The sequence below is a fragment of the Barbatula barbatula genome (genome assembly GCF_947034865.1).
Source record: "Barbatula barbatula genome assembly, chromosome: 11".
NCBI classification, from domain to species: Eukaryota; Metazoa; Chordata; class Actinopteri; order Cypriniformes; family Nemacheilidae; genus Barbatula; species Barbatula barbatula.
In genome coordinates, this window is record NC_136774.1 from 1,677,862 (window position 1) to 1,822,040 (window position 144,179).

The 144,179-nt window shown below is 41.7% G+C and overlaps 7 protein-coding genes across 8 annotated transcripts; 1 reads left to right on the plus strand and 6 right to left on the minus strand.

Moving 5' to 3' along the window:
• Nucleotides 1-5,457: 5,457 nt before the first annotated feature.
• Nucleotides 5,458-10,060, minus strand: dcp1a (decapping mRNA 1A). 2 transcript variants are annotated; one of them, XM_079468304.1, is made up of 10 exons: nucleotides 9,656-10,060; nucleotides 8,855-8,895; nucleotides 8,645-8,772; nucleotides 8,293-8,359; nucleotides 8,077-8,206; nucleotides 7,519-7,587; nucleotides 7,042-7,425; nucleotides 6,911-6,952; nucleotides 6,590-6,790; nucleotides 5,458-6,518 (listed from the first exon to the last, which is right to left on the minus strand). In XM_079468304.1, exons 1-10 carry the CDS (start codon nucleotides 9,788-9,790, stop codon nucleotides 6,438-6,440), a joined length of 1,278 nt encoding a protein of 425 aa, XP_079324430.1. In that variant the 5' UTR covers nucleotides 9,791-10,060; the 3' UTR covers nucleotides 5,458-6,437. The 2 variants fall into 2 exon arrangements, with proteins under 2 accessions (XP_079324430.1, XP_079324429.1); XM_079468303.1 differs by having other exon boundaries at nucleotides 5,570-6,518; nucleotides 8,032-8,206; nucleotides 9,656-10,057.
• Nucleotides 10,061-18,788: 8,728 nt separating this feature from the next.
• Nucleotides 18,789-55,519, plus strand: cacna1db (calcium channel, voltage-dependent, L type, alpha 1D subunit, b). Its single transcript, XM_079467106.1, has 45 exons — nucleotides 18,789-18,867; nucleotides 19,256-19,447; nucleotides 19,944-20,256; nucleotides 20,848-20,953; nucleotides 26,229-26,368; nucleotides 27,165-27,298; nucleotides 27,403-27,555; nucleotides 27,958-28,154; nucleotides 28,693-28,796; nucleotides 28,889-29,058; nucleotides 29,381-29,465; nucleotides 30,852-31,009; nucleotides 32,179-32,404; nucleotides 36,180-36,387; nucleotides 36,480-36,600; nucleotides 37,164-37,300; nucleotides 37,481-37,538; nucleotides 37,606-37,738; nucleotides 37,830-37,959; nucleotides 38,979-39,038; nucleotides 39,142-39,248; nucleotides 39,354-39,441; nucleotides 39,632-39,739; nucleotides 39,816-39,868; nucleotides 39,945-40,091; nucleotides 40,383-40,584; nucleotides 40,678-40,836; nucleotides 41,217-41,327; nucleotides 41,538-41,621; nucleotides 42,066-42,194; nucleotides 42,414-42,479; nucleotides 42,568-42,659; nucleotides 42,987-43,146; nucleotides 43,375-43,502; nucleotides 43,604-43,700; nucleotides 43,838-43,940; nucleotides 44,019-44,120; nucleotides 44,532-44,662; nucleotides 44,978-45,094; nucleotides 45,374-45,615; nucleotides 46,592-46,705; nucleotides 49,196-49,287; nucleotides 49,665-49,759; nucleotides 49,998-50,285; nucleotides 54,873-55,519. The coding sequence occupies exons 2-45, from the start codon at nucleotides 19,420-19,422 to the stop codon at nucleotides 55,143-55,145; spliced, it is 5,949 nt and encodes a 1,982-aa protein (XP_079323232.1). The 5' UTR covers nucleotides 18,789-18,867; nucleotides 19,256-19,419; the 3' UTR covers nucleotides 55,146-55,519.
• A 1,395-nt stretch (nucleotides 55,520-56,914) lies between these two features.
• Nucleotides 56,915-65,975, minus strand: chdh (choline dehydrogenase). Its single transcript, XM_079467185.1, has 8 exons — nucleotides 65,860-65,975; nucleotides 63,711-64,453; nucleotides 63,451-63,602; nucleotides 60,830-60,959; nucleotides 60,303-60,437; nucleotides 59,606-59,748; nucleotides 59,109-59,211; nucleotides 56,915-58,720 (listed from the first exon to the last, which is right to left on the minus strand). Exons 2-8 carry the CDS (start codon nucleotides 64,399-64,401, stop codon nucleotides 58,302-58,304), a joined length of 1,773 nt encoding a protein of 590 aa, XP_079323311.1. The 5' UTR covers nucleotides 64,402-64,453; nucleotides 65,860-65,975; the 3' UTR covers nucleotides 56,915-58,301.
• A 38-nt stretch (nucleotides 65,976-66,013) lies between these two features.
• il17rb (interleukin 17 receptor B) lies at nucleotides 66,014-79,404 on the minus strand. Its single transcript, XM_079468381.1, has 12 exons — nucleotides 79,268-79,404; nucleotides 79,168-79,192; nucleotides 78,936-79,058; nucleotides 78,179-78,309; nucleotides 77,874-78,012; nucleotides 77,755-77,790; nucleotides 75,374-75,513; nucleotides 71,558-71,626; nucleotides 70,790-70,856; nucleotides 70,581-70,655; nucleotides 69,937-70,209; nucleotides 66,014-66,736 (listed from the first exon to the last, which is right to left on the minus strand). Exons 1-12 carry the CDS (start codon nucleotides 79,355-79,357, stop codon nucleotides 66,348-66,350), a joined length of 1,557 nt encoding a protein of 518 aa, XP_079324507.1. The 5' UTR covers nucleotides 79,358-79,404; the 3' UTR covers nucleotides 66,014-66,347.
• Nucleotides 79,405-80,567: 1,163 nt separating this feature from the next.
• On the minus strand, nucleotides 80,568-85,775 carry actr8 (actin related protein 8). The gene is made up of 13 exons (XM_079467688.1): nucleotides 85,555-85,775; nucleotides 85,103-85,273; nucleotides 84,919-85,029; nucleotides 84,636-84,740; nucleotides 83,424-83,597; nucleotides 83,162-83,255; nucleotides 82,880-83,012; nucleotides 82,574-82,727; nucleotides 82,273-82,368; nucleotides 82,061-82,201; nucleotides 81,521-81,764; nucleotides 80,944-81,107; nucleotides 80,568-80,841 (listed from the first exon to the last, which is right to left on the minus strand). The coding sequence occupies exons 1-13, from the start codon at nucleotides 85,660-85,662 to the stop codon at nucleotides 80,698-80,700; spliced, it is 1,839 nt and encodes a 612-aa protein (XP_079323814.1). The 5' UTR covers nucleotides 85,663-85,775; the 3' UTR covers nucleotides 80,568-80,697.
• Nucleotides 85,776-86,213: 438 nt separating this feature from the next.
• On the minus strand, nucleotides 86,214-87,575 carry selenok (selenoprotein K). Its single transcript, XM_079466944.1, has 5 exons — nucleotides 87,506-87,575; nucleotides 86,986-87,076; nucleotides 86,821-86,898; nucleotides 86,648-86,743; nucleotides 86,214-86,566 (listed from the first exon to the last, which is right to left on the minus strand). Exons 1-4 carry the CDS (start codon nucleotides 87,522-87,524, stop codon nucleotides 86,653-86,655), a joined length of 279 nt encoding a protein of 92 aa, XP_079323070.1. The 5' UTR covers nucleotides 87,525-87,575; the 3' UTR covers nucleotides 86,214-86,566; nucleotides 86,648-86,652.
• An 8,555-nt stretch (nucleotides 87,576-96,130) lies between these two features.
• On the minus strand, nucleotides 96,131-98,248 carry parapinopsina (parapinopsin a; the record flags this gene model as incomplete). Its single annotated transcript, XM_079467107.1, has 4 exons — nucleotides 96,131-96,256; nucleotides 96,842-97,084; nucleotides 97,406-97,734; nucleotides 97,891-98,248. 4 exons carry the CDS (start codon nucleotides 98,246-98,248, stop codon nucleotides 96,131-96,133), a joined length of 1,056 nt encoding a protein of 351 aa, XP_079323233.1.
• Between the last annotated feature and the right edge of the window lie 45,931 nt (nucleotides 98,249-144,179).

A 144,179-nucleotide genomic window follows, 5' to 3' on the forward strand; every position in this document is an offset into this window, starting at 1 on the left:
GTAGCCTATACTATAGTATTTGCTCAGCCTATAGTAAACTGCAGTAAAATTCCTATAATATAGTGTGTTTGAAACTTGCTATAGTAAATATTAAAGTTCAATTACTAGCGTTGATCAATTACAACAAGAATACCACAATTTGCTATATCAAATACTACAGAACACTACAGTATTTTTTCATTTGAGCGTTTAGGTTAACCTCTTGTTTTAGACGACAGACAAGGTCACGATCCTCTGGATTCCGTTGAAAAGTGGATTGAGGACGCATTGAAGATCGATCTCGATATAAGATCGTCAGATCGCCCATCCCTAGTTCAACAAAAACTAGTATTCTTTTCTTTAAAACATTTGTGTAGGTTCTGTGTTTTTTATGACCATTACTCTGGTATAGGGTTATATATATATATTTCTTTGTATTAATCTTGTTTGTGGTGTTTTGGTTGATATACTTGACACGCATATTTTAATAGTTTCTTGATGTACACTCAGTATGCAAATGACAAAGATTAATAATCATGATCCCTGTTACTCCGTACATGTCAGTCATCTTGATATTATTCATGATTGATTTCAATTGAAGTCATAAATCATGTTGCTTTACTACCGTGTTTGAAACTAAAACCCCAGTTGGTCCGGAGCTGCAGTTTTTGATTCTTTAGGAAGAAGTTGTGGCTTAATCTGAAAGAGAAATCTTGGCTAAAAACTAACCAGCAAACTTTTGAAATGATTCCTTTAAGCACCTTCACTCGAGCTGAAGACGGATGGCTGACCTTTAGCATTCATACAAGAGCACGTCAATTCATTCCAAATTGGAATTTGTGAATTCTCTCTCTGTTTATTGTGTATTAAGTGTCGTACACTGTTTGGGTTACAGAGATCAGGAGAGGGGGTGGCCTCGCCCGTCGCCCGCCCTTCACTTCTTTTGCTTTTTCCTTTTATTATCGTCATTCTGACCATTGGTGCCTTTTATGATTTCAAGAGAGAATCTTAAACTAAGCTTTTAGATGTTTTGTCGTTTGTTTGCCCCACGCATGAGAATGTCTCGCTTTCACTTGAGCGGCAGCAGCAATAAGTTCAGAAGACATTCATTCTGTTGTGCAGAAGCGTGAGGATCATTTGAACAATTAGACAAATTCAACCGATTGTACTGAATTCTTAAGGTCAGTGATCCGAACAGCTAATTCAGGGTTTTTAGAAACAGTTTTTTGTTTTTGTTAAACCGTTCAATGCAACATTAATCCTTGTTTGCCTCATTATGAACGAAACGTTCCAAGACACGAAAGCCACGTGTTGTGTTGTCCTTAGAGACTGATGTTATTCTAGTATTGTACGGTGAGGTTGCTGAAGGTCGTGTGAGACGGATAGTGTTGTTGACAGAAAGTGTGTTATCGTTTGTTTGTTTTATATATATATATATATATTCTTGAGCATTTTGACATGGTTATATAAGCATTATAATTTCAGGAAACGGAAAACATTTTGCATCAACAAGCGAATGATGCTTAGCATCACATCTTGTTTGTTGAGGCTCAAAATTAATAAACAAGCAAGGAAAAACTACAATTAAGTGCAATTTACAAAAGAAAAGTTGTGTGGTAAATAACGTTTTCTGTTTCCTGGAAATGACAGCATTGATATTCCACTAGCTGCGCAAACTTTTATTATTGTGTTCCAGTATTGCTCCATGAGGAACGTTTGATACCTTTATATAAAATCACTTGAATTCATTTATTTGTATTTATTTCAGACGTCGTGCAGTAACTTTCTAATGTGCATTTATATGTCATATGCATGCTTTACATTCTCACGGTCATGGAACTTTTACACAGAACTGAAAATAAAGGTGAAGTCACGACAAGTAAGAAAAAGAAAAAGGAGGAAGAAATGTATCGTTTGGAAAGATGTGTCTGTGTAGAAGTTAGTCATGATGCCTGATCAATAAATACAAAGTCAATGAACGTTTCCTGTGTTTTGTCACTTTTCTTGCTGTGATATATTGCTGCGTATTTCAAGATCTGGCTAGGGACAACACACCAAACTCTTGAGTGCTTTTTCCTTAAAGTGGAGGTAACATGCTATTACATGCGTTCTGACTTCTTTACACTGTTGTTACACTAACATGCTGGCTTCTCAAGCCGAACATGGTCAACTTGTCAAAAAACGGGTTAAACTTATGACATAGTATTTCTCTACTCGATTCACCCTGCCAGGGTCCATAAGGTTTCGTTACAAGGGTTCTCCTGTAAAAACACACCCACACGTCAACCAGTCAGCGTGGGAAAGAACGAACCCATCAATGCCGCTTCACAAGGCTGACGGAAGTTTAGCTGTGTTTGTTTGCTCACTGCATTTCAATGATGAATGTTGTATAAATACTGGATTTGGAGATGGTTTGAAACTGATAGATGGCGCGGTCCCAACGCTAAAAGATGCCGGACATGAACCGCACTTGGCGAACTAGTCAAACGAAGTCATATGTTTGTGTTTTGTTGGCAATCTGCGCGTACATGCATACTGTAAATAACACAAAGGGATAATGTGATGATGTATTGTGTGCTCGTGCTTCTAGTTCCATCCCCCTGCCCGCCCCCAGCAGCTCGTCTTTTCTCCGGAAATAATCGTACCTATCTGTCTTTTATAAATTTGATGAAAATAAATTATCTTTAAAGATATGAGGTATGTAATACTACTGTATACTGTACTCAAGATTAATATGAGATTGGCAGAAACTGTGTGTTTCCTCATGTTTAACAAGTTCAGGAAGATCCTGCCCATTTCTTTATTTCTGCAGCTTTTAATGCTCTTACCGGGATAGTGCAGAACACAAAATATGATGTTGAAGAACGTTGGTAACCAAACCACATTGAACCCATTGACTTCCATTCTGTGGACACAATTTTTTTCTTCTGTGGAACACAATATTATGGATGATAAAGAATCATGTGGATCAAAATCCCTCAATGTGCAAATTCAGGAATACAGGAAGTGCTGGACTGGTAATCTGGCATACCGGGCCGAAGCACTTGGGGGCCGATATAATATAATATTATATTTTTTTAATCGGCCAACGACTGGCCCATAAAGCAGGGACAGCGGCCCATTGGTTTATTTTCCATACTGACACTGGGCTGGACCAATCATCTCTTAACAGACTCCACCCCACCCCCCCCCCCCCCAGTTTCTCGTGTCAGATGCAGTCAGTGTTCACACCAAACGCAGTAAATCGCGCTATTAGCGTCTAGTTGGACGCTTGAATATTTTGCTTTTACTCGCTTCATTCGCGTCATGGAGGGGCTTCTGTCAGGCGCCGCCTGTCTAATTGCGAAATGGCGGACATGGATTTAGTTGAGAGGATAGCTGCGCATTATGTGCTATGGAAGGCTGAAGAACGACGTAGACTCGTTCGGTGCCATGTCTGGGTCCATCAAATCCTTCAGAGGCGCAGTCCTTCATTGTTGTTTCGGATTCCTGCCTCCGCTCGCTATGTCATAATCACGTCCCTACAAGAGCAAGCTCCTGGTTCGTAAACGCGGCCCGAATCTTCACCAAAGTTCAGATTTTTCAACTCGCGCGAACTATGGGAAGCCAAATAATCCAAAAGTGGGACGAGACAGCGTGTATTACAGAGCTCGCGCCGCGCTGACATGTCATCTGCGCGATTCAATCGCCCAGCCAGCCGACTCCTCGTCAGAGCACACGTTATTTAAACAGCGCAAACCGTACACTCAAATGTACAATAAAGAAACCCCTCATTCCTTAAAAACATTTACATTTGTTTACATTTACACAAGTCTAACAGTTTTTCCCTACAGAAGACAAAGGAAATCAGGATGAAATGCATAATATTTTTTTATTATTATCTTTAATAGTGTACAAGTAAACGGTAGTGTTTTGCATCGATACTTTGAAGAACTGCACATATGTATAGACTCTGTACTATAGAGGCTACGGAAAGACCTGTACAAAGCAGAAACTTCAATGACTTCCAATATCGTAGTCTTGAGGAGCACGCCTACCTCCTGGAAATGATATAGGACAGTTTACATGTTCAGGTCATTTATTTTATTATTGTAGTACGTTTTGCGCCTAGCCATTTTACCTCAACTATTTATGTTAATAATAGCAGAGGTTTATGGGTAAAATGTAAATGAGTGGCGCCAAATGAACATTGTGTATGTTTTAATTGGTCAGTGCAGCGGATTGGTTGGTGCCACGCTGCCCATCGGTTGGCGATAGGAAATTGAATCGCGCAGATGACATGTCAGCGCGGCGCGAGCTCTGTAATACCCCGCTGTCTCATCCCACTATTGGATTGTTTGGCTTCCCTTACTAATGGTCAATTTGCGCGAATCACACCACAAGTAGGTATAGGTCTATCACCAGGGAGTCAGTCAAGAGAGAGTGAGTACACTGGTCCACTTGCACTGGTACACTGGTCCATGGCACTTAGTTCTCAGCTTTGTAGGTTTTTGGGGGAATGGAACAGTAGATATGCATATCTACAGGGACCGCAAGGATGGTGTACTGGTTGGTTGTGTCCGACCCATTGTGGTGGGCCGGTCTGAGTAAAAATGCCAGGGCCCTTTTTTTGTCCGAGTCCAGCCCTGAATACAGGACCATGCAACTTGAACTATCAAGTCAACAAGTTTTGCAATGGTTCCAGTTCCCTGCTCTGAGCAACCTTGCAAGATATCTCCTCTGCATCCCGGCCACGAGTGCACCTTCCTAGAGAGCACTCAGCATTTGTGGTCGGATTTTGGAGGAGAGACGTTCGTTGCTGAAACCGTCGTCAGTCAGTGACATTATTTTCCTGCATGGATATTTTAAATAATTTAGAAAAATATGATTTTGCAAGTAAGTAAACGGTTTTCGTTAATTTCTTTAAAGACTTACAATTTTTAAATGTCATTTAATTTATTATCAGTTATTGTTGCTGTATTTTTATAGGCTTATTTTCTTTTGTAGGAGAGACGTTGAAGCCGACGGCGGGAATTGTTTTGTTAAATTGTTAGGTTAAAAGGTGATTTAATTTGGCAATGGTTAGCCAACGGTTTGGTTCTTTTGTTTCTAATTTTAAATGACAGATGTCTATTTTTTCTCAGCTACACTTCTCCTGCTGTGTAGACATTTTACATTTATATTTTGAATAAAAAGAACAAATTATTAACAGACATTTATTTCTGCAACACGTGTTCCTTTTGTGTTGACGGCTAAATGTTAAAAGCATCTTGACAAGATGAATACAAATAAATATTTTTTATACAACCTACAGTTTTATTTGTTATCCTTCTCTTTCAGTAGTGGAAATTTAAATGTGATATTGTGGAAAAGGCCCTGAACTGCCTCATAATGGCTGTTTATGATTGGAAATGTAGATTTTATTTCTTGCCATACGTTTGTATAATTAAATCTGAATTCTCTTTCAGATTTAATTTCTATATTTGTACATTGTCCGATCATAGAATCACGTGTTCTTATTGCATGAAATACAAAATGAAAATAAAGCTGCAAACAGCAATCATGGGCAATCACAAGAAATCATTTTTTGTTTTCTATTCAAGTATTTTTTACACCTATTTACAAATCAGTTTGCCCTCACCATGTGCAAAAACTATGAGAAGGATTTAATTGGCAGAAATGACCTAATTATAGCGTAACGGTGCTTTTGGGACCATTCTACCAGGTCTGACAGTACTGACAGTAAAACACTTTTAGGACAGAAAAATTATACAGAGCAAACAAAACAGTATGCGAACACGGGCAAAGATATGACTGCAGCATTGAAACCCACGTATGCTAACTATGATGAGCCTTAAATTCTTCCACTTGATTTAAGATATTGTTGAATTAGTTTTGCATGTTTGTTCTTTTCTTTTTTTCAGTACACACAAAGTAAGTACGTAAGCGTGGTGTATTGCAGCATAAAAAAAAGATTTTATATTCAGTTGTAGCATTGAAATAAAGTGTTTGACAAACCATACTGTCGCACAAGATATTTGAAATGACTGTTATTTACACAGTTGACCAGAATTCTGTTAGAATTCATAATGGGCACCTACTGTAGCTTATATGGTAATCACATTTACTGTTATTTCTTTACATTGGTCTCTTTAAATAAAGCACTTGACATTTAATTTTGCTCACAACAAGCATGACTGTACACACCAGTACTAATAAAGTGTAAATAACTGTTCTTCACCAATTCATCTTATGTCAAAAAAAGAGCTATGTTTGTAAGAAAAAAAATAATCTGAAGAAAAACACAACAAATGTTTAGACTGGGATATCATATCATAGATATTAATCCAGAGGTCGAACATGAGAAGCAATTCTCCATGAAGACAGTGGTTTTGTAATGCACAAAATATTTGTTCGCGAAGCTGATGTTCATAGAGAGCACGAAGGGTCAAGCATAGGAGATGAAAGTTCACAGGCGGCTATAACTTGACGTTGTTGACACCTTTAGTCAGGGTTTGGATGAAAGCCTCGTGGATTGCAGAGAGGAAACGAGCGTCGTTCTGAAAATGAAGAGAGGTTAAAACAGGTGAACACAATGTGATGGCGTCTCTCTCCACACTGTGCACTGTACCTTGATCAGATGTACGAGCGTCTCCTGCAGCTGAGCGCGACTGCACAGTACTGAGGGGAAATCTGCCGTCGTCAAGGGGGGGGTGGGCGACGGGGAGGACGGTGAGATTCTGGGTGGGTCGGTTGCCTTGGCGACAGAGTGCTGGAACACACTGGGGGACATCAGCAGCGAAGACTCCTCCCCCTGGACAACTGGCACCGCCTTCATGTGATCACAAGAACAACACTTTTTAAAATGTACTTCCGTCCCCAGGTGCAAACCGATTCTGACATGACACTCGACGTCAGTGTTGTGAAGATGCACTGAGGGTGTGATACTTACAGGAATGGGTTTCACCAGATTTTGGGTGTTCAGCTCTTTACTCTGTTTCAGAAGAGAAGAATAAATCAAATGACACGAGTCGATATTTATCTGATATTGAGAGGGCCAGACAGAGAAAGAACAGCTCTCACCTGCACAGGAGCTGCACTCTTTCCTGTGAAGGACGGTGGAAGTTTGCAGCCTAAGTCAATGAAAGACTGAGGGCTGACTAACGAGCTGGGCATCTCGTCCCGATCCGTGAGCGGATTCACCAGCACCGGAGGGAGCGGACGCAGGACCGGACCGCAGGACCCCTCTGCGTTCAGTGCGGTTGTTTTGGGGTGTTGAGTGTCCCTGGTGCTGGCCCCCTGGAGCAGAGAGACCACCGCTGTGCCTCCCGGGTCAGCAGAGAGGCGAGGGGTGAACGTCAGAGCGCGGGTGCTTTCTGACAGGGTGGGATTAGAGGACGTTTCTTTCGGCAAAGAGCTTCCAAAAAGTTCCTCCACTGTGATCTGCTTCACTACTGAGTGACCACACTGTGGAGAACACGGAGGAAAGAAGCTTGTTTAGGAAACTATTTGGGGTTATATTATAAAGTGAGACATGAAAGTGATGCATGTGAGGTCTACCATCTCCTGTCGCTCTGTGACCTCCTCTCTCTTCTGACTCGGAGCATCATCTCTTTCCATCCACTGACTCTATAAACACACAATCGCAAAAAACAGTGATGTATAAAGCAAACCTGCCACTGAAACGACATTGAGAACACGCGAGCAAACATTTATCCGTCTCAAAACAAAAACAAATATCCAAATCCATCACTGCAGCATTGTATGATGCTACTCATGACAGATTTAATGGCAAAAGTGTTTACTGACGTCAGTGAATTTGTTATGCTGCGTTTACACCGAATGCATTCAGTCGTGTTCCTCGTTCTCCATTACTCGCAGAAAGGTTCACGTCAGTGACACGAGCTGACAAATATTTTGAATTTGCGTGGAAGACGAGATTGATGCGCAAGTTTTCGTCTTTGCATGAACTTTGTATGCGCATGCAAATTGCTTAATAGTAATGGGGGGGGGGGGGTTCACAACAAATGCGAATCATTACAATATTCTCAACACGCATGTCTTCATAGTTACAATGAAAGGATGATTTATTGATGTTGCGTGTCTTTGATGCGATACCCTCTGATATTCTTCTTTGGCTTTGCTCAGCAGCTCCAGTATATCTGTAGGTCTGCTCTGAACGCAACCGTTCGTCCTGTTGTCCAGAGACACCTGCTGCTGCGCTCGCAGCGCCTCCTTCTTCACGATCCTGCACACACCCACTGAAAACCTCAACACGTATTCACATGTTACACAGACACACTCAGTGCTTTCATTGGTGTGTGTGTTACTCACTGCAGCATGAGCTGGGCAATCCGCTGACAGTCTGTCTTATCATAGAACCAGATACTGTAAATACCCACTGACAGAGAGAAAGAGAACATCACGTAATGCAATGAAGTGAACGTGAGATGTGGGTATGTTTATTTTCGATGTATTTGTATATAGTTCCATCAAAAAGAGATGAAAGAGAAACTACAGTACTTTAACAACATATAACTACGACAGTACTGAAACAGCAGAGGCTCGTGTTCATTTACCGATGGCACGTTTGCGTTGCTCTTTGAGACATGTCCTCTCTCTCAGAATAAAAGTATTTCTATGGCTTGCTAGCCACACATTCTTTACAGTCGGCACATAAACTTACAGTTGCCATTGCGGTACAGTAGAAACGGGTCCTGGAGCTGAAATTCCAGGTCTTTATTGATGGGCTCAACTAAATTTTCAGCACTTAGCCGATTCATGATTGTAAAGCCATGATGGGGGGAGGCCGACCTGCCGACAGACACACGTCACCATCAGCATTTCATACATCTACGGTCGAATATACCTGTGATCCCAACGGGACGACTCTTACCTGGCATAAACAAACAGCGTGCCTTCAATCTCGGTCTTCTCCTGTTAACACAGAGAAATATTTATTGAAACTCTCCGCCATGATGTTATACGAGACGCATCTAAGAATTGTGCATTTCCATCATAGTTGATTTGATGAAATGAAAAGTTTCTATGCACCCTTTGGAAGTGTTGTCTATGTAATAAACATGTCAATGCGGTCTCTTACAGTACAAATCAAGCTGATGTGCATATGACACTACATTATAGGATTTTAACTATTCAAATTCATAACACTCACTTTTGATTCTGAAGTTAAAGTAACAGATGCTGACAGGACTCATAAACAGTGTTGTTCTCTCCGGGCAGGTCACTTATATTATGACGTGTGTGTTATCATTAGCATGACTAAGTCACGTGTGTTCGACTAAATAGTTTTTGTAAATACAAACAAAGCTACTGTGTCATATATGCGCATGACTGTGATCTGCTGCCGTACGGAGACCGATCGCTTCGCATATTATGGGATTATTCTGATTGTAACGTTGCGTAACTTTCATGTGGTTTATTATTATTATTAGAAGCGCACTCTGCTTTGCCTCGTTTAACCCGGAGATAAATGCGCATAATGTGTGCTTTATTGACGGAGTCACCGACTGCTGATACGCATCGTGAATGATCCACTTTCTGTTTTTAATTCTTACGTGTTTGTTTGTAATCGATATAAGACGTCATGACATTATTGAGCTGGTGGCGTTGCTATTAGCAACTGCAGGCTAACTGGCGCGTGCGTAGATCATTTAGGAAAGCGTTGAAATCTCACCCATTCATTCGCTTTCGAGTTGAAGGTGTAAAGCGCGACCTGTCCGGTAACATCCAGCAGTGTCGTTATATAGGGGTCATACTGCTGCAGAGCCGCGAGACTCATCATCTGACCCGCTTTATTCACACACTCCATCTTTACACGGAACACATTACAGGACGGACACTTCCGCTTTGCTGCCTCTCCTATGTACGCGCGAGAGCCCCCTCCCTCAAGTGCCTAAGGGTCCCGAGACAATGAAGTCGAGGACCGTACCGCACTCGTGATGGATGGATGGATGGACGGATGGACGGACGGATGGACGGATGGACGGATGGATGGATGGACGGACGGATGGATGGATGGACGGACGGAGAGAGATGCGTCTCAGTGTGATGGACAAAAGTCGTCGTGAATTTAGGGACCGTCTCCAAAGTTACACACATTCATATGTAGCTACACGTTTCTAAGAAAGGAAAAACCAGATGCTCATATAAGTGTCAGCTATAATGCACACCTTTTAGATTTATGACATTTACAGTTTTTCTCAATTGTTTACACACATTTTCTGAAAGCATGCCTCATATTCTCAGAACTCTACACACAAATCAAAAAACACAAACACAATGGGCAAAACCCCTCAATTCTCCTGCAAAATTAAACTTTACATTCAAAACAATGTTCTTTCTTCTCAAAATGGTATTTTGTTTTCAAATGACACACACAAACCATCATATGAATAAACATTTATAAGAACCAGTTGAACACTGATGTGCTCTATAGAAAACACTATAATGAATGGAAAACACTTCTCCGTTCATCATAATGACTTTGCTCTTTATATGATTCAGTGTTACACTTACTACAGACAGTACATATATAAGTGTGTTGTAAAATAAATAAAATATTTTTTATAGTCAGAACACACAAATACACAATAACAAATATATTTTATTTTTCCAACAAAAACAATGTACAGTGTACATCCCAACCAACGCAAAGTTGCACATACAGTGGTGTACATACAAAACAACAGAAGAATTGACTGTATACAGTTACAGTAAAAAAAACTATGCTGCATCTTCTCTTGGGTCTGACCACAGCACCTCATCCACATCACAAGCAATGTTTTTCAGTCCAGTCATGAAAAGCATCAGCTGCTATATCTCCACATGTGTCTTCTATAGCTTGGAGAAGGGGTATAGGCGTTTGTGACAGGTGTTTACACATGTGAGGAGTCAGTGTGCATATTTGAATGGCAGTGTGTTCCTTGTGAAAACAAGAGATTTTTCTGCCCGAAAATTGTGCCAAATGCAGAGAATTGTGTGTAGTGTTTTGGAAAAAAAGTGCCTTTTAGAACTGCAATGTGAGTGTAAAGCAGGAATTGTGCTTGTAGTTTAGCAGAATTGGTTCAGGGGGTTGGTGCATGCACACTAAAAAATGATGGGTTAAAAATAACCCAACATGGGTTATTTTATAACCAAACCGCTGGGTCACTATTGCACCAGACCAACAGTAGTTAATTTGACCCAGCAAGATGGGTTGGTTATTTTTAACCCAACAGATGAGTTAAATATTCTACCCAAATGCTGGGTCAAATTAACTACAATGCTGGGTTGATTCAACTACATATTTGTTATATAGTGTACCTAAATGCTGGGTCAAATTAACCCATATGCCAGATAATTCTAACACATTACAATACAATTTAAGAAAATAAATTGCAATAGACTACCCATAGCTATAAAACTGTTAAACTACAAACCTAGAGCAGAATACATGCTTTATTTATGCATATATTATGCAATAAAAAAATACAAAAACAAAACAACAATGGAATCTTAGAAAACATTTATTATATTACATTAATTAATATCAACAATAGCATTAATATCACTTAGGTAGAAAACATTCTTATCAAAACAATAATTATGAATGAACTGGCTTAACATTCAACATGCCAACAGTCAACTCTCTTGAACAAATTCACGAAATTCAATGTCTAAGTTCCTATTGAGAGCCATTAGCTCTACTTGCAAGTATTCTACTTTGAATAAACTTGACTAATTTAGACTCCCCTCCTGGGATTTCATATATCATCGTCTGTATGAATTGCCAGACATGTTCACACTGCTTCGGGTATTTAAATGTCACAGACAAAGAATGCCTTGAAGCAGACATCAATGTCCTGAAGCAGTGCTACTTGTTCCAGGGCCTGTCCAGCTATTATCACAAAGACCTGAAATGCACCATGATCAATGCCAAGTGTCAGGATGTGGGGGTATGGTTTACATGCCTTGGCCTCATGGAGGTACTCCACCATGTTTATTCCAGGCTAAAAAAGAAAGAATACAAAAGAGCAAGTGAGAGAGTGCGAGTGAGTAAGGACCAAATGTTTACCGACTACTATAGAATAATTCAAATATAGACATTGTGAGGACCATTTTCCTGGTCCTCACTAGAGAAATTATTGTTTCATTATAAAGTCTAGTTAGCTTGGAATTTAATTTGGAAAAGATTCAGTGCATCTCTAATTCAAAACGTCGATCTGTATCATATGTTCTCAATTGACCTAAAAAGCCATAAATCTATTGATGATCTATCATTACAATAAACATGATCAGAAAATCTGACTATCCTATCTGGCTGATATACATGTTGTGGTCATTGTGTCTCAAGTACCAATATTTGTGTGTAAACAATTGAGAAAAACTGTAATACAATAAACCATCAACTACGAAAATATTGCTTTGATCATATTGAACAGGCTCGTACACAAAAAATGCAATTACTTAAAGTCCCCGTGAACCGGAAGTTGCGATCGTTTTTTCTTCCGTATTCTGACGCATTTTCGAGTGAAAAGGAATGTCAAATGAGAAAATTGGGCGTGGATTGCGTTTTTCTCTGCGAATTGATTGGATGTCTTAAAACGTCTCATAACCTCGGTTCCCTGAGAAGCGGGAACGAGACATTGCGGAGACCGCATATGAAACTCCTCCTCTTTTTCACTTTTCCTGAAGTCCTTTAGGATAACGCCAGTAAAAAACTGGCCAATTGTCGCAAGACATGCACAGTATGCAAATACTGACGAGTCTAGACAGTATAATTACAGTGCATGTGACGGCAATCCTCAGAATCTACGATAGAACGCCCGACCGGTGATAAGCGGCGAACACGGCGATCTACGCAATGTCTCGTTCCCGCTTCTCAGGGAACCAAGGTTACGAAAGTAACCGGAGCCGTTCCCTTTCGAGAGCGGTCACTTCGACATTGCGGAGACCGCATATGGAACGGTAGTACAATCCCGCCGTGAGAGCCAGCAAAAACAGCCCGATAACTGGGATAACACGCACACAGTATGCGGAGCAGACAAATCAACCATTCGCGAGGTCGCCCCAAGCGTTAACCGTTGATTGGCTGAAACCGGCCAATGAACTGCTAGATCACTGAGTACGCCAATGAACTGCTAGATTGGTCTTTTGTCAAATTTGCATATCCAAACCCAACGAATGCAGCGGGCTGCGCTGAACAGGGCAGACACCACAGCAGTAGAACCAGCACGGAAACCCGGGCGATATAATAGCGAACATAAGTACACCAAGCACAGTGTAAACAGCAATGCGGCAACAACTGTGTAGCACAATACATTACAAGGTAGAAGATAAAGCTTAATCAGCACTCACCGAGAGGACTTGAGAAGCCAACGAGGACACATCCAATCTGTAGAACCTGGCGAAAGTATTCTGAGAAGACCAGCCAGCTACACAGCATATGTCCTGAATAGATGTGCCCTTAGACCAGGCCCACGAAGAGGCGATAGCCCTAGTCGAATGAGCTCTGATACCGAAGGGGCAGTTCTGACCCTGGCTTTCGTACGCCAAGGTAATAGCGTCCACTACCCAGTGAGAGAGCCTCTGTTTTGAGACAGCCCGGCCTTTAGTACCCCCACCAAAACGAATAAAGAGCTGCTCCGACTGCCGAAACCCGGATGTGCGATCTATGTAAGCCCGCAAGACCCTTACCGGCCAAAACGGAGCGACAAGAATCACCGACGCCGACTCCTCTCTGATTTTGCACAGCACTAGTGGTAAAATCTTCACCGGAGGAAACGCGTAAAGCCGAACGACCGGCCAAGGCACCGTCAGCGCGTCGCTCCCCATGGGGGAGTGGATCAGCGAGAAATACAACGGGCAGTGTGCGTTCTCGCTTGTCGCGAATAGATCCACTTCCGCCTTCCCGAAGCGTTCCCAAATTAACAGGACTGTGTCAGGATGAAGCCTCCATTCCCCGTGCGGAAGACCCTCCCTCGAAAGCATATCCGCTCCACGGTTCAGATGACCGGGGATATGCGCTGCTCTGATAGAGAGTATATGCCGATCTGCCCACAGTAGGAGACCCGCCGCCTGTTTGAAAAGAGCTCCGGAACGGATCCCTCCCTGGCGATTTATGTACGAAACCACAGACATGTTGTCGGTGCGAATCAGAACATGTTTCTACTCCAGCCTCGACTGGAAAGTATGAAGAGCTAGACACACCGCCTTCAGCTCCAAGCGATTTATGTGCCATTTCCTCAGAGACTGTGACCAAAGGCCGGATGCCGGCATGCCCTCGCACAGCGCACCCCATCCCGAGGACGATGCATCCGTCGTAACGACTGTGCGTCTCGTCACCAGCCCCAGGGGAACTCCCCGACAGAACATGCTCGGGTCGCGCCACGGACTCAGGGCGCTGAGGCAGCTGAGTGTAACCGGGACTCGCGCCCGACCCGAGGACCATGTTCTCCATGGAACCCGAGCCTTCTGCCAGAACTGTAGTGGTCGCATGTGCAGAAGACCTAGGTGGCAGACCGCCGACGCCATGAGACCCAAAAGCCTCTGGAACTCCCTCAGGGGAACAGACCGGCCCGGCCTGAGCAAATGTAGAGCTGAAGAGATGGACTCCGTCCGCTCTGGGGAGAGGCGAGCGCGCATCTCCACTGAGTCGAAACATACCCCCAGATACGTTATAGACTGACTCGGCGTGAGTTTGCTCTTCTGCATGTTCACGCGCAGCCCCAGGGATATCAAGTGATAAAGCAGCATCTGCGTGTGACCGATTAGCGCCTTCCGAGAGTGAGCTAAAATCAGCCAATCGTCCAGATAATTGAGAATGCGCATTCTGCTCGCTCTGAGAGGGGAAAGCGCCGCGTCCATGCACTTCGAGAATGTGCGCGGAGCTAATGCCAGCCCGAATGGGAGGACAGCAAATTGGTACGCTTAATCCTCGAATGCGCACTTGTGCCATGATCTGTTTTAGAGTTGTCATTCTGAACGCTCGCTTGTGAAGCGCTCGGTTGACGCGTCTCAAGTCCAGAATCGGACGCAGACCACCATCTCTTGGGCACTACAAAATACCGGCTGTAAAAACCCGCTTTCCCGCTCGTTCGGAGGGACACGCTCGATCGCTCCTTTCGCGAGCAGGCTGCAGATTTCCTGCCTCAACACAGGCGCGTTTTGCGCTGACGTAAGCGACGGGACCACACCGCTGAAGCGGGGAGGTCTGCGCCTGAACTGCAGGGCGTACCCGTGTTCTATCACGTTTAGTAGCCAAAGAGAGATGCCTGGAATGGCTTTCCACGCGTCCAGAAAGCGGACCGTTTAGGGGAGCGCGCTGGCCCAGCGAGGCTAAATGCACTGGCGGGAAAATAGCTCGCGCGTGAGAATCCAGCGGTCTCTCGTCCACGGGAGCGTCCGGCAACCCCCGAACGTCTGGGAAAAACGGCGCACTCCTCTTTGACGTGGTCCGGCGGCGGCTCGCCTTAAAGTACCAGGAGTCGAGCCTACTTTTTGCCGGCTCTTCAGGTGGATCCCAGGCAATGTCGAGCTCGCTTACGGCCTTCTCGAGAACCCTTACGAACTCCTCGTGGAGGTCTGGGGGGCTCTCTGGATCGGAACGATCCCGCTCCGATCGTGCCCAGTCCTCGTCCGAGACGGACATGGAGTCATCATCCTCCTCGCCGCCGGAGGAAACGGCGTCTGCGATGGAAGGCGGGGGACGAAGGCTCTCGTCCACATAGAGGACTGGGGAAAGAGGTGACGGCAGAGGACGGGGGCCCGGAGCCGGGTCGTCGCCGCCACCTCGCGGGGTGGGTGGACTCACCAGCGGCTCGTTGGCGGCGGTGAGCCTCGACCCTATGAGTCCACGAGCAATGTTCCTACGAGTCCTTAAGACACGAGCTGGCAGGTCCGCACAGTGCGCGCAATCAGACTCGCAGAATGCATCCTCCGCGTGAGCGAGGCCCAGGCAGGCAATGCAGTGCTCGTGAGTATCCTGCGGGCCAATGGTGCCCGCGCAAAGACGACAAGAATGAAGCCATCGGATGCGGTGAAAGAAGTTCTAGTTGCGTCTTCAACGATGGCAGCGTGAAAAAGAAGATTCTGAGGATTGTCGTCACATGCACTGTAATTATACTGTCTAGACTCGTCAGTATTTGCATACTGTGCATGTCTTGCGACAATTGGCCAGTTTTTTACTGGCGTTATCCTATAGGACTTCAGGAAAAGTGAAAAAGAGGAGGAGTTTCATATGCGGTCTCCGCCATGTCGAAGTGACCGCTCTCGAAAGGGAACCTTTGTTATGTGTGATGAAAACAGATGGAGATTCAATGCATCTGCACTTTTCATATTTTGTCTTACATTTAAATTTGCTCAGTCTAAATAGGGTGAGACACTTTCTTTATTGAAGGTCAAGAGGACACTACCAACAGTCCCCAGCTAAAGTCAGTTTCAACCTGGTGGACCCTCCATGTCATTTTCTGAGCTCATTGACACCCACTGTTTGATGGGTCCGGACGTGTGAAGACACTCACCGTAGCGTGATGTTTTTCCACGAATAATAAAGAGCGAGTAACACTATAGTTGCCGTTTGGTGTTAACACATCACCGGTCATAGATTTTCACCCCCACATCATGTAAAAATCCAGTCAGATTTTTGCGTGCACTGGTTTTGAGATTGAAATCATTCAAAAATGCTGTTGGGCTTTAAATAATGGTATATTTTATTTATGAACCCACACAGTAGTGAAACACATAGCAATATTTACATATGATTTGATGGATTATTGTTATAAACATCAGAAATCTAATACAGGTGTGTTGTAACAGGGCTGGAGATCAAGGAGGGAGTCATTCCCTTTAAATTGGAGTTAGAAATGTCACACGTATCATAATGTATGTAACTTTGGAGAAGATCCCTAAATTCATGGATATCAAACGTCCAACTGTCAATCCAATATTATGTCTGTCTGAAACAACTGTGAGGGATAATGTGTTTTCTATATATAAATGTCTATTTTGGTGAAAGCTATATTTAGAGTTTAATGCCAATTCTTTTTTTCAATTTTGCTGCAGTCATAGCAAATCAGTGATGCGATTGTATATAATTATAATGTATACATACTGTAGATGCCTCGATAGCAGCTGTTTTTATGGGCCGTTGTACAAAGCTCATCCACCATATTAGAGCGGTCAATAAACACTGGAGAGCAACTTGACTGCCTCTGCAACCCCCATTGTATTATCAAATGTTATGTGCTGTTGTGTAAACCCAAACATTAAAATAGCTAAATTTACACAATAAAAGAAGACAGCAGCGTTTGTTCACACAACATACAAAAGTAACTATACTTGATCGCTGTATCCACAGTATTTACACATAGTCAAAGTTTTGGTCCTGCTCGGTTGGTAACATAAAAAACAGATAATTAAATTTACAATAGAAACTAGCTTCATTGCATACGAACTACAAGCATAACAATGCAATGATCCATTACAAACTAAGGATGCATGATACATTATCGGCCATACCGGTATTGGCTGATGAACGGTGAATTTTAATGTTATGATAGAATAAGGCAAATATATTATAGCTGATCAATTATAATAATTTCCTCTGGTTAAACCACGTAAATGTAAAATCCAGTACAGTACTGTCTTTCTGTCATGATCATTCACTTACTGTTATTAGCAAAACTTTGTTGATGTAGGTACAGTATGAAGATATTTGTAAATTATAGAAACAAAAGCATAATGTTTGAATCCGACTGCTGTCTTGAGACCGCTTAGACTTGTGGATATAAAGAATGCCTTTCTGGGTTGCTCTGGAAGAACATTTATAATTTGCTTATTAAATAATAAATATACCAGAAAAGTTTAAAAGTTAAATAATTTTTAAATAGAGTAAAGAAGGCTTGGTACATGAATTTCAAACCACTTTTTACCTTTTGTTTTGTTTGTTTTATTTGACATTAATATTTAGATACTGAATATTGGCCAAAACATTGGTTATCGGTTTCCAATGCTAAAGAACGATCAGTTATCGGACAAAATGTACATATCGGTGCATCTCTACAATAAACATTACTTTGAAGGTAAATCACTGCTAACACAAACAAAACTAGATACAAATTTAAAAAGGCAAATCTGTACTTTATTCTACATTGCGCAATAATGTACAGAACAAAACTGAGATCCAATCACTTATATATCAAATAGTTGACTGTTGAAATGACTTTAAAACGTTTTACAGCAGGTGGCCAGTAACTTACTGTAGATTTAATTGACAATTTCGTTTGAAACAAACTGACCTAGTTCTTGTATTTTCTTTCATAAAACAAGACCAGAATATCTTAGGTCACTTTTCTTGTCATGTGAATGTGATTTTGTAGAAGTTTTAAATAATTTGACCAGAAAACAAGACACAATTATTAGGAAGAATGTCATTTTTTGCAGTGTCGCTGAACTAATGCCAGTAGTCTCTTCTTGCTCGTTTTGAAGTGAAGGTGTGTTTTGCTTTTTGATTCAAGTGAAGTTTAACTCAAACTGAAAACAGTACTAAAATTAGTGTGAATTCAATCTACAGTAAATTACCTGCAAAACTACAGCAATGTTTAACAGTGTACGTTGCCTGTCAGTCAAATTGTATCTGTCAATGATTTTAAATTATGAATGTATTTAAGATGTGATGGACAGTGTTTATGTGAACGAATGAAGGAGTTAGTGAAGATTGTTGTGTTTTGCTTTAGCAGCACAGCAGGTTTGAGTCAGAGGATTATTATAAGGGATTAGACAGGTAATCCAGCAGCTCTCTCTCTCTCTCTCTCTCTCAGATGTGCTCTGTTGTCATCATGTGTCACTCAATGAATGAATAAGGGTTATGCTGAGAGAAATGAATGGCGTCCATACAGAGAACCCGAGGTAAGATTTTGCTCGCAAGTGTACTTTCATCTCCTTTCAACATGTCTGTTAACCCTCTGATCTAACCAACTGTATATAATCCAGCAACAGATGTCAGAAGAGTGTCCAATGGCACAGAAAGTGTGTGTGTGTGTTTGTTTTGTTATAATACTCAATGTCAAAGCTGATGAAAAGCCTGTCAGATGTCCCTGTAAAGGTAATTGAATATTCTGCGAACAGAGCCTTTATTTAAAACAGATTGACGGACACGCAGGAAGGGGAGGGAGGGGGGTGTTGATCAGCTGTGTGTGTGGAATAACACCGCTGATGAGATCCTGTGGATGTTTGAGCTCTGGATCTTTTCTAATGGCGATCTGTGGATTTACTGTCACTACAATAATCTCCGTAGCGGAGTGAAGCGCGTCCTCGACGCCCGGATGTTGCGGACACGCGCTCATGGTAAACCGTCAGCATCATCATCCTCCTCATCATCCTCCACAGCACTTTAAACGTGACAGATGAGATGTTTTCATAACATCACACGAAACGGAGCTATTCAATGTGGACGAGGACATGAAGGAATCAGAAGAACCCAATGAAGGTAAAGCGATTTGATGTCTGAATCTCATTTGAACTGTTGATCTTTTGCCGGGCATTAAAAAGGTTGAGTGTAGATGGACATTTCACAGATGTGGTTAACACTTGTGCACTAGCCGCATGCTTTGCTTCTTTATAAAGAAAACACAAACACACTTTATGAACTTGAGTATGGTCATGCTCATACTTGTTGTGTTGTTTTGTTTAGAAGTGACCTGTGCATCCATTAAAACTCACTTGAACTTTTCTCGGGTGTAAATAATGTTTGTTTTTTGAGCAAGTTCATAAAAAGCACAATACTGAAAGCTGCTTTTCCTCCGATTCACAGTGGTAAGTTATGTAAGGTAAGGTTAGGTATGGACGATAACTACTTATTGAAAGTACAAAAAGTAACCTGCAATTGTACGTTTCAAACAGAGATGGGGATAGAGAGGAGGAAAAATGACAGAACATCTTTACGTACCTGCTTAGCTTTTGTCTATCGTATATATTTCTTGCAGGTCCAAAGTATGCCAGCGGCACCAGAGCACCCACCTGTAGAGATGCCCCTCTCATGAGCCATCAGTCTCCGGCTCAGTCCGCTGCCCTGTCCTGGCAAGCGGCGATTCACGCGGCGAGACAATCCCAGGGCACATCCCAGAGTAACAGCATCCCGTCGGCTCCGGCCGGCTCGCTGGCCCATAGGAAACGGCAGCAGTACGCCAAAAGCAAGAAGCAGGGGAGCACCACCAACAGCAGACCACCCAGAGCACTTTTCTGCCTGACCCTGAATAACCCTGTACGCAGAGCGTGCATTAACCTGGTGGAGTGGAAGTATCCTTACATCAGCTGTGACAGACGCTCTATGATAACAGGCAAATATCTGAATGATTGCTGTGTGTCATGTGTTGGACGTTCAAATGTTGTCTCGTACGCGGAATCAACTGAGCGTGGCGTTTGGTAGGTCAAAGCACAGGGGGTGTTGGGTTCAGGTGGCACAGTGAGGGCTTCGAAGGGGTAAAGATCCTACACGACATGAAGGAAGACGACTGCTGTCGGTTTGTGGCATTTCAGTCTTCGGATCAACCGATGGCATGAATGTGGGCTACTTTTATTTTCAGACGATTATAAAAGACAGATTTAGGAAACGTGTTGGTAATTTACGGATGGTAATGTGAGTAATGTGTGCGAGCTTTACAGCAGCTGTCATTTGAAATGACATCATACTGTAACATAGTTTACTCATTTAAGATCCGATGGCAAAAAAAGCAGCTAATTTGAAAGACCTTTTCGACTTTTGCTTAGCTTTAAGCACTCTTTTGTAATGGTGGCACACAGCGCATCATTGTCAGTGTGTTTTGTTGAACTGTTTGCTGCAGACACATGAATCACACTGTTATTTCTCCTTTAACACGTCATCTCCAGACCTTTTGATATCTTTATACTGGTGTCCATTTTTGCCAATTGTGTGGCCTTAGCTATTTACATTCCCTTTCCTGAAGACGATTCCAACTCAACGAATCATGATTTGGTGAGTACTGTGACATCGCCTCTTTGGCTTTCTTCAGGATGACTTGCTGCTAATGGACATTAGACCGAATGACAGTGAGTTTACAGTAGATAACCAAACACTGTCTCTGCATTTACATGAGCTTTTCGTGTAAAACTCCTTTGATACAATTCAAATGACGAACAAAGTGGAAAATGCAAACAAAGGTTTTATACTGTCTTTTATTCATTTAATGAAGGATAAACTACAGCATCCCGTAGCTGCCATATACACTGCAGAAAAGAGCAGCCTGAAATATCTTCATGTCTGTAGTACATTAGTGTTGTTCTTATATTTGTACCTTCTCGCATTGTCGATTTCTCGGTTTGTAAATCTGACGTGAGCACGCTCATAGTGACACAGGACTGATGATCCTGAAACCTCAGCACTTTACTATGTATCACAAGTGAGGAAGATGGAAGTGACTGGCAGGGCACTGAAACTCAATAAGGTGAAGAGAAAAAACCCTGATAGAAACCAGACTAACCTGGGAACCACATAACATTTAGTGTTAGTTTAGTAAACCCAGCTCATTTCAGTCATTGATCAAAACACTGGTAGATATTAAGCTGGCTGTGTAATAATGAATAATGTTTTATGAGGTATGTTGTGTTTTGTTGGAGTTGGTGCTGATACTGATGTTGCGAGTCAGCTACAGTCAACGTGACGGCTCTTTTAATGGGGCTGTTTCTCTGTCTGTTTATCATTATGCCTCTTTATAATCGCATTATGTCTGTCATGGAAATGATTATGATCTCTAACTGTTGGACACACAAACTGTATTACAGCAGCGCTCCATAAAACAGGGTGACTGTCTGTCATTGGTGTGTGTTTGAAGCTTTCAGAAAGATAATGCTGAAATCCCCAGAACAGTTTTATATGATAAAGAAAGACAATGCTGGTCAATCTGTTTCTGTATGATGGAGATGTTCTGTGGGTTAAATTCTATTACATTTATGCTGAGAAAATGATTGTTTCTACCCCCTGTAAAACTTTTTTCATGAAATTTCTGCACTTTACATGTTCATTGTGTAGCAGGACATTGAGAAGTGCTGGAAACCTTAAAGCTCCAAAAAGTACATATATAAATCAGTGATCCAAACAGTGGGTTAAAGGGATATTTCACCAAAAACAACTGTCTTCTTGCACCATCTTGTCATTTTAAACTTGTTCTGCAGAACACCAAAGAACATATTTTACAGATAGTTGGTAACCGAACAGCACCAATGCAAGTCAATGGGCCGGTTGCAAAACGTCTTCTTTTGTGTTCTGCAGAAGAAAGAAAGTCATAAAGGCTCAAAATGACAAGAGACATGATGACAGAATTGAGTTTTTTGGGTGAACTATCACTTTAGAGGTCCGGTTGAATGCGCAGTTTCTTCCGATCTCATATTAATCTTGAGTACCTATAGAGCAGTATTGTATACTTCGTATCTTCGAAGAGTATTTAGTTTGATCACCTTTATAAAAGAGAGAGACAGCTGTACGACTGTTTCTGAAAAGAGACAACATCTTGGGGTGTGCAGGGGGAGGTACTTAATCACGAGCACACAATACATCATCGCATTATCCCTGCATAACTCATATTGTTTACCTCATTTGTAAGTCGCTTTGGATTAAAGCATCTGCTAAATGTAAATGTTTAGTGTTGATTCACTGTAATTTTGTGTATTTTACAATAGGCAATTACGTGCCGATTGCCAACAAAACACAGACAGTTTGACTCACCGCGTGCAGTTCATGTCCAGCATCTTTTAGCACTGGGACCACTCCATCTGTCAGTTTCAAACCATCTCCAAATCCAGCGTTTATATAACATCCATTACTGATATGCCGTGAACAATCAGACACACCTAAAGTTCACTATCGTAAGAGTAAGAAGCCAATTTTTAAGCAGCACAGACATTCATGATGGTAAGCGGGTCTCGCTCGTCGGTTGGCTCATGGGCAGGCTCTTTCTTTCGCCTTGCCGTTCTTTTCCAGGAGAATGGTCACGACACAGGGATCCAGACTAGTTGGAGTGCTGGGGGAGTGCATCAAGTACAGAAATACTATATACAATACATACTCGTTTTTTAACAAGTTGACCATGGTAAGCATGAGAAGCCAGCACGTTTAACAGTGTAAAGAAATCAGAATAGCATGATACCCCATCTTTAAAGACCAGAAAACCGACTGCTAAAGCATTAGACGAATGGACATCAAGAGCTGTGGGTCAGCATTTGAAGAACTGATGACGTCTAGAATAGTTTTGAGGTTTTGTCAGGAACTTGCATTGGTGCTTGTGTAATGATCAGATATTCATTCAGTTGTCATGACACAAATATGCAGAGCGAGCTGGAGTGGTTCAGGTCGCTGTCGCCCCGGCTGTTGGGTTTGTCCAGTAACATCAGTTTGACCTAGCAGTCACAGCAGTATTTAACCTTTCTTTCCAGTCCACTCCACTCTCTCGTGCATGCTCATTGATCCTTCCTAACCTACAAATGAGACCTATATTCTCAAATCCACAACTGTGACTGTCTGCTGTTAACCATTAGTCAACTGTGCAAGGTTGAATGGATGTTTTCTCGGGTGGGTCATGAGGTGAACTTTTGAATATCCCATTTCTGGGAATTGCAACGTTTCTTATAAATCAATTGCATTTTTGATAGCTTGAACATGCTCGAAAACATTGCACACATGTCAGAAGTGGCGAATCTGGTGTAGGTTTCTGATAACATTTTGACAACATCTCTGTACAAATATTAGGTTATAGTCATAGCACCACCTACTGGCAACAGGAAATATGGCACAAATAAATGACTGTCAAAGTCTTCTTATATTTACCTACTGAACAGCAAACCATTTACTGTTTTCCTTGCGCCACCAGGTAGCAATGGCACCAGTGTGAGGGCCTGACCAATACTGTTTGCAGGGGAGGGGCGGAACTAAAGCACAAAATACATCATCGCATTATCCCTGCATAACTGTTGATTCACTTATAAGTTTGTGTTGTGTACCTAATGCACGTACAATTACCAACAAAGCAGACATTTAACTCACTTACCGCGTGAGGATCATGTCCAGAGTCTTTAAGCGCTGGGACCTGTCATGGAACTGGAACACAAAAGGTTCGGAGACGCAAGTGCAGGAAAACAATATCCTTTATTGAAAGCAGATAATAAATTCCACAAGACGGCACAGTCTAGAGACGACCACTTAGCCCGGAGGGGAGAGGGCTCGACAGGGACTACGGGAGAGCAGAAACACCACCTCGTGAGATCTGGGCCTTGATACCTCGAGAGCCCGCGAGGAGAAGACTCGACCCGACCGGACTCTCGGGAGAAGTAGTAGACAACCCAATCCAGGAGATGCGGAACACAGGAGGAGAATGCGCGGTGGGGAGAGCCTCGACCCGCCGGCTGGTTCCAGACGAGAGCCGATGACCACTTGGTGGAGGGATGACGGGAGTGAGAGCACAGTGCAGAGGTCCGAGACGCCAACCAGGACTAATGGGCGAACAGAACAAAACAATAAAAGCAAAAGAACTAGATAACGAGAACTGAGAGAACTAAGATAACCAAGACTGAGAGATCTAACTAGACGGGTACCCGGGACAAAGCAACTAAGACTAGACAGGATTACGGGAAGGCAAGGTACTAGGAATAAGGACTTGACAAGATGAGCCAGGTACCTGAGTGAATACATATAACACATTCAACGATCTCACAAAGAACGAGAGGACAGGAGGGACTAAATAGAGGGAACTAAACTAGCGGGAACGAGATACAGGTGAAACTAAGCGGCTCTAATTGGGAAATGAACTACAGGAGTGAGGGTGATGATGTGATGGAAACCCGGTGAAGGGGAAAGCCTGGCGGAGACACGGAGGGCGGGGCAAATGACGTAGACACCGAACACGTGCGGAGCTGTCAAACCGGCTCCCCACACGATCGACAAAAACAACACAGGACTCACAACCAAGACAGGGCTAGGATCACGACAGGGACCACTCCAACTATCAGTTTTAAACGATCTGGAAATCCAGCGTTATATCCACCGTTAATATAACATTCATCACCCAAATGCAGTGAACAAGCAAACGCAGGGCTCTCTCTCTTGCCCCAGCTGGTTGACGCATGGGCCTGCTCTTACTCTCACGCTGGCACTTGGACGAGCTCTTTCATCTTGCTCTTGGCACCTCCCCTTTCAAATATTGTAATGTTCCATTATAATGTTGTGTGAAATAGTAGTTTTTATTCTTTATGCATTCGTAATAAACTTGTGTTCAACTAAAGGCGCTACAAAAAGTAGTTTATTACATACTATAACATACATTTCATGCATTTGCCAACTGCATTTGAAAAGCGTTTTAACATTTGAACACCGGACCTGAGTCTGCTTAACACGTATGCATTGTGAATGCCGGATCCTGTGCACACGTCACACATGTTTTAAGCCACATCGATAAAATGAACAGGTAGGATACATTTACAGGGCAAAATACCCTATCAAATCGTTAATAAATAAATATGATTTAACAATGAAAATACCCTACCGGATTGTCGTAGCAGTATAAAATGAACAAGTAGGATCAGCTGTGCCCTGGTGGTTAGAGCATTGGGCTTGTTTTCATAAGGTTGCCGGTTCAAATCTCAGTGCCAGCAGGTCATGACTGAAGTGCCCTTGAGCAAGACACCTTACCCCTGATTGCTCTGCAGTAATGTGACACTGTAAAAAATTACTTGTGCAAAAGAATTATGTAATATGCCTGGGAGGAGAATCTGAGGGGTAGGATGAAATTTCAGGACACCACACGTTGACAGTAAAAAAACTGATATATCAGAATCAGAAAGTGTGCTTGGACACACAAGGAATTTGTCTTGGTGACAGAAGCTTCCATTGGCAGGCAGGTTAAAAAAAGTGACAAGGCACAAGTAACAAAACGTAAAAATAAATATGTGAGAGACAATACACATTTGACAAAAGGACAATAGACAGTATTTGACACAAAAGTAATCCCTGTGGGCCTTGGTGACATATTTTGATATTTTGAAGCAAAACGATCTTCCTTCAAACATTATTTCATAACATGAAAACTGACATTATTTACAACATTATTAGCATTAGTCTACAGCCTTTGCCAAACGCGATCAAGCCAAAACAATGTAGGACTCCCATGAATATCGGTGGCAGTTGTAGCATGTAACGCACATATAAGAATCTGGAGATGAAAGAGATGCAACTAAAATGTGTCTTCTGTCATTCTGTTTCACAGGAAACAGTAGAATATGCCTTTCTGATCATTTTCACGATTGAGACCTTCCTCAAGATCATTGCTTACGGACTGGTCATGCACCAGAACTCCTATGTGAGAAATGGCTGGAACATGTTGGATTTCGTTATCGTCATTGTGGGGTAAGTAAACCGTCAGACGCTCATATACATGGGTGTCAATTTCTTTAGCCTCAGTAAGACTTCCACTTGAACTCTCCTTAACCCATTTGCACGTTTTCCCATCATTTATGATAAGTTTTTCTGGCTTTCCATGTCTTGACTGTTATCAAGTAGAGGGTGCTTTGATACATCTTCTGAAAGAGTAGAGCATTCACAGATCCCAAAACACGCAATTGCCTTATGTTTGTGTTTGTCATCGTTCTTAATCTAATCTGGACTAGGGGCACAGGGACAAAACTACAATTTGACTACAAAACAAGCGCTCCGTACGCTCCTTCCGTTACTACACTTTTACTGTAATAAAAGCATGTAACATTTAATGTTGATCCCCATTTAGTTTTCGCTTGCTTATCCATCTGTCTCAGGATTAAAGCGTGTCACTTCACATCACACTAGTTCAATGTTTTGTTCAAGCGGGATTAGTTGAGCAACAAAATGATAGACTCATCCGAGGGATTTAAGACGTTGTGCAGTGTCTTTGCATTTTCTTTCTCTTGATCCTAACAGTTTGGTGTAGTTTGGTGTAGATGAACTTTCAGATCACGTCAGACTTAAACGATGGTGCCAAACAGCTGTTTTTAGTTTTGTCCATTTAAATTGAATAAAAAAACTGCTGATTTAAAGTATTACTAGAATGAGTAATCTTTTCTAGGGGTGCCAACATATCAGCCCAGCCTGTCCATCACACTCTCTCTATTTAAATGTACACGTGTGTGTTTGTATCATGTATAATCATGTTGCTGTCGCGTTTGTGTAGTCTTTTCAGCGTGGTGCTGGAGCTGCTTACCAAAGACCGAGATCTCTCCGGAGGGAAGCCGGGTGGATTTGACGTGAAGGCTTTACGAGCGTTTAGGGTTTTGCGTCCCCTCCGCCTCGTCTCTGGAGTGCCAAGTGTGTCATCACCTTCACCTGTTATTTACCCACACAAGCATGTGATACAGTGTCATAATAGCAGAAACTAACACAATAACGGAGTGTCAAAATGCTGTGTATAGGTCTACAGGTGGTGCTAAACTCCATCATTAAGGCCATGGTTCCACTGCTACACATCGCTCTGCTCGTTCTGTTCGTCATCATCATCTACGCCGTCATCGGCCTTGAGCTCTTCATTGGGAAGATGCATGCCACCTGCTATCTGAACGGCACACGTCAGTGTCCCGTCACATCATCTCACTACCTCAGCATACTGTACTAAAGTTGTAGGACTGTCTTAAAATGCTACAGTCATTAAGGGGTCGGCTGTGGCCTAATGGTTAGAGCGTTGGGCTTGTGATCGGAAGGTTGCAGGTTCAAATCTCAGTGCCAGCAGGTCATGACTGAAGGGCCCTTGAGCAAGACACCTAACCCCTGATTGCTCTGCAGTAATGTGCCACTTAGTATAAAACTACTTGTAAGTCGCTTTGGATAAAAGCGTCTGCCAAATGAATAAATGTAAATGTAAATGTAAATTAACATCACATGAAATATTGTAATAAGCGTGTTGTCCCATAATATAAGTACTACGTTTGATGTTTCTCTTTGTCCCCCCCCCCCTTTCTCCACGTGCACAGGAACATTTGCAGAAGAAGAGCCCACCCCCTGTTCTCTTTCAGGTCACGGCCGTCACTGTCCTTTCAATGGCACTGTGTGCAGAGACGGCTGGCACGGGCCCAACAACGGCATCACAAACTTTGACAACTTCCTGTTTGCCATGCTGACAGTGTTCCAGAGTATCACCATGGAGGGTTGGACAGATGTGCTGTATTGGGTATGATGTAGAGTAATGATTGAGGTCAAACATTCCCCTTCACTGATGTTAACATTTGCTCTTTCTCCTCTTCCGCACTAAGCGCTTTTCCATGACACACACACACAGCTCAGTAGAGGTTAATGAGATTGATGCTGTAAGACTGAAGGGATCAAGTCAAAAGACCACAGAACCACAGGCCGTCCACTGCATGCACACACCAGTCCCAGAACAACAACAATGGAAGTTTACTGTAGTCAGACCCGCGTTCTTCTCAAACCTTGTATCTCCATATTTCCTTTTTTTGGCCCTAAATGATTAATATTAGTCACCCTGTATTTTTGTCACTGGGTTTTGCAAAAATCTAACCAATATAAAGTATTTTTAAAAAGAGCAATAAAAAACTGTGATTTTGGACATCCGAGGTTTCAGAAAGACTGACGATATGTGGCTTGGGTAAATGCATTTCCAACCCATAAAATTGAGTTTAATTCCTGACCAAAACCTTTACCGTGTACCGTGTGATTTACTGTCTAATACGAGATGTTGTGTGTTTCAGATGAATGATGCTATGGGCTCGGAGTTGCCCTGGGTCTATTTCGTCAGTCTGGTCATCTTTGGCTCATTCTTCGTCCTCAATCTGGTACTGGGCGTTCTCAGTGGGTGAGTGACCCGTCATCATTCAAACATGATGCCTGTGTGATGCTATTTCGCCGCTCATCTCTGAGCTTTCGGTGAATTTGTCTGTGACATAGAGAGTTTTCTAAGGAGCGGGAGAAAGCGAAGGCCCGAGGAGATTTCCAGAAACTGAGAGAGAAACAGCAGTTAGAGGAAGATCTGAAGGGCTATCTGGACTGGATCACACAGGCTGAAGATATCGACCCTGATAATGATGAGGTGGGAGATCAGGAGGCCAAACACAACCGTACGTACATAACACACACAACATGTGTTCAGCCGTCTGTAAATACTGAGTCAGGTCTGCATTCTGTATCCTAGGAAAATGTTATCAGCCAATATGGTAGAAAGCTTAAAATATCGACAGATTTATGATTAGAAAGGATTTCAATTTACTAATTCTATTAAAATGCAAGATGTCAACTCACATACTGTAAAGAACAAACAATTTGATGAAATAGTCAAGTATGCCAAACATATGAGCCGAGGGCAACCGTGGAGTCATGATGTGCTATGGTAGGCCTGATGCACATCTGTTGCAGGCGTGAATATGAACTGTGTGTCTACAGCAAACATTCCCACAAGCGAGACAGAATCTGTGAACACAGACAACCCAAGAGAGGAAGAGAAGATCTTCTGCTGTGGACCTGTCTGGTAAGCGTGTCTTTTCAATCTAGCTTCAGGAGAATTTAGCCGTTTTTACTGTGAGCTTGTGTTGTGATGTCGTATCTTTTACTCTTTCAGTCAAAAAATGACAAAGTCAAAGTTCAGGTCAGTGGCTCAGCATGCTGCTTCTGTGTTATTGATGTATTTCACAAAGAGCGTCGCTGTGTGTGATGTTTTCGTATTCGTGTATTCATCGTGAGGCTTCATGCTGCTTGTATGTTGTGTTTGATGCGTTACGTTGTTTTCCTGAACATCTTTTGTGTTGAATCTCTGTAGAGTCAATACAAACACACAGATTTAAGGTTTAAAAGTCCTTCCTCAATCCAGAAGGAACTTTGAATGGTTATGACGTGATGGTAACTCATTGTGTCCCACTTCATTTGATAGAAATGATATTACATTACACCTGAAGAGAAATTGTATTATTTTTGATATACAATATAATGATAGTAGTTCCGTCATCATTTACGGTCAGTAACCGAGCAGATCTCATCCCCCATTGACTCCCATAGTATTTATGTTCCCTACTATGACAGTAAATGGGGGACGAGATCTGCTCGGTTACTGACATTCTTACAAATAACTTCATTTGTGTTTAGCAGAACAAAGAAATGTATACAGGTTTGGAACAATCTAAGGGTTAATGATGACAGAATTTCCTTTTTTAGGGGTGAACTAGCCCTTTAAATCTTTAGCGCTGATGTTTATGGTGTGTTTATATTTGTAGTTTGGATTGGTCCAGAGCAAAAGGAGAAGAAAATGAATTTAGTCCTGGTTCGCTTCGTGTTCAAACTGCCATTTTAACAGCAAACCAAAAGATGCTGAACCTAACAGATAGGTATCCAAACAATGAATGCTGTGTGCTCAGTGTAGTCCTGCGCATATGATGGTATTTTCAACTCGCGAAGGAATTCCTCCGTTTCATGCACCAGCACAGATCTAATAAACACTCCTTTTATATTACCAAATCACTTGATTGTTGGGTCGTATCTTGTTATCACTTCCTGATTTTGGTTCAGTTAGGTCCGGGTTGCATTCATATTTCAATCTGTTTAGGGTCAGAAACTGTCTAAAAGTTCTGGAGTAGCCTATCCCCTGGCATCAGTTTTTTCTTCTGTATTTTTTTCAGTTTTTTCTTCTGTGAGTTTAACCCTCAGTGATCCCAGTCCAGATACACACGTTCAAATCACGCTAACACACCGCCACACATAACAACTGCTGCTATATGAGCACATATGTCTCTCAACATGGAGAAGTGAGAGTCTATATTTAGTCTTTATTATATAACAAGTAATCTGAAGACAATATTCACTGACGTGCAGAAACATCTGTGTGAAAACAAGCATAAGAAATGGACGTGATGTGTCTCCTCAGCCGCTGGCGGTGCTGGAATCGGTTCTGTCGCAGAAAATGCAGAGCTGTGGTCAAGTCCACCATCTTTTATTGGCTGGTCATTCTGTTGGTGTTTCTGAACACACTGACCATATCATCTGAGCATTACAACCAACCTGACTGGCTCACGGAGGTCCAGAGTAAGAAACCTTATATTATTACCTCTATTAGTGAGAACCTCTCATAAAGATTGTATTCCAAGACAACACAATTGTGTTTTTAAAGTCCCCCTGTGGTCGATAGTTTTATCCCTTAAGACTAATCGTTGACCTTCAAAACGACATATTTAAATGTTTTTTTCTTGTAAAAACTGTTTCCCTGCCTTAAAATAGCTTGAATGTAACTCTACACCTTCCTTAAGTTTATGCAGAAACATGAATATGGAAATTAGCCCCGTCTCCACTCAATCATACAGTTCCAGACACTGTAATAACTGAAAGTGAAACTGAGCGTTGACACAGCAGTGCAGCGATCCTTTTAGCCCAAATCTATGCACCATCTTTGCATATTTATCCATTAAACTGCTGATCCACAGGGGTCAAATGAGTTGATCTGATTGGTTACAGGTTTACGACGTAATTAACCGGAGCAGTTTCAAACTGAAACCCTTTTAACTACATTTACATTTATTCATTTGGCAGACGCTTTTATCCAAAGCGACTTACAAGTAGTTTTTTACAGTGGCACATTACTGCAGAGCAATCAGGGGTAAGGTGTCTTGCTCAAGGGCCCTTCAGTCATGACCTGCTGGCACTGAGATTCCAACCAGCAACCTTCTGATCACAAGCCCAACTCTCTAACCACCAGGCCTCTTAAAGCATATTAAAAACACCACATAAACATATCCACCTGTAAACTTCCGGAAAGATGATGTGTGAAACCCAGGTGGAAGTAGTGTATTGCATCATTGAATAACTTATTCTGACGACAGAAAATAAGACTCGGATTTATATTTTTAATTGTAATACTGTTGGTTTCAAGTGGGAATCTATTTAAAAATAATTTAATTTAATAAAACAATTGCCTGTTCATGACATTTACTAATGTTAATAAAGCATTATTTGTAAACTGTAGATTGGCCCCCTGAAAACGACTCAAGCCCAGGGCCCCACATGGAACAAGCAAGGGGCAAATTACGAGTAGCATCGTTCACTTCAAATAAAAATATTGAAAAATCTGATAAGAACAACACAAACGTTGTTATCTTAACTGCTCGATGATTATACATAATCTTCTAGATACGTGATTGCATGTAGCATCGTCATTAAATCTGGGAACAGAACTTTGTTTTTGTGCTGTTTGTCTGCAGATGTGGCTAATAAGGTATTATTAGCCCTGTTTACATGTGAGATGCTGATCAAGATGTACAGTCTAGGGCTTCAGGCGTATTTTGTCTCGCTCTTCAACCGGTTCGACTGTTTCGTGGTTTGTGGAGGCATTGTGGAGACCATCCTCGTGGAGTTGGAGTATATGTCTCCTCTTGGCATCTCTGTTTTCCGCTGCGTTCGTCTCCTCAGAATCTTCAAAGTCACTCGGTGAGTAACAGCGTTCTGCAAACATCTTTTGAGGGGGTGCAACAAACAATTTGACATGTGATGTAAACGTATCATCTCTGCTTAGCTATAAAAAGGTTTTACTATCAAACCCAGTAATAAGGTACCAGTCCAAATGAAAAAAATATTTTGCAGTATATTTTATTATAGTAAACCATAGTGAAATTCCTAGATGCTACAGTGTTTTTGAACCATACCATAATTGATATTAAGGCATAGTTCAGTATTTCTACAGTTTTTTAATTCACTATTATAGTATTTGGAGTATTCAGGAAACCTTGGAATTGTTAAAAATGACCACAGAGAGAGTAACTCTGTATGTGTTTTGGTTGGCCATCCATCTCTTCTGAAACTAAATCTGAGAAATCGTTTTATTTCTAAATTATTGTGCAATTTATAATACAGTTACGCTTAAAATAATAGCAGTCCAACATCACTAACCAGATCAGTCACTGTTTTGGGAGGAAATTATATTTCTATAAAGAAAATATTTTACTAGTCGTGTAGAAGAGTAATAGAAGACCAACAGACCCAACAGTCATGACATGCATGCTGCTCATTCTGTGAAATGAACCATACATTGAAAAGAGTGTTATTTGGAGTTGAGTAAGAGAGGTAAATCGTTCTGTGAGAAAACTGAGGTCAAATAAGAACTGCATAAGGAACAAGGCAGCAATTGCTTACTGTGCATTTCTCTCTGAAAATCTGAGTAATAGGGTTGTTCCGGATATTGTCGATAAAAAAACATTTTTAGAGAGGAAAAAACATAAAAGGAAATAATAGGCTGCTCGGCTGAAATGATATCAAATGCTTTAAAATGGCAACCAAAACCAGACAGATGTGGAAGAAAATGGGAAACTACCATTCGATGGATGGAAGAATATCCAAAATGGCAAAGACTCATCCAATGATCAGCTCCAGGGTGATCAAAGAAACTCTGATGTTACCTGTAAGTACTGTAACAATAAGAAGACGTCTATGTGAAGCCAAACTATGGACAAGAAGCCCCCTCAAAGTCTTATTGTTGAAAAAACAACATGTGCTGAAAGAGGTTACAGTAAGCCAAAGAACACATTGACTACCTGTCTGGCTCTGCCTCTGCAGTGAACCCTCTATTGACCAGACGCCTGTCAAACGTTATTTGCTGATCAAAGTAAATCATTTGTAACAAATGATGAAAAGAATAGTTCTCCCAACAGTACAATCAGGGCTGGAAATGAGGGAACACAGGGCACAGAGTCCAGAGAGTGAATTTCAGTCCAGTGTATGGAAGTTTACAGCATCTATTGGTGAGGTCGCGAATTGCAACCAACGGCTCACTCAACCCCTCCACCCACGGAACGTTGCCAAGACGTCATCAGAACTTGGTCACAAAGTTATGTCACAATGACCAAATGAAGACGAACTGGCAACGTTGTCAGAACGTACTGTGTTGCTGGGGTTTGGCTTTAAGCTATAATTCAGCAGTTCTGCAACTTGTTGGTTTGCCCAGGGGCATTTTCTACATGAATTTAATTTTTTTGAATCTTTGGTAATATCTGTAATCTTCCACATCTTCCCCCTTGATATAATGAATTGTGTGGGTGATTTGGAATCTCCTCCCACAGATCTCATCCCATATTTTTTCGAACTTTGGTTTTCTCAATTCTTTGTAGAATTCTTCGTTGTTGCCTAGCCTTTTTCAAATAGCCTTTTTATCTATGAGATTCTAGCGGTTTTGATGAATATTTAACGTGAGCTTCCAGGCTGGATTTGTTTTTGTCTAAATCTAGACTGTACTTTCTCTGTCAGCGTGCATTCCCAGATGAGCAAACTGATGTTGAATCAACGTAGAATCGATATCTCTCGCGACATAAAAACGACATCGTTTTGCTCATCGGGGTAATGTTGAATCAACATCAGTCACGGCATTCAAAACCAACCAAATCGACGCAATTGGTTCACTTATCTAACATTGCTTTGATGTTGATTTCAGCTCGGTGAAATTACTTAACAATTAACATAATAAACATTAAAAATGAACATCTCAAAATACTTCAAACTAACAGATATATAAGCTTGTGTATGTAATAATATATTAAACATCACATTCTGTTACATTGCTTATTATTATTTATACAAAATATACATTTATAAATACATATTTAGAGCATACAAACCTTCTATGCAAGACTAATATACTACAGATTTACTCTCAAATACACACAGAGGTATAAAAGTCAATAGGCTACTATAAATAGTCAAAATTTACAAATGAAGTGCAATATTTGATCAAGAATAATACTGATCATGTTGTACCAACTGTGTATGTCTATTATATTCAGTGAGGCAGAAAAGGGGATGTAAGTTAGGACATTAAGAGACTGACATCCTCAAAATAAATAAATCAAACTGGACTAAGTGACTCTTCTTTTCGGTCCAGAAAAACAAACACATTTATGTATTTTGTTGACTTTGAGGGACCAGCACCAGTTCAAGTCAAAGACCTGTCAGAATTTTGTGAGAATCTGGAAGATAAATTCTTCAAGCCGTGTTACAAGTGAAAGTGGCGCTGGTCCCTCTGGAGACTCTTAACCTGTCTGTCTTCCTGTTAAAGACAACCTGCTAAATAATAATAATGCTCATCTGAATAAAAGGCATCACTTTATAGCCCCGTTACAACTACAAACTGCCAAAGGTGCTTAGTTTTATTAATAACATGGAATAGTCAGTCATTTAGGGAACAGCAGATGAGTCAGTGTGGTTTACTGTAGGCCTACATCTGATCTCTTCATGTCTTCAACTGGGTCTCACAGAAAAACAAAAGACCTGCAATAAAAATCAAACAATTCATAACCCGTTACAAATCAAGTCACAAACTGTCAGAAGAGTATTCACATAACTGTAACAATGCAACATTTTCTGTGATTACCACCTTGACATTGGCATACACACATGGGAAGTCAGGTAACATACAAAAGCTTAAAATAGTTTGAAATCCAAGTCACATCTTTTTTTCAGTGGCCATGTTAAAAGATTCGAGCATTTACATGTGAGCGGGTCATGCTTGTGTCGCAGGAGCAGCGCTGAAGCAGAAGACAGCAATCATTTATATTCTACACTGCTCACGCTCAATTCATATGAAAGTGCACTGCAAAAATGCTTATGGGTTGACAAGAAAAGTAACAATTTAATTAAAATGCGTGTAAGTGATGTCAAATGTGTTTTAACCCTAACCTCAAACAGGCCCTGTGCTAACACGGCAATAAATTACGAGTTCACAATACAAAAATGCTTAAAAACTAAACATTATAACACATTACAACTTTAACAACCAAATAATGTTCAAATACTGAAATTTTTTAAATAAAGAAATGAATTCATTACAACAAAGACGGTTAGCCATAAAGTGTGCGCGCGCAGAACTCCGACTCCTCCCACCAAGTTTCCAAATAAGGTTATGGTTTCCGACCAGATGCGTCGTATTGATAACATCATTTCGATATTGAATCAATGTTTTTTTCCGACGTTAACGTTTCGATGTACCGACAAAATAGTGAACGATGATTCAACATCAAAATATGATTGACGACCGATACTGACCTTTCTAAACAACATCGGTTTGCTTTCTGGGTTTCCAGTGTAACTTTGAAAATGATTATTACACAACTCCTGAGTTTTGAGCTCCACAGAAATGGAAAATATGATTTAAAACACATCCCAGAATTTTACAGTTTGTAATTGAAATATTGTTTTATGTCCCCATCTCTGTTTGTAGTCACTGGGCATCTTTGAGTAATCTGGTGGCATCTCTGTTGAACTCCATGAAGTCCATCGCATCTCTGCTTCTGCTGCTCTTTCTCTTCATCATCATCTTCAGTCTGCTGGGAATGCAGCTCTTCGGCGGCAAGTTCAACTTTGACGAGACTGTAACCAAACGAAGCACCTTTGATAATTTCCCTCAAGCGCTGCTCACTGTGTTTCAGGTCTGTGTTTCACGCTCATCATCCACTGTTGGATTGCATTTTTTAACACGTGATTCTGTGTAAATGTCTGTGCGATGTGTTTGTTCAAACAGATCTTGACAGGCGAGGACTGGAATGCAGTAATGTATGATGGGATCATGGCATACGGAGGTCCGTCCTCCTCTGGCATGCTCGTGAGCATCTACTTCATCATCCTCTTCATTTGTGGAAATTGTATCTTTCTTGACTGTGACAGAAACTCGTCCTCCTCATCCTGACAGAATGAACCTTATCAGTTCAAGTAGTTAAATAATTTTAGTTTTTTATTTACTGTCACGGAGTAATCTTGTGACTATGAGACACACATATCCCTTACATACGTTGCACTACACGGTGTAAAGCTGCACATTGCTGTACCGAGAGGTCACGCTGTGTTGTTTGATCTTCTATTGATCTCACGTGATGCAAATTCACAGGCCAGAGCTCACCAAACTTGATCTTTGCTACGCAGCGAAATGCGAAATACCGTTGGACAGGCTTGCATTTCAGGCCTGTCGCATTCGCATGCGTATGGAGGGAAAAGTGAAGTGTGACCGTGGCATTAAAGCCGGCACTGATAACATCATCGACTGTTGTAAGATGTTTATGTTAATGTGTCAGAATATATGATTAAGTTTATGTTGTAAAGTCATTTCTTTTTTGTTGTGGGATTTTCAAATAAGGTATTATGTAATTTGAATAAACAGAACTGCATGCTTGCATATGTGCATGTTCGAAATCTTGACTCAGCTCATCAGATATCTTACTGAACGTCTTCTTGGCCATTGCTGTGGATAACTTGGCAGACGCTGAGAGTCTGAACTCAGCCCAGAGAGAGCAAGAGAAGAAGAACAAGAGGAGGAAGAGTATGATGAAGAAAGACGCAAACACAACGGTTGGTGATGTTGACATTTGTTGTCATAGGTTGGTGGCAGTTTTCTTCCAGTGAGTTATTTGTGCATAATGACACTGACATAACTCAATCAATATCTGCTCCCCTCACCCAGATGAGGTTTAATTCCCGATAATGACGATTGTATATGTAGATCCTGAGATGGGTGTGTTTATGTTGCAGGCGTCTGTAGATGTGGATGCTGATAATGATCCTACAGAGGACATACGCGACTATACAGGTGAACATCGACTCAATGCTCATCCGATCACATGAGCTCCAGTGCTGTGATGCATTTATGTTTGTAGGTGGGGATGAAGAGGACGAGTCTGAGATCCTGTCAGGACCGCTACCTCAGAGACTCCCAGATCTCAGTCTCAAAGAAAAGACGGCACCCATTCCTGAGGGCAGCGCCTTCTTCATCTTCAGCAGCTACAACCCGTACGTATCCCACAAACATGTAGCCGTCTTTGTCAATGGATGTAAATTTGCCCGTCCTCTGAGTGACCTCTGACCTCTGTGTGGAACACAGGATTCGTGTGCTTTGTCATAGACTGATCAATCATCAGATCTTCACCAACCTCATCCTCATCTTCATCATGCTGAGCTCTGTCTCACTGGCAGCCGAGGATCCCATCCGTAACTCATCTGCCAGAAACATCGTAAGAAACCCCTGACAGTGCCCACAGTCACAACTAAGAGCTTACGGTTCAGTTCGGACCACTTTCGCCAAAAAGTTGATTAAATAATAATGGATCTAGTTGGTGGTATGGTTCTGTTCTGGACAAACACGCCCATCCATGCATTCATTCCTGGACAGAGTGGGGAGAGCAGCTAGTCAAACCCCCCCTGTGGTAACAGAACAGATCCAATAATTAGTCAAATAACTGCTTTAACAAAAACAATCACAAGACAAATCAACTTAGTACTTTATCGATAAATGTGGAGTTGGGGATGGAGGGGGGAGTTCAATTCAGTGTGCTGCTATGCTTTAGATTGGTGACAGAATCAACAGGGATTTAAATCAACTGGAAATTGAAAATCAATGAAAATCTCAGCTGCCTGAGCTTGAGTGACGTGAACTAACGTGATCCTTGATTTCAATTCACACTGTTTTATGAGAGTATGGAGTGTGTCAGATTATTATGGTTTCTTCTAAAAAGTATAAATTACACTACATAGTTACATTTTTGTGTGTTAAACTGAGAAAACCTGCTGTTCATTATAAAGTCACACAATGTCAGGAGATTCACTCAGGATGAAACACTTTTACGTAAGCCCAACAGAACACTTTCGGCATGTGTTACTATATTTTTGTAACTGTGTTTTCTCACTTCTGGGAACACGTTAAAACCGAAATATGGTTAACGCACACATGCACAAATGGTAGGTTTCTATACATCCACTAGAAGTGTTTTCCTTTATAGGACTCAAACTGTATATTGTGTCTCAATGTAGTTGGATCAGACCTTTACAAGCCGTGGTTGTTTGAACTGACAGGTTGTATGTGTGGTTTTTAAGGAAGTGTTTTAAAAGAGTCATGATATAAAAAGGCTTTTTTTCATTTATTGTGTTACTGATATGACATTTTGTCCTTCTGTATGGCTTCTATATTTCAGACCCTTAAACGATGATGATACGTCACTTTTTAAAATGTGTCATCTGATGATGTTTTTTGCAGGTTCTGGGTTATTTCGACTATGCCTTCACTGCTATATTTACAGTAGAGATCCTGCTGAAGGTAAAGACTGGATCCTGTCAGGCACCACAGAGTTCTAGAAATGTGATTTTTGTGTTTTTGAGATCCGTTCTCATGTCGTCTATCTTTTCCTCATGTTCTTTAGATGATGGCGTTTGGTGCGTTTCTGCACAAAGGAGCTTTTTGCCGGAGTTATTTTAATTTATTGGACCTTCTGGTGGTTGGAGTCTCTCTTGTTTCTTTCGGAATACAGTACGGTCGTAACAGTCATTTTCATAGAGTTGCATTCAGATGAGTGTAAAAAAGGAGTGAATCATCAGTACTCAACAGATGAACGTTTGTGTGTTTTGTCTGCAGATCATCCGCCATTTCAGTGGTGAAGATATTGAGGATTCTGCGTGTGCTTCGACCTCTCCGAGCCATCAACAGAGCCAAAGGACTCAAAGTCAGACTTTCACTCTTACAGAAACACATCATTAATGCTCTTTAATGCATGGAATTTAGTAGAATGCTATAACTTTTCAAACAATTTCTGAATATAACGTTTGGATGGCGTGATTACAGTATTTGTACGAGGAAACCCGTGTTTTAGGTTTGATCCTTCAAGTTTTCTCTCTGTCTCTCTGTTCATGCAGCATGTGGTTCAGTGTGTGTTTGTGGCCATCAGGACGATCGGTAACATCATGATTGTGACCACGCTCCTTCAGTTCATGTTCGCTTGTATCGGCGTTCAGCTCTTCAAGGTACACCGGCACTAAAACAGCAGGAACACTGTCCATGAGCGCAGGACAGGCCCTTATGAAACTCTTTTGTGTGCAGGGGAAGTTTTATTGCTGCACAGACGATGCCAAGTCAAGCCCGGAGGACTGCAGGTAAGCCTACGGTTGTTTAGGAGCGAAGGCTGAGCCTCGTGCAAGGGCTTCATCGTGTGTGTCTGTGTGTTTCTAGAGGGACGTACATCGTGTACAGTATCGGTGAGACGGCACTGCCACAGGTGCGAGAGAGACTGTGGTACAACAGTGACTTTAACTTTGACAATGTGCTGATGGCTATGATGGCGCTCTTCACCGTCTCCACGTTTGAGGGCTGGCCAAGGTTAGAGACACACAACGCTGTCAGCCAACTTGTTTCTCCTCTGTCTGAGATACATCTCCACACATCTTACATGCATTGACATCTACATTAAGTCGCATGTGAAAAACATTAAAAACATAAAAATAGGACCACGGATTTGCATTCTTATTGTTAGTGACTTCAACACTAAACTTTACTATAACTAACTGCAGATGTATGAACGCAGTCAAGGTTTTGCCAAAGGTGTCCACTGTAGCAACGATACGTAGAAATGATCCTAAAGGTTCATGACATTCACGCTGTCTTCTGCAGTCTGCTCTACAGAGCCATCGACTCACACAGGGAGAACATGGGTCCCATTTACAACTACCGTGTGGAGATCTCCATCTTCTTCATCATCTACATCATCATCATCGCCTTCTTCATGATGAACATTTTTGTGGGTTTTGTCATCGTGACGTTTCAGGAGCAGGGCGAGAAAGAGTACAATAACTGTGAGCTGGATAAGAACCAGGTGTGAACATCTGCAAAGATGTCGTTCTGCTCGTAACATCTCATAGACAGATCATCTGACTGAGTGTTATTCTGTGTGTGTGTGTGTGGACAGCGTCAGTGTGTGGAGTATGCTCTGAAAGCCCGTCCGCTGAGGAGATACATCCCTAAAAACCTCTACCAGTATAAGTTCTGGTATGTGGTGAACTCCACCGGATTCGAGTACATCATGTTTGTGCTCATTGTCCTTAATACGGTCTGTCTGGCTGTCCAGGTGAGGAAACATCTGCACTACTGTATTCTACATCATATATCATACAAAGCACATTATAACATCTTTCTGTAACTTTACCAAAGATTAATGATATTAATGTTCCAGCATTGTATATAAGATTTTGTTTAAGATTCTACGTTTTTATTTGGGGGTTAGGGTTAGACCACTAGTGTAGGCAATAATGCCGGGAGTGTTATTAGCAAGTGTGGGTCTGTTTGAGTAAATATTATTGAACACCAAATGAAAGGTTGTTAATAATACGGAACAACTGTCCAATATGTGAAGGTGTATGGCGCAGAAATATCTGTATATGTAGTCATTAAATGAATTTTGTATAAATGCAATTGTAGAATCAATTTTTTTGTGGATATGATACACAGCATCACGGCCAGTCGCGTCTGTTCAACTACGCTATGGACATTTTGAACATGGTGTTCACTGGAGTCTTCGCAGTGGAAATGATCCTCAAACTGGTCGCCTTTAAACCGAGGGTATGTGTCTTTCAGTTTGATGCTTTGGCAGCTGTAATGGGAAGTGCTTGTAGCCCCCGTCCCAGCAGAACAGAAAACAGAAATGTCTGCCTGACATTCCCAGATACGTAAAACCCCAGAATACCTCACTTTTTTATCTCAGTGTGTGGCTCTTCTCTTTCTCTGCTTTATACGTTTTCTTTCGAACTGTGTTTTGTTGTTTGTCTGCAGCATTATTTCGCGGATGCGTGGAACACCTTCGACGCTCTGATTGTTGTTGGCAGCATCGTTGACATCGCGATCACAGAGATCAATGTGAGTACCGCCACACGCATGTTTATTCTTTCTATTATTGGATTAAACTATACTTTTGATTTAGTTAAATTCAAATTTTTTGTTTTTATGTTCATTTTAGTTGAAAATATTTTTTCCCTATAATTTTTAGGTCAACATTTTAGTTGGGTAGGGTTAACATTTAGAATTATTCATTTAAAGACAGATCATCGCAATAAAACAATAATTGTATAATCCTATATAAATATTAGCTCCGCTATTTTCAAAATTGTGGATTGCTTATTGTTCACTTATGTGATCATCCTAGAGGAATTGAACTTGTGTTGTTTGTATGTTCGTCTGAGAATGTAAAGCCTTCGGTGTATGAAGAAACACGTGGTGATGGAGATCCCTGATACTCCTTCGAACAGAGAGCGTGAACGTCTGGTTTTTGTCTCATTCACGTGTGCTGGTGTGTTTTGTCAGAACACGGAGGACAGCGCACGAATCTCCATCACATTCTTCCGTTTGTTTCGTGTCATGCGGTTGGTGAAGCTGTTGAGCAGAGGGGAGGGCATTCGCACGCTCTTATGGACCTTCATCAAATCTTTCCAGGTGCGCTGATTAGATTTTTAAACGATGGATAAAAACATTTGACCATGTAGCTAAAAAAGTTCCAGAGAAGACATTATGTATCTTGCACAGCAATAATATAGACGTTGAGTTGATGTGCATCTATTTGTAAGTGAACAGTGCATGAAGTCGTGATGACACACTGTGTTACGGTGTGTACAGAGTTCGTGTGTGTGGTGTGATTTGTGTTGTGTCTCTCAGGCTCTTCCATACGTGGCTCTTCTCATAGCGATGCTCTTCTTCATCTATGCCGTCATTGGAATGCAGGTAAATCTTCTGCTGTCCGGGTGATGTACTCGAATGTACAGATGTCTTCTGCCGTATCATAATCATGGGATTGTCTTTGGTCTTTGAGGTGTTTGGGAAGATTGCCATGGTGGATGGAACCAGTATAAATCGTAACAATAATTTCCAGACGTTTCCTCAAGCCGTGCTCCTGTTGTTCAGGTGCGTCACATGTTTCCGTGAGAAATATGTCATGTAGAAATGGGCAGATATGATGAAAAGCAGATTTTGCGACGTTTTTGTTGAGTTTCTTTCAAATGTGGAAAGTAACACATTAACAGATGTCAGACACAGAACATTCATTCCTTGATTCTCTGAGCTGTTTTTTTTACTGATGATGTAATGACAGATGCAGCACATCATGGACACATCAATGTCAAACAACAACAGTGTCACACTAAAGTAGAGAATCGACTAATAATGATGAATGTAGCATTATTTCTAATACTAAAGAAGGAAGAGTGTTTGACGGCCGTTCTGTGATGTCAGATGTGCGACAGGTGAAGCGTGGCAGCAGATCATGTTGGCTTGTCTGCCGGGTAAACAGTGCGACTCCGAGTCTGAATATAACCCCGGAGAAGAGAAGACCTGCGGAAGCAACTTCTCCATCGTCTTCTTTATCAGCTTTTACATGCTCTGTGCTTTTCTGGTACATTCACATGCTGAATTCAGCTGCACCTGTGTATTCCTGTATGTCCATTACCTCGATCTGATCATTATGTCATTTCACAGAACATGCATTACAGAATAAATGTCGACCATCACAATCAAAACACATCTTATAATAAAATAAAGCATTTGATACATGATACAATGACATCAACATATTATTTTGTGGCTGAAGCATAATAAAATGGAAAGCATGTCTTTTTTTCAGATCATTAATTTGTTTGTTGCCGTCATCATGGACAACTTTGACTACCTGACACGCGATTGGTCGATTCTGGGACCACATCATCTAGATGAGTTCAAGAGGATCTGGTCAGAATATGACCCTGAGGCCAAGTATATATTCATAAAATAATTCACTCGGAGACAGACAGACAGACATGTCATGTGTTTATTTTCCCATCGAGTACATACAGTATTGTGTTTGTGTGTCACAGAGGCCGTATCAAACACCTAGATGTGGTGACGTTACTGCGCAGGATTCAGCCTCCGCTTGGCTTCGGCAAACTGTGTCCTCATAGAGTCGCCTGCAAGGTTTGCACAAAAAAACCCATCAACTCAGATGATGTTTGATCGGTTTAAGCGTTCTTGAATAATGCCTCGACAAATTACGTGGCAAGATGCATCTGATCAATCAGTTATCAATAATATTACTGTTATTGATCTTTCAGAGGTTGGTTGCTATGAACATGCCGTTAAATAGCGACGGTACGGTGATGTTCAACGCCACCCTGTTTGCTCTGGTGAGAACTGCTCTGAAAATCAAGACTGAAGGTAAAGCTCGCGTGACTTTATTTACACATCCGTCTCCAGTCGATGTGTGCGTCATGACGACCGCTGTGTGTCGCACAGGCAATCTGGACCGAGCCAATGAGGAGCTACGATCTGTTATCAAGAAGATCTGGAGGAGAACCAGCATGAAACTCCTGGACCAAGTGGTGCCACCTGCAGGAGGTCAGATTAAACGGTTCTGATTCTTTTGCAAGGAATTGTTTGGGTTGTCACGCGACAAGTGAATTCTTTCGACTCTCTGGGGATGAGAAAATCATTCTGAATCTCTTACAGCGAGTAAATGTTTCTGACCCTCTCACGACGATTGTTTAGACTGTCTCACGATGAGAATCTCTTGCAATGAGTGAATCTTAAAATATGATAAATCATTTATTCAGACTTTTGAGACAAGAATCATTATGGGCCTTCCTCACAACGAGAGAATCATTCAGACTCCATTCTGAATTTCCAATGACAAGTAAATGTTTCTGACGCTCTCAGAAGGAGTGAATCCTCTCACATATATTTATGAGATGAAGTTAACAGTATACAGACAGTTGAAGTTAATATAATGAACTGTGTTTGTTTGTTCAGATGATGAGGTCACTGTGGGAAAGTTTTACGCCACTTTCTTGATCCAAGACTACTTCAGGAAATTCAGGAAACGCAAGGAGCAGGGACTTGTTGAGCGTCAACCCCATTTCAACACCACAACTGCTCTACAGGTAAACAGATGACACAACATGCATCACATGCAAGAAAATCACCAGACAGTTTGATGTGTAATGTTCTGTATTGCTGCTGTTCTCCTAAAGCCATTTTTCTTACCATAACACACCCGTCACTGGCATGCCGGTTTCTTTCCACCAAAGCAATGGTGAAGGCTCACCTAAAATGCATTTTCTGTAAAAAGAATGAGGAATGAAAGAGGAAGGGAAACTCGCAGAAGTTCTTAATCTTTATTTACTTCAAAGTTGAGAAGCCAAATGAACTGGTAAGTGCAAACCTGGTCATGTGACTTCAACACTGTGTCTGCACAGGCCGGTCTGCGCACGCTGCATGATCTCGGCCCGGAGATCCGTCGAGCAATATCATGTGACCTACAGGATGAAGGTCTAGTAGACGGCAACCTTGAAGAGGAGGAGGACATTTATAGGGTACAGCGTTTCCATTTCCTTCATCACACATACAGTAATGTCAAGATGCTGAATGCTGCTCCAACAAAACATTCCACCAATAAAGATTTTTTGCAAAGTTCTCTTGCATATTATCTGTAATATATGCTACATTGACAGACTGTTCCAGCAGCTGGAAACAACTTCCTTCTCATAGTATAATAACACTTGTTAATTCAAAGTCGAAATAAGTGAATGATATTTCCTGTATAATTACAAAGATAGTGTTCCAGTGAGTTGATGAGTTGTGTGTTTGTGCAGAGGAATGGACTTGTGTTTGCAAATCATGTGAGCGGTGAACGGTCGCGCAACAGCAGCGTCACGCAGCGTCCTCTCCAGTTTCCACTCGCAGTGTCTCAGGAATACTGTCTGTCAATCCCAGACGCCAAATCATCCATCAACATCGTCTACAATGCCAACCCATCTCAGAACAGCCTCGTTTCTTCTCTCAGCTCGTACCTCAACCTCAGCAGCGCAGGAGAGTTTCACCTCCGACCTCACAGGTACAAAACACAACTTAGTGTGCATGTAATTCATGAATTCAGAATGGAAGTGGCTACACTAATGTGTGATAAAATCACTCTATATGTTCATTTCATTACACTCATTTACTTTATTGCATACCCAGTTAGCACAGTCTATTTGACGTCTGCATTAACATCTGCAATACGTCTTGGACACGTCTGCTAAAGATCTGGAAACATCTGCTGCGTAAAATGATCTGCTAAACATCTTAGAAAGAGCTGTTGTTCATACCTTTATTCTCCAATGTGGAAAAAACTTACATAGAGAATGAATGTGTGAGTGTAAACTTTTAAACAGGATTGTATATACTTGTTAAAGCGATGCAGGGTGAATAATTCAACCATAAGACATAAGAACATAATTAAGATTGATGAGATCCCCCATAAACAGCACAGTAACGTCTACTGCAGAACGTGAGTCAATTTACATCATTAGGCTTCAGTGGTTCAACATTCATTTTATTAAGCAATGAAAATACTTTTTGTGCACAGTGAAACAAAAACTACAACTTTATTCAAAAACACACGTTTATGAGAGCGCTTTCGGGACATGCGTTCAGAGCTGACTCAGGAGCCGGCTTTCTTCTTCAGCACCACACTTATGCCTTGCTTGCTCTTGTGAATGCATACTGGAAACTGACAAGGAAGAGAGGATATTGTTGAATAAATTCATTTTTTGTGCAATGTATTCTAGTCAATTCAAAATGAAGGAACCATCAAAACAATCTTAATTTGTGTTCTGGAGATGAACGAAGGTCTTACATTTGGGGAATGACATGAGCATGAGTAATTAATGACAGAATTTTCCTTTTTCAGTAAGCTATCTTTTAAAGTCTCTGTTAGACGTTACTACAACCCTTGACATTTCGGTTCTGTTTAATGCCATAAATGTACAGTACTTAAAGCTGAGAACAAAAATAGTTCATATTCAATAGTTCATTTTACTGGATTTCAGGCCAGACTCTTGTGCTGTTGGGTACCCGAGCATCCACATAGAAAACTCCAACCCTGATGACATCAGCGATGACACAGTGAGCTCAGAAGAATGCCACAGTGATGAGGAAAAGAGGTATGTACATTTGCATAGTCATTTAGCAGACACTTTTATCCAAAGCGTCTTTCTAATGAGGCAAACAATGGAAGCAATCTGTACAACAAAAGGGCAACGATGCATAGATGCTATAAGGCTGGTCTCAGTTAACCAGGTCAGAAAGTTTTTTAACCGTGTGAAAGAGTGAAACAGAAAAGAAACAGAACTAAGTGTCATTATTATTGTGGAAGGTTTGCTGAAATGGATGCGCTTTAGCTGAATGTTGAAAAAGACTAAAGATTCAGCTGATTTTACAGAGATAGTCAAGCCGCCTTACTTGCAGTCTAATCTTGCAACAACGCTGCTGTTGTTTTGTTTTGACAAAACTAATCTAAACTCTAAGAAGGTTCCGCTGATGTAAGGAATTCTAATGGATTTAAAGCGCTGCAGCACTGAACAGCCGTATAGTAAACATTTTCACATTTATATTCCTCACAGATTCGGGGAGTTATTTTGCATACCTGCGTGTCATATGTATGCGCTCGTTCCTGGATGCAATTGCTGCCTGCACGCTAGCTTGCTGTTAACGGGACACGAGTGATCAGATGCTGGCATCTCTAAACAATATGTTGGTCCTGCTAGCAAGATCGCCGTATTCCAACCCTAATTTGACAAACTGCACGTCAGTGCTAATACGTTTTAACTTTTCACTCGTAGCGTGAATGTTAGTTCTCACGAAAGTGCTGTACATATATCGTTCTGCAAGTGAAACAAATATTCTCGGGGTAAAACAATTCATTCAGTCGTTCCATTCATTCGCCACCATCACTGATTTGTCATTCATAAGCTATGTTTAATCGCGTTTGAGCCGCTGTACATGCTCATTCGTAAGCAGGAGCCGGGCGAATACAGTCTCTCTACTTTCAAGAAATACCTTAAGCTTTATCCTCTGTTCAAAGCGGACAAAGTCCCCAAATCTTCAGTATAAAGGTCTGGCTACGCGAGACTACATTGATCACAACCACGTCCCAATCAAAACCTCGTCAGGCTGCAGTAGCAGGCCGTGCCCCAGACTCCCCCACTACTAGCCCGACCGCTTCTCCACTCAGCGGTGCCCCTGACCTTAACCTTCACAGCGCCATGCTAGCCGACACTGCCACAAACCGCCTCAGCAGCGTGAGCATGACTCTTCTGGTAGTCTAGTCCTTCCTTTCTTGCTTTTTTAATCCTCTGCCCTGTCCATCCCCGCTGCCCCTCCGTCGAACTCTAACGTGAGACTGCCTCTGCTAGCACCACAGGCTCCGGCTTCCTTGCCTCCCGAGCTGACCCAAGCATGAGGCTGCTTCCCCTAGCGGCACTTGCCCTGGCAGATTCCCTTCCTGACTTTCCATCTGCCTTTGCCCAAGAAGCTGACCCAATTGTGAGGCTCTCCGCACATGGCTCCGTCGGCCACCTTCCATCCTCCTCTCTCTCTTCATCAGGCCTGCCCTCCCTTCGCGCTGGCGTCCGCCTCTCTGTTGCCCATTTCACCATACTCTGGCTCTGGACCTCAGCACCACCAAAAACGTCCAAGCCAGCTCAATTGAAGGGTACTTAAGCGGAATTCTTCAGACAGAAGCTTGGTGAGAAGTAGACAACTGTTGGTGAGATTATTTGTAAATAGAAGAAATACAAAAGAACTATCAATTGTCCTTGGTCTGAAGTTCCCCAATGGGGTTAAGATGATCATGAGAACGGTTAAAGATCAGCCCAGAACTACAAGGAAGAAGCTTGTTAAAGATTTCAAGACAGTTGGGATCACAGTTAGCAAATAAACCATTGGTAACATGCTATGCCACAATAGATTGAAATCCTGAAGCACCCTCAAGGCCCAAGAAGGCCCTCCCTTCTGAAGTTTGACAATGAACAACAAAATGATTCAGAAAAGGCTTTGGAGAAAGTGCTGTGAGACCAAAATGGACTCCTGTTTTTGGAGGGAGCTGAATGCTGAATGTGACCCCAAGAACACCATCCCTATAGAGCCAATCCTGAAGTGCTGCTTGCACTAGGCTGGGTCGTATCGGGGTCCGAGTGGTCTATCACTCTCAGTGATAGACCACTTCACTGCATTGAGGGGCTGAGGGACGGGCCCATGTAACGTAAAATCTTGGACGAGAACCTCCTCTCCTTAACTTGATCACTGAAGATGGATCAAGGATGTGCCTTTAACATGACTAAGACCCAAAACATACTGCCAAGACAACTGAAGAGTGGCTTAAGGAGAAGCACATTAAATGTGCTAGCCAGTCTCTAGACCCTAGTCCTATAGAAAATCTGTGAAGGAGGCAAAAAACTCAAATTTTCTGAGCATCAGCCAAGAAACCTTAAAGATTTACAGAGAGTAGGGCAGTCTCGGTTGAATGACCACTTTTGAAACCTGACTTATTGCTGTTCAGGAAGTTGTTCTGTTTGAGAAAGGAGGAGATATGAGCTAAACGTTTTAGATGACTCGCCTGCTCGTATGTTAAAGACCTTCTCTTCATCTTTCAGCTCATACAGAGACGCTCAGGACAATGGAAGTGAATGTGGTCGACTCATATACCAGCAGTCTTCAAGACGCTGCCTTTTACCTACATCTCAAAGTGAGACACTGACACACCTGATCAATCTGTACACGTATTGTTTTAAAGCTGCAATCAAGAGGAGTTTTCAGAAGACACATAAACAAAAATAAAGCAAATAAATCTGTTATTAAGCACATAACAGATTGCTGTTAGAAACGGATTCCCTATTGTACCCTGATACACAGTGGTAAGATTAAAAAAATCATTTACTTTGTAGTTTGAGAGCTCAGGATGGTTTTCTAACTGGAAATGTCGGTAGTTTTAAAAGAAATGTAAAGACAAGAACGTGAAGCAGCTTCTAATCTTCAATAAAAAAAGTATTTCTCCATGAATCTATTGATCATAGTGTTTTTGTAATGAAGTTATGACTGAGGAACACACATTCTGTCTTACAGCCTCTCATAGACCAGCGTTCCATTTTGAGTGTCTGTGTCAACAGAGCAGTCAGGATAAGATTTCTCGACAGACCGATCTTCCATCACAGCGACAGGTGATGTCTTTAAACAAAACACTTTCACAACTGTTCTTTTAAAATCACTGGAGTTAAATGGGCAAATTATTTACCTCTGATTCCCAAACCAGAAGAAATGTTACATGATGTTAGTGATTTAAAGTAGTAATAGTTGGAATGAACTATTACCTCACTTTTGTCTGTTTTACAAGCATCTTCGGGTTGTTGTTCAGGTGACATACAGTATTGAGTGGCATTTCTTCAACTTGTTGTCCAGGTTAAGGCTGACAGTAGACATGAATCTAGTCGAGCACGATTCTCTCCAACTCGCACCATCCGCTCATGGGTCACACCTCCAGCCACGCCTCCACCCTACACCCCTCTCGATCAGACCCCGCCCAGTGCCAGCAGCACTTCAGGATTGGCTCAGCTGAGCTTTTGGAATTTCCAGCAGGGCTCCGATTGGTTGCCACGTTCCCCATCTCCATCACACCTGCAGATTCCGTCTGGCCTGTGTGGTTCACACCTGCAGCATCAGGGCAGCGCTCACAGCCTGGTGGAAGCGGTGAGTGAGGTTATTTATCACATACTGTAGAAATATCCCTGAAAGTGCCTTTGCAGCCTCAACAAGTGCCGCAGAAGGATTACATTCTCACTTTATACTTGTTTATCAGGTTTCCTGTGGTATCACCTTTTTCAACAGCTTAATACTTTTACCATTATATGTTAGTTGTTTTCAATTGCTAACAAGCATTTACCAATGCTCAATTTACTTTTTCTAAAGTTTTAACACAGTAACACACCCCCATCACACAATTAGCCAAATAGTAAATTTTCTGGCCAAAACCACATTTTGTTAAATAAATGCATTAACATTAAGTCATTTAACAGACGCTTTTATCCAAAGCAATTTACAGAGAGTTCAGGGAGTAATAAGCAATATGTCATACAGTAGCAATAATACAATTGGCGCTAATACAAAGTACTAGTTTCAATAAAAGCCAGAACAATACCTGTTGAGAGAAAGAGAGAGGCTTGGTGTTTTTTTTCTTTCTCTTTTTTCATTTCTCTGTCCAGTATTCACAGAAGAGATAGGTTTGAAGCAGTTTTTTTAAGGTTGTGAGAGATGTGGTTGTCCGGACCGCATTAGGAAGACTGTTCCACCAGGAAGGAGTTGTGAAGTAGAATAAGCGGGAAAGCGATTTGCTGCCCTTATTTGTTGAAGGGTTCTTGATGGGTTGTAGGAGTGTAGGAAAGAGTGAGAGTATGCCGGCGCAGATCCAGTGATAGTCCTGTAGACAAACATCAGTGACTTGAATCTGATACGGGCTTCAACCGGTAGCCAGTGGAGAGAGATTAAAGGGGCGTCACATGAGCCCTTTTGGGCTGTTGGAAGACGAGGCTACTGCTGCGTTCTGAACCAGCTGGAGTGGTTTGATAGCCTTTGCAGGAAGACCAGCAAGGAGAGCATTGCAGTAGTCCATCCTTGAGATCACCAGGGCCTGGACAAGGAGTTGTGCTGCATGCTCAGTGAGGTAGGGTCTAACCTTTCTATAATTGAGTAAGGTATATCGGCATGACTGCATTGTCTTTGAAATGTGATCATTGAAGGACAGCTGATCATCAAATATGACTCAGAGGTTCCTGGCTGTTTTGGAAGGAGTGATTGGGATATTGGAAAGTTGGATGGTGAGATTGTGTTGCACCGTGGGGTGTGCCGGAAACACGAGTAGTTCTGTCTTGCCAGGTTCAGCTGGAGGTGATGCTCTTTCATCTAAGCTGAGATGTCTTCTAGGCAGGCTGTTATGCGAGCTGCTACAGTGGTATCGTCTGGGTGAAACGAAATGTAAATCTGGGTGTCATCAGCATAACAGTGATACAAGAAGCCGTGTGCCCGTATGATGGGTCCCAAGGATGTCGTGTAGATGGAGATGGAATACAAACTCTACATTGTCATGAAAGAGATCGGACTCAAGCGCGGTCAGTGAGCAAAAGTCAGTAAGAAGACTCTCCGATGGGCAGATCACGCCAGGATGAGACCCAGTGCTGCAGCGGGCTGTGACAGCGAAGCTGCGACTCGAGGTGATGAGCGACGAGGCAGAGACCCTCAGCAGGGAGCCGTAGCGGCCGACCGGTGAGAGGAGCCCGGTGGTGAGAGGTGAACCCACTAGGGGAAGCGGCCGGTAGCGGGAGGTTGTGTGTCCTCGAATAAAAAGAGTCAGGCGGGATGCCGTGGATAATGAATGGGTTAACAAGGGGAGCGGAGACGCTCACATGGGGAGCTGTCAAAACACACAGAAAAAGCCTGGCCGATCAGACAGAGGGAATGGCACTAGATTGCACAATGCTGAACATTTATAGGTCATTAGTCATTTCTTTTAAATAATTCAGTCAGCTGTAAATTGTATTTTTCTTTTCAGTATCCCAATTGCTCTTTGTGGGTTCATTTTTTTATAGTATGAACTAGTGAAGAACAACATAGTGAAGAAATCTTCAGTTCTTTATAGAATGTACAAAACAATCACTTGTATAAGGCTTTATTGGCAAAACGAAATTGCTGTCAGAGATAATAAACAAGCAAACAAATAACATTCAAACTTCAAACAGAATTACGTCACATGATCACATCTACACTCACCTAAAGGATTATTAGGAACACCTGTTCAATTTCTCATTAATGCAATTATCTAATCAACCAATCACATGGCAGTTGCTTCAATGCATTTAGGGGTGTGGTTCTGGTCAAGACAATCTCCTGAACTCCAAACTGAATGTCAGATTGGAAAAGAAAGGTGATTTAAGCTATTTTGAGCGTGGCATGGTTGTTGGTGCCAGACGGGCTGGTCTGAGTATTTCACAATCTGCTCAGTTACAGGGATTTTCACGCACAACCATTTCTAGGGTTTACAAAGAATGGTGTGAAAAGGGAAAAACATCCAGTATGCGGCAGTCCTGTGGGTGAAAATGCCTTGTTGATGCTAGAGGTCAGAGGAGAATGGGCCGACTGATTCAAGCTGATAGAAGAGCAACTTTGACTGAAATATCCACACGTTACAGCCGAGGTATGCAGCACAGCATTTGTGAAGCCACAACACGCACAACCTTGAGGCGAATGGGCTACAACAGCAGAAGACCCCACCGGGTACCACTCATCTCCACTACAAATAGGAAAAAGAGGCTACAATTTGCACAAGCTCACCAAAATTGGACAGTTGAAGACTGGAAAAATGTTGCCTGGTCTGATGAGTCTCGATTTCTGTTGAGACATTCAGATGGATAGAGTCAGAATTTGGCCTAAACAGAATGAGAACATGGATCCATCATGCCTTGTTACCACTGTATAGGCTGGTGGTGGTGGTGGTGTAATGGTGTGGGGGATGTTTTCTTGGCACACTTTAGGCCCCTTAGTGCCAATTGGGCATTGTTTAAATGCCACGGCCTACCTGAGCATTGTTTCTGAACATGTCCATCCCTTTATGACCACCATGTACCCATCCTCTAAAGGCTACTTCCAGAAGGATAATGCATGATTTCACTGTACTAAAATGGCCCCCACAGTCACCAGATCTCAACCCAATAGAGCATCTTTGGGATGTGGTGGAACGGGAGCTTCGTGCCCTGGATGTGCATCCCACAAATCTCCATCAACTGCAAGATGCTATCCTATCAATACGGGCCAACATTTCTAAAGAATGCTTTCAGCACCTTGTTGAATCAATGCCACGTAGAACTAAGGCAGTTCTGAAGGCGAAAGGGGGTCAAACACAGTATTAGTATGGTGTTCCTAATAATCCTTTAAGTGAGTGTATTTGGTTTATGACAGCCGGATCACATCCGTACTACACCCATTCAGGCAAAACAGTACGTTCCAATAAAGCCTCATTAGGTACTTAAGTGAACTGAATAAAATTAAGTACCTGCTATTGAGTATTGACATTTTCTCTGTTTTGTTCTGTATCCAGAGAGGGCCTTTTATTGTTCATGGTCATGTAATGAAAGACTTGAAACTAATTAAGATTGGAATGTGCTGTTTCTCAATTATCAGCACCGAAGTAAAGTAATTATTATCAGCTCTTCTAAGCTGCTGTTGTTTGCAGGATTAGAGCCTTCGCACTGTATTTAAAAATAATTAGCATTTTAGAATCTTTTTAATTGACAGAATATTGTGTGAAAACAACAATAGTTGTGTTAATAGTATGGTCACAACAGACGGATGTTGTGCTAATTAGAGTTTGAAAATGTGACAACAGCACCGGCGGCGCCAGGGGGGTCTCAAGACCCTTCCAAAAAACGCCTTGACTCCCCATTTGACCCCCACCCCCTTCCTGATTAAAAAATATTTGATATATATTAAAATATATACATCCGGGATAAAGATATAAAAATGGTTCTCTTCAAACTACGCAGAACAATAATAATTAATAATTTAATCGAGATATAAAAAAATATAACCATAAGAATCACTGCGACGCCCCATGAACGTTGCTGCCGCTGCGCCTTGAGTCATTGCGTTCAAGGCGCTGTCGCGAGCCCGCAAGAGCTGCTACGCACTTTATATCTTCAAGCTAAAAATGGATCGTTTTGTCATACCTAAAAAAGGGCGGAGGTGACAGGTGAGCAGATGGAAAGATGGAATTATGCTTAGGGCACCAATATGGCTAGCAGCGGCACTGGGTGTGGCTATGGCAATTAAAGTTGGAGCATATTGTTTGCAAACTACAATTGATTAATTAATTAAAAGTAGTTGATATGCTGTGTTGTTTTATTTGTTTAGTAGCATTAATATGCAGTTCTTAGCCGTGTCCACTGTATTTTTTGTTGGTTTTCATGAGACCCCCCTTGAAATCACCAAGACCCCCCATTGTCCCCCCCAATCAAAATTGTCTGGAGCCGCCACTGGACTACAGATTGGTCAAAGGGATGTTAGCAATTGAAAAAAAACGAATATGAGTATTAACTACGAGTATTTATACAATACTAAAAAGGAATAATTGATGAAGGGCCGTTCAATTATTCTAAAGTTAATGCACACCCCGAGGTGGTAATGCGGCCACGACACGAAGCATAACAATACATTTTCACAATTTATTGTTATGATAAAGGAACTTTTAACGTACCTAGTGAGATCATTCAAATTGTTTGTTTGTTGCAGGTTTTGATATCTGAAGGACTGGGCAAATACGCGAAGGATCCTAAGTTTGTAACCGTCACCAAACATGAGATCGCTGACGCTTGTGAAATGACAGTTGATGAAATGGAAAGTGCCGCTACTAACTTAATGAATGTCACAATAGGCCACGGAGCAGAGCTGTATGAAGCAGACTCATATCGTAGCCTCCATGACTACAGCGATGAGGAGACAAACCCAGGCAGCAAACCCGAGGAGGATCTATCAGACGAAATGATCTACATCTCAGCTTTATAGCGAAGAACTAAAAGTGAAGAATTGGTGCCTTTATCAGCAGTGTCATGGAGAGATGAGCTCTTTATATCATGAGCTGAATGTGACGACAGTACCAACTTGTGTTTTTCTGTTCTTTGCTGGACTTAAAGTGCAGGGGCCTAATTTTTTAAGCGTGCATTTGCAAAACTCCACCAAAACGATCATGTTTATAAAATCTGACTTTGACATGAAAAGTACTAAGCGCCACGCCAGGGTCTGAGCAGACGCACACACTTTTGCTTGACCGACTGATGCAGGTTTTTAGGAAATATAAGCCATTCTTGCTGCTCGTATAGGATTTGGACGTTGACAGGTGCTCTTTCATATATTAATGACATTAAAGGGATAGTTCTCCCAAAAAAGAAAATTCTGTCTTCATTTACACATCCTCCGATTGTTTCAAATCTGTATAAGTATGCATCCCTCTGTTTGGTTGAACGCAGAGAAAGATATTTGAAAGAATGTTAGCAATTTCCAGTTATAGGAAATCAAACACTACCATAGTAGAATTTTTTTTTTTGTCTTTATTTGTTCTGTTGCTTACAAAATGAGATATTTTGATGAATTTAGGATAACAAACAGTTCTGGAGCACCTTTGACTACCACAGTAGAACACATTTAAATGTTAGTCAAAGGTGCTTAGAACTGAAAATTGCTAACATTCTTTCAAATATCTTTCTCTGTGGTCATCTGAAAGAGAGGCGTGCAAACTTTTTCTGTGCGTATGTTCGTTCTATGAATCACCGATACGCACTTTGCGAAATTTTGTTGCTAAATTTGATTTTACAATCATTTTATAAATGAGGCCCCAGATTCCTTTCATTGAAGGGCATTTTCCTGAATATCAATAACAAGATTACAGTCTAAGGTTTCAGGGACCTTCAAGGAATAGTTAACTTTCCGCATACATTTACATTCAACATGATAATTTACTCACCCCTGTTGTCATACAAGATGTTTATGTATTTTTTTCTTTAGTCGAAAAGAAATGAAGGTTTTTGATGAAAACATTCCAGGATTATTCTCCATATAGTGGACTTCAATGGACCCCAAAAGGTTGAAGGTCATTTAGAAAATGACAGATCGTTTTGCTAGATAAGACCCTGACCACTGAAACTGTAATTTTTACCTTCAACCGTTTGGAGTCCATTGAAGTCCACTATATGGAGAATAATCCTGGAATGTTTTCTGCAAAAACCTTCATTTCTTTTCGACTAAAGAAAGAAACACATAAACATCTTGGATGACAACAGGGGTGAGTAAATGATCATGTTGAATGTAAATGTATGTTGAAAGTGAACAATACCTTTAAGACTTTCTGAAGGTTGTAGTGGATTCATTACTCACACCAACTCAGGACAATTTGACCAGATGAGTCAAAACTCTTGTTCTTTATCTCTTTTATACTGTAGCTGTTACCAAAAGATAATGAAAAATCTTCACTTTTTTCTAAACTAATTTCGCGTTACATGATAACTCTTTAAATGTAAAAACAGTCAGAGTTCTATTCCGTTCCTCTGGGTTATTTTGCACCAAAGGAAAAACATTGACAAATTTGTACACAGCTTTGTTCTTTGCAGACCAGTGGCTTAAGTAAAATGTCCACTATATTTTCAAGCTGTCAGAAGCCATTCTTAAGCTTTGTGTGGAACAGATTGAAGGTGAAATATTGTGACTAAATAAAACGTGACCTTGCTAAAATATTTGAGCAGCAATACGGGTTTGATTTTACCAGTTGAAAAAGTTATTTTCATACACCTATTGCTTTACTTTAAAATGACAGAAATAGAATCCACTGTAGAGTGATGAGAACAGTCTTCATAAAAGTGTACAGAGTATTCTAAAGACACACAGAGACGGGATATTGTAATAAAAAATGTTTGTTTAGCTGAGGATTGTTGAATGAATATCCTGTTTGTACATGTAAATAAAGCATGAAGCGCTCAGCTCCACAAACCCACACATACGATTAATCAAAGCAATGAATAAAAGAAGCACAAACATGGAACTCATCCAAACATCTCATGAAGTGCAAGAATGTTTCTTTCTCTCTAAAACTCGTCCGGCAGGTAATAGATAATAGATGATGATTCACAGAGAACTCCAGCGCACACAAAACATTCATACATATTGTACATCTAGGCTTTAAGATTCTACAAGATTCACATCACCGACGTCAATGTTAACTTGAAACTACTTGCAGAGTAAATGAAGGCTCTGGAGGATTTTTCCAGAACAATAACACCGTCATGACAAACCCGAGTTCATTTCTAACTTCTGTCTTTTCCACAGTGAACTGCTGTTACAACGGAAAGACACGACACTACTTCAATCTTCAATCCTCTGCAGCAACTTGTATTTCATTCAAAGGCGATATACTGTGTGTCCCTCAATAATTTCCTAAACCTATCGTCTGCCTTTATTCTCTCATAATGAAAAAGAAGTCCTGACATGACAGGTGCCTTTACTAAAACACCAGCACGGTGTTTCAATAATGAGGTGTAATGAGATTTCTTATATAAGCTTTCAGACGATTTTCTAGTCAGTGAAATATGAGTTTTCAGTGAGTTACTGTCATACAGCGTCCAAAAAAGAACTATCAGAGCACGATTATTTATTTATTATCAGTGACAACATGAGCTTTTATGTGCAGGTTTAACTTATTTAACTAGTGTTTTAGTAAATAAAGCATCATGTAATAAAACCATAGCACCAGCAGAACAGAAAACTTGAAATGGTGTAACATTTCTCTCTTTTGTGAACAGTCATTAACAAAATAGCTTCAATATTTTTTAGAATAATCATAAATATGTTTTGTAAATGAACCGTTTATATATTCAAGCACAGTGACAAAATACAAATCTCTTTTCAACAGGCTACTGTGTGAAGTCAGCATCTTTATCAACTTGATGTTATAATCTCATTTATCTTTATAATTATTTTAATACTTGCCTTTTTAAGATGTTATGTTTTGATCACATCACTATTATACTGCATCATGTGAATAAGATCTGTGTAGTGAGAAGTAAAGACACATTAAAATCATTCCGTAATAAATGAAGCTGTCGTTCTCATTTTTTTCTAGACAAGGCATCTGGTCCAGTCATTTAAAATGTTTGAGATCAGGCTGTAGTTCTCTCATCTCTGTGTTTTCAGACTGGCAGGCTGGTAAACGGGGACTCCGGGGTCATGAAGTGATGGAAGGCCTTTAATGGCATCCGCCGCCTTCTCTGCGATCATTATAGTGGGGGCATTTAGGTTACCGCTCACCATGCTGGGCATGACGGAGGCATCCACCACCCTCAGGCCCTCGACACCGTACACACGCAGCTCTCGATCCACCACTGCCATGCTGTCCGAGGCGCTGCCCATCTTACACGTGCAGGACGGGTGGTAAGCGCTGTCCACCTTCTGCCGAACGAAAGCATCGATCTCTGCGTCCGACTGGATGGCGGGACCGGGCAGAACCTCAGGGCCCCGGAATGGGTCGAAGGCTTTCTGAGCGAATATTTCCCGCGTGAGCTTCACGCAAGCTCTGAATTCCAACACATCTGTTTCTGTGTAAGTGATGCAAAACACAGATCAGGAGAGAAGCGAAAAATCCATAACATATGTTTGACTGCAGGACTGTGTGAGCAAATGTACTATCAACTTCCAATTTGAACCTATAAGTTAATCGACTGTCAAGCTAACGGTACGCTCACAGATCAAATTGTATTCAGTGATTGGGTCAGTTGTGGCCTGGGGGTTAGAGCGTTGGGCTTGTGATCAGAAGATCGCCGGTTCTAATCTCAGTGTCAGCAGGTCATGACTGAAGGGCCCTTGAGCAAGACACCTTACCCCTGATTGATCTGCAGTAATGTGACACTGTATAAAAACTACTTGTAAGTCGCAAAGCGTCTGCCAAATGAATAAATGTAAAATGTAAATGTAGAAAGAACATACCGGTGGAGAGATAGTTTGGTTGGATGACTGGATGGGCTTTTGGATCTTTACTCTTCAGTTTGAGCCAGCCAATGCTTGTGCTCCTCATAGGCCCGACATGAACCTGCACACATCAGAAAAACCAATCCCAGAAAAAAAACAGCTATGATATAATTCTCTCAAAAGAAAAAATCCTAACCAACTGGACAACAATTAGTTTGCCAAATACACTTGTGAATTGAATTAAATTGAACACTTTTCACAATTTTGCATTGTTTGAAAAGCAGCTTCACATTTGACTACACAGTGGAGACATAAGAAAAAAATATTAAGAGATAATGACAAAAAAACAATAATTTAACAAAAAAAAACTAAATATATAGGAACTGATAAATATATGAGGATTATAAATATATTTATGTCAAAATTCATTCTTTATGCTTAAATAACTTGTGAAAAAACCCATCACAAGTAGTTCTTGGTAGCCATATAATCACATGATAAAGAATAATCGGTACCTGGAAGGCCTCGATTTTAGGTTTGACCCGGCCGTGATCGATGACCTGAGAGGGCAGAAAATGAAACTGAATATCAGGATGAGGAACGCCAGGACGGCTGCGAATGAAACCTCCGCTCTCCAGATGAGCCGTGGCACCGTAACCTACCGTCAATGAACATGAGGGGATATCACAGATTTATGTTAAAGTGACATTTTACCACAAAATCAACAATACAAAAATATGAAATGATATTTTGCAAAGTTCTTTTTATATATAATTGATATGATGAAGATAAACACGAGAGGAATGGCTCAAATGAGCAATTCATTCATTCATCTGGTCATTCAGTTCAAAATGAGAGTTGTCAAAATCTCTTCTGTGTTCTGAGTCGCTGACTATTTAGAACAAGTACACTTGTGTTGTAAAGAAAACAAGTCCGGACCTCTGTCCGCATGACTCTTTTTATGAACTTTGAAATTGAATTGATGTGCGACAGGAGACAAACATCACGCAGCAGAAAGGAGTCTAAAGTACAAAGTAAAACCTAACTTTATTGATCGGAAAGAATGATGTTTTTCTGTTTGCACCATAATTCTACGAGGACGACTTCTTTATAAATGCAGTGCGCACATAAGAATCCATGAATCTGACTGTGCATGTGTATGTCTTGTGAAGGTGACTGTAGGTACATGCAGAGATGTTGTGTTGTGAGGACCTGTGAACGTGAGGAGCCACTGCAGGCCGATCTTCAGCATGTGTAAGGGTTTCTGGGCTTTATACAGAGTGATGGGCTGAGTGCACTCGTGTTGAACATATAACTCCAGATGATCCTGAAGATTACAGCCCACACCTGACACAGCAAACATACACGACACATTATTGACCTCATTCATACATCACATCTGTGTACACCAAGTATAAAGGTTTCATATCGACCGTTTCGTCGAACTTCAAGTGTGTGTTTGGCTAGTGTCTACTTGATTTCATTTCACTGTATAATGATTTGATGAAATAAAACATTTGTTGAATGGCTCTTGTAGTTTAGTCGCATTTAAAGAAATGTTATGGCACATTGACAGAAGCTATATTGAGTGTCGTAAACTAGTTCAGACACTCTTATGCTGTTCTTATGCTGCACAGGCCTTAAAAAAACATGGTTCACTTCATCAGAACTGTCGGTGCGGCCCTTTCCTACTGAATGACGTGATGTCCGTTCAGGTGTGTGCAGGTGTGGATGTTCACCTGGCAGGTGTTGAGTGACAGGAATATCGAATGCGCGCAGTTCGTCTGCGCTTCCCACTCCAGACAGCATGAGGAGCTGCGGAGAGTTTATAGCTCCACCGCAGAGAATCACTTCTTTATCAGCAAACACCTGAAAGAGCCATGAGAACATGTGAGATCTGCAAAGATCAGCAGTTCCTGCATGAAACCTCATGAACGGCATGAAAGTGCAGACGTGGGAATGAGGACTCAGTCTGGTCAGAGGAAATGAGTGAGACAGAAAGCAGATCAAATCAGACATGAAATGAGACTGAAGCAGGAAATGACATCAATAGACGAAGAAGTACTGCTGATCGCTGATAACAACAACCAAGCAGAGGCATTTTCTTCACACCACTATGATGCGATAAGGAATGGTGCTTCGGGAGCGCATTTTCACTTCTTAAAGGGACAGTTCACTTAAATGTTGTTCCAAAGCTGTATACGTGTCAAAGGAAGAATGTCAGTAACCAAACAGATCTTGTCCCCCATTCGCTGCCATAGTAGGGAAATAAATACTATGGGAGTCAATGAGGGATGGATCTGTTGGGTTACTGACATTCTTTGAAAGATCCTTTGTCAGGCTTGAAATGACTAACACCGAGTCTGCACCAGGCACGACAAAAGACAATTGAAACGCACTGATACCACTTTTTCCTTTGCCGATCCGATACCTGAATTCTGAGTATGGGCCGATACCGATCCTGATCCGCTACGAGCACTGTTCTTCTTGATCAATGCAGAATTTCATATATTTGTATCATTTATTGCAAGAGGTGGAAAGCATATTTTAAAATATATTTCAATTTGGACAACATTACAAAGCACATCATACTTTTTACTCCACAACATTTCATAAGTAAATGTTGTTTTTAACCTTTTAATCCTTGAGAACTTGTTAATGTTAATGTATTTAAGTACTGTATTAACAGGTAAAAATCATATGAAAATGTATTTATAAATTGTACTGGAGTTTACAATGTAGTCTCAAAACTATCACCCTACAAAATGCTCCAATAGAGTGGAACAGACTCGCTCATGCACATCCTGGACACTAAGGTCATTTAATGTGGGGAAAACATTGATGTGCATGTTCTACAGATCCTATATTGAGTCACGTTTATCCTTTTCACTGCTGTGCTGGTTTAATGGTCTAAACGTGAAAAACAAGAATTGTCTTGAGAGGATTGTTAACCAGGGAAGTAAAATAACTGGGAGTAAGCAGATGACTATGGCCCAGTTATATCATAGACAGGTTCTGGGTAAAGCCCGGAGCATTTTGTTAGATAATTCCCACCCAAGGTATCATGAGTTTAACCTTCCGGCATCCGTTATAGAATCCCGATTGGTAAACAAATCGATTTAGATGTTCTTTTATCCCCTCAGTTGTAAAATGTTTACATTTAAGGTAAGAACTTTCTAGGAAGGAAATGGATTTGGGTTTTTTTGTATTGTGTTTTTGTTGTTGTTTATGTGAATACTTGTGTGCTGCAACCAAATTGCCTTCGGGAAATGAATAAAGATGAACTGAACTGAATGATGCTTCTACCTTATTTAGTCATGTGCATTGCGGAGGCAGAATGATAAAAAGTAACCCCGCACAGATCAAATGATTTTGTTATTGACAAGATTAGGCAGCGACTGAGATCCCATCAGTCATGAACAGTTTCAGTTCTTGCAAATGGTTCAGTGATTGTGAGGTATTATCTGTCAGCTACGTCAATCTATCTTCACATTTATGAAAAAGGTTTCAACTCTACCAATGGTTGAACAAACAGCTCATATGTCCAGTCAGAAACAATGACAGGTGCTTGTAGACGCTGTTTTGTAATCATTTATTAATTCACTTACAAGTAACTATAAGCTGCTGTTTGGTTGTGAATGTGCTGCTTCTGCCGCTAACTGAATGGTGAGAAACATTTTCCTACTTACTTAAAGTTAAGGTTTATCCGAAATGACAATAGTCTGTAAACACAGCACCACTGTGCACGCCTGTGTGTATGTGTGAGCACGTGACACAGGGGTATGATTAAGTGAGAGATGCAGGTTTTGTAGAATCAGATCCAGAAACAACGCTTCAAACTACGTTATCGTTGTGTTATTATGGAAAGGGTAAAAAGATTTTCAGTTAGTTTTGAAACTATGGCGAAACAAATGAGACGGTGGTGAGCCGTCATAGTCTATAATGCCTAAACCCGCGCCTGGCTCTGCGAGTCTCCACTGATCCCTTGTGGGTTTTCCTGAATAGGCGAGGCGTTTATGAGTTATGAATGGGAAAAATGCGCCCTTTCCACTTTGGACAATGCTCCTCCACGTGAGTTTTCTTTGGAACATACAGTGAAAAATTGCTAATTTTTCAATATTTCTCGAAATTACGTAATAGTTCCACATAGGTGATGACATAACTGCGGCACCAAATCATTTACGTCCTCATGCATTCTGGACGTCATCACACGGTGACGTCATCAGATTGCGATCGGTTAACAATAAAATCTAAATGACATCCAGAGTACCAATTTACACAATCGCATGCATCACATTCACACTTTGTGCCTTTGTTCACTTTTAAAGAGACAAGTCGAGGTGGAAGAAATCCTGTTTACCCTTTTCATCTGTCCGTTCTGCTGAAACTCCACCCCTCGTGCCCTGTTCCCCTCAAACAGGATCCGGGTCACCATGCAACCGACCTCAGCGCTCAGGTTGGGTCTGGACAGCGCAGGGCGAAGGTAAGCGCTTGCTGTACTCCATCTTTTGCCTATAAGTTGGACAGAGGCTTTTGTAATAGGCACAATGAAGGACCTGCGAACGATCGGCCCTGTGATGGGGACTTTTCAACGTTCGTGAAAGTAAATGCCACACTTACCTTTGTGGATGGTCATGTCCATCCACCCGACTCCCTCCTGCTGGTATCCATTCATGTTGTCGGTGAAGGGGTATCCCGCCTGCTGGCCCGCCGCGATGAACGCACGATGCAACGGGTGATCCGTCTTCCCTCGTGAGACGTGAAGCGGGCCGCCGTCCCCTCGGTAACGGTTCGCCCCCAGCTCATGCGTCTGGGCCTTACGGAAGTAAGGAAGACAGTGTTCATAGTCCCAGCCCTCAGCACCTTCTCTCTGCCAGCGGTTGTAGTCCTCAGCGTGACCGCGGATGTACACCATGGCGTTGAGCGAGGACGAGCCGCCCCAAACGCGCCCGCGAGGCCAGTACATCACCCTGTCGTCCACGTGACTCTGAGGTAGCGTGTGGTAATGCCAGTTGTACTTGTCATCGCACAGGTTGTAGGTCAGCGCAGCAGGCATGTGAATCTTCCACGACAGACGGGTGCTGCCCAGCTGCATGTCTTTGGGTCCCGCCTCCAGGAGCAGCACCGACTCGGATGCGTTCTCTGACAGCCGGTTGGCCAGAACGCATCCTGCGGAGCCGGCTCCCACGATCACATAGCTGTGAGACGCTGCTGTGCTGCTGTGGTCGACGCCGTTTCGCTGAAGGGACGCATGTGGAAAACGTCTGCACAGGACTCCGGCGAGCCTCGCCGATGCACTCAAGCACAACATGATGAAAAATGTATCTGCCGAAGATCTTGACAGTGTTTCATCCGCAGTAACCCTGACAAAAGACAGTTTTTCTTTTCTTTGAAAATATGATGATATTTGAACACCCCTGCTTTCATTCAATTTGGAAAAGCTTTTTAAAAAGGTCTATCCACACCAAACAACTTTTACATAAAAAATTATTCCATGGACTGCAAATAAAAAAACACACACAGCTTGATGTCATAGAACCATGTGTATTAATGTGTAATATCCATCCCAGTATGTTAGAGAAATAGTTCACCCTGAAATACAACTTCTGCCATCATCCTTAGGTTATTCTAAACTTGTATAAATGACTTTGTTCTGCGAAACACAAAGGAAGATATTTGGAAAATGTCAGTAACCAAACAGATCTCGTCCTCAATTTACTGCTACAGTAGGGAAATAAATACTACGAGAGTCAACGAGCTCGTTTATTGACATTCTTCCAAATATCTTCCTTTCTGTTTCGCAGAACAAAGTCATTTATACAAGTTTTGAACATCTCGAAGGCGAGTAAATGATGACAGAAGTTTCATTTTTGGATGAACAATTTCTTTAAGAGGACACTAATCTTGCAGAGCATCACTTCAGCTCCCGGGGACGAGACACAGAGATCTGATCACACATCCCAATCCAAAAGCTACTGATGTTGTGAAATGTCAACATGCTGCATCCTGATTGGCTGATGATACAATCGGCTTGATTGGATCACAGCGATGACATGTTAATGCCAAGCAGTGTTACTGATATCTGAAGTGATAAAGGTTGCGTTTGTTTAAAGCTTTTTTATTTCTATTCAATGTATTATTTACCAACTAAACAACACTTGTTGTGCTACTGCATGTCCAAGATTGTAGGTTCCTTTCTTTAGATGCTGCTGTTTAGCGCAGGGGTTTTCAAACTAGGGTCCGCACAGAAGGGGTCCCCAAAATATTTTCCAGAAACCAAAGACAGCTCAATTTGTTATTCAAGTCAGACTTTTTCAAACAATATGTTGCACACTTACTATTTGTCTGTCAGTTTAAATGTATTTTAGAAAGGGGGTCCCCGGCAAAAGATGAAACATATTTGGGGTCCCTGGCATGAAAAGTTCTGGTTTAGAGGATAGATGACTCGTAGTAATACTACAGCACTGCAGATTCGAAAGACCCACCGGTGTGTCGTGTTGTATACACGTAGATCTCATCGCAATGACCAAACATCGATGTTTACTGAGACACACAACGTTCAGTGTCCGATCACTAACATCACGGTCACGTGACACCTCGTTATTTAGCGATCTAATTTCAGCGTGCTTCGCGGATTTGTTTGCGGTAAACTCTGTAAAACGTCATATTACTACGTTACTGTCGTGTAATCGCTCATCCAAAACGCACTTTCACACATGTTCATGTAGTTGACGAAAGCACAGTCAGAGTAAACTTTAAATCAACTTACCGTGTCCGTTCACAAGCAGGCGTCTGTCTCCTGCGACCTCGCTCAAGGCGCGGCGGGCGGGGCCTCGAGCAGGGGGCGGGGTTTCAGCGACCGCTCCATAGGACGAAGTGCGCACCGAACGCAACATGCCAAAAACAACAATGACATCAGTTTTGCAATGATAGAAGATTCATTTATTTTGTAATAGCAAATACAAGAGAGCAAATGAAGGTCTGTATTAATGGTAGGGCTTTTCTCACAAGGCTTCAAATAGGTTTTGAAGTTTTATTTAGTCAATGGTCAAGTGTCCGGACATCTCGCACAAGAACAACTTTCGATCAAATGTCTTATGATGAAACAATCAAATCAGAGACGAACAGTCAAGTAAACGATACCACACAGTTACTTTGAACCTCAAGTCATGAAGACACAGACAATAAATGACTCTCGGTATCACAGGATCTTTCAGCCCAAACTGATGATGTGAGCAGATACGATGGCGAGAGAATTCAGACGGTGTGCGAAACACAGTCCAGCAGCTTTGTTCTCATCTCCAGCTGCTCTAAAGCTTCTTTCAAATTCCTCGAGGCTTCATTGAACATGAGGGAAGTGAGGCGTCTCCGCAGCGCCGATCTCTGGACGTTCGATCTGCTGCAGATCTTCTGATGGAGCTTCTGCAGGTCCCTCGGCAGTACAAACATCCTGCAGCCTCGCACCTCGGCGGGAACGCTACTCTTCTCCTTCACCTCGTCCAGCCGAACCACCCAGAACTTCTCCCGCTGCCTTGGATCATGTGTGAAGCCGGTGGCGAGGTTAAGAGCCAGAGCGAAAAGAGCGCTGGCCGAGGCTGAAACCGTGTGATGGGACACCACAGGTGCTGGGTCCACTTTCAATTCCTCTAAAAAAAGAAAGAGATTCACAGAAATGGACGAGAATACAGAATCCTAATACAGAAGTTGAAGTGGTTATAAAAACAAGTACATTTCAAGTTTATTTTATGAAGTATACTTAGATTATGTACTCCTTATACTAAATATACTAAATGTAAGAGCATTGTGTTAACAACGCAAGGTTGTGTGTTGGATCCCAGGGGATTGCAGATACCGGTGTATAAATGTATAGGATAATGCAATGTAAGTCGCTTTGGATAAAAGCATCTGCCAAATGCATAAATGTAATGTAAATGTACCCCTCAAGCATAAATTGCCCTGTTCTTTTAGTTAAGTTGTACTTTACCTAGTTTTCATACTGCACTTTTAAGTTCTGTTGGTATACTGTTCTGTTGAGTCAAGTATACTTCTGAGCGGTACATTTTTATTTTATTTCCAAATGAAGTATACTTATAGCACACTGAATAAAACCTTTTTTAAGAGAGGACACAAACGTCACATTTAATTTAGAAAGTTACGCAGTAACCACTTCCTAAGCCCGTAGGCAGGGGGCCCTCACAGAATTTACGTCGTTTTTTTTCATGTGATTATTGTCAGTGACAAATTTCTGGGTTGCTGTTTCAAATTAATACGATTATTATTGCAGGACGCGTGTGTGTGAGTGCGCAGACAGAGAGAGTTCTCGCAATACACTTTTCAAAGCAACGTGAAGAAGCATCGCCTCTGAATGATGCGGGGGTAGGGGTTATAAATATAGATATATATGAATGTGGCCCGCCCACAGATTTGGACCGGCCCTCTAAACAAAGCCTTATAGTGTGTTCACACCAAATGCGTGTTAAGCGCGAGTGATTTACATGTTAAGTCAATGCAAAGACGCGATGACCTACTTGCGGCACAATTCGCGCAAATGACGCGAATTGAGAGTTCTCGTGAGTTCTCGAGTTGAAAAATCTGAACTTTGGCGAAAATTCGCGCAGTGTTAACCAATCAGGAGCTTGCTCTTGTAGGGCCGCGAGCGTCAGAATATTGGCTTTCAGATTGGCTTTCAAAATTTTCTTAGTTACTCACATAGCCTAATGTTTTGTTAAATTCATAATGTACCATTGCGATAGAACTGACGTGCGAACCATCGGAAAATTTCAAAGAGACCACAAAATGGCCAAGCGGTTGGGAAAGAGAACCCAGACAGCAAGCCAACATTGAATAAACATTGTTTTTCCATCTGAATCATGATTATGGTTGATGTTGAATTGGAAATGCCGATTAGACCATCTCGTAATAGCCTACAAATCCAAAATATGAATAATCATCGAGCAGGGCTGCAATGTTTTACACAACTCCATGTGTTTGTTTTCAGAAATGATAGCAGTCATTTTATACTAGTGCTTATGCGATATCACGATTTTTGATGATCTTCTGCACCTTTTCTGAGCGCGGGGAAGCGCTCGCACAGCGCAGGCCTGGCGTCAAGGTGGAGCATAATGCTGCGTTCCAGGCAACCTAACCCGTGTTTTTCCAACCTTATACCCGTGAAAGTGCACTGGAACGGCAGTCAAACCCGTGACTTCCCACCCGTGAACACGTACTATCGATTTACTCCCAGTTACGAGTTGTAAAAACACGAGTTACAGGTTGCCTGGAACGCAGCATTAGCCCCACATACTTCATTTAGAAACAATTAAAATGCCTCGTTAAATTTTAAAGACATAGCCTTATTAATGCCTGTTTTTGCGGTGAGATTTATGCATCCATGCACCCAGTGTGTGTAGCATGTGTGTGAATTTGACTTTATGTGTAGGCTACTGTGTTCGTGCCATGTTCGTGCCCAATCCTTGACAACAGCTTGATTGAACAAATCATTGACTAAATCATAGCATACTTTTACTTGTATTCTAGATGCCTTGACTCAACGTCTTACAACGGCAAACACCTATGACTTCGCTCAAGCAGTACAGAAGTGGCTGCGATACGCCTCAGACCGAGCTGGAAGACAGACGCAGCAGGAGTTATAGCACGTTAAAAAAAGAAATAAGAAATAATACAATAAAAATGATTGTTTATAAAATAAAGAATGCGTGGGGTGTCATTTGTGCTAGTCTAGGTTACAGCCTAAAGGTATAGTTTCTCTTTTCTAAATCCTGGCTGTCGATAAAGCAAGATTATAGCCTAATAATAATGTTTTTAATATTATATTAAAATTACAGACCTTCAGATTAAACCTGTGGTATATTAAAACACCATTGAAGTTTTGTTGATATGCTGGGATTTCAACATTGTTTCAATATCCATTGTAATCGAAATACCATTGAAATTCTGTTGATCTCTAGGTATGATTTAAACGTTGTTTCAATGATAATAGAGGGTGCAACATGATGAAGAATCAACATCAGAGTTCAACGTTGATTCAATGAATTTATCGTTGACAGCGGGATGTTGATTTAACATAGTTTCAATTACTATTTGCTATCTGGGAAAGGTTCATTAATATGCATAAGAAAATGTTTTGAATTTGAGTATCACTAAACTATTAACTATTAATAAACTATTATACCATTAGGAGGCATAATAAAAACATAATTAAATCTCCACAATAATTCAAGTAGTACCTCCGGCCCATGTCATTTTCTGTTACAAACCGACCCGGCCCCCCATTAAAGACAGGGAGAATTATGTGGCCCTTGCAGAAAAAAATTAGGGGACCCCTGGTCTACAATATAATAGCCATATAAATGTAGCGTAATTATAATAATAAAACATAGCAAAGAGGCATTTGACAGAGAGTCAAGAAATGATGATGAGAAGAATTATTATTAATATTTCAGTAAAGTTCATTAAATCTATTCTGTTGTTAGTGTGGTCTTTAAACTTATGAACTGTGTATGGACTGACAAAAGTTTTACATGAGGAAGCAATTTGACAACAATGAAATAAATATTTTAGGTGCATCAAAAAGCGTGCATGTTAAGATACCAGCAGACAAGCTAATCCAGCAGAAATTAGTGTATAAAAGGTCACCAAAATGAAGTCATTGAACCTCATAATTATATACAAAAGGAGGAGAAAAACTGCAAAAAGGTCCACTTTTTGAAAAAAAGAACCTCCCCTTTCAATAGGCTGGCTACGGACCTGACTTCAGCTGAATGATTAACAAACGGAGAATGAGTGGCAGGCATTTGTGCTGTGATGAAGATGAAATTTTTCATACCAGCGTGTGTGTGTTGAGGCGGTAAGATCAGGAGAATAATGTCAGCGAGCTCGGCGTGTGTGTGGATCCAGCGGATCAGACCTTGTTCTGCAACACGTTCTCTCTCCCACATGTCAATCACAACATTTACATCGCCACAGTCCTGCAGAAACTCGGCCAGAACCGTGACGGCGTGCTGGAATGCACAATCTGCTGCAGGATACACAACCAACAACTGCAAACCCACGGCGTCCTCTGACCTGGCACCACGCTTACACCAGACCAGAATCTTACCTGAAACATGACAAAAGTTAACAAGAAGATGATGACTTTACTCGACACATTTCTTCAAAAAGAAAAGTCAATCTTGTGAATTTGAATCCAAATACTAGAGCAGGTAAACTTGTATTTTTTCGTGTGAATATGAATGGCTTAGGGTCAGGTCAAAGACAACCTGTGTCATGCACACCCAATGAAAAATGAAGCATCATCTTTGTGTGGTCTGGGTTGTTCTTTTTTAAAGATGTCTGCTTAGCAACAGGTCAAAACTTGATTGAGACTGTTTCAAATAGATGTGTAATTCAAAACAGTGTCTCATTTTACTTATGTGCACTTTTATCTTATGTGTAAGGTGTACAAACGGAGGTTCTGTTCAGTTCTCTTACGTGTGATGTAGCAGGAGATCAATGTGAGAAGAAGCGCCATCACAAATCCGACGGTGACAGTCAATCCTGATCTGTCTACAAGACAACATCACACGTTTATCTCATCATCAGTGTGTGGACCCGAGCAAACGCTCAGCGATAAACATTTGTGTATATAATATGTTTGTGATGAAGCTGAGTTCAAGAGGATTTATTGTATAGATACTCACTGACAGTGGAGCTCACTTCATGAAGAGCTGCTTTACATTCGTCGTTTTCAAACGATGTTGCTGTTATCTGCCAGATCAAACCTTATGTATTATTCCTTTGACTAAATAGTATTAAACAATCAGATAAGAGAATAAAGAGAGATAAAGAGAATAAATCTTGAATGAAATTTAAAGGGATAGCTTGTTTTTGCATGTACAGAACTCCAGTGAAAACATATCAGTGCTGCCAACATTACTGGTGTTTTATCAATGGATCATTTTAGTCGAAGGCATTTTTTAAGGCTGTTAAGAGCTTTCCAAACTTCAGAGAGGAATAAGTCCCCAAAAATAGTGTTTATGAGGATAATGTGCAGTACCACGAGAAAGACCTGGAGAATTCGCTATAGTCAAGTGCAGTATGTACAAGTATACTAAAGTAATCAATGTAGTACGTTACAAATCCTATTGTATAATACAGTATTTTTCACGGGGGCTACCCTTTTGGTGAGATTCTACATGAATACACGTGTTTGTAATCCATAACAGTACATAGGATTTACAAATGACATTAAAGCGTGTTCAGTTCCTAGGACACGCTGGTGGGACTATGTCTCCCGGCTGGCCTGGGAACCCCTCGGTGTCCCCCCGGAAGAGCTTGAGGAAGTGTCTAGGGTGAGGGATGTCTGGGCATCTCTGCTTAGACTGCTGCCCCCGCGACCCGGATAAGCGGAAGAAAATGGATGGATTTAAGAGTGTATCCTTGACATTTTTCAACTGCTTTGTAATCACCAGTATTGTGAGGTCTTCACAGCCTTCAGTGTATGTTAGTTCCTCTCTGTGCTTCTCTCCTGGTCTTACCTGTAAGACGACCAGAAAGAACTTTGAGCAAGAGAAACCCTGTCAACGTGTCAAGTCAAGTCAAATCAGCTTTATTTATATAGCGCTTTTTACAATTTTCATTGTTACAAAGCAGCTGTACAAGAAAACATTGACTATAAGTAAAACATAAAAGGTTATGGAAGTCAAAACACAGGTCAAATATCAGACACACAATAAATTCCTATATGCAGTGTAAATTCAAAAAGATCAAATTCTAGCAGCCCCCCGGCCAGGCAAACAGTGCAAAACAGTATGCAAACGGTGGCGAGGAACCCAAAACTCCATTGGAGGAGAAAAAAACCTCAGAGGGAAACCAGGCCTAACCAGGGGATTCCAGTTCCCCTCTGGCAAAAACTGATGCCTCTGCACAAGCTCGACACTGCTTGCACAACAAGGCAAAATAAAAAAACAAAAAAAAGTTAGATTTAAAATTATCATTAATAATCTAATAGCGACTGAAGTTTTGTAGAGTCGCCACGTCCTTCGTCCAGCATTTGTCAGGTCTGGGAATGGATTGCGCGCTGCCCACTCCGGTAACCTTGGACTGCGTCCTGCCCGCTCTAGTAACCTTGGAACAATGAGACAAGACTGGCTGAGAGTAGAGTACTGTTCTGCAGTCTTTGATGCAACAAATGCATCAGTTGTTATTGGAAGTGTCCCTGGTTCCGATTGATCTAACAAGTGCAGCCTTAACCTTTGTAATATATATATTGTGATAGTGTAGTGTATGCAAGATTAAAAAGATGCGTCTTTAGTCTAGATTTAAGCTGACAGAGTGTGTCTGCCTCCCGGACAGTGCAGGGAAGATTGTTCCAAAGTTTAGGCGCTAGATAGGAAAAGGATCTGCCGCCTGCACTTGATTTTGAAATTCTTGGTATTACCAACTGACCTGACACCTGAGAGCCTAGTGCACGTGATGGACTGTAATACGTGAGAAGTTCTCTCATGTAGTGAGGAGCTAAACCATGCAAGGCTTTATAGGTAATAAGCAAGATTTTAAAGTTTATGCGATGCTTTATAGGTAACCAGTGCAAGGTTGACAGAACCGGGCTAATATGCTCATACTTTTTTGTACGCGTCAGAACTCGAGCTGCCGCATTTTGGACCAGTTGGAGTTTTTGTAATAGGCCTGCAGGGCAACCACCTAATAGTGCATTACAGTAATCTAGTCTTGATGTCATAAAGGCATGTATAAGCTTCTCCGCATCTGATGATGACAGCTTATGACGTAGTTTAGATATATTTTTAAGATGGAAAAACGCAATTTTACAGGTGTTGGCGACCTGGTTCTCAAATGACAGAGTACTATCGAATATAAAGCCAAGATTCTTAGCTGAAGATGAGGGTTTTATGGAAGATTCATCAATAGTTAAGCAGTATTCTTGGTTGTTACGTAGGGCGGTTTTCGGTCCGATAAGTAACACTTCAGTTTTGTCCGAGTTCAGTAATAAAAAATTGCTACTCATCCCCTTTTTTATATTGACTATGGATTCCACTATTCGATGGAATTGCTGTGTTTCATGAGGCTTCGAGGAAATATAAAGTTGCGTATCATCAGCATAACAGTGAAAGCTTACTCCGTGTCGCTTTATTATATCTCCTAGAGGTAGCATGTATAATGCGAAGAGCATAGGCCCTAAGACTGAGCCCTGTGGTACACCGTACTGGACTTGCGTGATACCTCATTGTTTATTGCTACATATTGAAAACGGTTGCATAAATGAGATCAAAGCCATTTCTAAGCTATTTCCTTAATACCGGCATCATTTTCCAGTCTATGTAGGAGCATGCTGTGGTCAATGGTGTCGAATGCAGCACTAAGATCTAGCAGCACCAATAAGGAGATAACCTCGGTCGGACGCCATAAGCAGATCATTTGTAACTCTAATCAGAGCAGTCTCTGTACTGTGATGTGCTCTAAATCCAGACTGGAAATCTTCATTAATCTCATATATTTGAGTTGAGACTACTTTTTCCAGAACTTTAGATAAGAAAGGTAGATTCGAAACAGGTCTGTAGTTAACTAGTTCTCCAGGGTCCAGATGGGGTTTTTTGACAAGGGGCCTTATAACAGCCACCTTATATGCTTTAGGCACATGTCCTAATGTCAGAGATGAGTTAATAATGCTAAGTAGAGGATCTATAATTTCTGGGAGCATCTCTTTCAGTAGATTTGTAGGTATAGGGTCTAACATGCATGAAGTTGATTTAGATGATCTAATGATTTTAGAGAGTTCATCGTGATCTATAGTAGAAAATAAACGTAATTTCTCCTTAGAGGCGCTGTAGTTAGTCGTTTGTTCAGCGGGTTTCACATCTGGTTGCATAGTTATAATTTTCTCCCGAATATCTTGGATTTTATTTGTGAAATAGTGAAAATCATCACTGCTATGCTGGTATACAGAATCAGAAGTCGCTGACGATTTATTTTTGGTTAATTTAGCCACTGTATCAAATAAAAACCTAGGGTTATGCTGGTTTTCTTCTATTAGTGATGAAAGGGAGGCAGATCTAGACGTTTTTAGGGCTTTCCTGTATTTTTTAATACTATCCTTCCAGTCAGTACGAAATACCTCTAATTTAGTCTTTTTAAAGTTGCGCTCCATTTTTCGTGCCGCTTTCTTTAGAGCCTGAGTGTGTTCATTATTCCACGGTGTCGGTCTGTCATTTTTAATCTTCTTTAAGCGCAGAGGAGCAACTATGTCTAGCGTTTCCGAGAAGGTGGCATTGATATTTTCAATGGTAAAGTCAAGATCTTCAACGTTATTACTCATGCTAGAGATTTGAGACAATTCAGGCAAATTATCAAGAAACGCAACTGTTGTAGTCGAAGTTATTGTTCTACAATATTTGTAACTTGGAGTTTGATTTGCACCCATAGGGTAGTGAAGCAAGCATGATACCAGATAATGATCCGAAATGTCTTCGCTCTGCTGAAGGATTTTTACGTCGCCCACGTTTATACCGTAAGACAAAATTAAATCTAAAGTATGATTACGAAGGTGAGTAGGTCCTGACACATGTTGACTAACGCCCATGGAGTTAAGGGTGTCTTTAAAAGCCATTCCTAAAGCATCTGTATCATTATCTACATGAATGTTAAAGTCCCCAGCAACAAGGACTCTGTCTGCAGACAGTACTAGTTCTGATAAGAACCCACCAAATTCTTTAATAAAATCTGTGTGGTGCCCTGGAGGCCTATATACAATAGCCAGAATAAATTTTAAAGATGTTTTGTCCTTAGTAGTAGGTATTGATGCATCAAGTACCATGACTTCAAAAGAATTGTATTTAGGATTAGACTTCTGGGAAATGCTAAAAGAGTTACGGTAAAGTGCAGCAACACCTCCCCCTCTGCCTTTTAGGCGAGGCTCGTGTTTATAATAATAATCTTGGGGGACAGACTCATTTAAAGCAATATAATCATCTGGCTTTAGCCATGTTTCTGTTAGACAGAGCATGTCTATTTTATGATCTGTTATCATATCGTTAACAAAAAGTGCTTTATTAGAGAGAGATCAAATATTTAGCAATCCGAGTCGAAACAGTTGATTATCTGTATTATGTTTATGTTTAGTTAGTTTAACGTTAATTAAATTACCTTTGAGAGGTTTACGCATTATTTTATGTTTGCTAATCCAGGAGACAGACACAGTCTCTATTTTATGATGTTTGGGAGAAAGTATTATCGCATGTTGTGTGAAAGTGTTCAGTGAAAATACGGACCTCTTTAATCTCAATGGTGTTCAGCACTTGTGTTTTCTTCTCTAGCGTGACAGCGTATCTATTAAACATTGAACTGGTCATGAATGTCAGTATTATCTTTTCTCCGTGAAGGACGGAAGAGACATCGGCGTCCCACTGATCTACACGTCGGGGCAGAAAGGACATTACAAGATCTGATTCAGGAAGAGAAACGGCGAGTCCGTCTGAACAAAGCCTTCAAATATTCAATGGTCTAGAAACACCTCAGAGATAATGTTGTTAATAACCTTCAGTTTCTTCATAAGATGTCACGGTAACACTTTATAATAACTGCACGCTATGAATCATTAGTTAAGCATCAGTAAATAGTTAATTGATCATTTATGAAGCATTTGCCCCATATTAATACACATTAGTAAGCAGTTACATCTATAAATGCGTTATTCTTCATTTATAAGCATGTATATAATATGCTTAATAATCAAATTTTCATACTTTATTAAGGATAAATTCATCTTTTCTAAATTAAGGATCACATTACTTACAAACCAGTTAGTTGTCAGTGGTTTATGAGATCATTTAGAAAGTGTTAGTAAATGATTAATGAACTCTTTGAATGCACATTTATATAGACATATAGTAATAGTTACTCAATGTGTTAATAAATGGTTTATTAACACAGATTCCTGCTGTAATTCATGATTAGTTAAGGTAGTTATAAAACATTTAGGCTACTAGTTGTTAGATAACAATTTTTTGTGAGCTCATCTAAAGTGAGGACTATTTAACACATTGAGTAACTGTTTCTGTATATAAATGTGCATTCAAAGAGCTTTGTTGCGAATTCTATTCATGCTAATGTTTATTGTAATTTTTTACATAGTTTACATAAGACGCCTCTTTAGTTTATGTGCGCACTTTACGTAAGACCCGATTCTCTGGTAAGTGAACGGAGGATCCGCTTGTCATTCACGTGCAGCAGACAGTTCGCCAGGCAGTAAAAGTGTTAGACGATGTAAGTTATATATCGTCCATCTGTGTTAATACTTACAGTGTCTAAGACCATATAATGTTACATGTTATTTTATCAAGGTTTTTTGTTCGAGTTGGTGATGTTAGACGCTTCTAATGAGCACTTTGATCATGTTTTATGTTCGGGTTTATAACCGCTAGCATAGTGGCTAAGCGGACAAATGTGTGCACTTTATTTGGTATATTTATACATTTAATAACACAAGTTATGCTTGTGGCTGCTACATGTCCATATCCTGATGTGATGCCTCGGTATTATGCCACTGCATTTATACATTAATATGTTATACTGAGGGTGCTAATATTGTTATTAGAAATGTACGTCTTTTATTTGTAAGAGTTATATTCTATTGTTTACAGAAACTACCTCAATACACAACAGTGTATGTGGTCAAAACTGCCGATAAATAATAATATCCTGATGATATCTCCTTCCCTCTCTTACCGGAGTGCTGTGGTGGTCAATAAAATCCAAACTAGCAATCAGTGGGGCAATCCCTAACAAGCTTATTAATCATTTACTAACACTTTTTAAATGATCTCATGAAAAATGTCATCAAGCTTTATATTAAATCGTTTTATATTCATTAATATGTACAGTTTCATTTATTTTGCCTCTTGAAATAAATATTTCTATGTTCTGTATCCCTCTGTGTTGTGTTTTTCCTTTTTCTGTTTAGACGATAACTGAGCCTTTAACTCTCATTTGTAAATGCTTTACAAGGCATAAAGAGTCCTCACTTTAGATGAGCTCACAAAAAAATTGTTATCTAACAACTAGTAAATGTTTTATAACTACCTTAACTAATCATGAATTACAGCAGGAATCTGTGTTAATAAACCATTTATTAACACATTGAGTAACTGTTACTATATGTCTATATACATGTGCATTCAAAGAGTTCATTAATCATTTACTAACACTTTCTAAATGATCTCATAAACCACTGACAACTAACTGGTTTGTAAGTAATGTAATCCTTAATTTAGAAAAGATGAATTTATCCTTAATAAAGTATGAAAATTTGATTATTAAGCATATTATATACATGCTTATAAATGAAGAATAACGCATTTATAGATGTATTTATAAACTGCTTACTAATGTGTATTAATATGGGGCAAATGCTTCATAAATGATTAATTAACTATTTACTGATGCTTAACTAATGATTCATAGCGTGCAGTTATTATAAAGTGTTACCGATGTCACTATATCATCACTTTTCACATCAGGGTGAATAAATGATAAATAACATTGATATTTCTTACTTCAACGCCACACTCATAAGTATTCTTGTATTACAGCTGTCACAAGAATAACATGTCTGTCGGATTATTCTTATATAATATGGAACACACAGGCTTACCGCACAACGGCTTTTTTGTCACTTTACTGTCCAATCCTAATAAGACAGAAAAACAAGTCAAATATCCCCAAAACAACATTGAGTTTGACATACGAGGCTTTAAGAGTAAGAGAATGAACCGTGTGTTTTGAAAGAGTAATGTTTCTCGTATTCCTGTCCTGATCCAGGGTTTGGGGGAGGAAGGTTATATCCACTGACATAATACATCTCGGGCCGAACCAAAACTGAACCCATTGACGCAGTGAAACTGAAATGGAGCTACAAAAAAGAAAGATAGATAGATGTTTTAAAGAACATTTCAAGCTATTTAAATAATGCGTCTCAGGGTTTAGGCAGCTGTGCGGATCTGAATGGGTTTTATTAGCGAAGAGAGATGTTTGATACTATATAATGTTATCACTGTAATGATTTTTGAAGAATGTACCTGCTGTATTCCATTGAGATGATTTTGCTCTGAGGTAAATGGAGGCTGATAGTCACATCTATAACAATAGTCAGGATGATCCAGGTCTGTGGATAATGTTATCCAGGTGCCTGTAAGACTTCTGATGCTCCCTACAGCAAAACAAGACACACACACACATAAACAATCCACACTTCTACTTAGAGACCGTTTGTTTTATTTGGAACATTAGACGACAACTAATACACATACACACAGTCTCCTGCATGAATGTTATAATCTCCATCAAATGAAGCGGTCACGTGCTGGGTATAATGCATCACGAACACAATGATCGTAAGCTAAAATACACTTTTATTTTCCATAATTCGGATCCTTTCTATCCTTAAAAAAACCTTCGCTTTGTTTTCCGCGGTTCAGCTTTTTGTTGTCCTTATGTTGTTGTCCAATCGCTTCTATTGTTTCCTCATTTGTAAGTCGCTTTGGATAAAAGCGTCAGCTAAATGACTAAACGTAAAGGAAAATAATAATAAGAAAATGTTTATATGATATGTATTATAAATTATGATTATTATATATGAAAATAAGAATTGATGTGCACTAAATTCTAGTAATTCCAGTTATGATCTTTGATGGAAACCGAAATGTATAATGCGTGATCAAATGCTATTAAATGACAATAAATAAGCCACAGCCGAAACACGGAAACTAAAACCATATTGTAAAATGTATGTTTAGGTGGCACTGAAAGCATTCAATAAATGCAAGACCTCCTCACCATCAATATGAATAGACCAGTTGACAGTGATTGAGGTTTGACATTCACTCAGAGTCCCATTCAGACTCTCTAAGGGTGACGGGTTCCACGGGTGTTGAGAAAATAACTCTAGAGGCTCAGAATCTAAACGGCATTAATGACACAGACACATGTTCAAAGTTAAAAACCAGATGACATATCAGACATCATTTCTGTTTTAAGCTTACAAAAGAACAAAGTTTGTAACACTTGCCATTTGACCGGGTACATATGGCAACCTAAAGAAAGATGACAAGAGTTTTGATCGAACATTTGTTAAAAAGAAGACTCCTGTCATGAGACATGATACTTACTATTTTAGGAGAGATACTGTTAGATGTTGTAAGTTGAATCAAGAGGATAGAAACAAGCACTCTCCACATCATGTCGAGATTCATTCCCATACGGTTGAAGTGAAGTGTGTGAGAGTTCTTTTCTTTCACACGCCAGTAATGCTGCTTATCTCTGCTGCCCACGCGTGCAATCGTATCATCCTCAGCCTGTTGATCACTTCCTGTTAGACATGCACACGGTTAATCGCGGTCACCACGAGATCCTGCTGAAATCCAGCTGGCTGCGATTATTTTACTTATGCGGAGCTCGTCCGTGAAGCACGGCTCTGGGATCAGTAGGAAGCATTTAAAAAAGCAAAACCTGTCAAACATAATCATCATAAATGTACTTTAGTATCATGAAAATACCGTTAGATTTATATATATTACAGTTCTGATGAGTTTGAATGAATGTGTTTGAAATAAAACTGACCCAGTTGGATGCTTTGACATCATCAAATATTTCAGGAGCATGTTTATATAAAAAGTGACACATCATTGCTTTACAGAAAGTAATACTTAAGGTGAAATCTAATATTCAATTACAATATCAAGGGGAGTGATTCAAATGAACCTTTATGGGTTTGCTTGCCATTTGCAACTTTTCTTCTTTATATTTCTATTAAAAAAGGGTCCTGGCATTTTAAAGGTTTGGCACAGATAACCGTGTGTCACAATCTTCCAAATTCCATTTATAATGTAAGTTCACAGGATTTGAAGAACAAAACCTAATCAATGTTATAATAAATACTGGAAAGCTCAAAAGACGTCTGCTTTTTGCTTACTTGTGCTTCATGTGCATTGACTGTGTTCATGTTTTTATTGTTTTAACTCGTAAACATTACCATAATTCTTATTTAACATGTTCATTTATTTTTAACGTTTTAGGTCTAACTTGCAAAACTGTGAGAACGGGGTACGGATTTCAAAAGCTGAGAGCACAGTTCACAAAACCAAGAGCTCAGATTTGAACGTCATGGGTTAAGTTTATAAATCTGTTAGCACTATTTGGTAAACTGAGGGTACAAATTACAATGCGGGTCTTGTGTGACCAGGCGTGCGCCGCAAGTTGTGCATAAATCCTTGATATATTTCACACGTTCCTCTCTCTTCCCTCTTTATTGATGCCCTGCTTCTAATAGCTCGGGGGTCTCGGTATCCAACCTTAAAGAGCACTGACTCAGGACACATGCGTGCAAAAGTGCTTTACCGGTGTAAAATGCTGCATGGGAACAAAGATTCACTTTAGCTTTTGTGCTGAGCTTGGAATGAAGAACAGAAGTGGTTTCAAACTTTTATTCTTTTTACAAAAATCAGGTTCATTGTGGCACATTACATAGTGTTAACAGCAACAAAAATCACAGAAATTATTTGAGTACAGACAGAATTGACGACATTTAAACATCTCTGGTTCACCACACAAAAGCCGCTCGCTCGCGCAGCATCCGCACGCCGAAACGCTGCCACTCACGTTGGTGAATCCACAACTCTTGTGTGGTGTCCAAACAAGCCAGCACCGCTCCACCCTTCCACGCTATGAGCCGAGGATCCATGTCCTGTCAGAGGACACATAAGTGTACAGTAAACCATTCAAACCAACACAAATCCACACCAGAAATAAAAGTATCAGATTTGTATTATGACAGACACAAACACACCTTTGGTCGTGTGATGACGTCAACACTCTCCACGAGGCAGCGGAAAGACGGAGGCATTTTATTGAGGATGCGATGCTGCAGAAACTCCTGAGCGCCGTGAAACAGAAGTCCGCCTCCCACCAGCAGAATGCAGCCGTACATCTTACGCTTGGTTTCATCTGACGCTGTCAAACACACACGACACACGTTCAGAAGAGCACAAGACATTCAGCCCCCAATAGTGCGATTACTATTTGCTCCCAGAATTTACATTTAATATATAAAGACTAAAATCTCATTGTGCTACCAATCTCTTCATATATTCCCAAAGCTGCCGCATGTTAAAATAAATACATTTTCCTAATAAAACGTAACATTTTGACACATAAATGCATGTTTAACAAGTCAGCCAGTGAGATGGAAGGTATCTGAGGATAGCCCGCAAGTTTTATTACGTTGTTGCAGTAACTTACTGACAACGTCACAAAGTGCACAAAAACGCAGACACAACAATGGTGATACTTCGGCTATGTAACGTGGTCAGCACTTACAAATCAGGTATTTCTCAACAGCTTAAAAAATGTAATGAAGTATTTACAGCAGGAGTCTATGCTGTGTAAAATGGCTTTATCGATGCCGAGTGCTTTCCCCTCGAACTGAGTGACGGCTGTGCTCCTGCTGCTGTCTTCTGGATCTCCTCCAGCCGCGGCGAGACATTCCGTCTGACTGTGACCCAACTCCAAATCCACAGAGACATTCGCCCTCTCTGACGGCTCGCCGGATTCTCCATCAAAACCAGCAGACTTATGGAAAGTCTTTCTGTCTGACACGGCTTTAGACGACTGTGAGAGACAAAGAGAAACACACTCAAGCAGTGATTCTTATTCTGTTTCAGTTTTCAGTCCCCCAAAACGGCGTAGTCATGTAAACGAACAGCCAAACCTGTTTTTAGTTGAAACGCTCTCTCAGACACTCTCTCTTTCACAAATGATCAAAGGCGAGCTGCATTATAAATATCATCACAATCCACTCACACTGCTAGAGAATTTTACTGAACCGTCATAAACAATCATTTGATTCAAAGAACTTCACGAATGTTTTCGAATAATACTATCGCTGACAGAGAGAGAAACTGAACCTGGTCTTGTTTGCTCTGTGTGCTCAACAGGTAGTGCTCGTCGTGCGGATCCTCGGCGTCTCCTAGTAAGCGATGTTGCAGTGATGTCATCTTCTGGCCCACAATACCAAGCGCAGCGGGGTAAAATAAAGCCATGGGAGCCTGATCACAAACGACACGATCAGATGAGCTCATGAACCGCTACTGAAGGCATCTGATTCGATCTACACTACCTGAAGTTTCTCATCTCCCAACCGCAGCTGATAGAGGAGAACCGGAGAATCTGGGAAACGTGTGCGGAACTCATGATCCTGAAGTCCTGAGATATCCTGCACGGGTCAGTAAGAGATTTTTAGATCACAGCTCTCACTGCAAAACACGACATTCTTGCTAAACGTCTTTGTCTCGTTTTGTAGTACAAATATCTTAACCACACAGACTACAGAAATCTTCTCGTGGCATCTTCTAGAAACGCTCAAATATTGGCGAAACAAGAAAGGATGGTGAATGTTATTTGAGAGTGTGTTTGGTGACCTGGTCCAGATGACAGAAAGATTCTTTGAGCTGTTGCAGTAACACATAGTCGAGTCTGTTAGTGAGACGACACTCGCGGTAGGGAAAACCGCCTCTCTGCATCAACCAGAAGAAACAGCGCGTCACATCTGAACCTCCGTACGCAATACACAACCTGTGTTCAACACACACACACACACACACACGACAATACTCAGAAAACCACCTGCATAATACTCTGTCAAGGGCAAACACATCATTCTTGAGTTGAGAAGTTCCGTTTTACACTGAATCCTATTTTATTTGAAAAAATTGTGTGTGTATGACCTGGAGCTGCGGTGAGAGACTCCATCCTCAACACAGCAAACACTGGTCTTCTGATCGCCCACGTCCACCACACACGCACTGCTCAGACCGCTGCCCAACGTCACACACACCGACTCCTGATGCACAACCACAGCTACACACACGTGAGGTCAAGAGAACCGTTTGTGAAATGTGTGTAAATGAAAACGAATCCTCACCAACATCGTAGATACAGAAATGTCATTTTGCACGGCGAATTCATAACTCGGAGCATGTGAGAATATAAAGTACATGATGTCATACCTGAGAAGCCAATTTTGAGCAGCAGCATATTTACAATTTCCTTCACATGCTGTCTGTTATAGATGTCTGGTATGAGAAAGATGCATCTGTAATACTGAAACAACAGAAAGAGCAACATGTGAAGAGCTCAGTTTCACTCTGGAGTTTCTAAACTGCACTTTACACTCCAGTAAATGTCTGTCAAATATATGTATTTATCAATCCACTTTCTTCATGTTCAGCTGAAGGAAGATCACGTAATGATGTTATAGTGTGTGTTCACCTTCAGATCCTTCAGTGGGATTTCTAGAAGCTTGTGGACAGCGTGAGACCAGATGGTCTGAAGGTCCGCGAGCACGGCTGTGAGAGATCCCCCCGCACCGCTGTGGATGTTCAGCTGACCCCTGCGGATTGGCCAGTGAATGCTGTAACTGTCTGTAGGGTTCACGTTTAACGCCTGAAACACACACACAGAGCAGGTGAAGAAATGACACTCACAGGTCAGTGTAAACACTACCATAGAATCAATGACATCACGACATCATTGCAAATTCTTCATGCATATTGTCATTTTTTCTGTTTACTAAACATTTCCCACTTTTTGGTTTATGTCAGTAAATCTGACATCTATTTTCTGTTAAATCATACACCTTTATGATAAACTGTATTCACATAAAGTTGTGAGGTAGGTATGAGCCTTCAGGTGAAATGACAGGAATTTATGATGTGTGCATCTGCTTCTTACAATTGTGTAAATTGATATAAAGTCATAATTTCTGTCATATATTTCCCCCTCGCGAAATATTTAGCTTTAATACCGTATCTGCAATGATGTTTTAAAAGCACTATGAAAATAAATCTGAATTGGAAAACCTTTTCGATGATCTAGTGGTTATACTGTAGTGTAGTATAAATAATGACTGCTACGTATATAATGATGTTTAACTTCACAGACATGGCTTAGTTTAAGCCAGGACTATGACTCAGTTAAATGAAGATGTTTATGTGGCTTTTATAAATATGCTTTAGAAGAATACATTACTGGTGTGAATCTCGAGACAAAACAATGGCGCTGATATATTTGAAGATATTTCTGGGCAAGTTATATTCAGTTAAGAGCGCTCACACCTTCCTTATAGTCTGGGACGAGCCTTAAGCCTTGTCTGTGAAACCGGGCCATAGTGCGCCAAGAAAACATTTTGAGGTTATTATACAAGTATTATAATTTTGATCAAATGTTTAATATGAAATATGCCTGCAAAATACAATCATCATTCCGAGGATTAAATGCCTGAATTTATTTTTGCACAATATTACATGATTATAAGCTATTTTACTAGTGAATAAAAATGACTGCTGCTAGTAAGAAAATGTACTTGGATATGAACTGGACACTTTTATATAGAAAACAATTGTGGGACGTTTCTGTTTGTTCTTGTTAATCTGACTTGATTTATTGGGGATGTTGTTGTGTAAGTAATGTGTGTTTTCTCACGTCTTCTCCTACGAGGTATTCAGGCTGATGAGATGTGTGTGTCCACTTCACTTTACAGTTTGAATCCAAAACCGCAGGACGGATCTGTTTATTGTACAGTTTAGCCTGTGACAAAACACAAAGTCTTAACACTTACTCCCACTATACACACACACACACACACACACACCTGCTGGGCAGACACACACACACACACACACACACACACACACACACACACCTGCTGGGCAGACACACACACACACACACACACACACACACACACACACACACACACACACACCTGCTGGGCAGACACAGGGACTCTTCTGACTCCGTTGGACATCTTCTTGGACCAGATGGCCTGATCGATCATCTTCAGGCCGTTCTGTCTCTGTTCATTACTGTCTGCACTCTACAGAACACACAAGCAATGGGTCATGTGGTTTATGACGTACATCACACTCTTGATATGACAGCGGACATACGTTGAGTCCCTCTCTCTGGAGACACTGGTCCTCGTACGGGCTCTGACCCGCGTGTTTGTGTCTGCGGGCGATCACGTGAGGCACGCTCATTGGCTGTGTGTCCGGAGCTCGACCAATCCGCAGTGTTTCTGATCCCGGATGAATCACCACGATGAAGTTGCCCTGAATTTGCTGAAAGTAAACAGGGATTCTTTTGATGTGTTATATGCTGAACATCAGGGGTGCTCCATCCTTCAACCCACATCAAACACACCTGAAGAAGCTCATCTTCAGGGTCAAGAAAACAAACAATTGTGTGTTTGATACGGGGCAGAACTCTCCAGCAGGAGCACGTGGCATTACTTTTCAATGTTATTTGCATTTATTAAACGAAACGAGCACACGTGTCAGTACATTCTAGAAACGATGAATTATTCTTTGATGGGTTCATGGTGATGATGATGCGTGTTCACCTCGTGCAGGTGTTCTGGTACAGCCGCGGGCGCGATGGGTCTCTTCACTCCGCGTGCCTCTTTCTCTCGATCTTTACTACTATCAGCATCTCTGTCTGTCTGTGTCATGATGATGATGATGAAGAAATAAATGTGTTGCTGGATAAACGCTCTCGCTCTTCTTCTGCTGCGGTGAATAAGGCCAGTTAGGGGCACCACCGCCACCTGCTGGACGCGAGCGCTACTGCACCTGCACTTCGGTTTCATGATTCAAGTGAATAACAGATTGAAATACTTTAAATCAGCTGAAAGCAACACGTTTATTGTCTATTGTTTATCGTTGGTGTTAAATACATTGGTTTTATTTGGACTTTTGCTTGTGATGTTAAAGATAAAAGTGTTTGGGGGAGGTTTCTCACGCAAAATATCAAGGAAAATTGTACGCATTATATACTATTGCTTATAAAGTTATAACAATTAAATAAAATATTAATATATAAATGCCGCTCCCTGGCCCCAGAATTTATACAACTGTCATTGGGGAATCATGCTGTCAGTATGTTAGTGAAGCTGATGGAAAATCCTCATTGTTTAGCAGCTATTCTGTATGTTACCTTCATGTATATTGAGATGAATGTTTCTCGTACCTGTAGGAGACACTTCACAAACTACAGCTTGAATGATGAACACATTTTGTTTTTATTCACCATGACATAAAATGCAAAAAAGGAAATATAACATCAACATAAGTTACTTTATTCAAGCAAATCATACATAAAGAAACCTAATTCTCTAGGAAATGAAACAAACAGAGCCAGCGAGTAATGTGTGTGTGTGTGTGTGTGTTTTGACTGCCGTGATCAGCCACTTTGGCCCCTTAGAGAAGGAATTCCCAGAGCAGCGTCAAGAAACGGCCATGACACCGGTGGCAGTCATGAGGAGAGGAGCGTGTCATACTGTGCCATTTGGAAAGACTATCCGGCGGGCAGCACATCACACTCCTCTACGCCTGCATCAGCGTGCAGGCGTTTACCTGCGAGTACGACAGAGAAAAAACACTGTTATTCTTCACACAGTTTCATTAACGCCCGTCACGTTCTTCGGCCTTTCTTACCGTCCTCATCCTCCTCCTCCACCCATAGGAGGGGGGGTGGGACCTGCACCGTGGTTTATTCTGCCCATCCGTCTGCGGCCAGGGAACCCTGGAGGTCTGTGAGATACAGTTACGATTGAAATATTATGTCATACAACGTGTGCTAGAGATGATGACGGATGAAGTGCACAAACCCTCTGCCGTCACTGAAGCGAGATGATGCGCTCGCGTTTCCCTCTTTAGAGAGATCGGGCTGAACCAGACTCTGGAAGCTGATGGAAAATAAACACATTACGATAGTGATCATACATCCATCATTAAAAGCTTTATGTGTGTGTTTTAAAGCGAACAGCGCTTACAACAATCCAACAAACTCGACTACACCCCAGAAGAGGTCGCTAAAGAACGACAGTCTCCATGGCGACCGAGTCCGGCTGTCCAGAACTTCACCTGAAACACATTTACATTCTGTCATTCAGCAGACGCTTTTATCCAAAGAGTTCAGCGATCTGTCATAAGACGAACGAAAACATCACGTCAAACTGTCGGGTTATTGCAAATGAACAACAGTACACAACCACGACACATTACAGGTCAACAAATGTGACGAAATGATGAATCGCACAACCGCAGGCTACTTCTCTTGTCATCCTACATATTCATGAACACTGATATATTTACCATAACCACATAAACTCACACATAACTAATGTAAGAAGGTAAGGTACGGAATTCTCATATAAAAACACGTCATCATAACTCCGCACGCCACATTAATGAATCCACGCAGTTTGCTGTATGCGGTAATGTGTACAGAACGAAAGCGACACGGCTCTGAACATTAAACAAAAGAAAACAACACTTGTTTTTAGCACTTACCATTTGACACATACACCATCTTCGCTGGTGTTTAACCGGAAACTGACGTTGACTTCCGGTCCAGCGCAGTGATGACGTTGTGTCGGGGCGGAGTGTAAGCAGCTAAAAGCCTCCCGCACTATGGAAGGCCATTTAGGCAGAAATGTCTTTAGGTGTAACGTGTACAGACGCTATAACGCGTGTAAGTGTTATTGCGCCTAAAGACGTAATTTCGCGTACAGACGTTTTGGTTTAGCCAATGGTAAGCCCCAAAACGGAAGGATTTGCATAAAATTGATTAAACATATAGCCGTGACGTCATCGTTCACGTAGCCACGTGTCATTCATGAATAATGCATTTAAACGTGACGTGCCCTTAAGCGTGGCATTGCATATGGTCCTAGTTCCGGATACGTTCCGGATGCGTCATCAATACGTAATTTTAGGACAAGGAAAAAGAGAGCATTTCAAAATACAAGCGGTAGAAGTAGACAAGGAAAAGCAATGTCTTTGCCAAATTTTCTTAACAATTGCAAACGCGTTTTTCAAGAATGTGTACATCTTTGCATGTCAGATAATGTGGAGGTTTTTTCCCCTTAACAGCCAAGTGATCTGCTACTCCTCACAGTGTTCCCACTTAGATTAGATTCAACTTTATTGTCATTACACATATACAAGTACAGTGTAACGAAATGTAGTTTAGGTCTAACCAGAAGTGACATTAGCAAGTGCAGGATATACAGTTTGAATAAATACAGAATACAATATGAGAGAATATAATACAGTGGGCATGGATTATGAAAATATGACAGTAGGTATGTACTGTGAACAATATATACAGATGGCTATATACTATGAACATTAACACTATGTACATTAATGTACAGGTGGCTATGAACAGATAATAATTTAGACTAAACAATAGTGCAAGTGATTAAGTGTGCATAGATTATTGAAATTAGCTGTTAAAGTTGCATTGCAATAGGTGAGTTAATGCAGTTATTGAAGTTACAGTGCAATAGATGAGTTAATGCAGTTATTGAAGTTACAGTGCAGTAGATAGGTTAATGCAGTTATGAAAGTGGTCCATTAGTGCAAATGAGCATATTTCAGATGTGCAAGTGAGCAGTATAGAGTGCAAATGATGCTGTGCGTGTGTAAACAGTCCAGTAGAGCAGATAATATGAAGTACTGGTGTGTACAGTTCAGTCATGCATGCAGCCCTGTAGTGCAATGTAAACAATGTTATAGCAGCATTGAAGTTAAAGGTAAGAGAGGTAGTGGAATCAGTGGGGGGCAGAGTTCAATAATGAAACAGCTCTGGGAAAAAAGCTGTTTCTTAGTCTGCTGGTTCTTGTCCGGAGGCACCGGAAGCGCCTACCGGAAGGCAGGAGAGTAAATAGTCTGTGAGCGGGGTGAGAGGAGTCCTTGAGAATGCTGCAAACTCAACACAGACAGCGTTTCTTCTGGATGTCCTCAATGGCAGAAAGTGTAGTCACCTGTGATGCGCTGGGCTGTTTTCACCACCCGCTGCAGTGCCTTGTGCTCAGCAACAGAACAGTTCCCGTACCAGACTGTGACACAGTTGGTCAGGATGCTCTATCGTGCAGCGATAGAAGTTCACCAGAAGAGGTTGAAGACAGTTGGTTCTTCTTCAGTGTCCTCAGAAAGAAGAGACGCTGGTGAGCCTTCTTGACCAGGCATGAGGTGTTGGTGGTCCAGGACAGGTCCTCCGAAATATGAGTCCCCAGGAACTTAAAACCGGAAACACGTTCAACAGCCATCCCATTAATGTGGACCCGTGTGTGCCTCCTTTCGCCTTCCTGAAGTCCACGATGATCTCCTTTGTCTTGGAGGTGTTAATCCAATCCAATCCAATCCACCTTTATTTTTAAAGCACTTTAAAAACAACACTGTCGACCAAAGTGCTGAACACAGTCTCTAAATAAATAAGAACATACAACAAAAGCACAACAAGAATAAAAACAATAGATAATAAAATAAATGCAACAATATTACAAAGCTGAAAAAAGTCAACCCTCAAACTGAGTTAAACGCCAATGAAAATAAATGAGTTTTTAAACGAGATTTAAAAACAGGAAAAGACTCAGCCAGCCTGATGTGTAAAGGCAGCTCATTCCAGAGTCTTGGAGCTGCCACTGCAAACGCGCGGGCACCTCTGGTTTTGCGTTTGGTCTTAGGGACAACCAGCAGTGCCTGGTCAGCCGACCGGAGCGATCGACCCGGAATGTATGGCACGAGCAGATCAGACAAGTATTGAGGGGCCAGGCCATGCAGACATTTAAAAACAAATAAAAGAATTTTAAAATCAGTGCGATAGTGCACAGGGAGCCAGTGGAGGGAACGGAGAATGGGTGAGATATGGTCAAATTTTCGAGTTCCAGTTAGAAGACGAGCAGCTGCATTTTGGACTAGTTGTAATCGTGCCATCAGTGATTTACTAAGACCGTAGTACAGTGCATTGCAATAATCTAAACGAGTGGTAATAAAAGCATGGATTAAAATTTCAAAGTCATGACGAGATAAAACCGGTTTTACTTTGGCCAGTTGCCTCAGCTGGAAGAAGCTGGTCTTCACCACTGCACTAATCTGGGCATCAATTTTTAAACGACCGTCCAACTTGACTCCCAGGTCAGTAACCACAGGGCTGATATCACTGGTCAAACAACCTAGGTCAACAGGAACTGCAGCAGTTGAGTCATTTGGACCAAATAACACCAACTCAGTTTTACTGTCATTTAAATACAAAAAATTCGTAGCCATCCATGCTTTCACTTCATCTAGACATTCTAAAAGGGTCTTTGACTGGCTTAGCGGCACATAAATTTGGCAGTCGTCAGCATAAAAATGGAACGAAACATTATGACTTCTAAGGATTGACCCAAGGGGAAGCAAGTACATTGAAAAAAGTAGTGGCCCAAGGACAGACCCTTGAGGAACTCCGCACAACAGAGGAGCCGAAGAAGACACAGCGTCATTGATCTGAACTGAAAAACTTCTGCCTTCCAAATAGGACCTAATCCAGGCTAAGGCCAACCCCTTAATGCCCACAACATTTTCCAGCCGAGACAATAAAATTTGATGGTCGACTGTATCAAACGCAGCCGTAAGATCCAATAGCAGCAGAGCAACAGTCTCACCACCGTCTGAAGCCAAAAGAATGTCGTTAAAAACCCTCAGCAGAGCTGTCTCAGTGCTGTGGGCTGACTTAAACCCAGACTGGAAAATTTCAGTTATACAATTTTCATTTACAAAGTTGCTAATCTGCAAATAAACAACTTTCTCCATAATTTTGGAAAGCAACGGGAGCTTAGAGATAGGTCGATAATTAGAGAGTTCAAGTTGGTCCAAGCCAGGTTTCTTTAACAAGGGTTGAACAACTGCGTGTTTAAAACTCATAGGTACAACTCCTGTAGTCAAACTGACATTAACAATATCAAGTATGCAAGGAGCCACTGTAGAAAAAAACTCTATAAAAAGACGAGGGGGAATCACATCATTAGGGGAGCCGCTAATCTTCATTTGACCAATAGTCTTTTCTAAAAAAGGCAAGTTAACAGGATCAAACTGGTTCAAAACAGCAGAACAGGTTACAAAAATGCCAGGGTCATACAAAGGTGGACCAATAAGGGCCCTAATGCTCTCCACCTTGTAGATAAAAAAATTAAGAAACTCCTCGCACAATTTTGATGGGTTCTCAAAGTACTGTAGTTGTGGGACATTAAGAACGGTTTTGATGGTATTAAAAAGAAGTCGAGGATTATGACCATTAGAAGAAATAATGTTAGAAAAATGCTTAAACTTTTCAGCTTTTACAATTTTTTGATAAGAATACCAACTCTCTCTAAGTATCTGAAATGACACTTGGAGTTTATCCCTCTTCCACTTTCTTTCCGCCCTTCTGCACTCGCGCCTGGCAGCGCGAGTAACATCGTTTAACCAAGGATCAGGTCTAGGTTTGGACAGCCTGGTTTTTACGGGGGCTACCGTGTCCAATGCTGCATAACAAGCAGCATTAAAACCAACACACAGATCATCAACAGTTGTGTTAGGACAATGTGAAACACGATTTAAATTAAAAACAGAGGAAAACTGAGCAGCAGTGGAAGAGTTAACTATCCGACCACGGCGCACAGGAGCATACGATTTAGCTATGACGCAAGACAAGGAAATTTGAAATACAACAGGCATATGGTCAGAGAAAAATGCATCACAGACTTCAAGATTAAAAACATTTAAGCCATGAGTTAAAACCAGGTCAAGAGTGTGCCCACGTTCCTGCGTTGGGCCAACTACACACTGTACAAGATTAAAACAATCAATGACATTTAAAAAGGCTCTTGCCATTGGGTTTTCAGGACAGCAAACGTGAATGTTAAAGTCCCCAACAATAAGGAGGCGGTCGTACATTGTCACAAACTCAGCCAAAAATTGAGAGAAGTCAGTGATGAAATCCTTGTTGTATTTGGGTGGCCTATATACGAGTGCGCACAGCACTGGAGATGCACCGCTCAGTTCAAACAACTTCACCTCAAAAGTGGCGAAGGATACAGCAAGTGCGAGCTGTTTACATTTAAACTTTGTTTTATAAACTGTTGCCAGCCCTCCACCACGACCTGACGTCCTCGGGGAGTTAAAGTATGAACAATCAGACGGTAAAAGTTCACAAAAGGCACTCGACTCGCCCACCGGAATCCACGTTTCCGTTATACAGAGAAAATCCAGATCACGCGACTCAAAAAAGTCCTTATGAATAAAAGTTTTGTTCGCTAGAGATCTTGCATTCACCAGGGCAAATCTAGCCGGATCCTGTGCTTTTTCAGCAAGGATAGTTCGAGCAAGAGGCCGAAGATTCAGCTGATTCACCCCGCGCCAGCGAAAATGAGGGGCCCGAACATGGCAGGCAGGCAGCCCCATGTCCAAGTCATCCACCGGAACCAAACAGGAGTCAATCGGGTCCACAAAACGCCACAGTATGAGGCGACGAAATTCCGAACGAATTCCAGGCAATGTCGCGGTGGAAGACGCCAGCCAGGTCCTCAGTTTCACCAGCCGACCGCCGCGCTTTCCCCGGCGTCCACGGCGCGCCCTGCGCAAAGGCGGAGCCCACATACGGCGAAGGTGAGCTGGTATTCCCGTAAGAAACGGAGGACAGAAGGTTTTTTGGCCATCATGCTCAAATGGCACCGAGTTTTTAATCAAGGGTCGAAGATCTAAGAGTCTTTGGCGGTCATAAACCAGCAGAGAGTTGACATTTTCAATAATAATTGACAGTAATAACGTAAAAACAAACAAAGTGCGCAGAGAGAGACGGCAGGCCATATACACCGGCGCCATCTTTTTTTGTTAAGGAGCAGGTTGTTGTCTGAGCACCATGTGGCCGGGGGCCTGTACCATGAAGCTGGTTTAGGTGGCTAGCCAGCTATGTTTCAGTTTAGTTTGTGCCAACCTTGGGTTTTAGGTACCATGAGAGTAGCTCGGCTTTATTCGGTGTTCGTCGCCATGGTATCTTACTCTGCACGGCTAACCTGCTCCGGGGCAGGCTATGTTCTGGATTCGAGATCTCAGACTGAAGTTTGACCAATCAGCTGTGAGCAAAGAAACATAGGTGACGTAACTGACTCACAGTGCGTGTTAGAATGGCTAGTTATTTTTTATACTGTTTAATAAAATAAAAATACTAATAAAAAAATATATATTACAAATATAAAATAAAATATTGTTTACTATATAGGTAAAATCTGATTTTACAGATTTGCTGGCTTTCCCTTACACTCACATGAAATTCAATTTACTTACTTATATTCCACTTTTATTGTATCACGTGTATTTGCATTGCAGTTTTTACATTCTTGTCTGTGGTGCAGAGCATAGAAACACTTTCAGTTTCACTGTATTAGGACATTTTTCTGAACCGTAGTTTTTATTAAGGCTTCAGTGAAATGACTGACCCTGGTTAATGGCGCAAAGACTAGTCTATTAAAGGTAAAGGCTTATGCATTCTGTTGTAAAAGCAGGCCGTTTTATTAAGTGTTATTCTTATATTTTCTTCCGCTTCTCTGTGTTGCAGAACACACCGCTATTTATAATTCTGAGCTCCGTCTTCTTTCTGCAAAAAAATAAACTAGTTTTTTTCCTGCAGAGCATCATATCAGACTAAAAGGAGACCAACATGCACCGGTCCGCGTTATTTTTTGGGCAACTTGTTTGACACGCATTCATTGATTTTAAACACGTAAGATGTCAGAGTTTACAATGCAGAAACGTTGTGGTGTCATTTGCCTGTCAAATTAGCCGTTTACAGCTTTAACAAATTTGTACAGAAGTTCAGAATATATGAGAATGAACTTTATTTGCACGCAGCTCCTCTCATGTGTACTCGGAAGGGAAATGATGAAGCAGATGTAAGGTTAACTGCTTCTGCTGTCTGAATGGATGTTTTCTGTCCGCACGGGGTTTAAAATTGCAATATGCGGGAGCTTCAATTAACATTTGTTGTAATATTTCTGTACCCATGCCTTACATAAAAAAGTTTCCCGCAAGGACACGGACCCCTTAGTTCCACCGAGGACCCCGCGGATCCTGTTTGCACTACAGTAAATGTGTGTACTATATAGTCTTTTAACTTGCGCATTAACGCAATCAGCAGTGTTTCTGAAACACTTCTCTCTTGCGTAGACAGCAGAAACATATCACTCCATGGCTGAAATTCATTTTTGTGTTCATGTTGTGGAAATCGCTTTATCCATTTATAATGCGATTGGTTTAGCCATGCTGACGTCACTCATTCATGTGCACGCGCGCAAACTAATCTCAGCTTCAGGATCAAAGCTTGAGTTGACAAAGAAACTCCACGAGCTGCTTCATGGTACCAACAAAGCTTGATCACGTTGGTTTGGTTTTGTCAACCCAAAACTAATCCAATTACCCTGAGTTTGTTCAGCTACATTCATGGTACAGGCCCCAGGTGTCGGACCTCATCCCTGAATGCAGTCTCATCGTTGTTGCTGATGAGACCAATCACCGTTGTATCGTCTGCAAACTTGATGAAGGAGTTAGATCCGTTCACAGGCCTGCAGTCGAGTGTGAAAAGGGAGTAGAGAAAGGGGCTCAGTACGCAGTTTTGCAGTGTGAATAATATGTTTTGTAAAAATATATGTTTTGAAATGCAAACTAAATGCAGCATATGATATTGGTTAACCAGTACACAAAACAGAGTTTTTTCCACAAAATACTATGTTTAGTAATTATAAATTTAATTATTTATATAATAATATTAAACTGTATTTTCGCCATGCTTTTAAGCAAAATAAAAAGAGTCAAAGGGAAAGTGTAGCTAAAATGAAATATGGTAAGGGCTACATTTCTTGATGTGACTTTTAGGTTGAGAGCGGAAGTTGTGGGTTTACGCGTCTACACGCAATAACGCATCGACGCGTCTAACGTCTGTACACGAAATTACATCTTTAAGGGCAATAACGTGTACACGTGTTATAGCGTCTGTACACGAAATTACGTCCAAAGACATTTCTGCCTAAATGGCCTTCCATACCGCACGGGACCGCGCTTTAACGCGGAAAACAAACATGTTCAATCGTCGCTTGAACTTTAAACACCGCAGCGAGACGCGGTTAAATATATCATCATATAGCCTACAGCACCTTCCAACAATATTCATAAACAAATCACAATTTGTTTAATTGAGAAAAACATTGGAAATCATACGATAAAACGACACGATTTCATTAGAATATCATTGCAATAGTTGGTATTACGATACAAAAATTGTAACCACCAGTTAGAGTTGCAAAGAAGAATCGTGCGTCTTTTTTACATCATTTAATCATCTAATGTACAGACTCACACATATGGTGTTAGAAGCCTAAGCAGATGAACTACTGTATAATATGATTACAGGGATCTAAATCCATTTAAAGTGTTTTTAAATTAAATTTATTTGTCAAACCAAAGAGACAGCAGGAGAGTATTAGCGGTTTAATAATGATGTCATTTCCACTGACGGCATCAAGAGGTACATTTCTACATAAAACAGACTGGGAATTTGCCCCGTTCTTCATCAGTGTTCCTCGAGTGTCTGAAGCTATACGTGAGAATGAGATTATGAAGGTGTGACATTGTTACTCCTGCTGATTCCGGTTCAGATGTTCGATTTCGGGTTTTTCTGGAGTCAACTCGGTCTCTCTTTGCTCACGTCCAATGGCGCGTTTGAATCCCCTGGAGTCATATGGGTTACTTTTATGATGAAGGATGCACTTCAGGGGCTCTGTCCGGTGCCATCGCTTGGATATAATTTTAAATGATTCAACTTTTGTTGGGCTAAAGTAAGGAAGACATCTAGAATGACAGAGTAACTAGCAAACTAATACATTGTGCATTTTATCTTGCAGCACAGTTACTGTGGTTGTGTGCCCTTTATTGGTTCTTAAAATGTAATTTGACAGTTTATACCAATCACGTCTACCAGCGATAACATCATATATCAAAAGTCGACAGCGGGAGTCGATTGCAATCTCAATTATATAAGGAGTCGACACCTCATCACTAGCTGTTCTCACGCTGATCACTAGTTCATTATGTCCTGCACTTGTGTAGAAGAGAATGTGATTATGAAGGCTTGACACTGTTACTCCTGGGGACGGAGGTGACGGTGGTGTCTTGCTCTGACTGCGCTGGTTCAGTAGAGCACACACTTCTGCCGCAGAGAAGGAATGCCACAGCAGGCTCTCTGAACTGATGCAATGACACAACGGGAAAGAGAGAGAGAGAGAGAGAGAGAGAGAGACCGTTCCGCATCACACTGATATATTATAAAGATGAGATGTAAAATGCTTCTGAGCAATGTAAAGACTATTATACTGAAAATTAAGCACACCTTTAACTCAAGGTATCCTTACAATAAACAAAAAGATTAATTTGCTTTATATAGTTGTGGGTACGTAATATAATATACTGTAAGTACTATTGTGTATGTCCACATGAGTTCTTAAACCTCAAGGCTGCTGTGATTCAAAGGAGAAGATAAATCAAACAGGATTAGAATGACATGAGGGTGATTTAATTGTGATTTGTGATTCTTGTGTTGTTGCCATAAATCAATAGTATTAGTCACCTTTTATGTTTGTCAATGGGTTTACAAATATCTAAGCAAAAGTGCTTATCAACTTTTTCCATTTCCTGAAAAACAGTTGTACATATACGGTTTCAAAAGGACAATGACGATACTTCATACAGGATATTATAAGGAATGAGCAATACCACATCAGTCCAGACTCTAGACAGATAAATTACTGCGTGAAGCATGAGGTAGACTCTCACCTGTCTGTTCATAAAAATGTAGATGATGGGGTTAAAAACAGTGCTGCTCTTTGCCAGATACATGGGAACCGTGGCGATGATCGGGTCAATGTAAAGTGTCGGGTCAAAAATCACAGAAAGAGCAAAAGCAGCATAGGGGAGCCACGTGAGCAGGAAGGCCATCACCATGACAACTACCATGCAGGCCACCTGCTTCTCTGCTCGAGCGGTGTTTCCTCCCTCTGACATCTTCAGTTTACTCACCTGTGTTTCAAAGAAATCATTTGTATACTTCCGCAATATCTCATTGAGATATATTACTGCATTTTCATTTTAAAATGCTCACTGTCCATCATAGTGTCTGTGTGCTGAATGGACCACATGCCTGTAAAAAACATGTGCTATTGGCTGTGCACAATACAAAACCAAAACAACATATTCATGTTTATCAATTTGCAACTGCGCTTTCACAAAACTCTGGAAGAATGAAGAAAAAAAATCTGTTTTCAGCTTGATCTGGACATACATGAAACCTGGCCATAAAGTAATATCAGAGCGTCATGATGTCTTTCTGAAGGTTTTTACCTGTCGTAGGGTCCATAAGAGACGCATGTAGGAGACAATAATAACAGAAAACGGCATGGCGAAGCAGAGGAGAAAGTAGCAGGTGATGTAGGAGATGTTTCCCGGGTCCCTGCTGTACCAGTCTGGAGCACAAGACGTCCTCACCCCCTCCAGCTCAAATCGACCCCATCCGAACAGTGGAGGAGTGTTCCACAGGAATGACCAGAGCCAGGCCACCGTCACTCCCATCACTGCATGCCTCGTCTGAAAGATAACCGAACCCACGGGTCTGCAAACCACCAGACAGCGCTCGACTGCGATGATCGCAACAGTACACAGACCGGCAATACCTGCGGCAGAAAGAGATATTTGTAAGAACATTTAGGATCGTTAAATATGGCCCTTTAGATATATGAAAATGCCTTCTTAAGACTAAGAAGACAGATCTCAAGCAGAGAGTCAAGTCAAGATACTTTGTTTGAATGTATTTCAAAAGATACATTTACCAAAAAAGGCAACAGCGAAACCCTCGAGCACACATCCCACCCTGCCCAGACTGAAGTAGCCCATGCCATTGGTCACCATTGTTGGCAGCCCCCCAAACACAGCACAGCCGAGATCGGCCACAGCCAGGTTGACCAGAGCAAAGTTGAGTGGCTGATGCAGCTGTCTGTGCCGAAGAGTCACCGCGATCACCGTCACGTTCAATATGACGCCACAAACCGAGAAGAAACCAATGATTATGGCCAGAATGGTGTAGCCAAACCTTGACATAATGGCATCATTCACTGAAGCATTGAGCAGAGAAACTTCAGATACTACAATCGACTCCATTTCCAGCTTCTGAAGATGAAACCCATCCATACAGCTCCTGCCCTTTTATTTCTGAATGAGCTTAATGGGAAAATCCGTAGATCCGGATTGGAAATAATTCTGTCAGATTATATTTTTCAGGAGATGCATCACGGCACTTTTCTTGATTGTGGAAATCAAACCTCCGTCCAGCCGTCTTGTGTTCTGAGCTTACACAAGCATAATCTCCACCTATAGAAGAGTAAACCCTCTGTCTATAAGTCAAACACCAATGGTTAAACTGCATCATTCATTTCAAAAACAGAAAAGACTATATTACCATTAATACTCTTTGCCATTCTGAAATAAAAAGTTATTTCCAGGGACACTATTTATCTTCATCAGGGCAAGTTTTTATAATTACCTTATCAAACGTTAATGTTGTTGTAGTGTGGACGGAAGTTTACTTATCTGTTTAAGTGAGTGAGTTACGGATAAGTATCATGTTTGGCATAAGTCTCCCGTCTGTGGTTTGTGACACTTTTAGGTAAAAAAAGTATGGACAAACAGCTGTTTTGTCTTTAAAGATGCACTGAAATTAAAATGAAAGTTATTTTTTATTAAAAGTAGGTTAGCCTTGGGAACATGAATAAACTTATACCTACCGACGAGACTGACAGTCTTGCAAGGGTGCTAAAAAAATTATATAGAAACTTTACTTCAGCCTCTCTTGTCCAGTCAAATGTGTTTTAGAATGCGAAGAGTCCCACCCCTTTACTTTGAAAGCCATTGAAGCAGCGTGTCATATCTATAGAATGATTTTGCGGACTAAATTAAAAAGGAATTGGAAACTGCATTTGCAAATGCGTTTTTGTTTGTTTGTGTAAAAATTGTGACAATGCAAACGCGAATGCAAACTGTTTGTATTTGCATTTGCATTTACTCGAACATACAATGTCTGCCAAAAGTCTATTTGCAAATGAATTCTAAGCAATAAAAATGAATGAAGAGCTTGTCAACTTTGACAAAAAAATGTTTAATTACTGAAAAAATGTACAGTGATGGGCTTTCAGTCCAATAGCTTCAATATCTTAAAGGAATGGGTCTTATTTAAGTGTAGTTATTAGTCCAGTTCCCTGTTTTGTTTTTATTATTAAAGTCTTGTGTTAACCCCTTACTCGCTGTCTGCCCCTGGGTCCTCTGTCCTTGTCCCACCACCCCGATCATGACATCTTGTCTCTTTTCTTCTCTCTTTATTGACAGAGAAACCCTTCTGCTGCTGGATGAAAAATCACTTAAAGCAATGATACCAAAGATAGGCCTACGTCTGAAATTTAAAAAGCACCCGAGAGAGCTGCTTGTTTTGAGTGAGGAAATGTAAATTTAAGAAGGGATATATCTGCTTTAAGTGCACAGACTGTTGGGGCCAATGTTCGTTTTTTTGTTTTCTCATCTAAGGAGAATGCATAATGTACATAGTTCATCAAGATATATAGTTCACCACTTCTGTTAAGTCCAGGTGGTGCTAAATGCTAATAAAAACTAATTTCAACTGCTTAACTTTTTTCCTTTTTTGTGTTTATATAAATCTTCATATTTTCATAAAAATGGTTTCTGAGAAATTACGCACGTGTATTTGGTAATCTGACAGCAAACCGCTGTGTTACTTGTGATATTTTAACATTACAATTGCTAGATGTCATTGAACAATTAAAAAACAAATGTTATGCTCAGCCCGAAGGAGCGACGTGGGGCCGCCTTCCCGTGGCCTCACCACGTGCGGGAGGGACCATAGGGGGTCGGTGCGTAGTGGATCGGGCGGCAGTCGGAGGAGAGTGCCTCGACAGCCCGATCCCTGGACACGGAAGCTAGCTCTAGGGACGTGGAACGTCACCTCGCTGGCGGGGAAGGAGCCTGAGATGGTGCGTGAGGTTGAGAGGTTCCGACTAGAGATAGTCGGGATCACCTCTACGCATGGCTTGGGCTCTGGAACCACACTCCTCGAGAGAGGATGGACACTTCATCACTCTGGAGTTGCCCATGGGGAGAGGCGGCGGGCTGGCGTGGGTCTGCTTATAGCCTCCCAGCTCTCCCGCCATGTGTTGGAGTTTACCCCGGTGAACGAGAGGGTCGTTTCCCTGCGCCTACGGGTCGGGGTTAGGTCTCTCACTGTTGTTTGTGCCTACGGGCCGAACGGCAGTGCAGAGTACCAGACCTTCTTGGAGTCTCTGGGAGGGGTGCTGGAAAGTACTCCGACTGGGGACTCCGTCGTCTTACTGGGGGACTTCAACGCCCATGTCGGCAACGACAGTGACACCTGGAGGGGCGTGATTGGGAGGAACGGCCCCCCTGATCTGAACCCGAGCGGTGTTCAGTTATTGGACTTCTGTGCTAGTCACAGTTTGTCTATAACGAACACCATGTTCAAGCATAAGGGTGTCCATAAGTGCACGTGGCACCAGGACACCCTAGGCTGCAGGTCGATTATCGACTTTGTGGTTGTTTCATCTGACCTGCGACCATATGTTTTGGACACTCGGGTTAAGAGAGGGGCGGAGCTGTCAACTGATCACCACCTGGTGGTGAGTTGGATCCGATGGCAGGAGAGGAAGCTGGACAGACTCGGCAGGCCCAAACGTACTGTAAGGGTCTGCTGGGAACGCCTGGCCGAGTCTCCTGTCAGAGAGATCTTTAACTCCCACCTCCGGCAGAGCTTCAACCAGATCCCGAGGGAGGCTGGAGACATTGAGTCCGAGTGGACCATGTTCTCCGCCTCCATTGTCGAAGCGGCCACTCGGAGCTGTGGCCGTAAAGTCTCCGGTGCCTGTCGAGGCGGGAATCCCCGAACCCGGTGGTGGACACCGGAAGTAAGGGAAACCGTCAAGCTGAAGAAGGAGTCTTATCGGGCTTGGTTGGCCTGTGGGACTCCTGAGGCAGCTGACAGGTACCGGCAGGCCAAGCGGACTGCTGCCCGGGTGGTTGTGGAGGCAAAAACTCGGGCCTGGGAGGAGTTTGGTGAGGCCATGGAGAAGGACTATCGACTGGCCTCGAAGAGATTCTGGCAAACCGTCCGGCGCCTCAGGAGAGGGAAACAGTACCCTACCAATGCTGTTTACAGTGGAGGTGGGAGGCTGTTGACCTCAACTGGGGATGTCGTCGGACGGTGGAAGGAGTACTTCGAGGATCTCCTCAATCCCACCGTCACGTCCTCCATTGAGGAAGCAGAAGCTGAGGGCTCAGAGGTGGACTCGTCCATCACCCAAGCCGAAGTCACTGAGGTAGTCAAGAAACTCCTCAGTGGCAAGGCACCGGGGGTGGATGAGATTCGCCCTGAGTACCTCAAGTCTCTGGATGTTGTGGGGCTGTCTTGGCTGACACGCCTCTGCAGCATCGCGTGGCGGTCGGGGACAGTGCCTCTGGGATGGCAGACCGGGGTGGTGGTCCCTCTTTTTAAGAAGGGGGACCGGAGGGTGTGTTCCAACTACAGGGGATCACACTTCTCAGCCTTCCCGGGAAAGTCTATGCCAGGGTACTGGAGAGGAGAATACGGCTGATAGTAGAACCTCGGATTCAGGAGGAACAGTGTGGTTTTCGTCCAGGCCGTGGAACGCTGGACCAGCTCTACACCCTCTACAGGGTGCTGGAGGGTTCATGGAAGTTTGCTCAACCAATCCACATGTGTTTTGTGGATTTGGAGAAGGCATTCGACTGTGTCCCTCGTGGCATCCTGTGGAGGGTGCTTCGGGAGTATGGGGTCTGTGGTCCTTTGCTAAGGGCTGTCAGGTCCCTGTACGGCCGGAGCAGGAGCTTGGTTCGCATTGCCGGCAGTAAGTCGGACTTGTTACCAGTGCATGTCGAACTCCGGCAGGGCTGCCCTTTGTCACCGGTTCTGTTCGTAATTTTTATGGACAGAATTTCTAGGCGCAGCCAGGGGCCGGAGGGTGTCAGGTTTGGGGACGACACGATCTCGTCTCTGCTATTTGCGGATGATGTTGTCGTGTTGGCCCCTTCAAACCAGGCCCTTCAGCATGCACTGGGACGGTTTACAGCAGAGTGTGAAGCGGCTGGAAGGAAAATCAGTACCTCCAAATCCGAGGCCATGGTCCTCAGTCGGAAAAGGGTGGCTTGCCCACTTCAGGTTGGTGGAGAGTTCCTTCCTCAAGTGGAGGAGTTTAAGTATCTCGGGGTCTCGTTCACGAGTGAGGGAAGGATGGAACGGGAGATTGACAGACGGACGGTGCAGCTTCTGCAGTAATGCGGTCGATGTACCGGTCCGTCGTGGTGAAGAAAGAGCTGAGCCGCAAGGCGAAGCTCTCAATTTACCGGTCAATCTACGTTCCTACTCTCACCTATGGTCATGAGCTTTGGGTCATGACCGAAAGGACAAGATCCCGGATACAGGCGGCTGAAATGAGCTTCCTCCGCAGAGTGGCTGGGCGATCCCTTAGAGATAGGGTGAGAAGCTCGGTCACCCGGGAGGAGCTTGGAGTAGAGCCGCTGCTCCTCCACATCGAGAGGGGTCAGCTGAGGTGGGTTGGGCATCTGTTACGGATGCCTACTGGACGCCTTCCCCGGAAGGTGCTCCGGGCCCGTCCGACCGGGAGGAGACCCCGGGGAAGACCTAGGACACGCTGGTGGGACTATGTCTCCCGGCTGGCCTGGGAACGCCTCGGTGTCCCCCCGGAAGAGCTGGAGGAAGTGTCTAGGGTGAGGGATGTCTGGGCATCTCTGCTTAGACTGCTGCCCCCGCGACCCGGTCCCGGATAAGCGGTAGAAAATGAATGAATGAATGAATGTTATGCATTTATGTTGTTCATCCCTCCTAACAATATAACAAGAGATCTTGACGATAGTCTAGTGGCTGTGTGGGTAAGGTGCATTTATCATTTTAGCCATGTTCTGTAATTATTAGTCGGCAAGTGTCAAATGTGAGTAAGCTTTACATGAAGTGATATGTAATTCCGTGGCAAATTGCCCTAGACTAGACTAGACTAGACTGCCACAAGAACTCCCCCAACAACCAAAATGAACCAGCACAAGACAGAAGACACAAGGGCATTAAATAAGGGATCAAATCAAGAGGGGAACAGGTGTAGGGCATGTGCTAATTAAAAAGCAATAACGAGGAAAGGAGAGGTTGGGAACTGAGATGAGACCAGAGAGAACATATGGCAAGCCAAATAAACAGTAGTCGCCTCTCTCCACATTAAACATAAGGTTCTGAAAAATGTGCACTAGCAGGACAAACCGAATCATAACACCAAACAATGGTATATGGACAAATTAAAGACAATATTAGCCACATAGATCCACAAGTTGACGAGAAATGTATTACAAATCCCGAAACACAACCACCACTGACACAATAAACTATCCTGTATATCATAAACATTCTTGTTTTATTCTTGTGTCGGAGCGTGAATCTCAATGAAGACACTCATCAAAGAATATGTGGTAAGTGTATGCCCGACTACACACATACTCCATTTATATGTAAGGGATAACGTACAGGCATATGGGTGTTATCCTGTGCGTGTCAAAATGATGTGCATCATCTGGGTTATCATGTGTTATTAGTTCAGAGCGGTTGTTATTGGTGAATAACACCAATGAGCAATCAGAATCAAGCAAACCAGAGCGCCGTGTAATATATAAATAAATACATTGTGCAGGGGGCGTGGTTAAGCGGAGTTGGCAGCGAAAGGGCGAGGTAAGCGGTGTGTAAGTAGGTCAATTTCACATTGTAAACACCTGTGTCCCCTTTCAGTAGTTGGTGGGGAGACGGTTAAAAGCCAGCCAAACAGACGAGGAGGTGAGAGAGACCGGCTGGGAAGCGCGAGAGAGGAAGGCGAATGTGAAACTTCTCCTGCGAGACGACGTCAAGCAGCGTAGTTAAGAAAAGACGACGAGTCATTATTCTGAGTTATTGTGTGTTAAGAGCGCAGTGGCGCCAACCAAGAAAGTTATAAATAAAACGTGAGCTGCTTCCCAGCCCACGCTGACCCTGTCTCCTTTCTTCCCTTCATCCCGAACTGCATTACATATATATTTATTATTATTTAACATTTTATTATATTACACGATGATCAGAAATGTTTATTTTGACTGCTCATGGAAATGACTAAAGTAGTCAAACCTGGTCATTAGAAGGGGCCATCCCAATACTTTTGGCAAGGTAGTGAATTTAGGTGGCAAACTTTTATTTCATATATAAATGTATGAGTGAACAAACTCCATCGCACACCTGCAGGTGATAGGCGCATAGGTCATATCAGCAGATAAGAAACTCCAGCGCACTATCGTAATTTGCAAATAAAATACATTTTTATTGACTCAACGTTTCAAACACACGACCTTCATCAGGAATATACAAATTTTAAAATTCATCTCTTTTTAATAATAAACACATGACCAATCAATACATATATATATATTCCCTTTATATGTTAATAAAAGTGTTTATTTGGCAAACTCTCTGGTGTACAAATCTCGCCTTTTTCTAATTTAAACTGAGGAACAGCCTTCCTGACACAGTAAAGGGCTTGATGAAAACATGTCTCTTCAGCCTAGCATACAACAATTTTTATTATTATTTTCTGCTTAATAGGTTATGAACAGCGTCTACGTTTGCTTTTCATTCTTTCCAGTCGAGGCTGGAGCAGAAACATGTTCTGATTCGCACCGACAACATGTCTGTGGTTTCGTACATAAATCGCCAGGGAGGGATCCGTTTCAAAAGCTCTTTTCAAACAGGCGGCAGGTCTCCTACTGTGGGCAGATCGGCATATACTCTCTATCAGAGCAGCGCATATCCCCGGTCATCTGAACCGCGGAGCGGACATGCTTTCGAGGGAGGGTCTTCTGCGCGAGGAATGGAGGATTCATCCCGACACACTCCTGTTAATTTGGGAACGCTTCGGGAAGGCGGAAGTGGATCTATTTGCGACAAGCGAGAACGCACACTGCCCGTTGTATTTCTCGCTGATCCACTCCCCCATGGGGAGCGACGCGCTGACGGTGCGTTGGCCGGTCGTTCGGCTTTACGCGTTTCCTCCGGTGAAGATTTTACCCCTAGTGCTGTGCAAAATCAGAGAGGAGACGGCGTCGGTGATTCTCGTCGCTCCGTTTTGGCCGAATCAACCATGGATTCCGGACCTGAGGGAGTTGTTGACGGCACCGCCGTGGCGGATTCCCCTCAGGAGAGACCTGTTGTCCCAAGTGAACGGCACGATATGGCACCCCAGCCCAGAGTTGTGGAACCTCCATGCCTGGCCACTTCGGGGATTCTAACTGCACTCCCTCAGCGTGTACTGGATACTATTTCGGAGTCTCATGCGCCATCTACCAGACGTTTATACGCTCTAAAATGGGGGGTGTTTGCTAAATGGTGCAGCAGTAACAATATCAACCCGACGTCCTGCCCCGTGTCTGATATTTTATCTTTCCTACAGCACAGGCTGGACAACGGCGGCCTCCCTTCAACGATGAAGGTTTATGTGGCTGCTATCGCCTCATTTCGTTCCCCGGTTGATGGGCAATCGATTGGTAGCCACATGCTGGTGGTCAGATTCCTCAGAGGAGCGAGGAGACTTTTCCCCCCGCGAACCCCTTCGGTGCCACCTTGGGACTTAGCGCTGGTGTTGAAGGCTCTCTCTTCTCCCCTTTCGAGCCTTGGGACGCGGCTTCTGTAAGAGAGCTCACTCTAAAAACCGTTCTCCGTCTCGCCCTTGCTTTGGCTAAACGCATAGGGGTTTTTACACGTTCTCTTAGTCAGCGCTGATTTCATTCGTTTTGCACCCGGCGACTGCAGCGTCACTCTCCGGCCAAAATCAGGTTAGTGCCAAAGTCCATGTCTACCCCTTTTAGAGCTCAGGTCATTTCTTTGCCCGCTTTGTCTTCCGAGTCGTCAGACTCGCAGGAGGCTAACGCTCAGAGAGCGGTCTGCCCGGTAAGGGTCTTATGGGCTTACATTGATCGCACGGCCGGGTTTCGGCAGTCTGAGCAGCTCTTTATTTGTTTTGGTGGGGGTACTAAGGCCGGGCGGTCTCGAAACAGAGGCTCTCTCACTGGGTGGTGGACGCTATACGTACGCTTGTACCTTGGCGTAGGAGAGTCAGGGTCGGAACTGCCCCTTCGGTATCAGAGCTCATTCGACTAGGGCTATCGCCTCTTCGTGGGCCTGGTCTAAGGGCACATCTATTCAGGACATATGCTGTGCAGCTGGCTGGTCTTCTCAGAATACTTTCGCCAGGCTCTAAAGATTGGATGTGTCCTCGTTGGCTTCTCAAGTCCTCTCGGTGAGTGCTGATTAAGCTTTATCTTCTACCTTGTATTTCTTATGCTACACAGTTATTGCCGCATTGCTGTTTACACTGTGCTTGGTGTACTTATGTTCGCTATTATATCGCCCGGGATTCCGTGCTGGTTCTACTGCTGTGGTGTCTGCCCTGTTCAGCGCAGCACGCTGCGTTCGTTGGGTTTGGTTAAGCAAATTTGCCAAGAGGCCAATCTAGTAGTTCATTGGCGTACTCAGTGATCTAGCAGTTCATAGGCCGGTTTCAGCCAATCAGCGGTTAATGCTTGGGGCGACCTCACGAATGGTTGATTTGTATGCTCTACATACTTTGTGTGTTATCCCAGTTGTCGGGCTTTTTTTGCTAGCTCTCACGGCGGGATTGTACTACCGTTACATATACTTTCAATACCGTCATCCCTTCCAAGCTAATCGTCAAACTTGGAAACCTAGGCATCAACAACCCTACCTGCAACTAGATTATGGACTTCCTGACGAACAGGCCTCAGCTTGTTAGGTTAGGCCCCATCTGCTCCACCACCACCACCCTCAACACTGGTGTACCACAGGGCTGCGTACTGAGCCCCTTTCTCTACTCCCTTTTCACACTCGACTGCAGGCCTGTGAACGGATCTAACTCCTTCATCAAGTTTGCAGACGATGCAACAGTGATTGGTCTCATCAGCAACAACAATGAGACTGCATACAGGGAGGAGGTCCGGCACCTGGCCACATGGTGCACTGACAACAACCTGCTCCTTAACACCTCCAAGACAAAGGATATCATCGTGGACTTCAGGAAGGCGAAAGGAGGCACACCAGCCCCATCCACATTAATGGGATGGCTGTTGAACGTGTTTCCAGTTTTAAGTTCCTGGGGACTCACATTTCGGAGGACCTGTCCTGGACCACCAACACCTCATGCCTGGTCAAGAAGGCTCACCAGCGTCTCTTCTTTCTGAGGACACTGAAGAAGAACCAACTGTCTTCAACTATCCTGGTGAACTTCTATCGCTGCACGATAGAGAGCATCCTGACCAACTGTGTCACAGTCTGGTACGAGAACTGTTCTGTTGCTGAGCGCAAGGCACTGCAGCGGGTGGTGAAAACAGCCCAGCGCATCATAGGGACTACACTTTCTGCCATTGAGGACATCCAGAAGAAACGCTGTTTGCGTCGAGCTCGCAGCATTCTCAAGGACTCCTCTCACCCCGCTCATAGACTGTTTACTCTCCTGCCTTCCGGTAGGCGTTTCCGGTGCCTACGGACAAGAACCAGCAGACTAAGAAACAGCTTTTTTCCCAGAGCTGTTTCATTATTGAACTCTGCCCCCCACTGATCCACTACCTCTCTTACCTTTAACTCCAATGCTGCTATAACATTGTTTACATTGCACTACAGGGCTGCATGCATGACTGAACTGTACACACCAGTACTTCATGTTATCTGCTCTACTGGACTGTTTACACACACACAGCATCATTTGCACTCTATACTGCTCACTTGCACACCAGGAATATTTAACTGAATGCTCATTTGCACTAATGGACCACTTCCATAACTGCACTAACCTATCTACTGCACTGTAATTCTATTAACTGCATCTACTCACCCATTGCACGGTAACTTCAATAACTGCATTAACTAATCTACTGCACGGTAACTATTAACTGCATCTACTCATCTATTGCAAGGTAACTTCAATAACTGCATTAACTAATCTACTGCTCTGTAACCTATAAACTGCATTAACTCATCTTCTGGACTGCAAACTATTAACTGCATTAAATCGTATACTGCACCGTAACTTTAATAACTGCATTAACTTCAACTACTGCATTAACTCATCTATTGCACTGCAACTTTAATAGCCAATGTCAATAATTTATGCATACCTAAGTCACTTGCACTATTTTAGTCTAAATTATTATCTGTTCATATCCACCTGTACATTAATGTTAATAGTATATAGCCATCTGTATATATTGTTCATAGTATATACCTACTGTCATATTTTCATAGAACATTCCTACTGCAAAATATTTTTATAGTCCATGCCCACTGTATTATATTCTCTCATATTGTATTCTGTATTTATTCTAACTGTATATCCTGCACTTGCTAACTGCACTTCTGGTTAGACCTAAACTACATTTCGTTACACTGTACTTGTATATGTGTAATGACAATAAAGTTGAATCTAATCTAATCTAATATGCGGTCTCCGCAATGTCGAAGTGACCACTCTCGAAAGGGAACGTCTCCGGTTACTTTCGTAACCTCGGTTCCCTGAGAAGCGGGAACGAGACATTGCGTAGATCGCCGTGTTCGCCGCTTATCACCGGGCGGGCGTTCTCTCGTAGATTCTGAGGATTGTCGTCACATGCACTGTATTTATACTGACTAGATTCGTCAGTATTTGCATACTGTGCATGTCTTGCGACAATTGGACAGGTTTTTTACTGGCGTTATCCTATAGGACTTCAGGAAAAGTGAAAAAGAGGAGGAGTTTCATATGCGGTCTCTGCAATGTCTCGTTCCCGCTTCTCAGGGAACCGAGGTTACGAAAGTAACCGGAGACGTTTTCACATGTGAATATGGTAAAGTGAATACTCCACGGTTCAGTCAGTAACTATGCAACACAGTGACAACGGAAAACAGTAAGACAAATTTTGTGAGGTGTTATCAAGGATGCTGTGTCAATGTGTCGATGGCTTGAAGCGGCAAAAATGCCAAAGGAAGCGTTGGAAGTGTGTGAAAAGTTTCTCTTTTTCTTGTTGGTTTAAATGAAGTCCATCGTGTCTGTAGAGGTTGTAGATAATCTTTCCATTTTTGAGAAATAGTTTTGTCGTATTAAGGAACAAGATGTTGTTGGTATGTGAAGACCAGTGTTTCATCATGCGGTTGCACTGTTTGACTGTCGACTTTGTTGTGGAGTCGTCTGTCATATGTGGTAATATAGCGCTGACTACAAAATAAACCACTTGTGGATTAACTTGTGTGATGGATTTGATGAGTGTTTGCATCCGTTCAAGAACAGCTATTGCAGTCGCTCCAGCAGCGATGTCGTTGGTCCCTATGTGTATCAGTACAAGCGTCGGTTTGCGCAAACTTTCAAAGCGTCTCAGGTGTTGGCAGGCAGATCGAACGAGAGTTGTGCCGGGCTGAACCTAGCAGCGAGCTGGCTTAAGGTAGCTTTCAATATCTCTACACATCGAGTCCGTCAGGATGCACACTTGGAGTTCTTAAACGGGGAAGAAAAACAGGTTGTAGTGTTATTTCTTTGAAGAGTGAATAATTACAATAATATGTCAGATTTTGTGTTTTTTAAGGCAGCCTTATAATTACCTTGTGGTATAGAGAAGCGTCTGTTGTTGATCGTGGTTGTGAAATAGGCGCAGTCGTTGCCTGAAAGACATGAATTGCATTTATTGTGAATGTAATTTAAAGTTATACGTTAGTAACCTACATAAATATGTTATTACCATTTAGTGCCATTGGTCCAGTCTGGTAGAATGTTGATGTCCTGCTAGCACTTGTCGTTGTCGGTACGTGTCTTGTTATTGTCTAGATGTGCGCAAGAGAGAGTTAAATGGGTGAAATGGGGTGGGAGTGTCATTGTATGCGTGACGTCACCGCATTCAAAATCCGAGTTCTGCCCATTGGCTGGCAAAATGGAGGAGTGTTAACGCTTTCTATTTGAAACCGTAAAATATGTTGTGTGACTGATTGTATAAATAGATAGAGCACGAAATTATAGTTTTCTTTTTCCAGAATTATTTAATATCAAGTATGGTGAATAAGCGTTGAACATGTATGGGTGGTTAGAAGAAAATAAATAGGCAAAACGATCTGAGTTTTAATTGTAACAATCATTAACAAGAGTTATATCAAAACAACGTAAACTTTAACAGCAGTATAGCATATGTATTGTGATAGACTTAATTTGTTGACTCACTAAACGTGTTTGTTTGAATGTATTTTGCTTTATGTTGTGGACTTATCTATTGATGTCATTTTTTCAACGTTTTATTTATGTTTTCGCTTCTTGTCTTGTATGTTGCACGTTGCCTAGACAAGTAATAGTGTTATGAAAAAGTATTTTCAGTAAAAACAAGTCTTATTCAATTACATCCTGTCCTGAGCCTCTGAGTTAATTCGCCGGCTTCATGTGTTCTCATGCTTTTTAGTAATTTAAAGGTGTTTCGATTTTAGATTTCGCGGAAGTGCCAGATAAATGTCACAAGCACGCCAGTCTCCACCCACTCACAAGCACCACACACCACTTCACCGGAGTATTAATCATCCACACCTGCAGATCATCATCACCTCGTCACCACCTCTACTTATACCCCAAGCAAACACTCAGTCACTGTCCGGTCTCGTTAATACTTCACAGACATCAAGGACTCTCACAATCTCCCTACCTGAAGCAAGTTTATGTTCCGTCTCCAACGCCAGTCCCATGGCCAAGCCGGCGCCCTTCTCTGGTTCGGCAGAGGACTGCAATGGATTCTTGCTTCAATGCTCGCTGGTCCTGGAGATGCAACCGCACCTATATCCCACAGAGCGATCCAAGGTGGCCTTTATTATATCTCAGCTGTCTGACGAGGCTCTCCGGTGGGCGGAACCCCTCTGGTCCAAAGATAACCCGCTTACTCACTCTCTCTCTAACTTCATCACCCACTTCAAAGACGTGTTCGGAAAACCTTCATGGGATTCAGCAATCGGAGAGCAACTGTATCACCTGAAACAAGGCACCAAGTCCATCACCGAATACGCTATCCAATTTCGTACTCTGGCCGCTTCCAGTAGGTGGAATGAACAGTCCCTATTAACCACCTACCGACTGGGTTTGGATCCTCGGGTGCGGTTGCATCTCGCTGCATACGAGGATTCCATTGGGCTAGAACGCTTTATCCAACTTTCCATCCGCTTCGCCACTCGTATGCAGTCGTGTATGGAAGAACACCAGGGCCAGCCGTTCAACTATCCGTTTCCCCGCCAACCAGAGAATGTCAGCCCTCCAGAACCAGCTCACGAACCCATGCAAGTGGACAGTTCACGATTAACCATGGCAGAGCGGCAAAGAAGGCTGACCCAACATCTGTGTTTGTACTGTGGAACACCAGGGCATGTCATTTCAGAATGCCCCATCCGTCCTCCTCGTACATTGGTGAGTACCATCATCCCATCTCTTAACCAGATGAAACCACTCACTACCACAATAATTCTTACTGCGGCTGGTGTTTCTCTTCCAGTTAACACCCTCCTCGACTCTGGGTCAGCCGGGAACTTCATCTCGGGTACCCTCTGCCGCCAGCTCAAGCTCAAAGCGACCGCCACTCCGTCAATCTACCAGGTCTACTCCATAACCAGAAAACCTCTCAGTCGCCGTCAAGTGTGCAAATCCGTGGGTCCCTTACTACTCCGGGTGGGTCTTCTGCATGAAGAGGAGCAACATCTGTTGGTTCTGGAGGAGTCCACCGCTGACATAGTTTTAGGGCGCCCATGGTTGGAACAGCACAATCCCTTCATTTCCTGGAAGACAGGAGAAATCCTGAAGTGGGGCGACGATTGTTTTCTGGATTGTTTTCCCATCCTTCCTGTTCCCAAGACCTCATCTCCTGCGAACCTGTCCCTCAACTCCACGTCCATCGAAAGCCCAGTTGAGAAACGCTCAGTGGACATTCCAGCCTGCTACGCCCCCCTTCAGTGACGTCTTCTGCCCCACACGTGCCTCCAAGCTGCCTCCACACCGGCCATGGGACTGTGCCATTGATCTGCTGCCAGGTGAGCCAGTGCCCCGGGGAAGAATATATCCACGATCCCTTCCAGAGGAGAAGGCCATGGTGGAATATATCAAGGAGGCGCTAGACCAAGGGTACATCCGTCCATCTACTTCTCCTGCTGCATCCAAGTTTTCTTTGTGGCCAAAAAGGACGGAGGTTTAAGACCCTGCATAGACTACCGAGCCCTCAACAACATCACAGTAAAGTTCCGTTATCCCCTTCCACTCGTCCCTGCAGCATTGGAACATCTCCGTGGTGCCACTGTGTTCACCAAGCTGGACCTCCGCAGCGCGTATAACCTCATCCGGATACGTGAGGGGGACGAATGGAAGACCGCATTCGTGACACCTACTGGCCACTACGAATACCTGGTGATGCCATATGGATTGGCCAACGCCCCCTCCGTATTTCAGGACTTCATTCATGAGGTACTCCGGGAGTTTCTTCACAAGTCTGTATTAGTGTACATTGACGACATCCTCATTTACTCCCGGAACCTGGCCGACCATCAGCATCACGTTGCGGAGGTCCTCCAACGCCTAAGGAGTTTTCATCTCTTCCTCAAGGCGGTAAAATGTTCGTTCCATCAACCCTCAGTGCAATTTCTAGGTTATCGACCACAGTGGCATCCGGATGGACGAGAGGAAGGTGGAAGCCATTAGGTCCTGGCCCGTTCCCACAAACATTAAGCAGCTACAAAGATTCCTCGGTTTCGCAAATTTTTATTGTAGGTTCATCCAGAATTACAGCTCCATCGCCAGCCCACTCACTCATCTACTTCGAAAACAGCCTAAATCTGTGTCCTGGTCCCCAGAAGCCACAAAGGCCTTCGAAACACTCAAGACCACCTTTACAACTGCTCCCCTCCTCGTTCACACCAACCCAGAGGATCCTTTCGTAGTGGAGGTTGATGCCTCGACCACCGGAGTGGGAGCAGTGCTTTCACAGCAGCAGGGGAACCCTAGTAGACTCCATCCATGCGCCTTCTTCTCTCGCAAACTCAGCCCGGTGGAGGTAAACTATGACATCGGAAACCGAGAACTTCTGAGCAAGACGGTTAAATCCACGCCAGGCTCGATGGGCACTATTCTTCACCCGATTTCACTTCTCAATCTCCTATCATCCAGGGCCTAAAAACATCAAGGCAGATGCTTTATCTAGGATCCACAGTCCAGAGGAGAGAATGGAGGAAGCAGAATCTATCCTTCCCAACCGAGTGTTCGTAAGCCCCATCGTCTGGTCCGAAGAGACCCTACCATCATCCAATGACTCCACCAGAACCCCGCCGGGCTGCCCCGAAGGATTACAATATGTCACCCGCACCCATCGCAAGAATCCCATCCACTCTTCACATTCCTCCCTGGGCACTGGCCACCCGGGGGTCAATGAAACCCTCTCGCTGCTGAAAGAGCGCTTCTGGTGGCCACGTATGTCATCCGACGTACGCAGGTATGTGCAAGGATGCAAGGAATGTGCCGTATCTAAGAGCCCTCGCCATCTTCCTTCCGGCAAACTCCATCCTCTGCCCGTTCCCAACCGACCCTGGTCACACCTAGGAGTCGACTTCATAACGAACCTCCCAATCTCCGATGGTCACACATGCATCCTGGTAGTGGTCGATCGATTCTCGAAGTCATGCCGTCTTATCCCTTTAAAGGGCTTACCCACAGCCATGGAATCAGCAGAGATCATGTTCAACCAAGTCTTCCGGTACTTCGGTACTGCATTGTTTCTATGGTCTGTTTAATTAAGGCTTTTATTGTTGTTGCAGTTAGAATGGCTTACAGTAGTCCAACAAAAATTCCATTTGTCTGTGGAGAGGAATTTGCGAGACTGAGGGATAGGTTTCGATTAGTAGCAGTAAGTGTAATTTTATATTGAAGAGCGACATGTGTGGTTACAACTTTTATGTGATATTATGTTTTACTTTTTCTTAGTATTCGGCTGTGGATGAGTCAAATCCGAGAATCCGATTGAAGCAGGATGTGACGGAGCTTGGAGTTACAGTAATGAGAGAACTAGGGGGACTTGAATGGAGAAAATAATTTTTTGCGAAAAGAGTTGGCAACGGTCAAAAAGAAAAATGAGCGGCTGAATGCAGAACTGGCGGAGTTAAAAGCTTTAAAAGAGTTTTGGGGAAATGGTATATGAACTAACTTTTCACTATATTGAATGGTGTATTTTATCTTGCTCATTGTTTTAGTCTATTCAATGTGTTTCGTTTTTAGATCTCGCGGATGTTCCTGATGTAGTTGGAGAAGATCCGTCGGGCTCAGACACAGTGAACGAGTGAAGATGGGATTTCAATTTCTGTATATAATTTGTATTTATACATGTGAATATTTTGTGTGCTAAGTATTGCTAAATAATAAAGGTGTGTTCATTTTGAGACTGAGTGATGTGCTGTCTTTGTTTACGGTTTTACTTAAACAAAAATAGGAAAAATTTTATTATAATTGATTGATTTTCAGTGTTTTAACTTAGAAATGAAAAAAGTAAAATAAGGTATAATTTAATTGTGTGAATTTAAGCATAAATGAGTTTAAAATGTTAATAAGCTGTCAATTAATTCCGATTATTTCAACTCTTTTACTTTTTACGTTGGTTTTTGTGTTGAATAAGGCTATTTTTTATTTCTATACCTAAAATGTAAGTGCATCTACGTGGTAGACATGCACAGTTTTCAGATAAATTATAATATAAATGTAAATGTTGTAAAATAACTGTTTAAATAATTCCGCTTATATTGGGCAGTTGATATATTGAGCATATTTTTAAATGCAAGGATCGTAAGATTCTATGTCTTTAGTCTTTTAAGCAAAATATCGAATGTTCTGTAAAACTGATTATATTTAATTTGAAAGTCCATGTGCTAATTTTATATTTTGGCATTTTCATCTGCTTGAGCCACAAATGTAATTGCTTGTTAGGACGTGTTTTGAAATGGCTTCCCGAAGTCTGATTGGCTGAGACGTATATTCATTGAAATGAAGTGATTGGATTTGAAATCCTTGCAATATCAAGGGGGCGGGGTATTTAGTGTTTAACCTCAGGTTTTGCGTTCAGACCGCAAATTCAAGCGAATCATTTACTTCGTAAAAAAAAACGATTTGCGTGATATAAGGATTCTACACAAGGATTTTATCTTTCCGAGTTTTAAGAGATTCAACAAATATATAGAGGTAAGTGATGATATTTTGTATCTGTTTGTGGCAATTAATGATATAAATAAGGTTTAGGTTTGAATTATATAGGCTACATGTAGTGATATCAAGTGCTGTAGTTTTGGTTGTGATTACGTTAATATACGGAGTGATTTTTGTTATGATTTATAATGTCATGTTGTGTTCAGGTGTACATGGTATGTCGTGTGCATTTATTCATTTTGTATGCACACACTTTAGTCGCTGCACCTAAACTCAAGCAGATACGGCCACGGACATATTTATTCATAAAGGGCAATAATTAGAAGCATTCCGTGACATTGGCTCCCGTGTGTCTTGTGTCTGGTTGCGTTATTGGTTTCGTTTGACAATGGCGGCGAAATAATTGGATAACTATATTAGGTGATGAATTTAATTTCACAGATATTGAAGTCATGAGTTCATTAGTTGTATATTTAAGTTTATTGAATGCTTGTGGTGTAGATGGAACTTAAAATCACCATGAAATCTATATTCCCTTTTTTTTTCAGTGTTTCAGTGAGTATTATAAATGATTTATCTTTCAGAGTTTTAAGAGATCAAAAACATTAAGCTCCTCACCCACTCAACAACCGTTCTTCACCACATGACGTCAGCAAAACTATGTCCAACTGTCCAATGGACAGGCATTTTTAACTCTCCCCTAAATGCCCAACTTACTTTTCATTTAAGTCGGGCCTGCAGGGGAGAGGTAGAAATACCAGGCCAATAGATGGTCTGTGTAGTCCAACCATGTGGTGAAAAGTTTTTGTGGGGTAGAGGAGCTTTTTGATGAAAGGTTACAAGTGCAGATAAATAAAGAAAAGATGAACCTATGCACAAATAAATCATTTATGATCATCACTGAAAAACTGTGTAAAACATTTGAATTTTCCAGTTTGATTGCATGGTGACCTTAATATGGCAAGTTGATTTTATTGGTGTTTGTGTTTATTGTTCAGAGAAATACACATACGAATGAAAATGATACGCTCCTATGCATAACATTATAAACACTAGAATTTACACCTTTGTAATAAAATGTAATTGATTTAATATTTTTTAATTGTTTTTCAAAAAGTGATGTAGTTTCTTTATTGTTTTTAGTGTGATGTTTAGGATTCTTGACGACTCTGTCAATGTGTGTTCAGGGGATAATTCATCCATTTAGTTGTTGTTTTTGGATGTTATGTTTGTTTGAACGATTTCAAATTGAATGAAGGGTATATTTTTGTGGATACGTAGCTGTATTTGACATAGCTTGAGTGCATTATCAACCCTGTTCCTGGTAGACAGTTAATCATTTGTGTGTGGTTTTAAGCCCCATTGGAGGTGGCTAGTGGTACTTGTCTAAGCATAGGTGAAATGCTTAGCTTACGCTTGGCATGGGTTGGATATGATATAGGCATTTCCTAGCTTCCCATATCAGTGAGCTGTCTCAATTCCTTTTATTGGTATGTGAATGCCATCATCTGCTTCCTTTCTAGTTTTTACAAGGAAGTAACACCCATCTCACCCATTTTTGTTGTATTTTGTTTAGTTTTGATTGTGGTTTTGAGGGTTTGTTTAATATCCTTTGGACATATATAAATTTTTTCTGACATCTACTTTTATTTATAATTTGGTTATATCTTACATCTCCTATATACCCGTCCTTGTTTATGCCAAGTGTTAAGTGGGTCTTCCAAGTGCCTTTATTTTAAACAAGTTATACTATTGTGGAGGTAAACAATTTTAAAAGAATATAGAAATAAATGTGTTCATATAGGAATTTGATTCCTACTGCTACTGTTAATTGATTAAATTTATGCCTTTTCTCTTCATTGCAGATGCCGAGGAAGAAGGGTTTTCGTATGCGCCACACACCAAGATCCACCAAAAGTAAGATTGATGCAAATCTATGCTGCAGGTGCCTGTTGTTGCTGGGACTGATGTTGGAAATGCGCCATTGATCTGTGGCGTGAATGTATCGCTAGCATGTGGTGTTGCTGCTGCAATCAAAAGTGCGATTGCTCCTGTGTGTTCATGGAAAGGAACAGATATTGACGAGTTATGTCTGGAAGGGAGCAAGTTGGTCCCATATAAGACTGAGGCAAGCCAGAAGAGAGATGGTAAAGAGAAGGACTTGTGTAAGTGTATCGAACAGCTCAGTGTGTTTGGCAGTGAGTGGAATGTAGTAATTGGCCAGCCAACGTACAGAGATTATGGCTTGTTAGAAGAGGACAATGTGATGTATGAAGAACCTACAAGAAAATTTGTTAAGGGATAGAATGTGTTTGCTGAACCTACACAGTGCAGTTAGTGTGATTATTCATCACAAAGGCTATTTGTAATGGTTGATTTTGGCACTCGTGATATTAGCATCTGATATCGAGACACCTGTGGCTGTTTTCAACACAAGCCTTGATGATCTAATGTTTCATATAAATAATCTGAGGAAATCTTTAGATGCACAATGGTATGGCATTAGTTGCATTTCAGTAAAGACAGGTCAAAAAGAAACTGAGGTACACACTAGAGGTCTTCTCGGGTCCAAAGATCTTTACCCGACCCAAAATGACCCGAATCACTTTTACCCCAACCCGACATGCATTTATTTTTTAAAGCCCCGAACCCGAGACAGACCCGATAACGTTAGACCCGACCCGACCCATCGTATATTTTTTTTCAAACCCGACTAGACCTTAATGTAAATGTTATTAATGAAAATGAAATGGCAATGGAAACGTTGATCCTCTTGTTTTGCTCTGGCAAATTGCGCAAACTCAGGGTAAATAGCCTATGCAAAACAGCATAAAGACACAGCTTAATCCAGTTTCCTGATTAATCGCCGGCACCGATCGTTTTTTTTTAGCAAGAGGAGAGTTGGTTACTACACGCACACACACGAGCGATGCGCTGTTATTGTACAGGATAGTTCGGGTCTTCCTCGGGTCAATTCAGCAAAAAACATTTTTACTTTATATTCCCGAGACCCGAAGAACCTAATAATATACCTGACCCGTGTCCGAAGCACCCGTGAATCTTTTAGACCCGAACCCGCTCGGGTCTCGGGCCGGACCTCGGGTTTTCGGATCTAAGTGGACCCGTGAAGACTTCTAGTACAGACTGATGCATTGTTTACAGACAGCAATGTAGCAGATGAGTGTGACATTAACAGTTCTGTCAGTAATATTGTTAGTGAAGTTGTGGGTGGCAGTTCTGTCAGACTTGACAACAGCGTGAGGGGATCATTTCAACAGGACAATGACATCTTTGAATATGGAGGACTTCCATGTATGGCAATAGCTTTAGTAAGCTTAGCAAAACAAAGTTGATAGTGTCTTCTCGTGGCAGACAAAACATGTTGATCGAGTGTTAGTTTTAGGGGACCAGATGTACACGAGTTTACGGGACACTAATAGGATTAGTCACCCATGCAAACGGTTGTGTGTTTCTGATCTGCCAAAAGAGTCAGTCATTGATGGACAAAGATTTTTGTTTCGGTATGGTGACTTTGTTTGTGGTGACGTTGATATGGTTGAAGGCGAATTAATTCAGAGCGGTGCCTGCGTCAGTTTATTAAGTGGACTAGAAAAGATGTTTCCAAAGTATGACACGTGTCTTTTGACATTGTGTGATAGTACATGCGCAGTAATTTCGCGAAATGGACAGTATGCACTGGTCAACTGCCATGCTCGAAGTGGTACTGGCATGGTTGATGGAAATGGAAGAAGTGTTGTTCTATATTTTCCATGTCTTCAAAATTTGTTTCACCATATTTGCAATTTGGCTACCGGGCTCACTGAGAAGCAAAAACCTTTTGAAATAGCTAGTGTCTGTATAAGTGTTCCACTGTAAAACCTGCACAACTGCTAATTCCTTCAGCAGTAACATGTAGACGAACAGACGACTGTGGTGTCGGTCCTTCACAAAATGTGTTTCATATTCGGGAGGGGAAAAGGCTTTGTGAAGAAAAAGACATTGATTTGGATACTGTAAAAGAGGTGCCAGTAAACGGTGCAAGAACCAAGTGTAAGATTTCAGCAAGTAACTGTACTTCAAAAAAAAGAAGAAACAGAAACGATGCTATTGAAGTGAATTCAGATGTCGAATTCGTAAGCGATGTAATAAGTGAACATATGATTTTCAGTCCTATTTCTAGACATACACGATTACAGGTGGAGCTTGTAAAAACAGATTTTCCAGTATTCACACGTGTTGGGATTTTAGGAGTTCCATGCAAAAACGACAGTATAGAAGCTGACGGGAATTGTTTCTTCCGTGCTATCTCTCAAACTTTGAGTGGTACACAAAAGTACCATAGAAAAATAAGACTTGCTGTTGTGCAACAGCTGGAAGAGAATAGTGAAAAATATCATAATTTGAGAAGTGAGTAATCTTCAGTGTCCGACTATATTAACAAGTCCAAAATGCGATATGTTAATAACTGGGCAACAGAAGTTGAAATACAAGCAACAGCAGATTATTTGGGAATCGATGTTTTTACCTTTTATGATGGTCGCTGGTTAAAATACACTAGCAATGGTAAGCGTGTGTCAAAAGACGGCATTTACTTAGAAAACTGCAGAGGAAACCATTATGAAACCGTAGTTTGTGTCAATGAGCCAAAACTGTCTACTTGCTATGGGTACTACAAAACAGCTGCATCTGCTTTTGAGGGGTACAATATTAGATCAAACTTTAACAAAGGAAATATCGCCTTCGCATTGGAAGACCAGGAACAGCTTATTGAGGTGCAAAACAGCAGCATCATTGTGTATTAAATACAACTCAAAATGATACATGTTGTGCTGTATGTTAACGGATATTCTAATGTGGAAGTTGTGGAAGATTCTAATGTAGAAGTTGTGGAAAATGCACATCCAATGACATTTACATATAATCCGCTATCTATAGAAGTTGCACGTACTTTATTCAATACATTTAAATTTGATTTTCTGCAAGAAAATATACATGTACCCACTGTTTATGTGTCTTTAGGTGTTGTTTGCAAGACTGATAAAGTTGTAAAAGATGGAAATAATTTTTTCCGAGCAGTGGCACTACTGATTTTCACTGGTTGTCAAAACAGTCATCGGAAGATAAGACTAGCTGTAGTCAAGTATATGGAATGTCACAGTGAAGAACATCTGAAGTTGGTTGGAACAGAATATGCATCAATGTCAGAATATATTTCAAAGTCAAAGATGAAATATGTTGACCAATCTGCTTCTGACATAGAAATTCAAGGTACAGCGAATGCTCTAGGAGTGGACCTATTTATTTGCAATGGTGGCAAATGGGTCAAATACAGCTGCATGGGTACAGGGCTGACAAGTGAGGGTATTTACCTAAAACAATGTGAAAATTATTATTTTGAGCCTGTCATATGTGTCCAACAAGTTCATGAGAGAGTTTGCTTTGATTTGTGTAAAGTTGGTAGTGTCCCACTGTACACAAGTAGAGAGAATTCAAAAAGACACACAGACAGGACTGCACATTTTTTCTATTTCAAATAGCAGTAATTCTTTATCTATATATTCTCAAGGAAAAAAGTCCTTCCAGTCAAACATTAAAAATCAGGATGAGTTTCATAAGAAATTGAAAAAGAACGTTGCTAAAAGGAAGTATGAGGAAGATGTTTCGTATAAGGTAATGAAAATTGAAATGAGCAAAATTAAGTATAAGCATTATGAGTTGCACAAGGAGAAAGTAAAAGACATGAGCAAATGCAAGTATAAGGATAATGTCTTGCACAAGGGGGAAAGTACGACATTTGAGCAAAATTAAGTATAAACTGAATGTGTTGCACAGAGAAAAAGTAAAGGCTATTAGTACAAGAAAATATCACGAAAACCCAGAGCATAAGGCACGGGTTAAAGCAGGTCAGAAATTTTAAAGGCAACAACAGATTAAAGTGAAAGCGGAACAGTTTGATTTTGTTATGCAGCAGTTTTTAGATTTAGTAAAAGATTTTGTGTGTTGTGTTTGCCAACGATTGTTGTTTAAGCATCAGGTTTTAAATTGTAAAAGAGATTATTATAACAAAGGAGTTTCTTCAATTGCAGGTAAATGTATAATTTAGGGAATATTTACACAAATGCAATGAAACCTGTGTAATGCCATGTCGGTGGCCAGATACAACGAGAGGCGAGCTGAGGATTTGTTACACGTGCCATTATAAGATTAATAAAGGTCAAAATGCCTGCTGAATGAATAGCAAACAATTTGAGAGTTGATTCAATTCCACCAGAATTGGCGTGTTTGAATATCTTAGAACAACATTTGATTGCTTTACATACACAGTTTATGATTAAAATGTTAGCATTACCTAAAGGGGGACAAAATTGAGTACATGAACATGTAACGTGTTCGTGCAGACTTCGAATTTATTGCCTTTTTCTAGTATGCAAGGTTCTTTGTTGCCTGTAAAAAGCGAAAAATAACTTATAAACATCAGTTTGTTGACAGTATGCGCATAAGACAAGCATTGAAATGTTTATAACAGATAAATGTTTATTATAAAGATGTAGAATTTAATGAGGTTTGGCTAAATGAGTTTTGTAGAGGGGGCAGTGAGGTTTTAGGAAAGGAGAGTGATGCATGTGCTGAACATAGTGAAGCATCTGTAGATGTTGGTAAAGATGAGCTTTTGCATGACAGACAGCAACATTGCATGTATCAGGACACATGTCTCATGCCTGTTGACATTGGTCATGAAGCATTAGATCAGTATTTCGATAATATATTGAATGTTGCACCAGCTGAAGGAAATAATCCTGTCAAATTGCTTTCTGATCTTGGAAATGAAGCCAAATGCTTCCCGGTTTTATTTCCTCTGGGATGTAATACATTTCATGAAAGTCGAGACAACCGATTGACATTGTCAAGGTATTTTAATAATCGGATTTTACATGCTGATGGAAGGTTTGCACAAAATGTAGAATATATATTTTTTGCTTAGTACATGTCTGAAATTAAACAGGTTGTGTCAAATGTATCGATTGCATTGCGCAAAGGAAAAGGAGGATGTGTGTCTCAAAAAGTTGATGAAAATCTATTGAACAATGAGGAATCTTTGAAAAAACTGTTGGAATTTGATGGGTATCGTTTCCTTAAACCTATCCGAGGTACACCAGCTTTGTGGCAAGGAGCGCAACGTGACCACCTAGCTTGTGTTCGTCAGCTGGGGGTCCCCACATGGTTCTGTTCATTTTCATCTGCTGATATGCGGTGGAAAAATCTTCTTGATAATATTCTGAAACGGGAAGGAAGAACATAGACAGTTGAAGAATTACAGTGGGCTGACAGGTGTGAGTTGTTGCGTCGGAATCCTGTAACATGTTTGATTTTCGGTGGCATTGTTTTTTAAGGGTGGTACTTATGTCTTCGGGGCATCCAATAGGTAAAATTAAGGATTACTTTTACCGTGTGGAATTTCAGCAGCGTGGTCCCCTCATGTTCATTGCCTGTTTTGGATTGAGAACGCCCCAGTGATTGATAAAAACACAGATGACAAAGTCATTCAGTTTATTGATAAATGTCACATGTGAATTACCATCACAGGATGACACATTATTGGACGTTGTGACATCTGTGCAACAACATTCAAAACGACATTCCAAAACTTGTAAAAAGAAAAACACAGTTTGTCGTTTTAATTTTCCCAGGCCAGCATCTGCTCGAACATTTATATGTCGTGGTAAAAGTGATGCAAAAAAAGTGCAATTGTAAGGTAGATGAAAATGATGATTCAACAATATGTGCTTGTTCAAGGTCAAGGTCAGAAAGATTTAAAAATTGAAAAGAGAACAGGCAAGTGAGATATTGTCAGCAGTCAAGAAGGCCCATTCAGATGAGGATAGTAAATATGATAGTGTGGAACATTTGTTTCGACATTTAGGTATAAACCAAGCAACTTTTGAAGATGCATATAAATCATTCAATCGAAATACACATGTTGTGTTGAAAAGACAGGTTAATGAGGTTTGGATCAATCAATATAGCAAACCACTTTTAAAATGTTGGAATGCAAATTGCGATATACAGTATGTGGTTGATGCGTATGCATGTGTGGTGTATATAATTTCTTATATTTCAAAATCAGAAAGCGAGATGGGATTGCTGTTAGGTAATGCGCAAAGAGAAGCACGTAAAGAGGGAAATACAAGTGCAAAAGATGCGCTGAACAATCTAGGCAGTGTTTATTTACACAATAGAGAAGTGTGTGCTCAAGAATCTGTGTATAGATTGACAAATATGCATCTGAAGGAATGTTCAAGGAAAGCTGTGTTTGTGCCAACCGGAGACAATATAGTTAAAATGAGTCTTCCTTTAAAGGTGTTGAGACAAAAGGCAACATCACGCGATCTTACAACAGAGGAGATGACGAGCATCATAGACCGCTACAAGAACAGACCAAATGATTTGAATGATATATGTATGGAAACATTTGCGTCAGAGTATCGTGTTCTAAGTAAAAATGAGAAATCCCGGGCTCCGCTTAAATTAAACAATGGTTGTGGTTTTATTACCAAGAGAACACAAACACAACCTGCAGTCATTCGATATGCACGGTTTTCTAAGGAAACAAACCAAGAACCCTTTCATCAGAGCATATTGCAGTTGTTTCTGCCATACCCTGCAGATATGCATCTGAAACCTTCAAGCTTTGAAACATTTGAACGGTTTTACATGAATGGTCATGTGACATTATCTAATGGGTCTAGACATTCAGTTCGGTCTGTTGTTGATTTTAATAGAAAGAAGTTTGAAATGGAGGCAGAAGAATTGGATGATATCTAGAATACAGTTGAGAGTAATGGTGTAGTAGAAGATAGCTGGTGTGAGCTGTGCCCAGAGCTCGAGTTCGAACGCTTACTGTGTGGGGAGGAAATGAAAGACTAAAACCAGCTAGTGGAAGAACATGTTAAAAACATCCCAGATTTGGCATCAAGTCATCCAAAAGTTGCACATTTGGAAAAGAAAAATAATGTGTAGAAGTGATGGTCTGGCCTTAATTCGATCTTTAAATGATACACAGCTATGCATTTTTTATCAGATTCGGCAATGGTGTTTAGATAAGATAACAGGGAATAACCCAAAACCATTACATGTATTCATCACTGGTGGTGCAGGGACAGGAAAAAGTCATTTGAAAAAGCCATTCAGTATAAAGCCATGAGGTTATTGTCAACGGTGTGTCATCATCCTGACAATATTTGTGTATTGTTAACCGCTCCTACAGGAATTACTGCATATAATTTACATGCAGCTACTATTCACAACACATTTAGCATTGGAAAAGATGTTCGTTTACCGTACACACCTTTGGGTGAAGACAAGCTCAATTGTTTGCGTGCTAAATATAGTGATTTGCAGATTGATAATTGATGAAATATCAATGGTTGATCAAAATCTTTTTGCATATATTCATGTTAGAGAAAGGGAGATGAAACACTTTGGTGACTTTTCTCCCTTTGGGAATGTAAGTGTAATTGCTTTTGGAGATTATTTTCAGTTACCTCCCGTGAAAGGAATACCATTGTATGCTGACAACATAGGTATAAACTTCTGGTCTACTCTGTTTTCATTTGTTGAATTGAAAACAATAGTTAGACAAAAAGATGGTACATTTGCAGAGTTGTTAAACAGATTGAGAATTCGTACCAAGGGGACCCCAATGTTAAAGAGTGACATTGACATATTGAAAAAATGTGAAACTGGTGAAGTTAAGTCATATTTACACATCTTCCCAACAAACAAACAGGTAAATGAGCATAATGTTAAGCAGTTGGTTAAAACTTGTCTCGAACATTTTGAAATAAACGCTCAGGATTTAAAAATGAATAAAAAGACAGGAAGACTTGAAATGAAAAGTAGTCACCATGCCAAAACATATAATACATGTTTAGAAGAAACGCTCCTTATAGGGAAAGGTGCTCATGTAAAAATGTTGATGTAGTTGATGATCTAGTTAATGGGGCATGTGGCATAGTAACAGACATAGTTTATCCTATTAATGATAACAAGTTCCCTCAAACAGTGTTTGTGAAATTTGATAATAATGAAGTTGGTGCACAAAGGAGAAAATGTTCTACATTCTCTCCAGCGGTTGCAATGGGTTCTACTGACATTAAACCGGAAGAGGAAAGGCTCAACAATAAAGGGCAAATGCGTCGCCAATTTCCACTCAAACTTGCCTGGGCTTGTACAGTACATAAAGTACAAGGAATCAGTGTCGATGAGGCCGTAGTGTGCCTAAAAAGAATATTTGCACCTGGGCAAGCATATGTGGCATTGAGTCGGGTTAGAAGTCTATCAGGTTTGATTATTCAAGATTTTGAAGAAAAGGCTATATATTGTAAAGACAGCATTAAGGATTTAATTCAAAGAATGACAACATTTGGTAATAATAATTTTCTTAATTTAGAAAGTGAATACATAAGCATTCACTTTGTTTTTGATAAATGTGCAAAGTTTACGTAAACATCAAGCTGATTTGGTCTTGTATGTTCTAAATCTGCAGCCTAACTGCATTGCTTTTACTGAAACATGGTTAACATAGAAAGTGTAAAGATTAATTGTGATATATGCACTTGATATGCCTGTTCACTAGAGGGAGCTTTAGCCCCCCCCTCTAGTAGGTGGTGTTGAACGTAAAAGGATACTGAGTTCCCAGTAAACAAATACTGAGTTTACACGGCAATCGTCTCTGCGTATTATTATGTTATATAGGCATGCGGTGTCTATGGAAACGGCCAGGAGAGAATCTCAACAGTTAAGTGGCTCTTTGAAAGTGAATGCGATGTCCCTGCTAGACCACGAAGGCAGCACGTGCTACGGTTGTGGAAGAACGAACCACAATGAGAAAGATTGTTATTTCAAAGAACAACAGTGTCACAACTGTGGTAAAAAAGGCCACATTTCCAAAGTTTGTAGAATTAAAGCAAAACACCCGACCGCATATAAAAAGTTACAGCCAGTGAGGATGAAAAGTACCCAACAGAAAAAGAGTTCATCAGATGAATGTGAAAGATTCGTCGAGTGACAACACTACGGATACGGAACTGGCACTGCATGTGATGTCTCGAAAGGAGGAATTGTCACACATCTGTCTAAAGCCAAATGTAGAGGGTGAAATCTTGGAAATGGAATTGGACACTGGAGCAGCAGTTTCTTTGATCTCACGAGAACTTTACAACGAACGACTAGCCCGTAAACCAGTGGAAACGACAGATGTGATTCTGAAAACATACACAGGTGAGGCTGTGTCTCCAGCAGGGGTCATCGTAGTCAACGTGACAATGAACAAGCAGAAGGCAAAATTACCACTGTCGTGGAAGGAGATGCCCCACCACTATTCGGGAGAGAGTGGCTCAGGAAAATTAAGCTGAACTGGCATGAAATTAAGAGTGTGGGTAAAGGGTCAATGGACACCGTGTTAGCAAAGCACAAAAATGTTTTCATGGCTGCGGCTCGCATGCAGCACTGGGCTTTGCTGTTGGCAGCTAATGATTACGATATCCAGTACAGAGTCGGTACACACCACTGTAATGCAGATGGGTTATCACGTTTACCTCTGCCAGCCGCACCTCAGGTGAAGCGGGACACAGTGGAGTTGCTTCAAGTCAAGCATCTGGATTCTCTGCCAGTGCTGTGTTCAGATGTTTGTAAAGAAACAAGGGCTGACTCTACTTTGTCACAAGTAATGGAGATGGTGGCAACGGGACGGTTTTTACAAGTCACGGATGCAAAGAATGTGCTTGCCCCGTACATGAACAGGAAAGAGGAGTTGACTACACAACAGGGCTGCCTCATGTGGGGCTGGAGAGTGGTCATCCCGCCTAAGATGAGATCCAGGGTACTGGCAGAGCTGCACACGGGACATCCGGGTGTCGTAAGGATGAAGGCAGTTGCTCGTAGCCATGTCTGGTGGCCTGGTATTGATGCTCAAATTGAACAATTGTCAAAAACCTGTCACTCATGCCTGCAGATGCAAAAAGCTCCTGGTCCCTCACCATTACACCCTTGGAAGTGGCCAGAATCACCGTGGCAACGGATACATGTGGATTTTTTCAGGTCCATTTGAAGGACACATGTACTTGGTAGTGATGGATGCTCACTCCAAGTGGCCAGAGGTGTGTGTGATGGAGTCAACGACATTGACCAAAACCATTCAGGTTTTGAGAGGATTATTTAGTCATTATGGACTCCCAGAAGTGCTGGTTAGTGATAACGGGCCTCAGTTCACCTCGGAGGAGTTCCAGACATTTCTCAAGACTAATGGAGTGACACACACACGTTCTGCACCTTTTCATCCAGCTACCAACGGCTTGGCTGAATGTTTGGTTCAGATATTTAAGCGGGCACTGCGTTGTTCTAAGGGGCCAACTTCGATTCAACAATGGCTGGACACCTTTCTACTGGCGTATCGAAACACCCCATGACAAAGGAATCGCCTTCCATGTTATTTCTGCACCTTAGGTTGCGATCTCGCTTGGATATGTTAAAGCCTAACGTTGCCTCTGTGGTGGAAAAAGCACAAATCAAACTGTGCCAGCAATGTCAAGGGCGTGCTAAAGACAGAACATTTTCTGTGGGTGACAAAGTCTTGGTTCGTGATTATCGGAGGGGAAAGAAGTGGATGCCTGGTGTTGTTTCAGTAAAGACAGGCCCTGTATCATACACTGTCGATGTGGGACTTTCAGTTCACTGGAGACGTCACGTTGATCAGATGTTGGCACGTCTAACTGAATGTAACAGCGGAGATGAGAGTGGACCATAGGTCATTCAGGGTCCTGGGGGGAATCTGACAGATCCTTGTGAATATTCCATGTCAGAAGAAACATCACTGCCTAGTCTCGATCCAATCCGGACTGGGTCAGCACAACCGGTGGATTCATTTCAAAGTGAAACAGGGGAGGTGTTAAGCACTCCACACAAAGACTCTAAGAGATACCCGGAACGTATCATTAAGCCCCCAATACGCTTTAGACCTTAAGGTTTAACGTTGTGGTATAAGTTTAGTTTAGTTGATTCTTTTGTATACATTTTCACAGTCATGCCACTTAGTTTAAAATAAAATAAAAAGACAGTCCACTGAATGATTGTAGTGTTTAATCACAGATGTTCTATATTTTTGGCATTACTATAAGCACTGTATTAGACAGGAGTTAATTGTGTCAAGCATGCTATATATATTTATTGCATACTGAATGTTCATGTTCATATTAAGTGTGTGTAAAAATGTTACATGTGGATGATCTCATTAAGTGTGTGTAACTATGTTACTATGTGGGGAGGAATATGTGATATATGCACTTGATATGCCTGTGCACGAGCGTGAGCTTTAGCCCCCCCTCTAGTAGGTGGTGTTGAACGTAAAAGAATACTGGGTTCCCAGAAAACAAATACTGAGTTTACACGGCAATCGTCTCTGCGTATTATGTTATATAGGCACCAAAGATATAACATTAATGGTTATAATTTTCATAGTCACCCACGAAGTGTTTCTTATACAAGCAGTAATCCAACGTTAATTGAAATACAGGCTCAACAACATGGTGGTGTTGGTATGTATTCCTCCAATGGTTTGGCATATAACGTTGTCCCAGTACCAAATTTAAATTTAGAATGTTTAGTTTGCAATTACACTACACCCAATATATTAATAGCAGTTATTTATCGGCCACCATCATATCCCATGTCTTTGTTTAAAGAAAATCTTGGCAAATTACTTGATTTTATAGAACATAAAAGCCACACAACTGTCATCATGGGAGATTTCAATGATTACGTTTTAAAGTCTTCAACAATCTGCAAGTTTATAACAGACAGAGGCTTCGTTCAGCACGTGACACAAACCACAACAGAAATGGGCACATTAATTGATCATGTTTATGTCAAAACAACATATGATGTAAAAAGCAAAAGTGCTTCCAACATACTTCAGTGACCATGAGGGTATTTTATGTTCTTTTCCTAAAAGTTTAAACAATGATCAGAAGTAATTTGACCATTGGTAGGTTTTTACTGTTCAGCTTTGTTTGGCCACTGAGGTGGAAAGAGAATTCACATCCTTGTGGAAACTTTATTTCTACGGAGCCAAATATTGCTGTATTGTATTGTTCTTCAATTTACATGAGTTTTTTGTGTTTTGGATTAAACTATCAGGTTCTACAGCTAAATTTGAGGGAGGATTGGAAAATGGTTTCGTTTTTCTGCATTGAAACATTTACATATTGAACATAATATATGCCTCTTTAAAAATGTCACTAACTCTAGCTATACACATAGTTAAACAAAATATAAAGATAATTCCATTCATTTGGTTTAACAAACAGTCAAACATACATTTTTGTACCCATTTATTTTTTTTACTGTTAATGTAACAACCATGCTTCAAAACATATGTTGTTGCCAATGCAGGTTTTGCTTTACCATCTATGTAGTATAAAAAAAGCAAAAAGCACTGGTAACGGTACTCCTGGTTTACTGGGATGGGGTTCGATTCCCTACAGTGTTATTGTAGCAACTACACAAAATATCATCGGTTTTTATTACATAAAAAATGTAAATTATATTTCATGAATTAAGTCAATTCATTTATCTTACCACATGCATGTATGTATGTATGTATGTATTAAAATCAGAATCAGTAAAAACTTAAAGATATTCATAAGAATGACAATTCTGGGGTAGTCAAAAAAATCACATGTTTTCCATAATATCCTTAAAATATCCTGTGTTTAACAGATCAAAATATAAACAATATTTATTTATGCTATAGTTGTCAATGGTGCCCCAGAAATATCATTTGCTAACTATTTTCAAAAAATGTTCTGTGTACAACCAAAATATTTTTTTCTGCGAGCAGCGATGTGGGTGCCCTCGTGCATGCACCGCAAATGCATCTCTGCAATTTAGCGTCGCAAAGGCCTTAAGATGAGAATGACATAAATATGATGTCGATCGGATAAAAACTCTGGGAGGAGTTCGTTAAAGTACGACAGCATGAAATTTCTAAATATTGCAAAATTACACAGAAAATTTAAAATAACAGACTTCCTGTTCGGTTTAGAGATATGCTCCAAGAGGCTTTTCTTCATGATCCGGGTTGTTACATGCGTCTACCAAGTTTGGTTCATGTACGTCTTGCGTAGCGGTCTGGGCAGTTCTAGGTGACGTAGAGAGCCATTTTGCCTAGTTTTAAAACCCATATCAGCAAATTATCAATCAATGCAGCATCGGAAGAAGAATAATAATAAACAACATAGAAACAATAGGGCTCTGCACTTCAGAGCAAGCCGGTGGCTTGCTCTTTCGTGCTCGGGCCCTAATGAGGGAATATGTATTAATTCAGATATCAGGTAATACATAAATATTTTGTGGATATATAGGATGTGGCATAGGCATTTCCTAGCTTCCCATATCAGTGAGCTGTCTCAATTCCTTTTATTTGTATGTGAATGCCATCATCTGCTTCCAATCTTGTGTTTATAAGGAAGCAACACCCATTTTTTGTTGTATTTTGTTTAGTTTAGTTTTATATCATTTGGACATTAGATATCTTTTTGCATATTTTTGTTATATTTAATTTTGTTATGCCATACATCTCCTATATACCCGTCCTTGTTTATGCCAAGTGTTTACCGGATCTTCAAATTGCCTTTACTGTAAGCAAATTATACTATTGTGGAGCTCAATCAATTTCAAAAGAATATAAAAATAAATTTGTGATTGTGGTTGTCATCTTTCATTCATTTGAAATCCTTCTATTTGAAGGGGATCTGTATGTGTGTATATAGGAATTCAGAGGCCCCTATGTTTGGGGCCATTAAATCAGGTCCGTTCAAATTTGTGTCGTAGCAGAATTTTTATTGCTACTGTTAATAGCAACAGTTTATGCCTTTTCTCTTCATTGCAGATGCCGCGGAAGAAAGGTTTTACTGGTGGTACTTTTTCAATTGTTATACCGAATCTGGATTCTGGAATTACTACTTCTGGGCCTCTTCTGGTCAGTTGTGGCCTGGGGGTTAGAGCATTGCGCTTGTGATCAGAAGGTTGCTGGTTCAAATCTCAGTGCCAGCAGGTCATGACTGAAGGGCCCTTGAGCAAGGCACCTTACCCCTGATTGCTCTGCAGTAATGTGCCACTGTATAAAACTACTTGTAAGTCGCTTTGGATAAAAGCGTCTGCCAAATGAATAAATGTAAATGTAAAAAAAATAATGTCTATAGGCTTTTACCTCTGCCCAACTACAAGATCCTTTACAGAAATACAGACTGTGACCATATTTGCTTCTTGCTTTTTCTATATTGTTATATGTTCCGATACTCACAGATATAGGGTCACAGAGGAAATTTAGACGTCCTCCTGCCCTTACCATGAACTTCAGGGGGTTCTCATTTGGGTAACTTCTAGTTAGTTCTCTTTTTATCACGGTTTCATTTCCTTTTTTGTTATTTTGCATCTCCCAATATAAACGTATGCTTATTGCTGTTATCCCAATAAGTGCTAGAATACCAGTTATTCTATTCATCCCCCACATTCCTCAAGTTACATTTGATTTCAGGAATTGTGTAAATACTCGGGGTTAGGTGGCAACCCTTGGGTCTTCGTTTTTACTCTTATTTCTCCTTCAATCTTCTCAAATGAGTATAAGACTCTTTGGTTTATGTGACCATATATATAAACTGAACCCATTTGTAATAAACTTTGACTTTGAGTGAACTGTACTTCGGTGTCTGTTTCATTCTTGGTCCCCGGGCTCGGTTCTTCTGATTGTTCCATCGACTAGACTCATCAACTCGTAAAAGCTATTATCTAGACAAAGTAATAATCTTACAATTTGGGGGCTCGTCCATGAAAGGGGGAAAACCTCTTCGAACCAAGTGACCAAAGCTGAGCTGAGTCAACAGGCGCACTGACGATCGGGCACAGACCTACACTTAAAAGGGTAAGTGTTTTAAAATATTTCTTTGACAAAAATTTGATTGACAAATTTTGGTTGAAGTAAATATGACGCTTACCCTGTAGGATTTTTGTGTTTGATATTTCGTAAAGAGACGAAATAGGTTTAATACTTATGTTAGTGGAATGGTCTAAATTCCATTGTTGTTCCGTGGCGTCGGACGACAGTAGTTGTTGGACAGCTATTAACGCACAAGTAAAAATACAGTTCTGATCAAACTGTTAACATTGATCGCGGTGCAGCTTGGCAGTCAGAAACAGAGCTTTTGGCATTCAGAAACAAACTTATTGGCTCAGAAATATTGTTCAGAGAAACAAAAAGTCTATGCCAGGGTACTGGAGAGGAGAATACGGCCGATAGTAGAACCTCGGATTCAGGAGGAACAGTGTGGTTTTCGTCCAGGCCGTGGAACGCTGGACCAGCTCTACACCCTCTACAGGGTGCTGGAGGGTTCATGGGAGTTTGCTCAACCAATCCACATGTGTTTTGTGGATTTGGAGAAGGCATTCGACTGTGTCCCTCGTGGCATCCTGTGGAGGGTGCTTCGGGAGTATGGGGTCTGTGGTCCTTTACTAAGGGCTGTCAGGTCCCTGTACGACCGAAGCAGGAGCTTGGTTCGCATTGCCGGCAGTAAGTCGGACTTGTTCCCAGTGCATGTCGGACTCCGGCAGGGCTGCCCTTTGTCACCGGTTCTGTTCATAATTTTTATGGACAGAATTTCTAGGCGCAGCCAGGGACCGGAGGGTGTCAGGTTTGGGGACCACACGATCTCGTCTCTGCTATTTGCGGATGATGTTGTCGTGCTGGCCCCTTCAAACCAGGACCTTCCGCATGCACTGGGACGGTTTACAGCAGAGTGTGAAGCGGCTGGCATGAAAATCAGTACCTCCAAATCCGAGGCCATGGTCCTCAGTCGGAAAAGGGTGGCTTGTCCACTTCAGGTTGGTGGAGAGTTCCTTCCTCAAGTGGAGGAGTTTAAGTATCTCGGGGTCTTGTTCACGAGTGAGGGAAGGATGGAACGGGAGATTGACAGACGGATCGGTGCAGCTTCTGCAGTAATGCGGTCGATGTACCGGTCCGTCGTGGTGAAGAAAGAGCTGAGCCGCAAGGCGAAGCTCTTAATTTACCGGTCAATCTACGTTCCTACTCTCACCTATGGTCATGAGCTTTGGGTCATGACCGAAAGGACAAGATCCCGGATACAGGCGGCTGAAATGAGCTTCCTCCGCAGGGTGGCTGGGCGATCCCTTAGAGATAGGGTGAGAAGCTCGGTCACCCGGGAGGAGCTCGGAGTAGAGCCGCTGCTCCTCCACATTGAGAGGGGTCAGCTGAGGTGGCTTGGGCATCTGTTACGGATGCCTACTGGACGCCTTCCCCGGAAGGTGTTCAGGGCCTGTCCGACCGGGAGGAGACCCCGGGGAAGACCTAGGACATGCTGGTGGGACTATGTCTCCCGGCTGGCCTGGGAACGCCTCGGTGTCCCCCCGGAAGAGCTAGAGGAAGTGTCTAGGGTGAGGGATGTCTGGGCATCTCTGCTTAGACTGCTGCCCCCGCGACCCGGCCCCGGATAAGCGGTAGAAAATGGATGGATGGAAACAAAAATTCATATTTGAATCATTGAACAGAAACAAAATTGTTAAACTGGTATTGCATGTTGATATAGTGTGACTGAAAAAGAAGGTGCAAAGAGGGGCGACCGTGATTCTCAGGAGTTACGCGAGAGCTCACAACGTACGCTCCCACAAAAAGAAGGCTTCATGGGAACCATCAATGACCAAGATTCTAGAATCTCACACCAGCCAACGTACAGAGATTATGGCTTGTTAGAAGAGGACAATGTTATGTATGAAGAACTGCAAGAATATTTGTTAAGGGACAGAATGTGTTTGCTAAACCTACACAGCCTTTGTGATGAATAAATCACACTAACTGCACTGTTTTGTAATGGTTGATTTTGGCACTCGTGATATTTTCGGGTTAGTACCTGAAATTGGGACACCTGTAGTTGTTTTCAACACAAGCCTCGATGATCTGATGTTTCATATAAATAATCTGAGGAAATATTTGGATGCACAATGGTATGGCATTAGTTGCATTTCAGTAAAGACAGGTCAAAAAGAAACTGAGGTACAGACTGAAGCAATGTAGACTTTGAAAATGCAGATGAGTGTGACATTAACAGTTCTGTCAGGGTTGAAAGTAATATTGTTGCTGAAGTTCCAGTTGAACTTGTGGATGGCACAAGGGGAACATTTCAGCAGGTTAACGACTTCTTTAAATATGGAGAACTTCAATGTATGGCAATAGCTTTAGTAAGCTTAGCAAAACAAAGTTGATCGAGTGTTAGTTGTTGGGGACCAGATGTACACGAGCTTAACGGGAACACTAATAGGATTAGTCACCCATGCAATCTGTCATCTGTAAATCGCTTTGGATAAAAGCGTCTGCTAAATGACTAAATGTAAAAATGTAATGTAAATGTTGTGTGTTACTGATTTGCCAAAAGAGTCCGTCCTTGATGGACAAAGATTTTTTTTTTGATATGGTGACGTTGATATGGTTGAAGGTGGAAGTCAGAGCGATGCCTACGTCAGTCTAATAAGTGGACTGGAAAAGATGTTTCCACAGTATGACACGTGTCTTTTGACATTGTGATAGTACATGCGCAGTATTCTCGCGAAATGGACAGTTTGCACTGGTCAACTGCCGTGCACAAAGTAGTACTGGCATGGTTGATGGAAATGGAATAAGTGCTGTTGAATATTTTTCAACCATATTTGCAATTTGGCTACCGGGCTCACTGAGAAGCGAAAACCTTTTGAAATAGCTATTGTCTGTATAAGTGTTCCAACCTGTGAAACCTGCACAATTGCAAATTCTTTCAGCAGTGACATGTAGACGTTTCTAGATGTGTTTTGGTGCTTCACTAAATGTGTTTAGGGAAAAGGTTTCGTGAAGCTTTGGAGCCAGTGACTTGGTTTTGGACAATGGTTCTGTTTCACAGCAAAATGTACCAAAATTAAAAAATGCCAGTCGAACAAAGCATTTAAGAGTAACAGACAAAAAGACAAGATATTTGAAATGGACATTGATTTGGAAACTGTAAAAGAGGTGTCAGTAAACCATGCAAGAACCAAGTGTAAGATTTCAGCAAGCAATTGTACTTTAATAAAACAAGAAAAAAATTATGCTATTGAAGTGAATTCAGATGTCAAATTCGTTAGCAAGGTAGTAAGTGAAAACATGTTTAGTCCTATGTCTAGACATTAGATTAGATTCAACTTTATTGTCATTACACATATACAAGTACAGTGTAACGAAATGTAGTAAAAATATTTTGCAGTAGGTAATACAGTACGATTTTTGTCATGTAGGTGCAATCCTTCTGCAATAAAAAGAACATGGCAGCAGCTGAAAATGAAATATAAAAACATCATTCAGTCCGGTGAGTTTAAATGCTCTTGTTAGTAGGATGCTTGACTGGGAAATGTTTGATATATTTCATAAACTGGCCTTGAAAGTTATGAGGATATGAGAACCAAGCACTGTGGCTATAGAACACAGAAAACTGGCCATTCTTGCACCTGCTCCCCCAAGAAAATCATGGCTGGTTTTTCTAAATCCTGTTTGTAAGCACTGGCTTGTATAGTCCTAGAAACCACAACCAATGAAAGTCATTATCGGTTGTAATGGACGCGAGAGAAAATCCTCTCTGCATGTCTTAATTACGGCAATGACATAACTTGGACTACTTCATTTCTACTCAGCAAATAGGAAGGCAGAGGCACGTAAAACTGGGGGGGGGACCTGCACCACCTCCTCTGACGGATGCAGAGGAGATGGCCTTGAGCCTCAACACTGGGCGACCAGTGGCTGAGGGAATTCCAGGAGGGAGTTCATCAGAACCTGTCACTCCCCAGGATACAAGTGCTGATATAATATGTGAGAGGCCACCTATCTTAGTTTGTACAGGCCCTTTCTTATAGTTACATTAATTTGACTTAAATACTTTTTCTTTGTCCCAGCATATTCTGATGGTTGTATTTGCCTTGTGGAGCCTCTTCTCACAACAGAACCCCAGGCAGTTGTAAGTGACCTACCCAATACAGCAGAATTTAAGGGCAAAGGGCACTTAAAAAGTGAACACCACACCAAATGCTTATCTTCACAGGATGAAGGGGATGAAGAAACATTGTCTGCTGACACAGAGAGGCCTACAGAGGTAATGTTTATATGATGTTTCTCCAAATCACACACTCCACAGTACACCTCTAGAGTGCTAGTTGGTATGCATGCACAAACTGACAAAGTTGTCTTTCTTTTTTTAACAGAGCATGGCAGAACAGGAGGCTGGTCCATCAAATTCTGACACACAAATGAGCTCAGTTCAGTAATGTTCCGTAAATGCTATTGTTTAAATCTGCAGACTTTAGAATTCCAACATCTAACCTTAGTCTTGTGTTTTTCAGTTGCCAGTTAAGGAGCTATATAAGCTCCATCTCATTAAACAGCTACAAAAGACTGATAAAGAACTTTTGTACTTGGACCGTCAGATCCTAAAAACCGATTTGGAAATTGAACTACTTAGGCACAAACTAGAGGTGGGTGTACAAAGTTATGGAACAGTTTTACAACCTTAAAGGTAACATAACTGTAGCTTTTGTATTTGTAGGACATAAAGACCAAATGAAATTTTGAATAAATTCCGTTTATTTAACAGTCCTGTGTTTGTGTGGTGTATTAATGTCCAAAGACATTGCGGCATATGAGGTCTCTGACTACCCTTCCATCCTGGAAATCACCAGGGTGTACGAGGACTTCCTCAGGGTCTTGAATTTGTAGGGCAGGGTGTTGCTACCCTCTAATAATGGCATTATGATGAAGAACACCACATGCCACAATAATGTCAAAAGCCCTTTCAGGGGTCACCCTGAGGTGGCGTAGGCACTGGAAACATGATTTTAACAGGCCTATGGTCATCTCCACCCGGGCTCTTGTCCTGGTGTGTGCCACATTGAAGTGCTGCTGGGGGCCTGGCTCAGGTTCTGGGTAAGGGGTTATGAGTCTAGGTTGGCACGGGTAACCCCTATCACCCAGCAGAAGGCCGTCTATCTCTCCTGTAAGGTCACATTGGTTTATTGCTTTTCCACAGACAGACCAATGTGTTCAGTGCATATATTCACGTACCTTGGCCCATTCTGTTGCTCACAGATGACTCCCGATATATCCGTGAGTCATGAACCGAGCCGGGCCACTTAGCCTCCACATTTGTAATTATGTGTGCAGCATCACATATGATCTTCACAGTGACAAACAAAGACATTAGAGTTACTGTACTTGGACACAGTCTTTGACATTAGGAAACATTAGGCCATGTCAGTGTACCTGCACATTAATGCTGTGGATGGACTTCCGATTTACATAATCAACCTCATTCTGGGAAGGAGAGATGATGGGAATATGGGTGCCATCAATGCACACAATCACATTGGGAAATCCTAAAGGGTATTTGAATTATTAGCTACTTCCAGAGGTGGCAGCAAGACCACATTAATCAGCCTAATTCTGAAAGAGTTCACCTGCAATCCTGTGAAACTCCTCTTTGATTGCTCTCACAGGTTTGTGGCCAGGAAACTTAACAAAAATGTATAAAAAGTGCTTGAGAGCAAGGCACACTTTTCTTACCGCTCTGCATACAGTTGCCTTGCTAACGTGTTCTGCATCCCCGGTGTTATAAAGAAAGCTTCCATTAGCAAAGAAACGTAAAGCCGTACAAAGAATCTGCTCAGATGTAAGAGCGCGGCCACGATGAGTGAGGTTTGTGATATAAGGATGAAGCAGAGTGTGAGATATATTTAATGGACTGTAAAGAAAACTGGTATCGCTCAAATAAAAAATCCTCCGGATACGATAAAACATCCAAACGGGGCCTCACCATTCTCTCCCGACGTAAATTTAACTCTCTCCGAATTAATGCAGCTTCCTGAATAAATGGACATGCCATTATAATGTCTGTTACGAACTCGTGCGCGATTAATTAAAACAAACGGCGAAGGCAATTTCAACACCGCTCGCGTTTCTAAAAGGGGCGGAGATTGTAACAAACCTCGGGTTAGTGGAATAAAACCTGCCCCGACCAGGTTAGGTTCACAGAGTAGGTTACTATGGTTACTCACTCAAAGTATAAGATATCTCGATTTCTGAAACGGGCTTGACTTACCCCGCGGTCGCGGGTTTGATATACCTCGCGTTCTGAAACTGAAAACCCAGAGTATCCCGTTTTCTGGGGTTAACTAACACTGAGTTTGCACTTACTTAGAGATGAGCAAGAAATACATTATAAATGCTAAAACTGGAGAGAAGCTGAGCCTCGCGATGTTCACGCGCCGCGAACATACGTGTCAAAATGTGTGCACGCGATTAAAGGTGGAGTTTGTAAAACCAGATTTTCCAGTATTCACACGGGTTGGAATTTTAGGAGTTCCATGCAAAAATGACAGTATAGAAGCTGACGGGAATTGTTTCTTCCGTGCTATCTCTCAAACTTTGAGTGGTACACAAAAGTATCATAGAAAAATAAGACTTGCTGTTGTGCAACAGCTGGAAGAGAATAGTGAAAAATATCATAATTTGGGAAGGTTTGAATTCTTCAGTGTCCGACTATGTGATATGTTAATAACTGGGCAACAGAAGTTGAAATACAAGCAACAGCAGATTATATGGGAATCGATGCATTTACCTTTTATGATGGCCACTGGTTAAAATACAGTAGCAATGGTAAGCGTGTGTCAAAAGACGGCATTTACTGAGGAAACCATTATCAAACGAAACTATCTACTTGCTTTGGGTACTGCAAAACCACTGCATCTTTTCATGGGGACAATATTAGATCAAACATTAACAAAGAAAATATCACTTTAGCATTGGAAGACAAGGAACAGCTTATTGAGGTGCAACTGCAGTTTGGGGCAAAACAGCAGCATCATCGTGTATTAAATACAACTCAAAATGATACATGTGCTGTATGTTAACGGATTCTGATGTAGAAGTTGTCGGTGATTTTAATGTGGAAGTTGTGGAAAATGAACATCCAATGACATTTACATAAAGTACTTGCAATTGCTTTAGGAGAGGACAAATTTATTTGAAATGGTGGCAAATGGGTCAAATACAGCTGCATTGGTACAGTGCTGACAAGTGAAGGAATTTACCTAAGACAATGTGAAAATTATTATTTTGAGCCTGTCATATGTGTCCAACAAGTTCATGAGAGTTTGCTTTGATTTGTGTAAAGTGGGTATTCTCCCACTGTACACAAGTAGAGAGAATTCAAAAAGACACACAGACAGGACTGCACATTTTTTCTATTTCAAATAGCAAGAATTGTTTATCTAAATATTCAAGGAAAAAAGTCTGTCCAGATAAACATTAAAAATCAGGATGTGTTCATAAGGAAATGAAAAAGAACGTTGCACAGGGAAAAGTAAAGGACATTAGTACAAGAAAGCATCACGAAAACCATGAGCATAAGACACGGGTTAAAGCAGGTCAGAAATGTAAAAGGTAACAGCAGATTAAAGTGAAAGCAGAACAGTTTGATTTGGTTATGCAGCAGTTTTTGGATTTAGTAAATGATGGGCCAGATTTTGTATGTTGTGTTTGTCAATGATTGTTGTTTAAGCATCAGGTTTTAAATTGTAATATGGATTATTATTGCCAAAAAGCAATATCTTCCATTGCAGGTAAACGTATAACTGAGGAATATTTACACAAGTGCAATGAAACCTGTGTAATGCCATGTCGGTGGCCAGATACAACGAGAGGCGAGCTGAGGATTTGTTACACGTGCCATTATAAGATTAATAAAGGTCAAATGCCTGCTGAATGTATAACAAACAATTTGAGAGTTGATTCAATTCCACCAGAATTGGCGTGTTTGGATATCTTAGTACAACATTTGATTGCTTTACATACACAGTTTATGATTAAAATGTTAGCATTACCTAAAGGGGGACAAAATTGAGTACATGAACATGTAACGTGTTCCTGCAGACTTCGAATTTATTGCCTTTTTCTAGTATGCAAGGTTCTTTGTTGCCTGTAAAATTGAAGTGAAATTTTTTGTTGACAGTATGCGCATAAGACAAGCATTGAAATGTTTATAACAGATAAATGTGCATTATAAAGATGTAGAATTTAATGAGGTTTGGCTAAATGAGTTTTGTAGAGGCAGTGAGGTTTTAGGAAAGGAGAGTGATGCATGTGCTGAACATAGTGAAGCATCTGTAGATGTTGGTAAAGATGAGCTTTTGCATGACAGACAGCAACATTGCATGTATCAGGACACATGTCTCATGCCTGTTGACATTGGTCATGAAGCATTAGATCAGTATTTTGATAATAGATTGAATGTTGCACCAGCAGAAGGAAATAATCAACAAATATACAATAATTAAAATTGTTTTCTGATCTCGTAATTGAAACCAAATGCTTCCCAGTTTTATTTCCTCTGGGATGTAATGCATATCATGAAAGCTGAGACAACCGATTGACATTGTCAAGGTATTTTAATAATCAGATTTTACATGCTGATGGAAGGTTTGCACAAAATGCAGAATATATATTTTTGTTGCACAGTACATATCTGAAATTGAAGAGGTTGTGTCAAATGTATAGATTGTATTGCGCAAAGGAAAAGGAGGATGGGTGTCTCAAAAAGTTGATGAAAATGTATTGAACAATGAGGAATCTTTGAGAAAAGTGTTGGAATTTGATGATGGGTATCTGTGAGAATCCAGAATTCTCTGTGTCCCAGCTGTTCCAACATGCAAGGACAGATATTTACATTTAGACATTTAGCAGATGCTTTAATCCAAAGCGACTTACAGATGAGGAAACATTGGAAGCAATTATAACAACATAGGCAACAAAATACATAAGTGCATCAAAACTAGTCCATTAAAGCCTAGCACAGCATAGAAAGCTAAGAATAGGGAGGTTAGTGTTTTTTTTTTTTCTTTTTTAATAAGAAGAAAGGGAAAAGAATTAGGACAAATCAATCAGCGAGGTGTTGACGGAAGAGATGCGTTTTTTAAAGATGGCATCAGAGTCTGGTGATCTTGTAGCAGCAGGTAGATCATTCCACCAATGTGGAACAGATCCAGAGAAGGTACGCGAGAGTGACTTTTTCCTTTTTGGGATGGTACCACTAGTCGTTTTGTTCCTCTGCAGACCGCAGGGATCTGGCAGGAACATAGATCTGCATTAGCGAGTGGAGATACGATGGTGCAGATCCGGTGTTGGTCTTGTAGGCCAGGAGCATAGCTTTGAACTTTATGCGGGCGGCAACAGCGAGCCTGTGTAACCTGATGAAGAGCCGAGTTACATGCACTCTCTTCGGTTCGTTGAAGATCACTCTTGCCACCGCATTCTGGATCATCTGGAGAGGTTTGATTGTGCCAGAAGCGCATTGCAATAATCCAGTTTGGACAAGACAAGAGCCTGGACTAGGACTTGCGTAGAGTGCTCTGATAGGAAAGGTCTAATTTTCCTAATGTTGTACAGGATGAATCTACAGGACCGGATGGTGCTGGCAACATGACTTGTGAGGTGAAGCCGATCATCGATTACCACCCCCAGGTTTCTCAATGTGCTGAACTGTGTAATAGGTGATGAGCCTAGTTGAATGGCAAGGTTGTGGTGAATCTTTGGGTTGGCTGGGATCACAACTAGTTCCGTTTTTGCAAGGTTCAGCTGCAGGTGATGATCCTTCATCCAAAGTGAGATGTCACTCAGGCATGCCGCGATGCGAGCAGAGACCATCGGATCGTACGGTTGAAATGACAAGTAGAGTTGTGTGTCATCCGTGTATAAGTGATAGAAGCCATGCTTCTGAATGACTGAGCCGAAGGTTTTGTCATGTAAATGGAGAAGAGTAGCAGTTCAAGCACTGAGCCCTGTGGCACCCCCGTGTTGAGCTGTTGGGACGAGGAGACCTCATCTCTCCAGGATACTCTGAATGACCTACCCGAGAGGTAGGACTCGAACCATTGCAAAGCCATTCCAGAGACACCCATAGCACTGAGAGAAGCCAGGAGGATGTGATGATTCACAGTGTCAAAAGCAGCAGACAGATCCAGTAGGATGAGCACAGATGACATGGATGATGCTTTTGCCAGTCTTAGGGCTTCGATGACAGAGCAGTGCAGTCTCTGTGGAATGACCGGTCTTGAAACCAGACCGATTGCTGTCCAGGAGGTTGTTTCGCACGAGAAAGGTGGAGAGCTGGTTGAACACGACTCGCTTCAGAGCATTGGCAATGAAGGGAAATGGGCTCTATTTTTCTAGCAGTGTAGGGTCGAGGGTGGGATTCTTCACTTGCGGTGTGATGCAGCCCTCTTTGATTTGATTTGATTCAATTTATTGTCATTACACACATACAAGTACAGTGCAACGAAATGTATTTTTAGAAGAAGATAAAGCATAACATGGGGGAAGGTGGGGAGAAAAACATGTACACAATACACCAAAGACAAGACTTGCAACAGGGATAGGTAATCCAGTTCCGACAAGCAGCATCTGATTCTGCTGCCATGGTGGCGCCGCATGCAGACCCACTTGTCAGGCTGGCGGGTCAAAGCTAGGAGGCACTGGATCTGGGAGTGGGTTTTTGCCGCCCTCGAGTGCGGCTTATGTTTGTGTGTGTGTGTAAGAGTCTGTGTGATTGTCTATGCAGGTGTTTCAGTATAATGGGGGAGGTACGCAAGAGCGTCTCTCCGTACTGCTCCTCTCAGGGTTGAATTCTAGCAGCAGCCTTGGCCAAGGCTGATACGGGGGAGTCGAAAGAGATAAGATTGATTGTTTGGTCTTAGGGCGAGCAACCGCATTCCATTTCCACAGCTACTCTCTTTGTCCAAAATGGTCTCCAAGAATATCAATTTTTCTTTGCAAAGTCGTGAACTTCTCCGTGATAGAATCCATATTGCGGTTAATAGTCTCATTTCCAGAGCCGACCGCTCTTCCCACGACTTCCATCATAACGGGCAGCCTTGTGAGACTTTTGAGAGCTGTTACCGTTTTCTTAATTTCTCGATAACAAACGGCACAGCCTAATCCAATCAGCATAATACCTGTTATCATGGTTCCGAATAGGTAGACATCTTCAATGTCCTCCACGGAAAGAGGAGCCAGACACACGATCCGCCATCTCTCCCAGGCGTCCATCGTGTAGCCAGCTGCGAACGTTCCGTCAGGGCAGGCAGGTTCCCCCGAACCCAAGCTTCTCGTCGAGAAGATCGTGTCAATAGCGTTGAGAGACCATTTGATCAGATCCATAATTTCAGTTGTAGAGCAGTGCAGAGAAAATCTCTCAATAGATGATACGAGACGAGACACAAGATCAGCAGGAAAAAAGGGGAGGACGGGAGTAACCGGTGGAGAGATGGCCTGGAGGAGATGGGCGGTAATGAGATCAAGTGGGCAGGTGGTAGGGTGGTTGGAACCAACGACCTTGGAAACATCAGCTTCAGACAGAAGAGAAAGGGCAGGTTCGACAGGTAGTGGCATAGAAAACTGGCTGCTGATGGCGGTAGTTTTCTTTATAAAGAACGATGCAAAATCAGCAGCTGTTAACTCCGATGAAGGTGCGGGAGCAGGCGGACAGAGGAAAGCAGAGAAGGTTTTGAAGAGCGTGCGAGAGTCCGGAAAGTTTGCAGATCTTCGAGTGGTAGTAATCAGTTTATGCAGAGGTGACGTCAACAGAGAAAGTAGAGACTGGTAG

Bases quoted from the DNA above. Each gene is read 5' to 3' on its own strand.
- dcp1a (XM_079468303.1), bottom strand. From the start codon at position 9,790: ATGGAGTGTGTGAATAAAGCGGGTCAGATGATGAGTCTCGCGGCTCTG. The intron at 8,360-8,644 runs GTAAGTTTATGT...TCTCTCTGTCAG, and splicing joins ACTGTACCGCAATGGCAACT to TGGGTATTTACAGTATCTGG. The intron at 6,519-6,589 runs GTACAGTGCACA...CTTCATTTTCAG, and splicing joins CGCTCGTACATCTGATCAAG to AACGACGCTCGTTTCCTCTC.
- cacna1db (XM_079467106.1), top strand. From the start codon at position 19,420: ATGAAGGAATCAGAAGAACCCAATGAAG. The intron at 28,797-28,888 runs GTGAGTGACCCG...TCTGTGACATAG, and splicing joins GTACTGGGCGTTCTCAGTGG to AGAGTTTTCTAAGGAGCGGG. The intron at 37,301-37,480 runs GTTGGTGATGTT...TTTATGTTGCAG, and splicing joins AGAAAGACGCAAACACAACG to GCGTCTGTAGATGTGGATGC.
- chdh (XM_079467185.1), bottom strand. From the start codon at position 64,401: ATGTTGTGCTTGAGTGCATCGGCGAGGCTCGCCGGAGTCCTGTGCAGA. The intron at 60,438-60,829 runs GTGAACATCCAC...TTGCTGTGTCAG, and splicing joins TGTCACTCAACACCTGCCAG to GTGTGGGCTGTAATCTTCAG. The intron at 59,749-60,302 runs GTCCTCACAACA...CATTGACGGTAG, and splicing joins GTGGCTCCTCACGTTCACAG to GTTACGGTGCCACGGCTCAT.
- il17rb (XM_079468381.1), bottom strand. From the start codon at position 79,357: ATGGGAATGAATCTCGACATGATGTGGAGAGTGCTTGTTTCTATCCTC. The intron at 77,791-77,873 runs GTTCATTCTCTT...CTGTCTTATTAG, and splicing joins TTACTCTTTCAAAACACACG to GATTGGACAGTAAAGTGACA. The intron at 70,210-70,580 runs GTAAGAGAACTG...GTCATGTTTCAG, and splicing joins GATCTCCTGCTACATCACAC to GTAAGATTCTGGTCTGGTGT.
- actr8 (XM_079467688.1), bottom strand. From the start codon at position 85,662: ATGACACAGACAGACAGAGATGCTGATAGTAGTAAAGATCGAGAGAAA. The intron at 85,030-85,102 runs GTATGTCCGCTG...TGTGTTCTGTAG, and splicing joins TCCAGAGAGAGGGACTCAAC to AGTGCAGACAGTAATGAACA. The intron at 82,369-82,573 runs GTCACCAAACAC...TGACCCGTGCAG, and splicing joins CTTTCTGTCATCTGGACCAG to GATATCTCAGGACTTCAGGA.
- selenok (XM_079466944.1), bottom strand. The intron at 86,899-86,985 runs GTAAGCGCTGTT...ATTTTCCATCAG, and splicing joins GTCGAGTTTGTTGGATTGTT to CTTCCAGAGTCTGGTTCAGC. The intron at 86,744-86,820 runs GTTTGTGCACTT...TGTATCTCACAG, and splicing joins CGCTTCAGTGACGGCAGAGG to ACCTCCAGGGTTCCCTGGCC.